The following is a 142,966-nucleotide window of genomic DNA, read 5'->3' as shown; positions in this document are numbered from 1 at the left end:
GAAGAGAAGCCTTAACAGAGGAGAGAAACATCTGAAGTCCTTTGCTTCAGCACAGCTTTTGCTGTCTGAATTCAGCTTACAAGGAAATGTTGCACTGGAGAGTTTTCATTAGTCATTTTCCTGGGTGTGACCTTCTAACGTGGAAGGATAAGCTCTATAGTCTATGGGTGACTTGATCATATTTTTAGCGTGCTCGTAAATGTGAATTACTGGCTTCTCTGACTTCCTGTTTCACTAATTTCCTGATATTATACAAGTTAGCTCTAGAAGTCTGTTGTCTTACTAAGTCTCCCCTATTAGCATTTAAAATCATGAAATGTTAGCATGACATTAAATATTTAATGTGTTTCTTACAGCGCCCCACTGCAAAAGAACTTCTGAAGCACAAATTCATTATGAAAAATGCCAAGAAGACTTCCTATCTGACAGAACTGATTGATAGGTTTAAGAGATGGAAAGCAGAGGGACACAGTAGTGATGAAAGTGATTCAGATGGTTCAGATTCGTAAGTTTAATTTGTAGTCTTTTTTTGGGTGTGGTTTTTTGGTTTCAGTAATGTTCTTAAAGTGGGTTTGCCGCAGCTTTTCTGTGTAATAACACCATTTCTGTACACCTGTCTCTGGTCCTTTTTTTTTATTGTCTTCTTCCAAGAAAACCCCCTGTATGGCCCTAAAGAGTAACACATAAGTCAATCTGTGTGCTTGTTACATCTTTAAATTTTCTTTCTTTAAACTCAATTTCAGTTCTGTTTAAGTGCTATCTATTTCCTAGTCTGAGGCCAGTGGTTGTACCAAAACCACTGAGTCACAGTTAGAGATATTGCAGAGCAAAGCTGAGGTGCATGAAGAAGTTTGCATAGTGCCTGGGGAATAACATGCTTTCTGTAAGTGTCTTGTTTTTCTGGCTATCAGATAGCTCTTAAATGGGATGCCATGGGAGAAGGTAAGCCTTGTAGGCAGATACCATCTTCTGTTTGCTTTTGATCACATTTCAATTTATTCAGCCTCTTTTCAAGTTCAGTTAATGTTTTAATATGTGTTTTCCTTATTATTTCAAGGAATACGGAACTAATCCTGATAGTCTTGTGATGTATTTGGGTTACCTGTGCTTGCTGGGTGTGCTGTTGTGGCTGGTATTATGTACATCATGTCCTTTTTGTTTCAGGGAGTCCAGCAACAAAGAGAATAATTCTCACCCTGAGTGGAGCTTCACTACAGTTCGGAAGAAGCCGGATGCGAAGAAGCTCCAGAACGGGACGGTGCGTACAGACAGAGGAGTTCTTCTTTTAACTGCTGCTTCTGAAGCCACTTTAAGGAAGACAGTGATAAAACTTAGTAACTTCACTTTTCATGAGAACTGACTGGTTTTTTTGCAGTTCAAGAGAATAATGCATGTTAGAGATATTTCCTATGCCCTGTCAGCCTTAAATGCAAAATATACTGCAGATGTACTGTAGTATCCTTTCATAGAGATGGGAGTTTTAAAGTCTCTTACTAGTGAGGGAAAACTGAACTGTTTTTCTGATGCTGAATGACATTGTTTGACATATCTCATCAGGCATCTGTTTCAATATCCCATAACATTTGTTGATGTAGTGTGTCTTTGCGGGTTTTGTAATGTATTTTAAACACTTTGTTAAATTTAATTCAACTCCCAAAATCACATGTGGCAGTGTGTATGTTGTATATATGCTGATGTAAGTTGTAATATGCTGATGTAGTGTATATTTGTTAACTTCTAGGATCAGGATCTTGTTAAAACCCTGAGTTGTTTAACTATGATAATCACCCCTGTGTTTGCTGAGGTAAGTGTTGGCTTAAAAATCTTCTTTGAAAGTGTTAGCCAAGTGTCTAATAACTTTTCTGAGTTTTAAATTCTTTGGTTTGCTCCTCAGCTCAAGCAGCAGGACACAAATAATGCTAACAGAAAGAAAGCAATTGAGGAACTTGAGAAAAGCATCAATGTGGCAGAAGCAACATGTCCAGGGATCACAGATAAGATGGTGAAGAAACTTATGGAGAAATTTCAGAAGTAAGTAGTTCAGTGATAAGAGAGCTATCTGCTATGTCCAGGGCTTTAGCTTTGTAGTTACATGTTGCAGTGTGATTCCAATAGTTACAGGTAACACTTCTGTTTGAGACTAAAACTAATACTAACAATTACTGTGTCTGGTCCTGAAGTGCTACAGCTTTACTGTAGTTGCTCCATCTTGCTTCTTTAGTTTAGCCTGCACGTTTGTCTTAAGCATATTTACAGGCAAGAGGGGAGACAGAGAATCTTTTTCTTACCTCTTTTAGTAATGTTTTCTTAAAAATGTCACTTCTGGTGGGTTTTGTACTATAAACCATTGAGATGAAGGCATGTACTACTTTAGTGATGCAGAAACATTTATGTGCTTTTTGCCTAGCTGAAACAATATAATTAATACATTTTTTAACTTGCATTTTTTATCTGTAGATTTTCTGTTAATGACTCATCCTAAGAAACTTCACACAATTGACTGCTGTTTCGTATGGACCCAGTGAAACCCACCAAAACTACTTCAAGCTTGGCAGTGCTTAGCTCATGAGCTCCTTGTGCCTTTTGGATCTTTGCAACATATTGATGGTGATTGAGGATTTGAAGCACCTACTCAACTATTTTGTGGCAGTGCACATGGTTTTATATTTTCAGGAAATTATTTTGTAAAGAACAACTTTTAATATTGTAGTTTCACCTGTTTAATCTGATAAATGTTGAGGTGCAGTTTTGCTTTTAGAAATAACCATTACTTTAGTTAATAGAATGTGCAAGTACAGTATGTTTTGATGCTATTTTGTTCCTGTACATGGAGTTGTACAGGTCTTTTATATTCATGAGTTAAACTTTTGTAAATCACTAACGAGCTTCAGAGAAAAATAGCTTTTTCACATGTAATGTAGTGGCAAGGGTATTGCTGTAGCACCTGCTTCAACCAGCATATAGTTATCGTGCCCTGAAAAAAAAACCTGCAACAGTATCTATTTTAATTCTAAATTGGTACAGTATTTTAGGCAGCTCTATGATTAAATATATTTGAGAGCAATATGGCAATAGTTTGCAGGTGATATGTAGCAACAGGTCTATCCTGATGTACAGTCTGTGTATTACCTTTTAGAACAGGTTTTGAAGTAGTAACTCAATCTTATATCATCATGGTAGGAAAAATTTAGAGCAATACAGTTGAGGGGGTGGGGCTTTCGGCAATAATGGACAAAACCTGAAGTCCAGTTTAACTTAATTTAATTTTTTTTCCTCTGAGTCTACATGCCTGGGTGGAAGGGAGCCAGAGAAGCCGAGCGTCGCATGTTACATACCTCACCCGCAGGTATCGATGGGTGTAACACCAGCGTTCTGTGTGGTGGTGTTGTTTCTCCTGTAAGATATTTATACACATTTTTGTTCTGAAATACATTAAATACAGTACATCAACATCATTTGTTTATAATTTTCTGAAAGTGTATTTTAAATATGTATTTACCAGTTAATATGCAAATAACTGAGTTATAGATATTCTTTCACAAAAAAGGTAGTACTGTGCAGTACGGAGTGATTTTTTTCATAAAAAGTAGGTAAGACTATAAAGTTGCTTTCAGTTATATATTTATGGTACTGCTAGATGGGTAATCTCTTCTGTTGTTTTGTTTTGATTTGGTTTTTTCCCTTTTTCAACCCAGTATGTATATTATGCTGAAGTTTTGAACTGGGATTGTTTTTCAGTACTTAGCTGTGGAACTGTTGGTGTAAATTTATTTTTGATAAAGGCTGGGTGTGTTTATTTTATGGTTCAGACCTGCACATTTTGTTTTTGCACAAAAGTCATTTTAAAGAATCTGAAATATATCTGCCAAATATTGAAAAAGTAATGGTGTGCAAGTAAATACTGCATTTTTCGTCAAATGTTGCCATTACATCGTTTTTATATAAAGGACACTTGTGAGAGATGGTGGTTAGATATGCCAAGGACAATTATTTTCAATGGTGCCTACACTGTAAAAAAAATTACTTTTAACTCCTTGTTTTAATTTTAAAAAAAATGTTTCTGTTTAAAACTTTCATCTGCTATATAACTGAAATTCAATTAGAATTTATATCTGAGAAAAAAGTCTGGAAATAGTTTTTGAAAACAATAATGTTATGGATTAAATAAATATTTTTATAAATGTAAAAGCAGCAAAAGTTGTAAATACAGTTGATCTGAAGCTTTACAAAATAACTGCATCACAGAAACAAATTGTAGTGCTCCTCTAGCTTCTGTAGTTGTTAGTCTTGTAAATCTGTTTATAGATGAAGCTTATTTCAATGTTTTGGGGGGTTTAAAATGGTTTAAAAATAAATATTTAAGTTCTGTAAACTTTCATGAGCTTGTTCTGTTGTGTATCATTCTGTTCTGGATTTCAGCAGCTGTGCAGAGGTGCGGACACGTCAGGCACAAACTCGTGTTGGGAGAAAGGTGTTCCCTGCCTGGGTGCGTTGCAAAGCTCTGGGTGCCCCACACTGTCCTTGGCCAGGGGACACCTCCCAGCTGCTGTGCCCCAGGAATGGATGGAGCAGTCCCAGGGGTCACTTTGGTTCCTTTCCTAGGGAGGAGACTCTGGGATGTGCGGGACTCTGGGCAGTGCAGCGGTGTCATGGCTCTGTCATGGCTTTGTCACAGCTCTGCCTGCCTTTGGCCTCAGCACAGGGACACAAAGGCCTATGCCACAGCTCCCTCAACTTTCAGCTGCCTCAACACAAATCTCACTTTAAGGAGATCCATTTAATTTTTTTCAGAATTAAAGATGTGTTTTTCCTTCCATGTCACTTCCCTTAAGGTGTTCTTTTCCTGTGGCAGTCTGAGGGAAGCACTGATGGGAATTCCTCCTGAGTTTTGTAACTGATGGCTCTGCCCTGTTGACACAGAATCTTTAATCTGTGCAGCTTCACAGACAGTTCTGGGTAGGTGGGGTTAGCAAATGACATGGGAAATTGGAACCTGACATGTTTGAGATAAAACTGTAATAAGTTGCTGAACTATAGTGCCTCTTCTTTTCCTGTGGAATGGGTGGGATGTATACCTACCTCATGGGACAGCATGGGAAAAACTCCCTCACATGTGTACAAAACAGACATTCTCTTGTATTACAGTTCATTCAATAAGGGTGGTTTTTTTATGCTGCATATGCCTGAAGTCTCTGTGCATAGTAAGACTTTAATTAGCTCCTAAGAAGGGACATCTGTATTGCTGATTCCAGAAATGAGCTGTCTTTTTCCCACATTTTAGTTATTGATGAACTGTGTAACTTAATCAGCAGTATTCTGTTGCTGGCAGGTAACTAATGGAAAGATAGATCCAAATATTCATGCAGGAACCATCTCTTGCTCTTTTGGTGTGCCAGGCTTCCTGCTGTAGGTTGAGAAGAATTGTTGCTGAAGTAATCTTATCAAAGTAATCTGAATTGCAGAGTGGAGAAATGTATTTGTTCTAGATGAGTCCTTTATCAGTGTAACCATTCTTTAAGCCCTTGGTCTCTGACCACTCTGTTAATTTCTGTGCACTGTAGTGTCATCACACCTGCTCTAGCCTTGCAATTTCGACAGCTGAATAGGAGAGTGTGTAGGTTTTAATGTGTTTGCACAAAGTTTAGTGATTGTTAAAAGTCTGATTTTTATTGCACTGTTTTATGACTTAACACTGGACTAAGATTCTTTTCCTCTTGGCAAAGTTTTAGTGGTGTGTATGTCGGCTTATTTCACAGCTTTATCTATTTTGTCTAAACCTTAATCTGTTTTCTATAAACCACTCACTTCTATCTGAATGCACTGAGTAGCTTAATGTTTTCCCACTGTGATGCTGCAGTGCCTCTCCCCCCCTCAATAATCCTTGTGTAAGGACTGTAACAGTTTATATTTTCCAGGTTCTGCTGTTTGTCTTTCACCACCAGCAAACCAAATCCTTCCACGTCCTCTCTCCATCCTTGTTTTCTTTCCTAGGGGAACGAAATCACTTAAATAGTTGTCCTTATCTCCTTATCTCGAGGGTGAATAGCGCTGAGCAGGGAGTGAGGGGAAGGACTTAGGCAAGGGTTGTTTCAATTGTTCCTTGACAAGTCAGCCACTGCTTACTGGGATTGTTCTTTAATTTTAATCAGTCAGTTTAAGCCATGAATTTAGCTCAGAGATGTTGATTTGTGTCACTTGCTGACGAGCTGCTTTGTTCCTCTGCTATTGTTGACCATGTGTAGGATGTGCTGAGGCACAGTGCCCACACTGCCCCAATGCTCCCTAGTCCATGGAAAAATCCAAAAATAGTTCCCAAGCCCTTGTTTCTCCCTCTCAATGCTGTTTTCCCAGCACAGTCTTGAAGACCAGCCCTGGCAGTTCCTGAGGATTTGGGCAGGGTGTTTGTACAATGATCTCTCGTGGTGGGACATGCTCAAGGTGTGTCTCCACGTGCTTTGAGGAGCTAACAGTGATTGTGGAGTATCCCAGGGCTGTGATTGCAGCCTGTGTTTGAAATGCTGCTGCTTTTTTTAACCCTCTACCAAACTGTGCCCACAGACTGCCATTCTTAAATGTTGTACTGAGTGGTGATTCTTGCTCTTTCCAAGGTGCAGAGCTTTGGGAATGGGGTAGAAACAACCCTCTAGGCAGAATTATCCCTTTTTTTCAATAAAACATGTACCAGAGCAGCGTGAGGGATCACTGCAGCTCCCAACTTCAGCACAGGGTAACCAGGAGCAGAAGCAAACCTTAAAATGTACTCAGTTGTTGGGCTAATGCATTTCTTTGGGCAGCCAACCAAGAATGTGGCTGTTTGCAGCAGCCTTCAGGGATCTCCACAAGTGTCCCCAGTTGCTGGGACAGCAAAGGCACAGAGGAGGCCAGGCAGCAGAGCAGGAGAAGGAAACCAGCTCCTGGGAGCACTGAGGGAAGTTCCTGAGGTGGGAGGCACAGGGCAAGGTGTGCTGGGGGGTGCCTGCAGGACTGGGGATGCAGATTTCACAGGGCAGAAAGAGGGACTCAAAACTCCAGTGTGAACAACTCTTTTTTATTGTCCACCTTCTAAAACAAAGGACAGCAACATGCAGAGTGAGCAGGACCCGTAAGCCCAGAGCCCAGTTCTTTCTACATTTTAATCTATCTTTTTTGTCCCAATTCCCATGGTTCTGAAATCCTTCTAGCAGGCTGCAGTGGTTTCTCCACCACGGATTTTCTGGGCTGTCTCCCTGCTTAGAGTCATGTCCTACAAAGACTTACAGGGTTGTTCTTGAAGAAGATTACAAATATCTCCCCCTAAAATCTTATGAAGGTGTCATAATTCTCAAGATTTCCGAGTAGATTTCGTGTAGATTTAGGGTAACAGTAAGTTTTTTAAATAAAAGTACTTCCAAGAAGCTGCTTGTTCCATTCCTACCCGCTCCTGATATCTTTTTTCCCATGCTGCTTAACTGAGGACAGAATTGGGGAAGGAAAGGACCCCAAAGAACCTCCTTACACATCTCTCTCCCTCAGATTTAAGCAGAGCACTGAGGTACTGGGGCTGCCAGGAGGTGATGGCTGATGTGCCTAAGCAAAGCACAGTTACAGAGTGTGAACCCCCTTCCCAGTGCTCACCATGAGGTGCTTCAAAAGCTTGACAAGCACTCCTGAGATATTTCTGGGGAAGGATAATCCTCTAAACTGGCCAGGGAGAAGACAGCCACACACAGAGCCTTGCCTTTGAGTGCCAGGTGCTCCCTGCAGCACTGGAGGGAGGTGAGGCAGGTGGGGGACACAGGCTGTATGCGGGGGTTTTGTCCTGTCCACATGGCATCAGCTCCAGGAGCAGCCCCCCATGAAGATTTTGCTCCTTCCCAAAAGGTCCTGAAACACCCCTCCAGTGTGCCACCCTGCAGCTGGGAAAAGCAGCTGAAGCTATTCTGTGAGAAGTCTCTTTTTCTTTTTGTACCTCCCCTTCAATGAAGACTCCAGCAGCTGAGCTCCAAGCATCAGTTTGGGCAGGACATAGAAGCTTAGCAGGGCTTTAGGAGATCTCTGGCTTCTGGCTGAAACAAGAATCCCCCCTCAAACTGTAGTGGCAGAGGCAAACCAGCTTCCAAGTGTGGTGCAGGGGTTGAATACTTCTGAGCACACCCCTGGTGTCCATTAACACGTCCTCTATAGCTAAGAGCACTCACACAACAATCCCATCAATGTTTCATAAGCTGTAAGCAGACCTGCACACCAGGAGTGTCACCATTCTCTGACCCTGGGTCAGCACCGGCCACCTCCGCTCCCTCTGGCCGGTGTCAGGCACCTAGGTGAAATACTTGGAGGCCCCTCTGGACATCCTCTCCTCAGCAGCACTGGTGGCAAAGGACACCTCCTCATCCTCCTCATCCAGCTGGAGGCTGCCCGAGGAGAGCCGCACGCGGGCCATGGGCGAGCGCAGCACGCGGCCGTAGCGGGAGCCGTGCTCAGCCCCCAGCAGCTCCGGGTCCGAGTCGCTGGACTCGGTGCTGCTGCCCAGGTACCGCTCGGGGCAGCGCCGCAGCCCCGGTGCCAGCCCTTGCTGGGCTGGGACGTGCCAAAAAACCCCCCCTCTGCGACTGCTGAGAGCAGGGCACGGCCCCAGGGGCCTGAACTCCGAGCCGTAGGGGAAGCGGATGGTTTTCATGTCCGACTGGCTCCAGGAGCGCTTGGGAGGCTGCTCCTGCAGGCCGTAAGCGAAGGAGCGAGCCAGGGACCTGCTGTCCCCCGCCATGCTGGTGCCCACGGCCGTGCCTGCTGCCTCACCATGGAGCTGCCCAGCCTGGGCCCCGCTCGGGCTCTGCCGGGGGGGTTTTGTTGCCACAGGGCCGCTTGCCCCAGCCGGTCCTGCTGTGTCCTCACCGGGGGCCGGTGCAGGGCATGGGGGCTGCAGTGCCCTGTCCAGATAGAAGAGCACAGGGGGCGCGGGGGCCACCAGGGGCAGGGGACAGGGCACATCCGTGTACACCAGCTGCCGGGCGCTCACCTCCCGCATGTTGCCCACAGAGGTGCTCTTGCTGTTCCCAGCAAACTGGTGGTGGGGCCGGAAGGATGTCAAGGGATTCCTGGCTCCGAAGAGGTCGATGGGCTCCCACGCCCGCTCCATCTCCAGCTCGGCGTAGAGCAGGGGGAAGGCAGAGGAGCTCTTGGAGTGGGGCAGGAAGGTGGGGGATGCTTCGGGCTTGGAGCGCTCCAGCTCAGCAGCAAAGGTCACCTCCATGGTGGAGCTGCGGCGCCGGCTGTCCAGGGTGGGCTCGGAGCCATGCACGCCGTTGGCGTGGTAGGAGCCCCGGCTGCCGTAGGCCAGGCGCAGCTCCTCCACCTGGGCAGGGCACAGAGAGGGTGGGAGGGAGCACCCAGAGCTGAGGGCCTGACCCCGCAATGCCAAGGCCCTGGCGCAGAGCTGCTGATGCCATGGGGACTCACCTGCTTTGATACATCCGTCAGGAGGTCCGGGGAGGAGCGGCACTGCCTCTCATCGTAGCGGGACGTGTAGTGTTTCCTGCAGGACAAGAACAAGGGTAGGTGTATGGCCAGGAGGGCCCTTCCTCTCTCCCCAGTCCCCTCAGGAACCTCTCCCCCTCCATGCCCCTGGTACCTCTCGAAGGGCAGGCTCTTCATCTTAGCCTTCCTGCCGTGCTCCAGCAGCTGCCGCTGAGTCCTGCCACTGCAGCATGGAGGGAGAAACATGAGCAGCACCATCAGCCCCAGCCCTTGTGCCCCTTGTGAGGGGATGCAGCAGAACTAAGGTAGGGGGGCTCTCCAGGAGAAGTAGCTGCTCTCACCCCCTCAGGTTCAGACAGGGCTGACATAAAAGTGAGGCTCAGAGCCATGCCCAGGCCCTTCCCAGCCCCAGCAGCTTGGGTTTCCCCTGGGAATTTACCTGTAGCGGAAGCTGGAACCTTTGCTGCACAGAAGGGCTTTGGGCTTTGACTTGGGCTCCTCAGAGAGCCTGAAGAAGGCATGGTACTCCACACACGTCTTCCAGAAGGCCTTGCAGGTGTCCCGGCTGGCCATGGTGAACTCCAGTGTGTCCTTGCACAGCGCCTGTGTGCCAGAGATGGGGTCAGGAGCACGGCACAAGCTCTGCCATGTGCCCTCCTGATCCCCCAGGGGCCATATGGGCTGCCAGTGGCTCCAGGCACTGCACTGTCACCTGGCTGGGGACACAGGAGAAGCCCTCAAGAAGGAGCACCATCATGAGCAACAGGAATGGATTTTGCTCAAAACTGGGGACTTTATGTGGCTGACCTCCCATCCACAGCTGTCTGCTCCTGAGCCCAGCAGTGCCTGTGGTACTTACAGAGATGTTTGCATGGAGCTTGATGAGAAAATGCTTCCTCTTGAAACTCAGTTTGCGGATTTTGGACCAGTTGAAGGTGTTGATCTTTGTATTGCCCTGCAAGGACAAACACAGCAATTACAGCTGGATGGGGCAACCTGTCAGTACAGAAATGCAGTGGGCCAAGGCCTGAGCTCACAGGACACTGCATCAAACTCCAATGCAGCTCCTGGAGCTGCTGGGGTTTGGTGTTTGACTCCATCAGCTGGTTCTACAAGTAGAAATTGAGGTTCAGGGCTTAACTCTGTCTGCTGAAGCTCTTTGCAAAATCCAGGACTCCCAGACAAACCTCAGAGAGGTTAAGGCAGGGAGTCCTATCTGTGCCAGCTCAAATATCAGGTGAGTTAAGGCAAAATCAGTGCCCCAAATAAATAATATTCTCCCCTCCTTTGCTGGGAAGTGTAGCAGTGCTCAGCTCACCTCCACACCTTTAGACCTGCTTTAAGCAGGCTGCAAGCACACATTAATTACTCTGTTATCATTTTGCACAAGGTTAGATGCAGCCACATGGCAGAACCAGGAAAAATCACGTTACCCCACTCTATGGCACCAGGACCCTCTCAGCTTTCTGCAAGAGCGCAGACTTTAATGGGCTCACAGATGCTCTAATCATGCGTGAGGGGTGTTTATGGCTCTGAATAAATAACCAGGTCTGGCAGCACTAATTACCAACAGCAGACTAACTACCAATACCAGACCAAAGCTAGGTTTTATGTTTGGGTTTGTTGGTTTGTTTTGTTTTTTTTTTTTTTTTTGCTGTGACAAGATGTTCCCAGCCCAGGTTGAAATCAGCTGCTGTGGGAGCGGAGAGGAAGTCTGTATTTACTGCCCAGCTCTGCCATGATTACAGCCTTATGTAATTGCACAGACGTGGGGGGCTATTTTCACTGGAAGATTACACAGTGAGCACATGTGACAGAGCCGTGGAACCTGTGCTGCTCACACGGCCACCACACTCGTGGGACAAGGGCCAGCAGGGCTGGGGCACCTTCAGTGGCACGCAGGGCTGGTGGGGCTGAGGCCTACAGCATCCCCTTCACCCCCATGGCCTGTGGAAGAGAGAGTTTGAGGTGCTCAAAGGGGAGAAGGGTCACCTGCAGCTGGAGAGGCCACCCCTGAGCCCTGGGCTCACCCTCAGCACCAGCACCCCCATGTGTGTCACAGGTTGATCTGTGTCCCCTCACCCTCAGCACCAGCATCCCCATGTGTGTCACTGCCAGGCTGATCTGTGTCCCCTCAGCACCAGCACCCCCATGTGTGTCACAGGTTGATCTGTGTCCCCTCACCCTCAGCACCAGCACCCCCATGTGTGTCACAGCCAGGTTGATCTGTGTCCCCTCGCCATCGCTGGCGGGGTGGGGGCGGATCCCGTACATCTCCAGCTTCCTGGCCACGTCCAGCAGCTGAGCGTCAGACTCGGCCGGCGTCTTCCCTCTGCAGACACAGCACACAGGAGGGACAGGAGTGAGAAGGGAGATGCTGAAATGGGCTGAAAAAGCTATTTTGTAGGTGCACAGGTTGGCATCACACCCACCCCACTGCCAGCCCTGCCTGGCTGGTGACAGCACTGTGCCAGCAGAGGTCCATAGGGGGTTTGTGGTGTGGAGCAGCCCTTACCTGTGTCTCCGGTGGTAGTGCATGATCTTGTTGTCCAGGTACTCCTGGTTGGGCAGGTACCGGTGCGTGGCCAGGTGCTGCTGGTCTGTCTCCTCGTGGAAGTCGCCCAGCTCAGCTTTGGGGACAGGGAGAGCGTGGATTAGGCTGTGAGGGGTCGGGGCAGAGGGGAGCCCTGGCTGCATGGCCAAAGCCCATCCCCAGGGAAGGGGCCTGGCCCTGCAGTGCTCTCTTGCCCTTACACTGCAGCAGGTGGGAGACGAGCAGCGCCGCGCTCTTGTCGCTGCAGGGCAGCCGCCCCTGGGCCAGGTCCTTCTTGATCTGGAGGGTGAAGAGGTACCTGTGGAGGGGGACAGGAGCATCCCTGGGGGAACTGGGTGCTGGGCTGAGCCACGAGGGCTGTGCCTGTTCCCAAATCTCAGGGGATGCACATCCTCAGGGTCACAGGATGAGCGTGCAGCCCCTGCAGCTGGGCACCAGTAGGACCAGCATGTCCCTGTCAGTGAAATGCACATTAGTAGACTTCAAAATTAACATTCCTTTCCGTTTTGGAGGGCATTTGCCTCTCTTGGGGCTGACGTTCTGCATAAGCACTGTCTTGATTTTATTCTTAGTCCCTGTTTGCAATGCTTTCTCTAAAATTGTAGAAGCTAACAAAGTCATTTTTAAAAATAAAACTAAAGTTGTTCTCTCAGAACACTGCTTGAGGCAGGAGCTAGACTGAGCAGTCAGACTCTGTACCCAACTGTTAAAGTGTTTGGCAGTAAACAAATTGCAGCCTCATAAGACAGTGGATTGTGTTTTAAAACAGAGGATCAAGAAAATATGTTCTCTGATTTTATTCTGTAAAGAGTAATACTTAGGATATTTAGGATAACCACTGCACACAGACAGGCTGGGGTGGATGAAGATAAAGAATTAACACACTGCAAAAACCCAGAACTGTGTGGTAAGAAAGTAATAAAACAAGCACTGTACCTGGTCAGTTCTTCTCTCAGGTGGCCAGGGTCCACTGGGAAAAATTTCACCATAAATTTGAAAAGAACCTCCTTAGGATCTTAAAACACAACATCTTCATAAGTTTTCTTTTACATGTCTATTGAGAACATTTACAACTCTCTTCACACATGCTGCCTCCTTACAGGGTAAATTATGTGGACCCTTACAAATCAAGGACTACAGCCTGCCCCCCCAAAACCAGCCTGCCCAGTATCACCAATGAATACAAACAGAGATTTGGATACCTAAAGAATACTAAAGAGAAAAATGTCCCAGCAATTCTTTAAATTGCAAAAATCCCTGTTGGAGGGGGTTTCCATGAAATGGTGCCAGGGAGCCTGGCCAGAGCCTTGGTGTAATTGCCATCACTGGGGCTGTGTGTTAAACCCAGCCCTCCCAGCACTTGGGATGCAGCAACTCCATAGGGCAAAATGGGGATGAGTGAGAACAAGCAGCCAAGCCCAAGGCAAAATGTGTGAGGGAGGGAGGCAATTATGTAAGCACAGATTGTCACAGAACACCCTGGGATGGCTCAGAGGGACAGGCCAGAAGGTGAAGGAAAGAGGTGCCTGCAACAATTCCATTTGTGCTGCACCCAGAAAGGGAAGGATCCTTATCAGGCTTTCCCCTTTCAGGGAAATTCATGCAAACCCTGCTCTGCAGCCTCCCCTTGGCAAAGCTGGGGTGATGGCCCCAGGCTCTCAGTCACCTCCCAGCCCTCGTGTACTTGGGGAAAACACCATGGGGATGGAGAGAGGCCTGAAAGCAGCACTGAGCTAACCCTGCTCTTGGCTATGGCACCGGAGGCTGGGCCTGAACTCAGGTCAGGCTCTGCAGCATCTCTGGGGCTGGGGAGGAGCTGAGGGTGCAGGGGGACCCTGCCATATGCAGGTGCCTGGGCCACTCTGAGCTGCAGAAGGAAAAGGAGGACAGGCAGGAGCAGAGCCTGTCACGCTGCCAGCACGGCCACACAGGCACTCAGCCACCCTGCTCCTCTGCCAAGCTGTCAGGTTATTAACACTCCAGCCTAAAATGGTGCAGATAGCAGATTGCAAAGGCAGTGGCGTTTCTGTGGGATTTTGTAGGGACTGAGGTGTCCTTATAAACAATGCTGCCCAGCCTCACCCTCTAAAATGAGCCTGGTTAAAAGCTGGAAACCAGAGAGCCTATCCCTCAGAAACAACACTGCATGAATGTGTCTGTGCTAGATTCTCACAGGTAATGATTTATAAGAATTCCATTCTTGAAATACTTACTTTTCACTTGCTTTGTTATGGGTTTTAGTGGTTCCAACCAGACCTGAAATGAGGCAAGTAAGAGCTGGGTAAATAAACAGCACAAGAGATGGGGAATAAAGCAGCAGCAGCAGCATGGTAGAATGCAGCATGAAAATGCTGACCAGCTTGGCTGCTGTGACAAGTGTCCTGCTGGCCATGGACAGACCGTGAGCTGCACATACCACTGGGGCTTGTGGCTCCCCTCCTGACTCCCATTCTCAGGGTTTTCCTGCCATCATGGCAAAACTTTCTATTTAATTTTCCATTTGGAATTCCAGGGAGGTGCTGACAATCCCCAGCCACGCAGGCGCTGGCAGCTGCACTCACCTGGTTCCCAGCCTGGCTGTGAAACTCCAGCCCAAAGTACTCCTTCTCCACGAGGTTCAGGTGGCTGCAGGTGAGGTTGAAGAGCCCTTTCCCACAGGATTTTTGCTAGCAAGCAAACGCAGCACAGAAGCAGCAGGTTAGGCAATGCTGGCAGCAGCAGTGATGGGATTTCAGAGAGCTGGGGAGAAGTTTCAGCTCCCTTCCTGCACCCCTTTCCTGACCATGCAGCAGCAAAATCTCACTCAATAAATGCTCTTGGCTTCAGCACGTACAACAGGACAGCTGCATGCTGTGCTCCCTGCTTTTGGAAATCAAATTCCTTCCCCATCACTTCTCTTCTTTATTAAGGAACTTAAACCAGGAAGGAGAGCAAGAGAAAACAAACCATGTTTTGACTCACTAGTCACAGCTATCGCTGTGTGGGCAGTTCTGTCCCTGGCAAAGCAATGAGTGATCCCAGGACGGGCACCTGCCCGAGCCAGGGCCAGCCATGGCCAACGGGAGCAGCCTCAAACCTGAGCAGGGAGCCTGGGTGTCCCAACAGCTGGGGCTGAGCTGCCATTATGGTTCATGGTAATTAACAGCAACAGGGCCAGAGATCCTGTGCCCAGGGCTCTGAGTCATCCCAGGCTTTGGCAATAGGAATTAAGTGGTGCTGCATGCTGATAAGAGAGGCCAGGCTGTAGTTATTCCCAGTAAACAGAAACACTTGGCGGGTGTTTTCTTGGCTTGTTGCCATGCCTGGATGGAGAACAAACCAGGAGGCCCCCGACTCTGGAAATTGCTCCAGAAAGCACCAAAAATTAAAATGGCAGTGACCCACCCCAACAAAACTCTGAAATGCCTTCATCAGCTTGTGAAAAGCAGAGCAAAAAGAAGTAATGGTTATTGCAAAAGCAGGCTGGAGCAGAGGCCAGGTTAGACAGCTGCTAAATGATCACATGTGGGGTGATGGAGGGGAAGACAGGCTGCAGCTCCCTGTGGCAGTGGCTGTCCCCAGCAGGGATGGGAGGGACCTGGCTGCTGCTGGTGATGCACACTAATAACCACCTTTCAGGGCTTCTCCTGGGATGAAATTGCTGGCTCTGTGCTGAAAGGCTGCAGAAAAGTGATAGCATAATAACAGCATTCACTCTGCAGCGCTCCCAGCTCTCCTCAAAATTACTGGATCACAAGGGTAATTAAAAAAATTATAAATGTTTTTTTTTTCCAAGCTAGAATTTTCTAGCATGAAAGGCCTTGGCCTTTGTCAGGCAGCCAGGAAAGACAAGCATTTCTGACTGGGTTATTACCTACCATATGTCTGCTGGGAGCAACTCACTGTGCTCCAAGGGCAGCAGTGCCCAGGGACAGGAGCAGCCCCAAACCCAGGAAAACCTGCTGGGAGACACAGCCCTGCTGCTGCAGGGGCTCTTTAGGAGCACAGCCTTTCTCTTGCAGGTGTCCTGTCCTGGGTTTGGGGGTGCTGAGGCCAGTGCTTCCTCAGCCCTGGGGTACAGAGGGGCTCAGAGCATCAGCCGTGCCCTGCACCGAGTGAAGGGAGTGGAGTCTGTGCTGGGGGGCACAGTGCAAGGTACAGCCATGGCATGTGGGGCTGTTTGTGCCATGTCCCAGCCCACAGGTGCCTCTGGGAATGAGGCAGGGCCAGGTGAGCACCCACAGGCAGAAACCCCAGAGCAGGAGGTGAAGAGGGAAGGCTGCACTTGCCCCTCACTCCTCAGTGAAAGCATCTGGGACTTGAGCAGAGTCAGAAAGCCAGAGGCACTTCCAGGGACAGACAGCAGCACGTGCAGCACACGGGGGACACACACACCCCCCCATGTCCCCATAGGGACTCTGGCAGCACCTGCAGCCCAAAGGAAGAGCCCATTTCTGCAGCATTCCCACAGCACAGGTGTCCTGCACCTAAAGCCACCAGCCTCCCCGTGCCCTCACTCCTCTGCCACCAGGCCCACACACCTCCTACAAGGAATTCCCATCTTTACAGGGAACACACGAGCACAGGAGACCCTGTCCTTCACCCAACCTCAGCAGAAAGTTTTTCTGGGCTTGTTTGGTTTGCCCACAGCATCCCAGGCCCAGCCATGGGGTGTTCAGCAGGGAGGGCACAGTGGGGACACTTAGAGATGTGCCAAGCCCCTCTCTGCCCTGCCCCGAGGGCTCAGACCTGTTATCCCAGGAACCAGAGCTCAGCTGAAGGAAACCCTGGAACTCAGTGGTCCCAACTGATGCAGATGGAGGCAGAAGCCTTCCTGGGTCAGCATCCAGCACCAGCAGAGGAACTTTTTCTCATGCAAGCAGGAAAGGAGAACCTGCTGCACATGCCAGCAGCTGTGACACCCATGTGAGGCAGGTAGAGATGTTTACACTGAGTGTGAGGTGCAGGGGCACTCAGCCCTCTGTGTTTTGTCTCTTTTGTCCTTTCCCTCCCATTACACTGAAGTACTCCTCATTCAAAAGAGCTTTCCAAAGTCAGGAGGGGTTTAGGAAGAGTTGCTTAAAATATCTGCTCAAACCTTAGCCCAAAGCACTCCTTTTATACTGGAGAAGTCACTAATTCAGCCACTCATTTATTGTACCCACACAGAGCAGCAAATGCATGAAATGCCTAAAAGGGGTTTCCAATACCATTCCATGCTAAAAAAGGAAATGACCAGGAGTTCCTCTAATGGAAGCTATTTGCTGCAATAACATGTCGTGCAGAGCTATACTGCTGCCTTTTGAGCAAATAAGAAAACAGAGATGGAAAAAAATGCAGCAACATTGTAGCAGAAGCATCTTTTGAATTGTGTCTCCCTATGACTTATTTAATCAAAGCGGGGAGGAGGAAAAGGCATTTTAAAATGACCAGTCTCATTTTTAAGCTGACTCCTGGACTAGGATAGATTAATTAAACTAAATCAAACAACTTCTATACTGTCAAGGCATGGAATTGCTTTATAATCCTCTTTTGTGCAAAATGCTGTCACAAAGAAATGGAGCTGGGCATCTGAGAGAGCAGTTCTCTGGCTGTGCTATAAACCACAGAAGAAAAGCAACAGAACTTGAATAAACCCACTTTATATTAAACACTCTGCTCCCACAGTAGATGCAGGTAAGTACCAGAACAAATCCACTTGAATTAGCTAATTCAATTAGCTACTGTGATTATTAAACACTAACCAACAGTAAATGTGCAATCACACTTGTAAAAAGATGCTTCTAACACACAGACAAGACATACCTGCTTTCAATTATGTACACACATATGCATAAACTTAACACCATAGATATTAATACTTAATATTTTAAACCTAGTTCAGAGCTAGCATTTTTTAAAATGTGACTTATTAATCACAATGTGTTGTGGGACACTGCCATGAAGAAAATAAGACAGAGTGAGTTTTTTTCCTCAGCTATTCACAAAAACCACACCGTTTTCTTTTTCAGCTGAATGCCCAGAAGATGTGTGCAGATGTTTCTCAACAGGGATAACTTGGATAAATATGCTATTTTTATTCTGTTCCCAGACTTTTCTTCCTTGCTGAATGTTTACACTGGCAGCAAGACAAATGAGTGAACTCGACACTTGTCAAGACCATCACTTAATATTAACTGATTTACTAAAGATCACATCAGGTAAGGAAAAGCCATTCCTCCTTTTTCATAAATAATGCCAATAACAGGGGAGCACAGGACTATATTGATACCAAAAAAAACCAATTAGTTCTAGAAAGCTTCATTTTGAATTTGAGATTGGTTTTCTTGTTTGCTTGCTGGGTTTTTTTTTAAGCTGAATTCCAGAAGCTATCAGAAACCGTTCAATCCTTAAGAACAGCAATGATTTAATAATTATCACAAAAAAATCAGTAAGAATAGGATACCCACTTACATCAACTACAAAGATCTTCTGGGAATCATCCAGGAACTGGACTTTGAGGTGCAGCATCCTCGGGCAGGCAGCTGGGTGTGCAGCAGGCACGCAGTGCTAGCAGTGTGAGCTGGGAGCTGGGAAGGGAGCCCTGACTCCTCTTGCACACATAATTCCCTCTCAGCTGGATGGAGAAGGCTGCACTCACAGATGTGGAGCAGAGGCTGGAGCAAACGAGCTGACTGACTAAAAACTAATTTAAAAAAACCCCAACAAACCAATACCTCCCCTGGTTCAAATGTCACCTCTGCAATAAAAGATGTTTTCTGCCTGTGAATTATGGGTGTATTAACAGGGGGGAGATTGGCAGTAATGGGGCTGAGATAAATGCTCAGCTCTTGCAGCTGGTGGTGAGCAATGAGAGGGCAAAGCAAGCCCGTGCTGGGTGCCATGGGTCAGGGGAGAAGAGCTGAGCATCCCCCCTGCCAAAGTCACCCAGCAGTGAGTGTCACCCTTGCCTGCTCTGGTCAAGGTGCCCTGGCAGAGCAGCTGGCTGGCAGCTGGGCTGGCTCCATGGGCTGGGCAGATCATGTCCTGTCCACTGGGTGATGTGTGGATGGGCTGAGGTACTTCACCAGAGACTGGAAAATGTTTCCAGCTGGACTCAAAACCAGTTGTGAGTCCTTCCTGGAGAGGCAGAGGAGAACCTGCTCCTAATTCCCAGCTCACACCCTGGCTGAGTAGCTTAGTGAAGTCTCACAAGCCTTTGAGACAGCCTGGTTCCCAGTTCAAACCTGAACAGCCCATGTCCCCAGTTATCAGCTGCTCCTGGGAGTGCCAGAGCCCAGCTCAGCCCAGGCTGCTCCTCTGCCCCAGGTGGGCAGGGCCATGAGGAGCTCTCTGACCCCTCTGGTTCCTCTCACCCATCAGAGACCACCCCACTGAGCCTTTGGGGGAATGCACCTTTGGGCAGGAGCCCTCCCTTTCAGGAATAAATGCACTGAGCAGTGCCAAAGGCAGGCACTGGACTGGCACAGGGGATCATTACTGCTGCTGGAAAAAGTCACAACCACACAAGATCCTGTGGGACCCAGAGTGATAGAAACATGGCTCAGCAAACAAAAAATCATATTTAGTGCTGCAGAGATTTTGCTTGGTGCTCCCTTACTGAAACTCCCACTGTAAGTCACTCCAGACCATTTTCCCTGGCCTCTCTTACACTTCCCAAACATTCCTGAGGATATCAAGTCAGAGGCCATCAGGGCAGCATAATACCTTGTCATCTCTGGTGCAGAGAGAAAGACCATAGAGCTTTTTATCCACAGAAAAATGTGTAAATCTTCTGCTAACCAAGACAAAAAGGAGCCCCAAAATCAAAGCCAACCTGCTTTTCCCCATGAAGCTGCTCCACAGATCAGCTGAGCCCATTGTGCTCCAGGAGGGGATGGCTGTGCCCCTGTGCCAGCCCCACGTGAAGGACAAAGCCAGCTCTGCTCGTGGCCCTGGGCTCTGAGCTCTTTGTGTCACAGGAGAAGGGCAGCAGCACGTACAAACCACCCAGGGGGGCTCAGTGCACCCTCCCTCTGAGGCTTAAAATGTTTGTGCTGCCAAATATTGAGAGCACAAGGAGAGGAGCAGCTCTCCTGTGAGTGGCTCTCATGTCACAGCTCTGCACTGGGAGCACAGTGGGGACTCTGGGCTGGCAGGAGGGATGTATGGGGTGCAACAGAGGAGCCCCAAAGCCCAGAAGAAGCCAAGGCTCTCCTGGCAAGGCAGGGCACTGACCCTGGACTCCACAGATGCTGTTGGAAGCTGGGCACCGGCCAGTCAGGCTGTGGGCACAAGAAAAGGGTTTATTGCACTACCTTGATATAAAGGATAAGGCTGTGTTGGGTCAGACAGGACCTCTGGCCACCCTACAAATCCATCCATGGACACAGCATGGAGCCAGCAGCAGCAAACAGGATCAAACTACATTAACACGAGCTTTTTGGGATAGGACACTAAAGGAGAGCAAGAAGACATGTGGGACAAGCAAGGATTGCTTGGGGCATGGAGATTGTTGCTGTCTGAGCAGATGAGAAACTTTTTTTTACCCCCACCTGTCTCCTTCTTCTGGAGATGACTTGGGGGCCAGCTGGAGCAGCACACAAGGGGAGCACCAGGAGGAATTCTGGCTCTTGGCCTGAGCCAATGCCACAGCCCAGCCTGGTATGTATGTCCTCCTTATCTGCAGGGGCAGGGAAAATGTGAAAATGGTGCAGGAAAGCACAGAACCCGTGAGGGGCAAGCACAGCCACAGTGGCAGGTGGGGAGGGTACCCCAAGCAGCAGCACCAGAGCACTGAGGGGCCTGAGCAGCAGCATGATGGAGTGAGTTCTGCTTCAGGGCTCCTTGCTCAGCCCTTGATTTTAAATACTCTGGACCCTGCTAGCACCATTCTCCATTGCACCACTTCTCCCAGGGAGGATTTTCTTCCACCGAGTGCCTCTGACTTCATATTAGTCTGGATGCATTGGCCAGGGTCTTCCTCAGCCTCTCAAATACCCTGCAGCTCGCTGGGATGGACTGAGCAGAGCAAGAACCAAGAAGTTTCCTTCCTCCCAAACCCTGCTGTCGCTTTTCCCAAGGAGAAATTTTTGGGTGTTTCTCCTTTGTTCCCGGTCAGTGCTGGAGCGAGGGCAGAGCCAGGGCAGAGAGCTGAGCACTGAGCTACACCCTGCAGAGCCTCCTGAAGGGTGAGCATGGTCACTGGGCACCGAGCCAGCCAGGGCAGAGCTGCTGTCCTGGTTTGGGGCTGGGGATGGGCAAGGAAATGCCCCAAACCTCCCCACTGCCTCCTGAGAGAGCAGCAGGCTGTGAGAGAACAAACTGTGGCAGAGAAGGGACATGACATGCTGCCCCTGCATCACCGTGCATTGCTGTCCCTTAGACTTTGTCATGTTTATCTTCAAAGATGGTTTAGAGGCAGGAAATTGAGATGTATAGATAAAGTCATTGAATAGAGACATGCCAGGAGATGTCAAACACCACAGTCCAAGAGGCAAGAGCCCACACCCAGCTCGTTGCTGAGCAGACAGAAATGCACACTTGAAATGCCAGGCAGGACTCACCCAGGTGGACTTTGGTCAGCTGTGACCTTTCATACACTCACATTTCACCTCCCCTTCCTCAGTTGGAGCTGCAAGGAGAACATCCACATTCCCTCCTCACCCAGCCAGGCCTCCCCCAGCTGCAGGGCCAGGGAGCAGCCCAGCCCTTGGCTCTGGCACAGCCAAAATCCCTCTGAACAGCTCCAGGTCCACAACAGGCAATCCCAGCTGGGTAATGAACCCAAGGCATGGCCCCAGCACTGCCAACAGGGACAATTCTATCCAGAATGGGGTACCCACCTCATTCCTGCTGCCCTTCCAGGAGCAATGGCTTCACTCTCAGCTGGGCTCCCAGCATACACACAGTTGCTTTATACTTTTTATAAAATATACCTCCTAAAAAGTATTTTTAAAAAAACCACAAGGCCTGAAAAATTCAGTTTGTTTAGCTTAAAAAGAGAAGAAAGGAACTACAATCACCTGATTGATGCAGATCCCCTCCAGAATGGATCAGCTGTGTTCCCAAGATAAAGAGAAAATGAAGAGTTTGCTAGAAACTGGAGGGAAGATCTGAGTTAGGTCCTAGGAAAGACCCTTAAATTGTGAGGCAGAAAAAACACTGGAGCAGGCTGGAAAAACCAGAGTTGATTTAGACACATCTGTAGGGAACAGCCCAGGTACATGGTCCTTCCTTTAAACCTATAACAGTGATCATTGCTTTACATTTTCTCCACATTGTATCTTAAACATATCTCAGCAATTAAACCTGACTTGCCATGTCCTGCCCTTCTAAAAACTTCTCCCTCAAAACTGTTGTTTATTAAATTCAATAAATATAATGATACATTTACATTTTCATCAAATTTTGCTTACCAACCATCAGCTGGTAATAATCTGACATCAAGTGTGCTAAAACTCATTACTCATGAGTAATCGCTGGGAAAATGGAAATAATTGCTTTTTTTATTTTGTGTTTAGGTGGGGTTCACCCATAACCTCCCAACTGCAGGATGAGACTTCTCTGAGCAGCATTTTGATATCAGAAGGTGACATTATGCAGCAGCATTTTGCCCCAGTCTCACTCAGGGCAAAATTAGTGCATAATCTCATGCTAAAGGAATCATAGAGTTAAAGCAAATCTTATTCTTATGATTATATTCTTATTTCAGCTTCAGCAGCTAAGGTAAGTGGCTCTTTTTACCTACCTGCAATAACAGTGTAGGAAATCCCAAATTATGCAATAAAAACTCCAAGCACAACTGCAACTCCAGACACCTGAGACAAATTAACCCTAGGTGCAAAACATTCTTTGGAGTCCCGAAGCCCTGAAACCTGAATTTATTTCCATTTCTGTTCTGTTTTCAGCCTGTGTTCGGCCGCCAGGGCCGGAGCACCGCCCTGCTCTGAGCGGGACCATCCAGGAGGAGCCACTCGCTGCCTCCACGCTCCCTCTCGTGGTGTTGGTGGTGCCCCACAACAAACACAGAGAGGATTCAGTGTGCAGGGATGAGCAGGTCACTCCTGCAATCACACTTTCCAGCGTGCACCCATGGCCATTGCTGACCTTTCCTCCTTTTTCAGGTTTTATATGTTATGTAAAAACTATGACCAGGACTGCAGAAGGCAGCTTGCTGTAAGCAAATACAAATGACAGCACAAGCTGTGCAAGAAACTAAATACTGCCCTGACTCTGGTGATACCCAGAGCACTTTATCTCATTTCTGATATGCCAGTTGCACTGTGTTGTTGGCACAGCTATATAAAAAGCACTCTGTGATGTTTAATTCAAACAGGTCACTTCAAAGACATGAGAAAGAAATTTATGCAGCAAGAGAAAGCCTCTTAAATGTATTGACTCAAAGGGGCCCTGATGCCTCCAAGGACCTGGGCATTGCACAGCATTCAGTGATTTCCAGCAGGGGAGGGGCACCTCCCCACACCTGTGAGCAGTGCACAGCACTGGGCTGGTACCTTTATTTTTTGCTGTCCTTTATTTTTTCACACGTTGCTGGGCCACTTGCTGAGCATCAGGAAGGATCCTACAGCCAATGGCCTCATGTGAGGAAGCTGCCAAATGGAGTCTGCAGTGCCAGGTGAATCCTAGTGGGAAGGACAGAGTTCTAAGGAACTGTACTGCTTATTTTCATGGCAGATGTGGTTTTCTTCTGGCTCAAGACAAATGGCTCTGGTTGAGTAAGTCTTGATTGCACCTAGACAAAGAAATGCACATGTTCTCCAGGTACCTCCTGGCCAATGGATCAGATCCATTCCACCACATGGATCTTCATCCTGGATTTTATTAACACTTCCTTCCCAGGTAGCCCCTCTACCCCCACTCCTTTTTTTCCTTTGATTCTTTCCCAAAAGACCCTCATCACACTTCAGTCCTACCAGGGCACACCAGTTTCCAGGAATATAGCTCACAGCAGAGGGGAAGGGTGTCAAAGCCACTCTTCACAGCAGGCAGAGGAGGAGAACAGAGCAGCATCCACCTGAAGCTGGGAGCTTGGTACTTTTGTAGTGATCAAAGGTGATCCCCACTCCATGGCTTCTCTTCCAGGGCCTTCTGGCAGGTGGTGGCAGCTACAAGACAGACACATTTCCAAAACCAGGAAACATTCCTACATTGTGACTGTCCCAGGGTCTCAGGGGTACATTCACAAAACCTTTCAGATTATTAAAGTGGGCCCCAAGAGGGAGCCATTTGGATGATCCTGTGCTGACAACTACTTCAGAGACAGCTGAAAGAAAAGGAATGCAGCTGGACACCCAAGCACTTCTAACCACAGCCTGATAATGGGCAGGCCCTGCAGCTAAAATCTTTCTTCTAACCTATTAAAACATCTGCATTACTGAGATTAGACCCAGAGCATTTGGCAAGGCTGTGCTAATTCCTGGAACAACAAATGGAAAATAATGACAAGATCAGTAATGTGACTGTGGTCCCTGCAAGGGACTTCAGAGCCTCCACGTGACAGCCCAACACACAGAGGCAGGAGCTGCACTCACCTCACACACCCCTTCCTCCAGCAGAGAGGATATATATTCCAATATCATCTTAGAAAATCCCTCACCACCCCACAGAGCTGCAACTTACATGGGCTCTGTGAGCAGCTTTCTCTCTTTTCCAACATAGATCAGCTTTCTGAAAATTCAGTTAAATTCTTCTTGTTTTCCTACAGAAGCCAAGCTGTTAAGAGTTTACAAAATCATTATTAATTTGAAGAAAAGGGTTATAAGATCTGTCCCAGCAGTAGGATGAATCCCAAGCTGACAACTGCTCATCTTACCTTGCCAGTTCCCAAAAAGACAAGTAGCCCTTCAGAAACATCACACACAGCAAGTGTATTTTCTCTTTTCTGGGCTGACCAAATAATTTAAACATTATGTCAAGGTAGATTTTCTAAGGACATAAAACTGTATGAACTAGTCAGCCTAGAGACAGGAGAAAAACAATTTCTGGAAAAGCCAGAAATTTCCCAGAAAACTGATTGTTTGATTTACACTTACAAACCAATTAAAGCTTTTAGTAGAAGCATGAGCCTTAAGACAGAACAAGTTACATTGTAGTCTCACAAATGTATGAAATATGAATCCTTTTCATAAGTCTGAGAATTTTTCAACTTTGTTATTTAAGCTGTAGTCCACTTACTTATTTACATGCAAGAAGTCCAATTTCAAAATTATTCGACAATGCTGGTGCATCTGATTCCAAGCAGTCCAAGCACCTCCACATCTCTGACACACCCTTGCCCATATGCTCCAGGAGGGAAGTGCCACAGTTATGATTTTTCTTCCCAGGAAAACAATTGAGGTCACCCCACAACTGGCAGTGTCACTGAGTCTCAAATCCCACACAAGCCTGATCATTGGAAATGTGCTCAGGAGGAAGGCACTGCTAAGAGAGCTCACAGCACACTCAGACTGAACCAGCAGAACACCAAGGAGCACAGAAATGCCTCATACCAAACAAGCACTAAAATCTCCCTGTGAGTGAATATTTCACAGCTTCCTACAACATGAGAGACTCTTTCCCATCAATTATTGCAGTTACTGCTCCAAAGCCTTGGGAGGGACTTGAAGAAAACTCTTTTGAAGGAGAGCACCAGCGGCAAGGAAGCTGATTCCATATTAAATGCATTGTTTGCACAGAGAACAAGTTTCATCCCCCACAATCCTGCCATCAGCAGGGTCACTGCCAGCCCAGCTCAGCGCTGCCCTCAGCAGCACCAGCACCCTGCTGCCAGCAGGACATCACCCCTGCACCAAGCTCAGAGCCCTCCTTCTCTGCCCCTCACAGCTGCATGGAGCAGGCAGAGATAAAAGTGGCTATGTAAAACACCCCAAACCCACATTATTTCACTTCCAGAGAGCAGAACATCGGGCCACGTCATCTCCTGACAGAGCGCCCGCAGCGCCGCTCGCGTTTCCTCAGAGCTGTGAGTCACCAGCCCCAGCACCAGCCTGGGCTGCTGCCTTCCAGCACAGATAACTCACAGGTCACTGTGTACTGCTCTGGAACCCAGATCTCATTTTAATTAAGGCTAGACACTTCCACCTAGTTCCACACTGTAATTACAGCCCAGCCTCCCGGGGCAGATGCCAGCGTGCAGCTCCACACGAGGTGTGGCCAGAGCTCACCCTCTGCCCTGGCAGGGTCTCTGTGCCAGTGTGGGGTTCCTGTGGCTGTGGGGTGCACCCCTGCACACCCAGCCGGGCTGCAGGGCCCAGCTCCGCCCTGGGCAGACACAGTTACGTGTCACACGTGCTGGCTGAGGGAGCAGGGTGGGGACAGGCTGGTGCTGCAGTTGGCTCCTGCTCTCTGATGACATCTCGGTCCTCTGGCTGCACAGGACACTGCAGGCACCTGTAGAGCAAGACCTGGTAGACCAAAGAAAAAGCTGCCATGAAACACTACCTAACAGCCCCAAAACCAGACAGAGCAACATGACATTGCCACACCTTTTTAACAAAGGATGCTACACAAGCCTGTGCAGCAGCAACCAAGTTCATTCTCAGCACCAAAGACTTTTGAAAGATAATAGCTTAAATAACAATCTCATGTCCTTCCTAAAAATCCCCAACCCAGCCTGTATTACACTGTCACCTGGAAACAAACCAGTGGTGCAAATAACAGAGGTTTAACTCACATCACTTCCCAACCTAGAAGTAGAAATAGGAAGCAGCTTCCTTAGTCACACTGAGTGCCATAAGGAATTGGGAGTATTCTTGCTGTATTCTAAATTCTTTTAAACCACATGAGAAGTCAGACTCACACAGCAATGAACCCAAGAGTAACACCTCAAAGCAGACAGATCCTAAAGTGTCAGCTCCCACCCTCAGTGACGCTAATGAGAACAGGGCATGCTTCACTCTCACATCTCAGCTAGCTTAGGGAAGCAGACATCTCACCCAAAATCACTTAGAAGCACACCCTGCTCTTCTTTATCATTTTCCTCTCAAGATGGAAACTACTTCTCTACTGCAGCAGAGGAAGTGTGAGCAGGAAGAACAGCACAGAAACCTACCTACAAGATAAGGCTAATGCTGCTTCAGCTGGAGGAGGGGTGGTGAGCAGGCTGCGTGGTTTTGCCTGCTGACACACTGCTGAGGACTGAAGGTACCAAGGTATCAACTTTTTCTCAACTTGAAATCACATTTTCCATTAATGCACAGCTTTAGTTACAAATGCAGTACCAAAGGTCAGTGCCAAGACTGTATGTCCTGAGGAAGATGCACTTTTTGTTACAGGGCCCAGATGACAATCATTGACTTGGCAAATTCAGGGCTTTTACTGAGCATTTAAGATAATTGTTATCAAATAGCTTTGGGCACTTTGGTTTTCTGGAAAAATCTTGTGCCTGTCCTGTGGCAGAGCTCCAGGAGCACTCACTCTGCCAGGGTGGTGGGAAGATGTCAGCTCTGGCTGGAGGGCAGCTACAGACACTGCAAGGTGATGTCAGGATTTGTGGCCATCTTCACACACATAAGGCCTGCATGGAAACAAGAAGGTTACAGGCTCACACAAGACAAACACAGATTTCTTTTGACCAAAGTTCCACCACACTGGCCTGTGAGGGAGCTGCTCTGAACTGGCCCCCAGCTCAGGGAGTGCCTGCCTTGCACAGGAAGATGATGCACAGCCCTTGCTCCCCTTCTCTCCCCTCTGAGCTTTACACCCAGCTGGGGCACAGCTGTACACCCTGCTCCCCCACACCAGGACTCACTCAAGACAATTCAGATGTGGTTACTGCATTTAGAATAAAACCAGGACCTCAAAAACAACCCACAAAATAAAAAGCAGCAGCAGCTTGTCAGTTCAGCCCACCCCAAAAGAAACTGAACACAGACTACTCACCCCAGTTTGGTAATACAGGTATCTATTTTATTAAAAAAGTTACAAACAGGTGGACTGTAGGGTTGTCTTACAAAATGACAAGAATGAATTCTACTGGAAAAAACTTTTTACAAAGCATTATAGGTAATTGTTCCATTTTTGCACTTGTTATTCCAGATTTCACCTATCACTGATAAAGATACAGTACATTAGATACAAGATGTTAGGTTACATTTTTATTTGTAGAGCCCTACTGCAGTGATTTGAACAACTCCTAAACAGATGCCATAGTAAAGACAATACATATTGCATTTATTATTAGCCTCTTACTCTAATAAGCAACTTCACATGCAAACTATTGAGGAAGCCTAAATAAACTTTTGGTCCCTTTTTCCCCCCAAAGTGTGCTGAAGAAACCATCTCTCATTTTCCCAGTCCTGTCACTCTAAGCTAGTTCAAGTTTAAGGTTTTTTTTCATTTGTTTGTCTTTTTGTGGTTTTTTTTTTTCTTTTTTTCTTTTTTTGCTGAGGTCAATGAAAATGAACACTGCTTTGAAAACTACCCATAGGAATGAACCACTGATCAATATCAACCAACTTTTTCCTTCTTAGACAAAGGAAAACTAGGATCTTTATGAATTACTTCCATATCCTATTACTTCCTTACAACCTACCAAAATGATCAACAACCATCACTTAAAAAAAAGTCTAGCTTGAATACAAGGTTTGGTTTAATTCTGATATTAAAGTGCAAACCTAAGTATTAGCCTCAGCCTGTTTATAAAGTTTGTACAAACAGGAAAAAAAAATTTCAAGTAACCCCACAGAAAAAGACTCAGGTGTTTTAATAACCAGGCAGAAATCCTGTCCTCTTCTTTCCAGGATTCAAATTCAACACTGAATGTAGACACAATCTTTATTTCTGCTAATATTGTCACGTCAGCCTGCATTATTACCAATAAAACACATTAATATTGAGATACTGTACCGGTGATCTTTTATTGTTTTAAATGCCATCATCCACAATACAATTTGTGAGTTTTCAACTGCTTAACCTCATATATCCATCACTGCTTTTACTGGAGCTTTTCTCATAGATATTTAACTATTACAGGGAAAGAATGTACATTTCTAGAAGCATGTTCAAATGACTAAAGCTGGGCTCCTAAAAACCTAGAACTTTGGTGCAGTAGGTGAGCTGCAGTTATTAAATTTCTGCAAAAAAAATTACACATTTTAAACCACTGCTAGAAAAAGCTCTCATGTATGCAACACGTTAATAGAGGTGAACAAAAAGATTTCGTCTGTTCTTTGTACATTTTCATTCTGCTCTTTATACCTGTGTTATTGTTAAAATTTTCAAGTATTCAGAGAAAATGTTGATCAGGTAAACAATAAGGAAGGCAATGGCTGTTTAAAGCACGCTTGCAGTTAGTATCACTGAAACCTGGTGCTTTTCCCCTTGTTACACCAACTTGTCTCTAATATTAAACTTGTTTATTGGGGAAAAAAAAAACCAAACTAAAAAGCAATTTGTGACAGTGCAAGAAAAATTTTAACAAATATTGCTTTAAAATATTATTCAGAAAGACAAATATTAGAAACTATAAAATGTAAAGTGATCTTATTTGCATTAGATTTACATATGCAGAGGTCTACTAGATGTCTCTTACTGTGCCAGGCAAAGCTGAGCTGACAGAGTAGGCAAAGAGCCCATTTTGAAGGATACATTATCCCTTTTCAAAGGCATAGAGAAGCAATTTGTAAACAAACAAGTTTAGAAACTCAGTAGAAGGAAAAGTGTGCTGCTGTTTTTCAATGCTACAATTGTCATTTTCAATTAAGAAACCCGAGATTGCCAGAAACATCAGCTGGAGACTTTCTATGCCATTCCAAGTAATCCCTACTGTCAAACCAGACCAGTTCCAAACACATTGTCACAGCTGCATTTGCCAAGAAAAGGGATACTACATCCATACAGGGTGCCTTCAGTATCTTTCCATGACACTGTCACACGTAAACAAAAAGTTTCAAAGAATGACCAACTACATTGTAGGAGAAAACCTTGCAAATAGAAATAAGCACTGATGCGAGGTAATATACAGAAGTAACCATTTGTTTAAGGCTCAACTTATTCTCCATTAAAACTCTCTTCTTTTAAAAGGCATTGAGTAGGTAATACTGAGTTTAAGTATTTAATAAATACAAATTCAGAATTGATTAAAGAAATCAATTAAAATATTAAAAATGAACTCTTGCATATTAGCCATTATATGAACTTAGAAAGCTATAAAAGGACTGATAGATAAAGAACAGATTTTAAAACTTATGGTAAACATGCTAAGCATTCTGATTAAGGTGTGTGGATCCTGGAGGCCACCAACCTTATGCACTTAGATGTATGGCAATGTGCTGTAATAGAGACAGGTTTACCAAGGCTCAGCTCTGCAACCTGGGCTGAAAGTTCTCCAAAGCAGCATCTGTGCAAGTTTCCTCTGAGTTTTATCTGCAATTTAAACAAACAAACAAAAAAAACCTAATGAAAGCCAGATTCAATACATATCCAAAGTGAACAGGGCTCCTCCCCAGCCTGGAATGGCCAGTTTCCATCCTGAGCTCCAAAGCACTGTTTTCCACAGCAGCATTCCCAAATGCTCCACTAACTCTGGTAATACAAGAGGCAAGCAGGTAACAACCTATTGCTATTCACTCTCTAACAGCTGCTGCTCTGGGATAGGAAATTGCACCTAAAGATCTGAAAAAGCCAGGAAATTTAAGTTCTTGTGTACAGATGCACCAATGCAGGACCCAGTGTATGTGTAATACCCACTAACACACAGCAAGGGCCTTAGCACAAGTTCTGGAACAGGCAGATGAGCCAGCTAAGTCAGTTTTGACACCTGTGTTCTCAGCAATCAGACCCTCTAAATGACTCCAAAAAAAGTCCCTTAGCATTCAGACAGCCTCAGCAGGCACAGAGCTGTACACCACCATCCTCAATCAAGCACACCAACATGTTATCAATGTGATCAAACCATCTTTGCATTTTAGATAACTTGCTTGTAACTCCCAGGATTTATATGCAGAGATATCCTAAAAGTCTCAGGTGAAGCTTAAAGTCTGTAGAAACCTGTCATATGCATGTGCATGTACTTCACTCTAGCTTTGTGATCTATGACTTTTCAGGGATTTTGAAGAGCCTTCTCAATTCTTCAATTTCTCCAAATGAGTCAGGACCTTGTGTTTCCCACTGCACCATTTCTTTCCAGCTGTTGGTTTGCTCTCAGCTAACAGCCTGTCACCTCAGAGTGCTCTGACATGGCCAGGGCTCCCCTATTGCCTAACAACTGGTCAGCACTCAGGAGCAGCACTGCTGCCCTGACAGGAGCCAACAGGCAGGTTTTTCCTGCTGGTTTGTAGCTTTCCAACTAACAGCAATTCTCTCTCAATCTGGGAGATCACTCCCACCCCACACACTGTTGCTGGTGCACAAGTTTCAGACAGAGTCCCTGCAGGGTCAGAAGCAGCAAACCAACCTTTAGTTTCTAATGGGGATGGGTTAAACCTGCCTAATAGAATTTTTTATCTTTGCTTAGAGCACAGAAGAGGCAAATCATTTACAGTGTAGCTCCTCGTCCTATCAGATTTAGATCCACCCCAAAAACTTCATCTAAACCCAGCAAAGAATTGCTGGGTATAGTAAGAACAGAAAAATGAATGAATGGCGTTTTCCTCCACATGCCCTTCAGCACCCCTGCATTTGCAGGTTAGGGACATCCCAGTTCAGATTTGTCACCTTTCCATTTGTGTTTAATTACTAAAATTAACACTACAGGATACCTCATCTGGCTTCATTTGCCTGTGATATTTTATACCACTCTCTATTCTGTGAGCAGGCAGGAGAGAAGGGGAAGTTAGACAATATAGTATCACAAATGAGTCTGTGCACAGCCACACAGACCAGAACAGAGTACAATTTCAGTTTTTATTCCAAGAGTATTCCTCTTCCTTCAGCCTTGCTCATACCAGTTACTCATGAACACAGGGGACAGAAACCAGAATCAGTCTTTCATCCCAACCTTTAAGGTGTTACCAATCTTATTAGTATCAGAAAGACTTCAGTGCACAAGCACTGTACCAGGTACCATACTTCAAAGAAGATTCAAAATACAAAACAGTGTTATACTGAAAACTCAAGGAGCAAGGAACACAAAGCAGGTTCTGGAATTCTCCCATCTCTGAATACAAGAGCAAAACCACAGAAGACCACTGCAGAAACACAAAAGAGGAGGTGGGAAACAGGATGTGAGAACAACACACATTTTTAAAAGGAACTAAGGGTTATCCTGACTAGGCAGTTATGTTCCATCCTCCATCTCAGCCAAGGCAGCTGACTGGAACAACAGTTTAGCAAGTGTTTCTCAAAAGTGTCATGAAAGAACCTACACATCACAGCTGACAGACAGGCAGAAGTATCAGCACCACAAAGGGCTCAGGGTGAGTGGTACCTGAGAGTTAAAACTGACACTGGAACAGCCTCAGGCAAAGCTAGGCTCAGAAAATAAACCCAGCCCCACCCCTCTGGTGCCCTCCTGGCACCAAAACTGCAGGAACACAAACTCTTGTATGTACTGCTCTGTGAGCTGACACACCCAAAACTCCTCCTGGACACAGCCAGGCTGCAGAACTCAGAGATGATGATGATGATCCCAGGACACAGCTGTAGTTGAAACCCACAGATTTTCTTTCAGACAAGTGGTTCTACCTCAGTTGCAATTTACCTAGGAGGGGTCACTCCTAAAGCAGAGGTCTGACAGGCAGCAATTGTTTTCTGGATCACAGATAAGCAGGATTACAAAGCTGATTAGAGCTATCACCAGACACCATCAGCACCTCTCCTACCAGAGCACATCAGACAGAAATTATCAAGCAGCAAAGGCTTATGATAAAGTTAATGACATCCTACATCTACTCAAAGAACAAGGATAGAGTGGGAGCCAGGAAAGGAAAGTACCCCAAAAGTGTTAGCCTGAAATGAAATATACAGAGCATGAAGCCTGTGAAAATCCAGAATGAGTAATAAAAGTTCCAGACGTGGTGAGAACTGGAGTGAAGAGGAAATGGATCAGGAAGGAAAGACTTGTTTGGCACAGGTGATGAGACTACACCAGGCAGAGACAGCACCCCCCAGGAGCAAGGAAGCAGTTGGCTGCTAAAGGCTTGGGGTGATTGTCAAAAGGAAGGAGAGGAAATCTCTATCACAAAAGCTTAGATCCCCTGTCTCAAGACCTCACAAAGACATAAGAATACAGATGTTTCTTCTGAAGGAAGAACATGTTTAGGAAGCCACCAAATCTAGGTAAAAGTTATCAGTCAAAGGAATAACATGTGGCCCTGCCCCTTATTCCATTTCACCTCTAAGATTAAATGTGCTTAGTGATAAATCCAGAAACAGACAAGTTACAAAGCCTTCCTAAGAAGCAATCAATTCCAGAACTCTAAATTTCAAGGATGAAAGGCCTGAATTTGTCAGAGTTTAAGACAGTAACCTGCACAAAAAAACCCATTAGTAACCCAGGGGATTGCCATATCCTTTGGTATGATACTTCTAGTCCACATAATCTTGTTTGTGAAGCTGCCTTAGAAATAGCTGCAACATTGCATTACTATACACAATTCAGGATATTACCCCTGCAGCACTCAATTTAAAAAAAAAGGCAGTAATTTCTTAGATTCATTTCTTCCTAGAACTCCATGGACTCTGCAGGTGTGATTAATGTACAATGAAAGACTTTATTTGTATTTTCCTCTGCTCCAAAACAAGCTCACTCACCTTTCAACAAGCAAATCTCAAACTCACACCTCTTAGACAGTGACAGCAGCCCTTCTTAATTTCACAGAACTGGAGATAAAAACATCATGTATTATCTGTAGCATGACAGTGCTAGGGCCAGGAGCACCTAAAATTTGATATTTACAAAGCACTTGATAACAATCTCAAAGAGAAGCTTTGAGACTTCACTCTGACCTTGCACTCAAGATTAAAGAGGATACATGGTCCAAAGCTTCCAGTAATAACCTATTTTCCCCTCTTGTCACTCAGACACAAAAAGCTCCTTTGAGTTAAGCAAGTTACTACCATGGCAGTGGAGTGTGAGCCTCCAGCAGTGCAGCTGTCAGGAGGGGCAGTTCCTTCCCCTGAGTTTCCACATCCTCCCTCATTCCTGCACTTGCTCTCAGAGATCACGAGTTGTTTGTGAAGGTCCAACAGACAACTGCAGGTCTGAGGGCCCAGCTGGCTGCACCCAGAGCACACCAAGGGTGCTCTGCAGGCACATGGATCTGAGCCAGAGGTGAAACAAGACCTGCAACAGCTACAGGGGAAACAGGAGTGGGGAGGGTTCAGAATCACCCCATGGGAATGCACACTGGGGAGGGACAGACCTGTGCACAGTGAGGAGGGAAAAGGTGATGAAAAACACCAAACATGTGAAAGGCCAAAGGCAGCTGTCCTGGAGGGAAAAAAATGAAAATTTAAACCAATACCTGACACAGGGGAAGCCTTACAGAGAGCCCTCTGAACACTGGACTCTCATCACACCTCTTGTGAGTCACTGGGAAAGGAGTTGTGCATTGGGAAGCCATTTTACAGTGTGTTCTCTGCTCTGGAGATTTGAGATGAAGAGCACTTGGTGCACGCCCTTGACTATTTCATGTGGGCTTTGAGCCACTTCTCACCACTCAGGGTGGTTCTCTTGCAAGAGAAACTTATCCCACTGATAAGGCAGAAGGTACTGTCAGTTTCTGTACTGCAGAACTTTATTTCTTTAAAACAAGCTCAAATCTTCTCAGCAAAACTACTGGGAAACTTGGTCACAATAATCCCATTGAACTCCAAGGTAACTCCCATTACTAGAAAATAATTCAGATACCAGCTACAAGAACAAACCAGCAACATCACAAAGCACTTATGCAGAATAACACAGCATCAAATACAGCACTGACAGTCAAAATAGGTGCAGATGAGATCATTCACTTTGTGTCATTGTAAAATTACTGCAAGCAAATGCAGCATTCCCTGACTAACCCTGCTGAGGTAACACGAGAAGTCCATTTGACTCAACCATGTGCACAAGTTCCCATCTCTTTTGGAGGAAGGCTGCCTCACTTCAGACTCCCTGTCCCTTTATCTCTTACTGAAACACCACGTTTAGGCACCTCAGTTAGTTATGACTATTCCACCAACCTGCTCTGTATGGCCATGGTTGAGGTTTTTCATAATCTCTCTCACTGGACGATGCAAGTTGTACAACATTGATCTTGTTTTTCAGGCAGGGAGGCATAGTTCATTTGCCTGACGATCTCAGCAAACAGTTCATCCACCATCGTTTTGCTCTTGGCTGACGTCTCCATGAAGGGACAGCCCCACTCCTGAGCCAGGGCTCTGCCTTCTGCAGACGGGACTTCCCTCTCCGACTCCAGATCCACTTTATTCCCCACCAGGATCAGAGGAACTTTCTCGTATCTCTTCACCCGGACAATCTGGTCCCTCATGGGCTTGATGTCCTGGTCAGACAATCCAGCTGGTTAGTACATGCAAGGGATACATGGAACTGCTACACAGAACACATTTAATAACCTTCACGGGCAGCTGAACGTTAAAAACACATCAGAAGACTTTTTAAACCCACAGGCACGCAAATCTAGAATTCAGAGAAAATTTACTACCTACCACTAAGTTACTTCTTCTTTTCTATAAAAGCATGCACACTTCAGAGAATTTACATGCCTTAACAAACAGAAAGTGACTGCTGTGCTCTCAGTCTCAGCCAGAGCAGGACACGGCACTGCTGCTCTGCAGGCAGGTTTCAGCTTTCTGAAGAAGTTGTCTCAAGTCTAAGGAGCTGTAACCCTAGCAGGGGCATGCCATTACACAACCATTTAGGAAGTTTGCGCTTAGTTTACAGCTTGAGAAAGCCATCAATTTAAATAAAGCCTTCTCAGTCCTGGAATGCTTAGAATAATTCATTGTGAACACATTTAATCACATGTAAGTAACCAAATTAGATGTTGTAAAGAGATTTTATTACCTAGAGATGCATTTATTCAAGCCTGAGCCGACACGGGGCGTTTACACTTGAAAGTCTGAGTCAGCCTCCTCTGCCCCCTGAGTGTTTTAAGTTGCTATCAGTACTACAAATTCTTGCATAGTTCTGAGACAAAGCAATCCCAGCGTTTGAAGTTACCACTGTGCAAAGAACTGCAGAGAGGTTTACACCTACAGCCTTCAGAGCAAACACTACAGACAGACGGGAATAATTAAATATTAACAAGGTGGATTACTGCACATCCACTCCTCAAATAATGAGGGCTCGCTGGAACCCAAAAATCAGTGAAAATGAGAGCAGAAGCATCCCAATGCCACTGCTGTTGTTTCCCAAAGATAAGCGTGCCTTCAGCTTGCACAGGGTTGTTTCGAGGCCTCTGCTGAGATAAGGTTTAGCCTTCAGCAGAAGCAAACAGTGGGGGTGTGCAAGGTCTTGCCAAGCAGCTGGAACACACCCAGCTCAGCAGCCCAGCCAAGGCAGGAGCTGCAAATCCCCGCGCTGCACGGAGCGCTGCTAAACTCACTTATTGCCCAAAAACAAAGCCCCGCTTCTACAGGCAGCTTAGACCACTACTAGCTGAGACATTGCCTTTTTTTTTTTTTTTTTGGAGAGTTTTAATAGTAGAAATCAAATCCAGCTCCACAAATGATCGTGTATAGCTAGCTCTCCTCTCCAGCACTCCACCTACGCTGGGAGAGCATGGAGCTCGTGCTGGACAGGAATATATTTTGGGGGCAGGGAGCGGAAAATAGCAGCTCACTTAACAAGTCACAACTGCAGAACAATGAGACTCTCTTCAAGAGCAACTGCAGAAACATGCCTTTTAGGAAGGAGAGGGGGTTGGAAGGGGAAGTCTCGGGTTTAATATCGAGTGATTTCTTCACAAAGGGGGATTGCCAAGAGATTTCTGTTGGGGAAGTGGGAGCTAGTCATTGTTCTCCAGCACTGCGTGGGATTTAACAATGGTGGCACCCTGATAAGTACCTGCAAAGCAAGCAGTTTTCCATCAGGAAGCAGGGCTGCTAAACGCGCTTCCAAGCCGGGCATTTACACTTTTGGCCCTGGGCAGATAAAGCGCTTTCCACGCACACGTGGCTACCCCTAAAACTTTCTCCTCGGCCCAGCGCCTTCCCCGGGGCAGGGCCGGCCCCGGCCGAGGACGGGAGCCCGGGCGAGGTTACCTGGAAGGACTGCTGGTTCACCAGGCTGTAGACGAGGATGAATCCCTGCCCGTTCTTGATGTAGAGGTCGCGCATGGAGGCGAACTGCTCGGTGCCCGCCGTGTCCAGGATCTCCAGCACCGAGGGGGACGAGTCCACCTCGATCTCCTTGCGGTAGAAGTCCTCAATGGTGGGGTCGTACTTCTCGATGAAGGTCCCGGTGACGAACTGCACCGTCAGGGCGGACTTCCCCACCCCCCCGCTGCCCAGCACCACCACCTTGTACTCCCGCATCGGGCCCCGCTCGCCGCTCCCCGCCGGGCCCGGGCCTAGGGCAGGCGGCACCGCGGCCCTCGCATAGCCCCGGCCCGCCTCAGGTGAAGGGCGAGGCCCCACTGCTCCCGCGCCGTCCTGGGGGGAGCGAGACCCCCGTCAGCGCCCGGCGCGGCCCCGGCCCCGCTGCGCTCCTTCACCGCCGCGCTCCCGCCATCGCCGCCTCGGCCGCGGGACCCGCCCGCCAGAGCCACCCCCACCCGGAAGGGTTTTGCTGAGGCACCGGAGGCGGCCCCGCCCCGTCGTCACCGCTCACTTCCGGCGTGCTGCGTCACGGCCCGGCCGAGCTGCGCCCGGGGGGGCAGGTTTGAGTGTGGCACCGAGGCACCCGCGCTGTGGTGGGGGACAGGTTTGAGTGTGGCACCGAGGCACCCGCGCTGTGGCGGGGGACGGATTTGGGTGAGGCACCGAGGCACGGTCCCTGCCCGGCCCCTCAACATGGCGGCTCTGTTATGGCGGCCGCAGCCCCTCAGAGGGCGGCTCTATGAGCGCCGCGTTGTCCCTCCACGAGCTCCTGCTCGGCACTCGGTAACTTGAACAAACTTGAACAAACTTGAACAAACTCCTCTCAGCCCCCTGCAGGAAGAGACCCGCGGGGGAGGGGTCCCGGGCTGTGACACCAGCGGGTGTCCGGAGTGGGACACCGGCTTCGCGGTTCTTCATCCCTGGCAGCCCGCTGGGCTGGGGACAAAGAGGGTCACCAAGTTCATCACAGGAACAGGGCACCTCCAATATGAGGAAAGGCTGGGAGAATTTGCATTGTTCAGCCTGGAGATGAGAAAGCTTCGGTGTGACCTAATTGCCCTTTCCAGTGCCTGAAGGGAATTTACAGGATAGACAGAGAGGGGCTGTTCACAAATACATGTAGTGACAGGAAAGGGGGAATGAATGGGCTTAGACTGAGAGTGCAGGTTTAGATTCCATATTAGGAACAAAATCTACTGTCGGGGTGGTGAGGCCCTAGCACAGGCTGTGCAGAGAAGCTGCCCCAATCCCTGGAGCGTCCAAGGCCATCCATGGCAGGGCTGAAACCAGATCGCCTTCAAGGTCCTTCCCAACCCGAACCACTCCGGGATTCTGTGAAAGTTGTTACCTCTATCTGCAAGATTCCTCCTGTGCCTTTACACTCCCACAACTGCCCAAGCCTTCCTGCCCGGCTGCCCCACGCTTTTCCCCGTTCCTTGAAAATCCCCCCAGAAACGGCCGGAGATTCCCGGCTGGGCCGGGCTGGGCCGGGCTGGGCTCGGGGAGCTGGGCTGGGCTGGGCTCGGAGCGCTGGGCTGGGCTCGGAGCGCTGGGCTGGGCTCGGAGTCCCACGGCAGTGCTGACAGCAGGTGTCAGCACGGCACCAGAGCCATCCCCGCTTCCCCGCCAGCGAAACTCCCTGTTGTTAAGAGGAAGCAACTAAAAAGAATCAACGTCTGTTTTCTCTCTAAAATAAAAATCCTCCAGTCGCTTCAGACCCAACTCGATGATTCCCACCCGTAGAGAAGGTCCCCTCCGATATAACCACGTTTGTTTCTGCTGTTGCCTGCGGACTGCAGAATTTCAGCAGGCACGTGTGAGGTGCTGGATTCGTCCCTATGCCCGTTGCATCACCTGTTTGATTGCAAGTCCAGGGCAGACACAGCTGCCGCGGTGTGTCCATCCCGGGCTTCCAGCAGCCATGGAGAGGTGCCTGGTCAAGGCTAAAACCATCCAAAAGGTACTGAGGACATGACTCTGCTTGGGGCTGTTTTCACAAACAGCTTTATTTTTTTCACTTTCTTTCCATAAAGAGAACATGTCCATTATGGGAAAAGGTCAATGAGTATTTTTATCCTCCAGAACAAATCTTACTTAAGTTACACCAAATTTGATTCACTCTTCTTTATTACATGTAAGTAAAAAGCCCTCTCCTTCCTTCACTGTTGCCTCCAGAATTGTGTTGTCAAGTGAATTGCTGGCAGGAGGCAGACGTGCCTGGATGGAAGATTTTCATGTGGCTGGTGAATCAGCTCGAAAATGCAAAAAGGTGAGCATTAAAACAGGCTGCCTCCTACTTTAACCCCATTAGAAATCACGAGTTGTTGCAAAGTACCTTAATGCACTCAGGGTGCTGGGGATAAAGGAAAGCCGCAGTTGCTCCCAGAGGAGCTTCCCATCTAATTTTAACCGTGACACAATCGGCGACAGTGACAAATGGGGGGAGGGAGAGAAGGGGCAAGGGAGGATGAGGGTGACAATAATAAGATTACACGGTCACTTAGGTTCATTATGTGCACGTCTTTGTGGCACTGCTGGTCCATTATGTGTGTGATGGGTGGAGGAATGGCTGCGGGAGAGGAAGGGGCAAAGAGCACAGTGGGAGAAAAGCCAAATATATTTTTGTGCAATTGACTTTAAACCAGCAATGCCTCGCTCGTGGGCTGAGGGGAAGTCCAAGCAGGTGGACACAGGATTGGGAAAATGGATTTTTTCCCTCCTCCAGTATTGATTTGGATTGCCAAGATTTATTTCCCAACTCACATGACTTTATACCTGGGCATAGATGCCTATAGCTGAAAAAAAGGGCCGATCCCAAAGTGCACCAGGTTGTTTGTTATCCTTAAGACAAGTCATTCCCTTCATTAAACAGTTTGCACAGCTCTTTCACCACCTTGTGCCCTACCACATATCCCAAGCCACAAAAATAGCTGGTGATGTAAAAGGTTTTGAAAGTCTGCATGGGAAGAGCTGCTTCTGCCATAAATGGCCAAGGCCTGCGCCAGCCACGCAGGGCACCTCCTGCCAACACCACCTCTGCCACTCCCTCACTATCACCATCCCCTCCCCTGAGGTGTGGCACATCCCGGGTCAAAGGCCTGATTTAATCTCTGCTGCCACTTTCTCCACAGCTCCTGCCAAGGAGAAAGGAGCAGGGCTCAGCCCTCGCTGCTGCCCCAGGAGGGTTTGCCCTTTCTCAGCAGAACAACCTTCCCAAATGAGCATCCGGGCAGGGCTCGATTGCTGCCAGAGCAGCTCTGTGCTGTTGATGGACTCAGCTGCTCTGTGCTGTGCCTGCAGCCAGCAACAATAAAGCAGGCTCTTATTAAATTAACCTGCTAAGACACAGATCCTGCAGGGATGTTCAGGGAACAGACAGATGGCACAAGCAAGGGCCAGGAATAATTGCAATCCCCATCTCACCAATGTGAGAGATGAATCCTGCCCAGTGTTGTGCCCAGCAGGGAAGTGGGACTGGGAGCAAAACCCTGAGAGGTGACAAAGGAGACTCTCCAAGCCATGGATGGAGTGAGGAGTCTGGAACGTGTCCTGTGGATGCCAGGGTGGGACTGCAGCACCCCCCAGCAGCCAAAGCCTCCCCACTGCAGGCACAGCGTGGGTGCTGTGTGCCTGCCACCACCTCTTGTGGGCTGTCCCTGCTGCCATCATGGATCTGCTCTGTCTGCCTGTGTCTGCTCGAGCTGCAAACCAGGCTCTCCTCTGCCAGGAGGGCTGCAGCAGCTGCTGAGCCAGGGCAGCAGGGCTAGCCCAGCTTTCACCTCAGTTACCATCTAGCTGGGGACGTCATTTGCGTAAATACGCAAAACCAGCTTAAGGCCCAGCGTCCTTTCTTCTTTGCCTCTTCCAGAGGTTTTGCTAATCCACTTATTGTGCCTTATGGTGTTCAGCAGGGAAGCTGCAGGGTAGGACCAGCTCCTCAGGGCTCGAATGGCTGCTGGAGCACTGGGGGCTGCTCTCACATGCAGATCATTCAGGGAGGTTGTGTTACACCAGTCACTTAACTGCAATGACAGCTTTTGATCTCAGCCCTGTCAGGTTCCAGTGAAATGTGTCTTAGGGGTTGAATTTGTCCACCTGGCCCAGTCTCCTAATTCTGGGGCTGTTTCAGAACCTGCAGAGATGCTTTTCTTTTTTGCCAGCTTTTCCTGCCAATATAGAGATGACTCAGAGGCAAATCCTGAGGACCTTTCTCAGAAATTTCTGATTTTCTGCCATCCCTCAGCTTTTAGCCATTACTTCAGTTGCAACAAAAGGATGATGGTGCTTCAAAAGAGGTAAAGGACATTTTCAAAGCAATTACTAATTCTGAAGCAGAAGTAGGGCTGCACTGAAATATAATTGATACAACAAGGAAACTATTGGGATTTCTGGGAGAAGCATCTTCTCTGGATCACAGACATGGTACCAGATCAGCAGCCATTTAGAAGAGCTTGGCCAGGAGCTGATCAGCACCACAGGCAGCCACACTCAGTGCCTGCAGCCCCTCAGCTCCCCACCAGCCCTCTCCCCTGGTTGTCCCCTCTGATGCTGCACCTCCTGCCCGCAGGATCAGCGTCTCTGGGTCTCTGGGTGGTGATGAGTCACAGCTCCACGTGAGCAGGCCGTGCTGGTGAAGCCAGCAATGTGCTTTCACGGGTCATTCCTCTTCCTATTTTCTCCAGACAGTCGAGCTGAGCTCTCTCCTCGTTGCCCTTCACAGTCCAAGCTGCTGTAATCCTTTCTGCAGTGCCTGGAAGCGCCTCCAGCTTTTGCTCTCTGGGTCTGTTGGGCTCACACCGAGCTGCACCTCCTGGCTCTCAGAGTGGCCTGTCCTGCACACACCCAACACGATGCCAGCACAGCACCCTCTCCTTGGGTACCACCTTCCCCAAATTTCTGCAAAGCTGAGGGAGCAGGGCTGTCCTCAGATTTGCCTTTGTTAAATCACCAACACATGGGACAGCCTCTTCAGAGAAATACATATACAGACATACATACGTACATATATATATATGTTTTTAAATTTCTAGCCAACAGTAAAGCTGAAAATACAGCTCCTTAAGGCTGAAAAAGGCAACAGTGAATACATAAACTAAACCTGTTGCTTTAAACTCCAAATGAAAATAAAGGAGGGGGAACGTAAATACTCAGACAATATATATTTTTAAGATTTGTAAGTATAAAGCAATTTTAAACTGATGTCTTACAGAAAGGTTTCCATTTGCTTTTAGAATTTCACGTGTTTTCCTTTTTTTGTCATATTCCTGCAGCATTTGAAATTCAAATGCTACAGAAATGTGTAACCTTGCTCATGAAATTTGCTGGCCAAATGAAGCAGACAACAATTAATTAGAGTGAAACCTCCTGCTTTACTCCCATTGGTGAGAACAAGAGGGAGAAAATGTAAAATTCAACCCAAATGGGGTATTGAGAAAATACTTTAATATGATGTTGATTTTAATAAGCAAAACCATTTCTTTCCTCCCTCCTTTTTTAGTAAATTGCTTTTCACTTGACAATTTCCTCCCAGAGAAGTGACAAGTATTATTCTGAGTCATTAATTCCTCCGTGCAGGCTCTGAGCTCATTAAAGCGTGCCGAGTCCCCGGGCGGGCACTGCCAGGTTGTGCGGTGACCTGAGACCAGAGCACCCCTCCTCGTGCTGTCCCCAGCCCTGGACAGGCAGTGTCACTGAGTCACTGAGCACCTCGTCCTCGTGGCTCCTCAGTGCCTTGGGTGGGTGACACGGGGACATTTCTGTAGGAATACTGGTGGCCCTTTCCTTATTGTGCACGGGATGCACAATATCTGAGCTTGGCAGCACTCATGGCGTGTGGGAGATTCTTCCCAGGTGGGCACTGCCACTGTCACCAAATGCTGCAGGGTGGCACATCCCACTTGATTTAGAGTCATGGAATATCAAATCAGAATATCACAGGCCATCTCCCTGGCATGGCCCTGTTCCCCGTGCTGAGGACACTCACTTTCCCATCCAGCTCTTTTCCCCAGCCATACAAACACACCAGCAGAGAGTCCCCGTGCCTGGCACTTGTCCCCAAATGGCCACCCTGCACGTCTTGGATGTGCTGCCTCCAGAGCTCAGCCTGAGGCCACAGGGAAAGGCTTTCCATGGCAGTGCAGTGGCAGAGCCATGGGCAGTGGGAGCCAGGCACAGCTTCCCCCCAGGCTGCCTTTGCCAGCAGCCAACAAAGCATTGCAGAGCAGGAGCACGGCGAGCTCATTATGAGACACTTGATCAGCTTCCCTGTCAAGGGAGGCCGATGGGACAAAGCTGTGTGTCCTCCACACCAGAGCCTGTCAGCTCTCCTGGAGAGAACACCTGGCTGCTTGGAGACAATCCAGACACCAGCAAGAGTCTTCATAACACCCTGGAGAGCTGTAGCCTGGATGACATGTAGCATCCATCATCATCATCATCGTCCAAAGGAGCCAAACCAGCAGACCTCAGAGGCTGACTGCTCCACGAGCCTGGGAACCAAGGGGTTAAAGTGCTTGGCCAAGGAAAGTCCTGGGAGGAGAAAAGCACCGAAATTGCTTAATTAGAGTATTCAAATTAGATGGGGTTACAAAGCAGTTAATTTCTCAACTTGAAAAAAACCAAAATTAATATTTGCCAGCCAGGATCAGAAGCAGTGGGAGCAATCGACAGCTTTGCTGGGGCTCCTCGTGCTGAGAGGACTCCAGAGATCTCTGCCATAATTACCTGCAGTCTTTAGTATTTTGTTCTGCAGTTTATGAACTTGCTTGAGCATTTTGTGGATAAAAGCTGGTGATCCAAACCCCAGCTGTATTTCTGCCTAAAGAAGCAAAGGGCTGCTGCCTGGCATTGCAGTGTGACACTTTGGTGTTTCAAAGAGTTTCCTAATTTGCACAGTCTGGAGAGGATCAAACCAGTGGCTGGTGGAAGCAAACTGTGGCTCTGCCAGGCTGGTGCTCCCTCCCAGCCTCCAGGAGCAGGCAGGCACCTCCCATCCCTGCAGGGATGGACCAACAGACAGCCCTGCATGGGCTGAGCCAGCACTCACACCGAGGGCTCACTGCTCACTGATCCACAGCCACGGGCACCTCCCTGCCAGCAGCCCCTGAGCGAGCCCAGCCCTGCCAGTGCCAGGGAGAGGATTCTCTTCCCTCTGCCTTGTGCCACAGCTCCAGTGTGGGAATGTGGATTTGGGATGCTGTGGGGACAGTGCTAGGACACATCCCTTGGTTAGTCCTTATCCACAGTCCTTGTCCTGTGGGCTGACAGCTTTCCATGCTCTGGTCCATCTGCCTCACCCCTCAGGCTTTTCTCCTCTGTTTTTTGCTGGTCTAATCTTTCCCCTAATATTTAATCCCATGCCAAATTCTTTCCCATCCTCTTAAAATTCTGAAATTCTCTAAAATTTTCTTTCCTTATCTTGTCTGCATAATTGAGAACCATCTTGAATCTGTGTTCAGACTTCATAGCTTGTGCTGCCACTATGTTCCAATCACTTAAACATGAGATCTTTGCATATTATTCCCGTGGAGACAAATTTTTGCATGTTCCCTATAAAGAAAGTCGTCCTCCACTAGCAAGTGGTGAATGAGAGGGGATGTCACAGCAGGAGCAGAGGCAGCAGTGGTGAGTCCCACCCTGCCTCAGAGTGGTACTGATGTCTGAGACAAGCTGGGATTTCTTTCCCAGCAATGTCTTTGCTCTTCAATGGCTGTGAGTGAAAGGCTTTGACACCCTCCATCAGCAGAGCACCAGGTGAGGGCTGGCACACGTTCCCTGCCACCCTCCCTCTGGCAATGCAGCTGCCACTGCCCCTGGTGCCACCCACCAAGCCTCAGCACAATGGGAAGGGAAGGGAAAAAGCCACTTCCCCCTGCACAGACACATTGCACCAAGAGCAGAGAAAATTGATCTCTGGCTGCTGAGCCTCTCTAGCACTTTGTGTTGCTGAAAGGAGTAATCAAGCCTGGCCCTGGAGAAGGCAAAGACAGAAAGGAAATGAAAGCTTTCCCTGCCTGATGAGTTCTCTCTGGGGCTGGGGCCCTCCCTGGGGACCCCAGTGGTGGTTTTGGGAGAGGCTTTTGCTCTGGGGCCTGGTTCAGCAGCAGATCCCACAAAATTTTGCTTTTCCTGCTCACACAGCAGCTCAGAGGGAAAGGGGAAGAGGCTGCCAGGGCTCCCAGCTGAGCCCCCAACAGGGGGCTGCCACATGCACCTACACTGGGCTTGCCAGGCATGTCACCTGAGCCACAGCACAGCTTCTCTGCTGTGCTTCATGAGCAGCCATGGAGCCTGGCTTTCTCCAGGGCCAGGATTGATCCACACTCAGGATCCAAGTGCTGAAGTGACACTCATGAGGCTGAGCAGGGAGAGGAGGCTCCTCACTTGCTCTCAAGCCAAGGGTTGAGCTTTTCCCTCCACAAGAAGTGTGGGCCATTTGCCACAGCCCATCACCAGAGGCTCAAAATCTCTAATACTCTGTTGGCTGAACAATTACCACATTAAAAGAAAAACCCACACTGAAAGGGGAGTCCAGAGGCTCCTCCTGGCTCCCAGCAGCACACCCTGAGCTGGCCCAGCCCCAGCTTCAGCTACTTACAGTCCAGGGGACACACATTTCCTCAGGCAGCCCCTCAGCCCCATCCTTGCCAAGCTGTCCAAGATCCAGGGGTAGAGCTGTGGCAGTGTCAGACCCCTGTGAGCAGGGGACACATCCCCACACTGGTGCAGGGGAGCAGACTGTCACCTCAGCCCCAGGTAAGCACTGCCTGAGGGACACCCCATCATTTGGTGCCCTGTGGAAGATGGAGGCTGGTGAGGCTGCAGGTGGGAGAGGCAGAGGAGGAGGAGGAGGAGGAGGCAGATCTGTCCCAGCTCCTGCTCTGCAGCCCGGTGCCAGGGCTGGCCAGGCTGGCTGGGGTGGGCGTTGGTGACTCATGATCCCTGCTCACCACGATGACACATTTATTGCCAGCAGGAGGGGATGGGCCTCCTGCCAGCACAGCAGCCCTGCAGCCTCAGGGAGAGTGGCTGGGCTTTGCCAGCAGCTGTGCTGGTGCACATGGGTGGGGAGCTCACCAGCTGCAGCCCTGGGATGCACAGCCTGAGGTACCCCCTGGCTGGGTAATGGGGCACACCAGGACCCTCTGTCCCAATGTTCAGTGTGGGAGCACAGGCACAGGGATGGGATCTGGCCAGGGCCAAGCACAGCAGGCCTTGGAGCCAGCCCAGCTCCCTCACCTCCCCCAGCACCCTCCCTGCCTGCCCGGAGAGCTGGCTCCCAGCAGCAGGCACGGTGACAAATGCCTTTAAAACATTCTTTATTAAGTGAGAAATCTCACTGTGCTCCCTATGCCAAGCCCTAATACAGTGCAGACCTAAATACAGCACTAATGCAAAAGCTTAAAGGATTTCCCATAATTGAGCAAAGCTGGCAGAGGGGTGAGAGCCTGGTGGGGGAACTGCAGCCCACCTCCCTCCTCAGCGTGGGCTACCCTCAGTCTATCCCCACTGGTCCAAGTGTGGCCACAGCCCCCACCCTCAGACTGTTCAGTGTAGAAAATTAAAATCTCCCAAGGCCTCATCCTCCCCAGCTCAGAGCCCCAAGTTGCCCTCGTTGCCCTCACCCAAATCCCCTTGATTTATGCAATAGCACAAGTGGCATCGTGCTGTGTGACCTGTGCGTCACCCGTCCTGCTGCTGCCAGCACTGCTGGGGCTCTGCCTGTCCCAAACCTCACTGGGGGTCACAGCAGGGCCAGGCCAGCAGCACTGGGCACATCCAAAGCTTCCAAAGCACAAGGGATGCTCCAGACAGGGGAGCTGCTGAGCCAGCACCCGTTGCTCCTGCACACCCCAGCATCAGGGCTGTGGGTGGCCACCAGCACCTTGCACCCCAGAGAATACAAATCTTACCTTTGTATTTGCTCTGCCTTGGCACAGCCACACATGGCTGTGAGGGCAGTGATGGAATATCCTGTGTCTCCTTAATAGCAGGGTGTGACCCTCGGGCAGGCTCAGCCCACAGGGCAAGTGGCTGATGGCTTTGATTCAGGCTTCTGTAGGGGAAAGCAAAACACAGTTTTCTTCAATAAGAGTTTTCCAGAAGCTTTACAAAGCACAAGCACCTTTGCTTTGGTGCAGCCACATGCAGCCCAAAATACCCCCAGCTCCCCTTGCTGTGATCACCAGGAGCTGTTCACCAGTGGGAGCCCTGGCAGACATTCAGGCGCACTGTGCTGCAGGTGTGGGGGCAAAACTGGGGCTGGCAGGGCTGCGGGGCAGGTGGGGCCACGGGGAGCACAGGACATGCAGAACTGCAGCAGAAGCACTGCCATGGAGATGGGCTGGGGTTGGTGCTGTGAAGCACTAAAGCAGAAGCAGCATCAATTACAGACACAGGCTCAGAGTGGAGGGTGGGAGGCAGCAGCTCCCTTGGGAAGGCTCTGATAACATTTACCAGCAAATCATTTACACCAACCATGGAGCAAAGCAGAAATACCTCTGTGGAGCCCAGCTGTGGCTGTGAAGAGAGAAATGGTGCAGCAGCACCGTGCCAGGGCCTCCTGCCTCAGGGAGAGGTGAGGTGTCACAGTGCCATCCCCTCGGGGCTGGATTTACACTTTTGGTGAGGTGTCACAGTGCCATCCCCTGGGGCTGGATTTACACATCGATCCAGGGGAAGGGCAGTGGGAACAGCAGGGCAGATGCCAGGGCATGTGGTGCTAAAGACTGGTAGCACCACCCTGAAAAGGCAAAAGGAAGAGGGAAGGGCAAAGCAAACATCTTCTGACTGAACCACGCCTTGCTGGGACCCATCAGGGCTGGGTGGCTGCTCCTCCAAGCCTGTCCCCATGGCCTTCAGGGCCTGTCCCCATGGCCTTCACGCTGTGGCTTTTTCTGTCTCCCTGTCCACAGAGAGCTCAGAGGCCTCTCAGCCCACTCACAGGGATCCTTTGCTGCCATCTCAGAGATGTGCTCAAGGCACGTCTCACCTGGGCTGGAGGAGGCACCTGAGTCCATTGTCTGCAGAACAGCTCAGGGCACAGGTGAGAGGGTGCAGGCTGCTCCTCACACTGCCCTGCACTCTGACACAACCCCTGCTAGGGAGAGTTAAGAGCTGCTTGTGTTGGAGAGCATATTTTAGATCAACAACTGATTGGGGATTAGCCAAATTTTTCTCCATTCTCTTATTTCTCATAATAAATAGATCAAATTGTTCTATTTATCCAGCACTAAGACCAGCTGGAATAAAAACTGGCTTTGGACCATCTGAATATGGAGCAAGTATTGAAAAATTGTATTTTTCCCATGTTCCCCACTGACGCTTCAACAGCCAAAGAGCTAAAAGATGTTTTTGTCTGAAACTTGACTTTCCTGCACAAACAAGCCCCAATGAAAAAGTAGATGGGCCAGGTGCTGTAAGACTTCAAAATGACACATGCTGTAAATAGAGCATCATGAATAATTTTGGTCAGATCCTTTCATCCATCTCCACCTATAAAACAGTTTGCAGCAGATCCTTCTGTAACTTCTGCAAGTGGACCCCAGGTAAAATCCCACATCCCTGGCCCAAGGATGCTGTTTGGCCTTGAAACACAATTTAAAGTCTCCTGTTGATTGACTACCCTAAATTTTCAGTGCTAGTGTGGGACTCTGAGCCCTAACCTCCTCCATGGGGAGGCTTCTGAGCAGAGCTGGTGTCTCCAGGCAGCCAAGGCCCAGCCCATCCCACATCTCCATAAAATGCATCACTTGAAAGCCCCTGTCTCCATCCTGCATGGAAAGAAAGACAGACCAAAGCTAGCAATAGAAATTACGAGTAACCATTCAGGAAGGATCCCATGCTTCCACATCAACTGCCTAGAAAAGTTTCAGTTCCACTTTTTTTTGATCTTAGAAACAATTCAGACATTTAACTGTGCCATGAGATGAGGCAGGAGTCATTTATAGAAGAAAGCTCTAAGTGGCCTTGACACACAAATAGAGTCAATTAACCTGCAAAGAGAAGTCAAGGGAACAGGCTGATGAAAAAGCAGCAGTTACATAATTTGTCCTGGGCTCGGTCTGTCTGTTCTCAAAGTCAGCAGCTTGTCCTACTGAGCAGTGTCTGCCCAGCCTCCCCTGGCCACCACTCCTGCCCCGAGCAGCTCGACTGCCCCCACATCCCCTGAAACACACCCTCAAACTCCCAATCCTAATCCCTCCCCCAAGTCAGATTCTTAGACTCCTTTGGGAAAACAGCCAAGGATCCCTCCCCTACTGAGAGGGGATTCCCTCGTGCTGCACCAGACCCCTCTGGCTGCACCATCCAGGCTCACCCGGCACAGCCCTGTCCTGTCACGGCCGCCCGGGTGCCGAGGCTGCACCACCACTGACACCTGCATGTCACAGGGGCAGTTACATCTGGGGGCACTCACATCCTCGGGGCAGTTACTCACATCCTCGGGGCAGTTATGACATCCTCAGGGCAGTTATCACATCCTTGGGGCAGTTACTCCCACCCTCAGGGCAGTTATCACATTCTCGGGGCAGTTACTCCCATCCTCAGGGCAGTTATCACATCCTTGGGGCAGTTACTCACATCCTGGGGGCAGTTACATCACCAGGGCAGTTACTCACATCCTCGGGGCAGTTACTCCCATCCTCAGGGCAGTTATCACATCCTTGGGGCAGTTACTCACATCACCAGGGCAGTTACTCACATCACCAGGGCAGTTATCACATCCTGGGGGCAGTTACTCACATCCTCAGGGAAGTTACATCCTCGGGGCAGTTACATCACCAGGGCAGTTACTCAGATCCTCAGGGCAGTTACTCACATCACCAGGCAGTTACTCCCATCCTCAGGGCAGTTACTCACATCCTCGGGGCTCCGCCGTTGTTCTCTGCCGCCCGTGAGCCGGGTGACGCTGTTGGCTGGCATGCTGTGGCCTGGCACAGCCACGTGTCCTGGCCCAGGTGACGCTGTGGGCTGGCACAGCAATGTGTCCTGGCCCAGGTGATGCTGTGGGCTGGCACAGCCACGTGTCCTGGCCCAGTGCCTCCAGCTTTAAGCCTTGGTGGAGCACGTGGTGACCGTGAGGCAGTTGAGGGGTGAAAGCCCCTCTGAGGCAGCGCTATTGGTAACAAGGTGGTGACCAGGGTGGCCTCACTGCTGAGCAGTTTTCTTACATCTAAATCTACATAATGTTACAAAAAGCACAAACAAGCTAATCAAGAAGCAATTTTCGCTTGCAGCAGCCCAGACCCAGCTCAGCCAGGATGGCTCCAGACCATGGTGAGAGGCAGCCCCAGTTTGTGCTGGCCGGGCAGCCTGGGACGTGCTGGGCACTTGGAAGAGAGCTGGGGAATCCAGGCTGCTGCCAAAGGGGAGCTCACTGCTGTATTATTGCACTGGGACATTCAAAATGGCATCTGACACGAATGCTGAAAGAGAAAAATTAATACACACACCACTGTTCTACAAAAGCTGCAGGCCTTTGAATGAGAGTTGATTCATTCTTCACAGTTATCTTCAAATGCACAGCTCTGATCTCCTCTCTAATCGCATCACAGACAGGGTCAGAAAGGAAGCATGGAAAAACACAAGCCAAGCAGACCACATCACATGTGTCTCCAAAGGTCTAAGGCACGAGAGAAACCAAAAGGCAGCATCTGGAAAGTTTTACTTTTTATTTTTCTAAAATACAAATGTCTGTCTTGTGTTAGTAACTTTAATATGATAGGCCAAATGCATCCAGTAAAAAGGAGGCACTGGCTACAGAATTCAAAATACTGAATGTATTTTCTGGAAAGAAATTTATTCTGTTGATCTACACTTCAGATATAACATTGATTCAAATTCATTAGTTATTATTTTTACATCAGAATCTTTGAAGTTCGGGACTAATAAACTGGAACTTGAAAAGTTTTTAAAGTAAACTCCTATTAATGTGTAGATATGGATCCATAAAAAACATAACCAAGAATTTTATACACTTTATTAAAAGATCAAAAAATAAACAATAACAATATAGAAGTAACATACTAAAATGAGTAGCATTATGCACATTTCTAAAGCACGTACAAGCACTACAGCAATATAATGTGGCAAAAAGAAACATAAATTCAAAGCGTACACCCTGTTGGTAGCAGTTGAGGGAATGAACTATCCTGTTATGGAACTGAAATACTGCATTAACCTACGCCTGTCTGGATCCAATGATATTTTAATTTCTTACAATTCCACAGGGCTAAGTGTAATCATTTGTATATATTTTCTAAACTATTCCATTAAATTGATATCTAATGTTTCCCTTACATTGTTTTACCAGAAATGCCTATGAAAAGAAGAATGTGCTTCAAAGATCTACTTTACACAGTACAGTATAAATGTTTTTATATATTTAAATTAAAAATTGACAATTTAGGAGAACATTCTCTCTTTGATTTTAGTGATTGCCTAAAATACAATTCTCTATTTATAAAAAAAAATAGTGATCTTTTGTCAGGTGATGTAATAAAGGGTGAGGAGTCGGTTCATTTTCATGATCTAAAAAAAAAAAATAAAACAAAGCTAATTGGAAAGAAAAAAAAAATCCCATAATCCAATCTAAGAATGGTCTTATCATCCCCTCATCTGCTAGGATACAAAAGCCATGGCAACAAAATCATTTGGCTTCCACCACTATCAAATAGCATCTGTGTACAGTAATAAAGAACTGGAACCTTGTAATTCGGTGTCAGGTAATTCTCTCTGTTGTGTGTTTGGAAAAATAACTTCATTTTATTTAACAGTTGTGTTATTTTGCATGTTTAAATATCTCCTTTGAGAGGCATATAGAGTTATTTTTGATGATAGAGGATGTCAGTAAAGATCACTAGCAAAGATTTTAGCAGTGTTGTCATGATCATGCTCATACCCCGACAAAGTTTGACCAGCTATGATTCATTTCACATAGTGCAAAATATTTTTTCTCTCATAATCCTAGAAATGAGAAAGAACTTGATTATAGAAACTGATGATGGCAAAGGGAAGCCATAATCGTGTGGTGGCTTGAACTAGCTGATTATTTTGTATTAAAATCTAGGTTATTACATAACACCACGGAGAGAAGAAACATCTGATTTTTCCTCATTTTAAAGACCCTGGGGCTGTTCCAATTCAGCAAACCACCACTTGCACAGCCCTGTGGTGCAGAGTGGGCTGGCTGGGCACACGCTGGCATTGCCAGGGGTTGGGAATGCTGGCCAAGGAACAGCTCTTGTGCTTGGCAGCAGCAGCTCAGCCCCCAGCCCTGGGGCATCCACCAAAGGGTGACAGTCACACTGGATGCCACCTCCCACCATTCTGCTCTGGGGGACTTGCCCCTCACTGCTCGAGTCAGGACCAGACTCATGGCAAAACCAGTTACTTTTCTGAAGCAAAACTGGGGCTTGGGTTTTGCAGAAAAAAAAAAAAAAAAGAACAAAAAAAAAAAAATCCAACAAAAACCGAAGCTTGTTCCAATCAAAAATAAATGGGTCAACACAGGCACTTCAGCTGCTCCAAAATCCCCCAGCACTGCGGAGTCCCAGCAGTACCAACACAAACAGGAGCAAGAGGCTGCTCACTGAGGACCCACAGCTTTGCTCTCCTTTGGTGGCAACTCAAAGGGGCTTGTTAGTCCCAGCCTGGAGCACCCAGCCGGCCACACTGCCACCAGCCTCCACCTCCCTGTCCCAGCAGCACTACCCTGTGCCTCTCAAATCACACCATGGCTGTCACACAGCACAAAGAACTGGTCCCAGACAGTCCCAACCCATCCCTGCCCATCTATGGTTCACCAGCTCCTTCCGTTTTGTTACCTTGCCCCAAAAGGTTAAAAAAAAAATAAAAATCAAGAAGTTGTGACATTTCAAATTCACTCTGGGATTTAAAACACTCACCACAATGACAGTCACCTCCCACATATAAACACTTCAAGACAGAAATAGGATTAGGTGCTAGGAAAAATGTGTGTGTGCTGCCACGGACCTACCAGTCCTAATAGGATTCACCGAGAACACAACCTATCAGAAACATGACCTGGGGTGTGTTTGAAAATGTAGGCTGATTAAAAAAAGTAATTTGAATCTTTGCTAGTGACCTTACTAATTAATTCCACACCGTTTCCCATTCTCTGTGCTGCAGGTTGGAGCTGACCTGTTATCAGTCTGCTGTATAATAAGCTATGGCAAACTACAAAGCTTTTACAACAGCAAAGCAACATCATGCTTTCAGATAAGTTTTATAGCAAAAAACTCCTCCTTTTCAAAGCCTTAGTAATACCTATCTCTTTTACAAACTTTTCCTGTATTATTACAGACTTTTTATATTCAAAATAAGTTCCAAGGATTTCTTTCGTGGACTATGTACATAAGTGCAAAAAAGGTGTGTCTCACACATTCGTACACTAACTGAATCAGTTTAACTGCAGCATATTTGTATCTTCAACACTGTTACGGGGTCATTCCACAATATTTTTTTTCTTATGTACAGTTTTTGCTAATATAAATTAGTATTAAAATAGTTATATGCTTAATTATTTAGCCCTGATCGTAACGTAATCGTGTGAGTGTTCAATTTCTGGAGAAAAGAAAATTGCAGGCAAAGCTACAGTACTGAAACTGATTAATTCTGAATTGCCACCGTGTGAATGGATGTGAAATGAAAGCAAGACCGGTCACTACGCTGTAAATACAGGCTGCTGTGTTCCCCAAGTGAAAATACTGTGGAATAACCCTTGCCACACAACAATTTCTACAAGCTATAAAACCTGACTCTAAATCCATGTGTTGTAAACTTCTTGACTGAAAAAGTGACCTTAAAGACACAAATTCAGCGTTCACATGGGACTTTGGGATTTTAAAAATATTCAATCATATCTTTATCTGACAGTATCGAACTGTACCTTTAACAAGCTCATACTGTTACACATCACTTTTAATTTACATGTGAAAATTTCACAAATAATGTATACAAAGGTAGCCATGTTGTAGTTTTGTTGCCATAGCAACAACAACTTAATATAATTAGTTAACAATGAATCTATCATTGTAGGAGTTACATACAAAGTTAATTTTGTTCTTAAACTGTAAACTATACAAACTAGTTATGGACTGTATTCTATACCTTACCATGCTTCAGTGTTGGTTTAGAATATAACTAAATGGGCTGAATACATGTATTAAAAATTTTAAACTTTCTCTAACTCTCCTTCAAAATTAAATTCATTAGTTACTAAAGATATCAAAAAAAGCAATAATGAAAACCTTAAAAACTAATGGTAGAGAAATGAAAATATATGACATGAATTAATGCGTTGTAGCCTAGTAACAATGAGTTGTAGCTCTATTTACATTTGGATTAGGCTATCAACTATTTTTTTTTTAAAGTTATTACAGTCTTTAACATACAGTATATACTCTAAGGCCTTCAACAGGCACATGGTAAAATCAGGTCAATATCAAACTAAATCCATTCAACAGGAATGGGAAATTAGATTTTCCTCATAAATTTCACCTTTTTCAATTTTCATGTCTGTGAAATGTACAAGGGATAAACAAAACGAGGACTCCAGTTTCTCAATCCTTGTGTACCCGGCGTGTCCTAGAGCTACTCCTACCGCGTGCCAGCGCCAGCCCCGGCCGGGCCAGGGGACGTCACCGTGTCCTGCTCCGGCCGCCTGTGCCACCGAGGTGCCCCCGGCTGCGGTGCCAGCCCCGCGGGGTCCCCGCTGCAGGGGACAGCGGGAGCAGCAGCAGGAGCAGCAGCAGCAGGAGCAGCGGGACCCCAGCCCAGCCCCAGCGCCGCGGGACGAGCGCGTCGGGAAGCGGCGCGGGCTGCCCGGGGAGGTAACGGCTTCTAGAACGTTGCGATGCAAAAATACACAGTCAAAAATCATCAGCTAAAAATTTCCAACTAAAAAACACGGCTGATTGTGAAATCATGTTCCAAATTACTAAAAACACTGTATTTAACAAAAATAATCTTAATAGTTTTACGAATCCATTTTATTTTAAATCCCTCTTTTATTGTCTGCTTATGTTACAGTTTAGTAGTAGTACTTTTTATTGAAACTACTAACAACCTTTTTTCGTGAAAATGATCAATCTCAGCTTTCATTTTCCCTCTGCATGACCCGTTTTATCCAAGTTTCAGCATTTCTTGCATATTGTTTGCATAAGGCTGAGAGAAATGGACAAAGAGAAATAACTTTGGATAAATAAAAAATATAGGTTCATGGAAAGTGGGAAGCTTATAAAAATGTCACTAAAATTATATTGATTTAAACAAACTTACATACATCTCTTGTCAAATAAAGGATGATATTCATGCTTTTATGACATTTGTTTAGAGTCACTAACTAGCTCGGTGACTTTGTAATAGTCTATTTAGGAAATTTATAGTCTGGCGACTGGTTTTTTTTTCTTTTCTTTCTTGAACAAAGAAAATTAGAGCAAGTCATTGCACAACTAGTTTAAATAGTGCTACCTCAAAATGGCATTTTTGCCGAGATTGTTTTGAATTTGGTGAAGTTTAGTGCTTCAAGCTTTTCTTTCCTTAAACTCATTTACAAATTAACTCTAAATTTGCCAGCAATATAAAAACTGTTGTGGCACCTAATATAACTACCCTGAACATCCCTCATTGGACCTCTTTAATAAAAAATAATCCTTAAACGCCTTTTTTTTTCAGTGCTTTAAATGTGACATGAAAACAGCTGTATTCTAGGTTTACATTCTATGCACATCTATGCCAGATGTTTAAGTCGATAAATAAAATAGGAGGTTACATCAAAGTTTCAAGATATACAAAAATCCATTTAGCACTGAAAAAATTTCAACCTCCTTGAACTCATAAAGCCATACAAGCTTGAATGCATCCTTTCTGGCTTAAGAAGATCAGCTCTGTTCTTTGTTGAGGCACTGGCACAGGTTGTGCAAAACCCATTTTTGATACACAAATAATTTCAAACAGGAAGTACTCAAATCCACTTTTTCCACTAACAATGTTATGGTTTTGGGAAACAGAAACACAGTGGTGAAAAGAACAGGTATGTGGTCACCAATACAAATGAGAGTCACTGATTTCACCCCTCTGCTTGTGAGCACAGATGGCTGGGGAACATCCACGGACACAAGCGACCGTCAAAACTCAGGGTCCATAAAAGAGGTCTTGGGGGGATGTTTTTTTCCCCTTTCTATCAGGGTTTGGTTCAAAGTCTGCTGAATTGAACAAAAAGATTCCTCAAAGCCTTAATGAACTGGGCTCCTCAAAGATTCATGCTATGAGTGAGTCTCCATGGGCAGATGGTCAGAGCCTGCCCTGGGCTCACAGGCTGCGCCCTGGGTGTGCCACCATCACTCGTGGCCCATGGAGACACACATCCAGCAAACTGTCTGTGCTCATACTGCAGGAGGGAGAACAAGGAATATCTAACCAAGGCCAAGGAACTGGGAAAAGAGAAGAAAATCTGGTGTCTGAATTTGGCACTCTACAGGACCACTCTGAGCTCAGGGTGGTCACCCCTCCAGACACTGTGAGCTGGCCTCTTGCTTGATTCTCTCTGTATGGAGTTTGTGGATTTACAGCAGCAAATCCACCTCTTCCACAATGCCAATGATACTGTAGAGCTACGATAGGGATGAATTTGGCGGGATCCTCAACCAAAATGCATTTCTGCAGCCAGATTGTTCAGCAACGCAGCATAACGACAGGCGGGGCTGTCCAGGGTGCACGGGCTGAAATGGTTTTATTCGTGCGTATGAAAAGGAGGTATTGAGAACTAGCCCTTGTTGTGCAACAAACATTGCTCTTGATCAAGTAGAAGGTGCCAAAATAAATCCACTGACCGACAGGAACTCCATTAAGACAAATGTTTATCTTCAGCAGAAAGCTTATGCTGAGCTTTTTGCTGCTTTGTTACTGCTGTGGTTGCTTTAAAGGGCCACAGATCACAGGGATGGGGGAAATAATCACCCACTTATGGAAAATTGTGATTAAATAAATGGGGCGTGCTGACAAAATTTCAACAAGAGACACATATAAGATTTCAGGCCAAAATGTTTCAGCATGCTTGGTGGAGACAAGCCCAGGGCTCGGTGCTGCCCAGCCTGGGCTGAGCCACGGCCCCGGGCCCTCCCCAGCCAAGGACTGGCACCTGCTCCTCTCCAATGCAATGAGCTTTTGCCCAACTGAAGCCGTCTCACTCCACCATCATTTTTTTGTTGTTTGCTTCAACTGCACCATGAGAACAGCGAGAGAGATTGTGCGCCGTTTGCAGCTGAGAATGCACTTCAATGGACAACAGAGCTGCAGAAATCCCTTGATGCTTACCCCTGTCTGAGCAAATTGTTCCTGTCCCCTTACTGAGCCTGGGCTTTTGTGTTTGTTTTTTTTCCCCAAAAGTTTCCAGAATCAGCTCATTGTATTGAAAGAAGAATCCTGAACTGGACTAGAATGATAGCTGTCTTTTCACATCACTTGTACTAAAAATTTGGAGACTATCTGAAGGCAAGTTTTAAATGATAAAAGGAGCATTTAACATAAGCAACTTTAGCTGACATTAACAGCAAAATCCAGCAAAGGGCAGAACATTCTGTGTCGTGTTTTTCAAGCACATAATTCCTGTTTCCCACAATAACATTTTTAGTAAAAAACAAACAAAACCCCATAAAACCTACAGTATATGAAAACTTAAGACATAACAATAATGAAAAAATGGTATTGAGTATACTTGATAATGATGTACACTTTAAAACAAATCAATAGACTATGATGTAAACAAAACAGTAAGATAACACTTTAAAAACAAGACAAACATTTATCCATCGATAGTATACAGTAAACCAACAGTCCGCTGTGCAGATGCACTTATCATGATGGTAGTCATAAAATGATTAAGTGTGTTAAAGTAATGTGTTATAAAAGTCTATTATAATTTCCTACTTGTATATCTCATATAACAGAGCGCTGTTTGTTAATTGTTTCTATAGTGCTTTTTTTTTTTCTTTTTTTTTTGACATTCCCATTGATCAGTTTTTGGTTAACATGTAGGCTGCAACAGGCTTACTGTAGAGGTGGTAGAGAATGATAGAGGGAAGAGGGGAATATATACAGAAAGGCCATGCGCAGCTTCCCACCAAGAAGTCCTGGTGCTCCATAATTTTACTGTTCAGAATTTCAACATGGTCTGCTGCAGGGGAAAGAAAAAAACAACGAAGAAATAGTGAGAAGTTAATACATCTATGTTTTAAAAGTCATTCTAATACATTTACATCCTCAATGTGTTGCCCAAGAAGTTGTCATTAGTGTGTTGCAGACAGATATTTTATTCCATTAATTTTCTGATGTAGGGAGAAATTGTCAGTAACATACTTGGCATCCTCTTAATCTGCATTTCTCTCTCTTTCACACAATGACAGGGCAAATAGTGAAAGAGGGAGGTGAACAAATAATAGTCTTGATTTTTGGATGGGATGCCAAGTAGAGGGTGGCTAAGGAGAGGGCCAAAGGAATTTCTGATCCGTGTTAGCTCTTGTTTCCTTTAGACAGTCACATTAAATCTGATCCTAAGGATTTAGGCGACTGAGCCCAGAGATCAAACACTGACACAGAAACCCTGTGCTCAGGGCCCCTCTTCTGGGAGCAAATTGCCTCTTTGTGATGTACTCATGAAAATCCTCCACTGAAGAACCCAACAACTTATCTCCTGCAGAGCTAGACCAATCAGCCTGGCTACCAGGACTACTTCAACCATGGAGGGAAAGAAAAACAACTGTCAGAGCAGCAAGGGCTTCAGTTACCAAAGCCCCACTAAGGGAAAGTCTCCTGAAAAAATGCTGAAAACATTCAAGATGAAACTCTTCCAATCAAATGATCTCCTTATTGGGTGTACAGGCTGTTTTACACATGTTATGGAAATGGGTGAACATGTCATGTCTGTCTGCCATTTGGAACAGCAGTACAGTCTAAGCTGAACATTTTCACTAATGTGGACAAGCTTGGTTTCACCCCTTATGAACAGGGTCCACAGCCACAGTCAGCAGGTCATGGATACACATGGTATTTAATTAAGGTCAGCAGAGATAAGGGCCACCACTGAGAAAGTAGCTTCTGTTGATTGCTAATAGATATCATCACTGAATTGATTGCCAAATTAATTTCCAGTATTTTATTGCCTGTAATATGTGACCTAAGGAAGAAATGGGTTTGCATATCTGCATATACAAAATGGCTGCTTTGAGAAAGACCTCTTGTTAAATTGGCTGAAGTCTCTTGAGGTAAAAAAACACAGCCAAGAACTGAAACTACTCAGAGATTTTAGCTCATGAACATCAGCTAAAATTCACAAAGAAAAGCAATGGAAAAATGACACTGCTGCTATGGCTGTGAAATAGTACTCTGTAACTCCAAGGACAAATTCCTCCATCACTCCCCTCAGAGACAACTATCATCCTAGGGAAGCCCAGGATCTGCAGGTGGGGTGAAGACTATGTTGCTCATGACATTCATTCTGGTCTCCAACCCACCATGAGACAGGCCCTCTCTGCAGCTGACCAGCAGAGTTCTGCCCAGACTGAGCCAGCCTTGCAGATGCACAGCAGCTGCTGCTGACCCAATCCTGCTTACCCCAGGAAAGAAAATATGTCACTAACAGCAAAAGAGAAGTTACACCTTTTCAGCTGACTCATTACCAGAGCAGTCTCTGCCATCAGCACTGCAAATCCCTGAGGTATCTGCAGGCAGCTGGGAGCTGTGCAGAGCCATGTAAACCTGTAAACAGAGCCATGGGGCTGGGGGATGCACAGGGAGGCTGTGACCACCACAACACAAGTACCTGAGACAAAGGAAACTCATTATACACCACAGGGCTGGTCTGTGTCTGTGCTGCAGCAGCTGAATTCCTGTTGAGTCAGCAGAGCATGAAGCCAATGGGGTCCCATGGGCTCAGTCCCTCTGTCTGAGCCAGCCCTGTGCTTAGGGGATGCAGTGCCCATGTACAAATCAATTCACCATAAAGAGAAATACCAAAAAGGAACTTACTGTTCTATCGGGAACTTCTACATCTGTGAAACAAACATGCTGCTACTCAGTTCATCTACTGATAACTGGGATATCTACAGCAAAAAAAACAAAGAACACAACACATTAAAACATTGCCTTGAAACCAGGCTGTTCATTCTGTCTTCATTAGATTAATATGTACATCAGTGTCTTATAAAACAGGATCCACTCCCAAGTCTTTATTTTGCTACACTTAAAGAACAATGTAGCTGCACCACTACTGATGCCTTGTGGAGTACCTGGTGATTGTACTGGGATTTGAACTCCATAGACTACAAGGAAAACAAAAATGCCCTGAAACTATCTGGCTCAAACAGGACTCACACAGCCACAGAGCAACGCTGCACAGCAATTTCTGCTTTCCTCTCATGACCAATACAAGTCTGAGTAAGACCTGCTCTACCTGAAAATAACAACAAAGCACAGAAAAAGACTGGCAATTCCTACTGCGAGCAGTAAAACACTGCCTAGGACTTATGCAGGCAAAACTCCTACTGAAATCCTCATGACCTCACACCAGCAAAAGCCTAGAGGATGCCCCCAGAGATATTACTGGTATTCAGCATGGATAACAGCCTCCTACAGAGCAAAGTGACACCCCAATTCCTTTGCAATAGCTCTAAACCTGAGAGCATGACAAATAAAAATGCTAAAATTAGTCCTGGGGGAAAAATTTTTTGAAAAGTGTTTGAAATGTCTCTGGTCTAACTGGGAGAAGCTGTGTCACACCAAATTATCAGGACGCATCACTAGGACAGGTTGTGCATATACAGTTCAGGACTGGTGCAGAAGCAGCCATCACACTCAGTATCTTAAGAGGAAAGTTTTGGAGAGAATTATGGCTTGGCACACATGCATGGAATCCTGTACACTTATGGCAGTGCTACAATGGCACGTACTGCACATCCAGAGTCCTCTCTGTAGGGATGGGTGACATGCTATTGGCATAAAAAAAACTTTTCACAGTCTCACCCCCGATTTTTGGTTTTTTGGGGATTTTTTGGTAGTTTTTAGAGTCCAATTTTGTGGTGGTGGGGGAAAGCCACTTTATATTTCCACTTCCACTTTCCAGCCCAGAGAGAACAAGCCAAAATACCACAGGGAAGGATGCTCGGGGTGGTATTTCTGCTTGAGACTGAAAGCAGAAGCGCTGCAGGTCTTGCGTGACTCCACACTCGGCAGGCTGTGTTTGGAGGAGCCGGGGGGAGGTGTGGTTTTGGAGGAGAGCCCGCGGCCCTGCCAATCGCCCATCCCTACGCTCCGGCCGGGCAGGCGGAGCGGCCCCTCTCCATCCCCGGCCTCACGCTCGCACACACGCACACGCTGCCTCTGCGGGACGGACCCGCGCGGGATCCAGCCCTCGCCCGGTCCTCAAGATCTGAACACGTGAAAGAAAGCCATTGAAAGGGCCAAACCTGATTGGCGGTAGCTGTTGCAGCGAAGGGGACGCTGGTGGCAGGAGTTGTTGCTGCAGACACAGTGGTGGGCGTAGCACCGTGCATCATGGGCACTTTCGGAAGGGAACCATGGAAGCGACATACAGGAGGGTGGAGCATATATATATTTTGTTTGTTTGGTTGGTTTTATGTAACCATGGCAACATGTGGTGGATTTGGGGGCGTGGCAGGAATCACAGCAACAAGCCATGTGACATCGTCATGAAGGACACATCGGGGCGCAGCATGCAATCACAGTGCAAAGCAAGACAGCGTTGGGAAAAAAAATAAACAAGAGAGAAGGGGAAAAGCCAATTACAATTATAATTAAGGAAAAAACCAAAACATTCTCAACACTTAGTACATTTATAAGCAGAACAATGATGTATTAGACTCCGAGGGCCAAATTTCCAAAGGGGGGAGAGGATGGGTGTGCTAGCAAAAGCCCACGTCAGCTCGCACCCGTGGGGAGTTAGACACAGCCAGTGCACGTTCCTTTGGGTGGGGACATTTTGGCAAGCGCACCCTCCCGCCCACCTGGGAAAGCTTGTCCCCTTCCCTCCCCACCCCGTCCCCGCCAGCAACCAGAGGTACATGATGCACTTTGCAGCGGCTGCCGCAGCCCTTTCACCAGGTTTTCTCGCCTCTCTCTAGCAGGGACAATGTTTTGGCACGGGACAGAGCTGGAGGCACGGCAAACGAGCGGCTGGCAGACTGAGCTCTCTCCGTACAAATTCAGCATGCTCCCTTTCCACCCTAATTCTATAGGATTTGGCAAAACTCCCCTCTTGCAGGGTGGGGGGATGGAGAGGGGAAGGGACAGAGAGGGGGAAAATACACAAATGCATCTGAACAGCTACAATTTGCAGGAAGAGCATCCGAAAGGACAACATGGCAGCAGGGAGCTTGGCAGCCTCCTGAAGCTGCACGTCCCGCAGAGCACAGTGCTGGAAGGGATGCTCTGGTGCACACACGGGCATCCCCCACACCCAAGGGGGATTTGTGGGGTCGAGGAGCCCAGAGGAAGGCCCAGCCATCCCCACAAACATGCGGTGGGGAAGCAGACTTGCCTTCCCCTCCACCCCAGCAGCACGGCCAGCCCCAGCAGGGAAGGAGCGTGTGCCTGTGGCTGGGAACGCTCCGGCCATGAGATGTTGGAACGTGTGGGTTGGGGTTTCCTACAGGCAGAGGTGCATTTGAGGGACTCAGCTCCCCATCATGCAAGCAATGTGTCCTCCCTGTACTACAGGGATAGGCAAGTTCAAGAGCAGAGTGTTTAGCCATTCATGCCAGAGCTTCCAGACCTGCTCTCAGAAAGCCTTGCACCCCCCCAGGGCTCCTGCCTCTCTCCCTCTGGCTAAAGCAGGCACACACCTGGACGCTGGTAGTCTTGCATAACCTTGGCTAGAGGATGAAAGCTCAGCTTTCACCTGCCCTCCTGTGCCCAGCAGCTGTAGACAAGAGGGGAAGGTTCTCAAAGGCCTGCAGAGGTTTCATCAAGACCCAGATGCCGAGCCTGAACAGAGTGGATCCCTGCAGCACTAATGAGCACATCCTGCCTCCCTTTATCCCACATGCACCTGCAGTGGTACCTCCCTATGCTCTCCTGTACCTGCACACCTAACACTGTCCTACAGAGATGACTCTCCAGCCAGTCCATGGTCCAAACCCTGCTTCTCTCACTGTACAAGCAGCACCCTGCTCTGGCAGAGGGGCTGACCCCAGATGTGCTCCTCCTTAGCACCTTGTTAAACCAGTCTCCTAAAATATCCTCAGAAGGACAACTAAAAATCCAAACTTAAGTCCGCCTGTTGCTTGATACAAAATAAAACAAAAATAAGCCAACAGGATCCTCCCACTTCTATTTCCTTGTGTCAGATGACTTAAATGGGTTGTAAAGACATTTAAGTGACAGATTCTTGTCTCTGAAGCGGAACTAAATAGGGGTGGGAGCACATCACCTTGGATTCTCTTATTGTAAGTCACATGAAACACTGCACTGCACAGAAATTAAAAGGGATACAACCATTTAAGCCTTAAAGAAGACAGTGGATAGACAGTCACACCATTCAGCCACCCAGGTTCTCACTGATGCATACTAACTTGCAGTCTCTTTCAGATTAGGAAAAGTTGAGAAGTTTGTGTAGAAAAACCTACCAACGCTTGCAGTGGGTGTCATGCACAGAACTGACCCTGCACACCATGCATTGAAGCGTGGAAAGATGAACAAAAGGGATATTTCATTAGTGAAGCTTCAGTGTTAGATATCACTTTAACTAAAAAGCAGGTATTCTCTTTGCAGCATTCAGTATTTAAGCACATGCAACCAGATTCTGCATATTGGTATATCAATAGTTTAAACTCAGTTTAAAGAGATCATAGCAAACCAAATTAATTCTTTAATTCTTGCGTAGTAGAGAAAAAACTCCTCCCACCTTAGTATTAAATTATATGATTGATCCCAGAAATCAGGGTTGTTTGGGATTTTTTGGGTATTGGGTATGATGATTTCTTTCTGATCGTGTCAACAGAAAACAAATTGCCCTTAGAAGAATGTCACACTCATGTTAAAATTGACTTTCCAAAAGCAATTTACTCCCGCAACCAGGGATCGTGATTCAAAGTCTCTAGTTTAAGCTGAAAGAGGCATTTATTTTTCTGGACTTGAAAAAATTGCAGTGGTGATGCAATTTTCAAGAGACAGCCTGACTCCCCCCTGCCATGGCAACCCATGATGCTGATCTCTCAACAACTGAACAGGAGATACTAAGAAAAGCAACTGCTCCCTTCCCCTCCCCACAGCGAGAGCTGCGACGTGCCACCTCTCTGCTTTGCTCCCTGATCACTGCCAAGGCTGAGCCCAGAGCTGGAGCCTGATGTGTAACATAAATTCATCACAGACCGTTCTCTAACTGGAAATTTGCTGCTCTGCCCAGCATTAATGTCTTCAGACAGAGCAGTTGCCAGTAAGCAGCCCTGTTATGCATCAGCCCTGTGTGTAATTTCATTGCCATGATCTCAGTACCAGCGCAGCGAGGGCTGGTCACAGCTGATTTATGGTGCTCCATCAGAAACTCCTGTCCTAATGTCAACTTTGGCAACTGTGACCTTGAGGAGGAGCAGTGTGTAGCCAGCTGGGGACTTGGCACTCCCCAAGGTGTCCATGTTTCCTGAAGAAGTATTTCACTTGGCACCTGTCAGAGCTGTGCTAAGGTCAGCTCAGCCCAACCTTTCCAAGGTTTTGCAGAGCACAAGGTAAAAGGCTACTGCTCCATCTCTCTGCATGAGATTCTGCTTCCCTGGAAGAACATCTTGGTAGCTGCTGAGTTCTGAGTGTTTCCAAGGGCTCTCATAACAGAAAGGCTACATGAGCACAGGGTTTAGGTCCCTGCCCCCTGGACCCACACTCCACCTTGCTCTCAGGACCAGATTGTCTCTAAAGCTTTTCCCCTGACCCCAAAGAACAACAGTACCAAGGTGCAACTCCACTGTGTGTTCACCTCCAGGGGTCAGCCCAGAGAAACACTCTGTGTATTTTTGTAAGCATCATCTGACAAGTAAATACAGCATTAAACATTAAAAACACAGGGCATTAATTTTCCTATGGTACGCTGAATGATAATAATGATACTAAAATACGAGCTATCTGAAATATTCCTAATTCAGCCACTTATAATACTTTCCACTCCAAGCAGGTTTTGCTTTCCATTTGGCTGCAGTTAATTGGCCAGTCAGAAGACAGTCACATCTGCCACATTAATATTTCCAGTTCTATAAGAATTACTGAATTGCATCTTTCAATTTAACTCTGAGACCTTAAAGGTACAATAAAAGCTGGGAGTTAAATTGCTTTTAAAAAGCTTAGGGTATTGTACTAGTCAAAAGACAAGGAAGAGGGAAATATATGCCTTTAAAGAGGATTATATAATTTGTATTTACTAAAGACTAACCATTCCCTCTATAAACATCACAGCTGCTGCAATATGTAGGTCAGTGAGATACAAGCTCAGGGAGGTGCCTACAGCCTCAAAAGAGCAGCCATAGAGGTCTATAGACATTTTAACATGAGTCCAAAAGAGCACTACACAAGAGTCAAAGAATTAATTTGGGATTAACCAGTTGAACCATAAGGAGGAAAAACAGAAAGTATGAATTCAAGAAACATGCAGACATTTTTCTTAGTTTGACTGCTTAAAAAAAACCCCAAACCACACAAAAAGGGCTAAGAAGGATCTTTACATGTGAAAAGCTCTAAATTGTAGTAGGTGAAGGGAAAAAAGTCAAACAACAGATGTTAATTTTTCATCCATTTTTAACATGAAACTACACACCAATATTCTTTTGCTAAAGACTCTTACAAAACTGCTCATTAGCTGAACACCAAGGTCATAAAATAAACAACCATGATGATGGGAAAGCAAGGAGACACTTACCTGTAGGGATGAATGCAGGCTGTTGCAACTGCATGTTGGCTAGAGCCTGTTGGTAGTGGAAAACGCTTGGGTTAAAGACTGTGGTGGCACCATTGTTTTTTTCAAGTGCTGGCCTCTTTGGTAAAGGTTGAAGTGCACCAGGCGGCAGGGCCTGTGGATAAGGGAGTCATTAAAGACAAGTGGAGTAAATAAAGGGGCCCAGATGTAGGTCAAGCATGCAATAAATAACAGGGGGTCTTGGCTGCAAATCACCTGCAACTCTATCAACTTAGCGAGACAGGAAAGAGAAGAGCAGCTAAGTCACAGTACGAGTAGGAGGTGAAACAACAGCCTCACTAGGTAAGCAGTTAGTGAATGCACCAGGAGGAGGGGCAGAGTCCAGAAAGAGGAGGGATGCTAGGGAGCTTTTCAGCAGGACTGACTTGGGTACAGAGGGAGAAAAAAGCACTGGGAAAAGGAAGGGGAGAGGTGGTCACCTGGACAGGATGCTACAAAGAGCAGTTGCAGGCAACAAGCATTAAAAACCCCAAAAGAAACAGGAAAAATATAGTAGATGACTATTGAAAACCCAAGAAGATTAGCATAAGCAACAAATACCATGGAAAAAAAATGGATGCTTGCCTCTGGTTCAACACCTGCCTACATGTATGTGTGCATGTGTGGAAGCGTGCACACTGTGCAGTCAACCCATGTGTCCAGATGGTAAAGCTGTAGCTGTTGCCAATTACACACATAACTTTACATTCACAGTAAAATGCATTTCCACTTGTTAGTAGAGAGGCTGAGCAACATGGTCAAGACCAGGCCTGATTCTCCACCGCTCACACCAGAGGCACAGCCCTCCACCAGCAGATTTGGACCAGATCCCACTTTATAGAAGGTGGCCTCCATCAGTCAAATACTGCTCACTCATTATTAACAGTGGAAAAAGCCATTGACAAATCCTTTCTTTTCATTCTATCACACCACCGGGCTTCTTCCAGCCCGTCAAACCTGTTTCATGATCAGACTTGGTAAAAAGCATTAACCCAACTCAGGAACTTTTCTCAGTGAGTTACTCATCATTCATCCAAGCATGTCTCAACAGCAAAGTAGTATGTCAGGTTCTTAAGAGACAGGAATGTTTCTAATGATTTACAGCTTTTCATTGTACCCAAGTAAGAAACCACACTTTTTTCTCCACATTGTGATAGAAAAGGGTCCTTTTTAATTATGCCCCGCAGTCCTTTAGCACGTAACACTCCCATTGACGTCAATGAGATTTACGCACGTGGAAGTCATGCAGAATCAGGTCATTTCTGACTAGTTGTTAGTCTGTATCATGTAGCAAAGCAATGGCTGAAAAACAGGGTTATCACTCCTACTTTTATTTTAATAGGTCACAAATGAATGGTAGGTAATGGAGAAGGTTTGGCTAATGAAGGGTTAAAGCTACAAACACACAATACTCGGAAGGAAGGACACAAGTAAAGAGATTTTAAAGCATTATGAAGTTCAACACACAACAGAATGTAAGTGAAAGCTTGCAACAGTTTGTCGCCATCTAGAAACAGGTTTCACTTTAATTTGCTATAGGAGACTGCTCATCTGAGAAATGTTAAGCAACATACTTCCAGGCAAAACATTACTCCATCCTATCTCTACTCACATGGTTGCTTTTGGGTGGTTTTAATATTAAAAAAGAAAATGAGAAGAAATTGCATTTGCAAAACTGCCCTCAGACATGCACACATCCTTTGCCTATGCTAGTGGGCATCCACTCTCAGCACCAGGATTTAATTTTCCCAGATTTCTTCTGGCTGCTACCAAAAGACAGAAGTCAAAGATGGGACAATATTCTCAGAAACAGACACCAAAATCTTCCACTTAAGATCCTTATTTTAGGATGATGTATGAGTTTTCATTTCTAGGTAAGCTTTCATTGGTATCTGTGTTAAATCTGCCTGTTATCTACAACTTGTCTATTTAATGATGGCTACATGAACGTTCCTCCAGGCACAGGACAGAGCTGCAGCTTACACAGTCTGGAGTAGTTTCATGTACATCACAGAGGTTTTACAGCTTTAGAACAACTCAAGAACTTGCTACTTAAATTCATGCTCCTTATGGTACCCAATTGCTAAATAACCCTTTTCAGACACTTCCAAAATCTGCCTCAGAAGAAGAATGTACTAATTATAGCAAAGCAACTGCACCAGGCACATAATGGACTTTTGACTCCCTGCTTCTTGGCCAAAGGCTGTCACCAGCCCAAACCCCACAATGGCAGTGCCAAGAGCAGAACAGCTGAAGGCTTTGAGACCTTGCTGTCTTGTCCTGGCATATCACAGGACAATTCCAAAGCACAGCACTGCAGTCAGAGGAGATAACAGCAGGCCCCAGGGATGTCAAGACACACCAGACAACCCTATCACCCTCCCTCCTAACCTGCTACAGCCCCTTGGGAGCAAGGGAAAGAAAGGAACTATGGCAGCCTCACTGTTGCTCCCTCAACAGCAGCCAGGTGGAGAAACACAAATAAATGCAATATTTCCAGAGTGTTCTAAAGAAACAAGCACTCTGCAGCAGCTCCTGTGCCATGGGATGTCCAGCTCTCATGTGGGCTCTGTGGGCAGGGGAGTGAGGAACCCATCTTGATCTGCTGCTGGTTTGAAGCAGATCCCTTCCACCCCAGCAGCTGCAGGAGTGTTCCCACAGGATACAGGAAGATGTATGGGCTCCTCCTGTTGCCAGCCAATCTTATTTTAGATACCAAGGTGTAGGAAGGCCCAAGGACACAGAACAATCTGGCTTCAGCCCTTTACCAGCCTGTGTGCTGAGGTACGAGCCTCAGGAACATGCTCACTGAAAGATTCATCTATAATGCCTTGAAGAGGCATCTAAAACTGCACATGATGAAGCTGGGCCCATACAGCTCCTGCATGGGAAGTTGGCAGGACACAGCCCAAAACAAACGTGTCTCATTTGACACATGCTACAATTTTTGTATCACCCAGGACCTGCAGGAATTGTAGCAGCTTCAGGCGATACAACATTTCTTTCTTGCACCATGTCCTAGTTCTGAAGGAATCCTACAAGCAGGATATACAAAAGGCAACAGACACTCCTCATCACCAAATTCTGTAGCCAGTGTCACAATCCAAAAGAGGAATTAGACTAAACCCTCCTAGTAAAGAACTTGATGAGTTTACCTCATCCAGCTGCTTGTGCTTTCCCTCTGGACAAGCTCTGACCACCACAGCTACAGCAGCAGCTCCTGGACAGTAACTTTTCCCGACTTTATTAATTTTCCCTGTGTGTTTGTGTGCACACAATCTTTGCAGCAGGATCTGGCCATCTGCACCAGTGAAAGGGTTAATTCAGTTCAGAATCCATGTGATAGTCCTGCACCGATCCAAACTAACAATTTCCACTAATTAAATGCCAGGCAGCCTCCCATTTTTAGGCTGGGAAAGCCACATTCCTGCTCAAATGAGAATCTGAACAAAGAGACTTGTGCCACTGCTCTGCATGGCATGGAAAGCAATTCTTCAGCAAGACTGACAGATAAAAACACACTTCATGCTAAAGTCAGAATTTCCCACGTGCTGGTTAACAAACCTCTCGTTATTTTTTACAAGACGAGAACTGGATTAAATCTTTGCAACAAACAATTTAATTGCACCTCAAAGTTCCCCTCAGATCTCTATCTCCTGGGACCAGATCACACTTCCACCTTTCTGCACTCAGCAAGGAGGGGCTGGGTCTGCTGCCAGGCATGACAAACAGAATTATCTGAGAGGGGGCAGAAGCAGCACCCGTTCCCTGGCAAGCAGCAGAAGCCAAGTGAGCAGTTTCCTCTGAAGACCAAACATGCTCTTATCACCCATGAAGGGTTCAGAGGAGGTGACATATCCTAACAAGTGGCTGCCAACCTTGGATGGGTCAGAGCAGGAAGGCTCATACAAAGCAGCTTCTCTCAGAGGGTTTGTTCAGTGGGAGAGCAGTTATGGGCTCTCCCACTCTCTGCCAGACTGTGTCTCCTCAGAGTGGTGGCCCTTGGAGAGGGCAGCTGTGCAGGTCCTGTGTCAGCTGCGAGCAGAGCGAGTGAGAGGCTGTGATGCCATTCACAGCATCATTCCACCACTGCTGCCAGAATCTGGGCCCTAGCAGGGCTTCCTACTGCTGCTGCCTAAAACTCTGATAAGGAAGCCTCTTGACTACTTTAACCCAAAAATAAGTCTTTGGAGAGGAAGGGGCGAAGATCAGCTTCTCCTCCTTAGCTCTGGGAATGAGAAGCAACATCAGCTTGATGGTTTCACAGCTCCTATGTGTCCACTCTTCCCTCTCCCTGCTATAGCTGGGCAACAGGAGCTCTTTCTTTTAAAATGTATTGTGTCCCTTATTCTTTGGGAAAACAGGAAGGTGTTGTCTTCTATGGAGCCAGAACTGACAGCACTGTGAGGAGGATAGCTTTTGCCTCACTATGAGCATCATAAAGCCAAGTAAAACATATTATTTGAGTCATAAAACAACCAAGGCCAGCATATATGAGGACAGCTTGTGGGCAGAAGCTCAGGGAGCAGATTCCATGCTTGAGACTGAAGCAAAAGGCATCCAGAGCAAGGTGCCTTTGGTGACACTATCCCAGTGGGGAATGGGGGATGAACCACAGACAGAGCCAGCTGAAGGGACAGCCAAGTCCCACACTGCACCTGCTTCAGTTCCCAGCACAGATCCTCAAGGATGCTGCTTAGCCCTCTTCCCCCTAAATCTCAGTAGTGCTCATTACACAGAATGCTCTTATGCAGGGCAGTAACCAGCACAGCACTGCCAGGCAAGGCTGTGATGTTTGGGAATACAAAGAAAAGTTACTGGATCTGTCCTGTAACCACCCAGTCCTCTGGCATTCAGAGCACACTGCAGACCTTATGAGCTAAATGCTTAAATTCTCCCTCAAACATTGCATCTTGTGACTTCCAAAGCTGCCAGCGTTTGGAAAAACACTTCAAAAGCCAGAGCTGCCTCCCCCCGAGATTATTCACTGTCTCCAAAATACATCTAGGCTTCGGGAGGCAAAGCTCAGACGTTAATGGATGGTATGTGGGGCACAGGATTGGCATGTCTGAACGCACACTGAACATTTCTGGCTGGGATGGGCAGTCTCCCCAGGCACTAACACCACAGACAAGAGCAGAAGGCTTTCATGCAGATTAAGATGGTTACGTGCAAAGCGAGAAGGTGAAAGGTCCAAGTACCAGGTCAAAGGTTGCCTCGAGCGGTCGCTTCAGTGATCTGACAGCTGGCTGAGTCTTAATTAGCAGGCAGCGAGCACATGATGGACATGGGCCGGGGAGGGGGATCAAGCACAGTAACAAAAACAGCAAGCAGAGGTGTGTCAAGAGAGAGCAACAATTTGGGAAGGCGAAGAGAAAAAAAAAATTAAAAAGTGAATGCGTTATACAATCTATTAAAAAGACGAGGCATGCACAACATGGGGTGGCTGGGTAATTACCTGGCCTAGTGGCAAGTCAGTTATTTTGCCTCGGTAAGGTTTAAAAGTAAAGAAATGTCATCACAGGACACGTGCTTTGGAGCTTTGTCACATCAGCTGGCACGGCAGGGACGGAGCGCTCAGGGATCAGCACCTGCACAGGGACTGGGCTCCAGCCCTCATGCTGCAGCTACACACCATGCAGAGGCCAGCAGAGCACTCGTGGAGGGGGAAGGACCACTGGAAAAGGAGGCAGCTTCAAGCACATGCTTAAGTGCTGTTCTGAACTGGGGACAGAGCCTTACCCAGTTCATCCAGTGCTGCACTGACTTCAGCCAAGCAGGAGTGAGTAAAGCTGCTACTTGTGCACATCAAGTAACTGCAGGACTGGGTCCCTCAGAAATGCTGAATTTAGATTTGAAGTCATTCTAAATCTGTTTTACAACACAGACCCATAGTCTGGCATCTGTTTTTCCCTCCAAGAAAATGGAGCACCTTTCTTCCCTTTTATAAAGTCTTACACCTCAACAGGTACAGTAAATGCATCAAACCTTGAAGAGTCAATGAATAATGTAGGCTGTTTTGGTAGCAGGGGTGATGCAACAAGCCATCAATAAATATTTTAAAGGTTCTTGTTAACAGCATACAAATAGGGTTAATTACATTTTTAAGAGAAGCCAGCTGGATGAATAAAACATGCATTGGCTTTGGTTAAGTAGCAGTGTCCTAGATAATTAGTGAAAAAGTAAAGATTCAATTGTGAAGAACACCAGAGTTTCATTTCAGAAGGTTATTTTTCAACAGAGCTGGACTCTTATTTCAACAACAATAAAAACAGTAAGGAAACTAATAAATAAGCTCTGCAGGACAAATAAATACTGCAGTATAAATTAATTGCTCAAATTACATTCCAGGTAATATTGATGCTACAAGGAGGGCACTTGTTTCATTTCTAGAACTGCCCTGGCTCTGCATTAAATTTCATTATGAATTAAAAGCAACATCCTTTACTATTTTTAAGAAAGAAAACGGTATTTAGAAAAATTTTAGTGGCCTTAATTCTAAATCAAAGAGGAAACGAGAGCCTTTTTAATATTAATTAGAAAAATTTTAAGAAATCATAGAAGAGATGGAAGGGACCTCTAGAGATGAGCTAGACCAACACCCTGCTCAAAGCAGGGTCAACTACAGCAGCTTGATTGAGACTCCATTCAGGTTCAGATACAGGTTCTCAGTATCTACTAGGATGGAGAATCCTGTCATAGTGCTAGATCTTTCTTTGGTAAATAAGTTTTTCCTTACGTTTAAATGGAATATCCTGAATTTCAATTTGTACCCATTGCTTCTTATCTTTTCATTGGGCACCACAGGGAAGAGCTTCCCTTCACCTTCTTTACCTCCCACATCAGGAATTAATGCATATGGATAAGGTAAGGGCCTCTTCTTCCCTCCCCAGCTCTCTTATCTCTGGAATTAACAGGTCCCATTAAACCCAACTCAACAGAATGGCAAACATTTATATGAGCTAGGAGCCACCTGGTGAGACTTCCTTGACTCATGTTCAGAAATGTAGATATGAGTAGCCACAATTCAACTTAAAATGCAAGTTGGACCATCTCTACAAGGTCCAAAGCATTAAACAGGTCAGGAAGTCACTCTTGTTTTGTGTCTTGTAATTTCACTAAGTCTTGGCAAAGGTACTGGACACAAGTTTGCTAATCTCAGACAATTGATACCATCTGCTTTTTGCAGAGAACAGGCCAGGTTCTCCCTGAAAAGGATATATTGTGTATTGAGGAAGCTGAACTGACCCCTATGACTCAGCCAGGGAAGGTGTTGGGTGCTGCTGCACTTGCATTCATGTCACATCACAATGTCATGTCAGCAGATCACAGGGCTGGGCACCACGTCCCTACCTGCTGAGATGTACTGTGCCACTGAGGGCTTCATGCTGTGGTGAGCACAGAGACAGGATGAAGAGATGGAATGCATTTTGCACATGCTCTCAGCTCTCTAGTCAGCCATTTACAAAGCTCTCTACTTTTCCACAAATGACACATATGACACGTGGAATCCCTTAGCAATGGAAATGCAGCTTGAGAGGAGCTCTACTTACCATTGCAGCTGCAGCTGTCTGGTTCACCTGGTGTTGAGCTGCCTTGATTTTGGCTTGCAGGTGTGCAGGGGGATGAAAGTACTTGCATTTCTCCCTAGAGCATCGACCTTTGATGTAATCCATGCAAACTGTAACAGTATTTTCATTTGTGTCTATCATTGCAATATCTATAGGGTGAGCATAGCGGCAATCATTCTCACCACGTGTGCAATTTCCACGCTGAAACTCTCGACAAACCTTAAAAGAAAGTCACATTGTTGAGCAGAACATGAAGTTACTTTTCATTCAGTATTTTCAACACAGAATATCAGTTCAGTTGGCCACATTAAGCCATGTGTATATTCTAAATCCGTGCTCATCTGGGGTAGCACATATATCAACACACACAGGGGCAAGTGGTTCTACTCACAACTGCTTCAGGAGGTGAAAAGAACCACAACATTAATAAGGCCAATTACCAAATGCAAGTGAAGTACAGAATTTGTGAAGAATGGAAAGTGACCCCAGAAAATCAATGCCATTTGGACAAAACTTTTGCAGCTCAGGATTCCTCCCCTGCCTCTAAAGCTTAAATGTTAATAACTCTGCCATTTGTGTCTCACCTGGATTATGTATTTGTTATGGAGCATACTCTTAGGCAAGACATTTAATTTTAAATGTTACATGCTACTGCTATTTGCAACAAGTACTTTTTCTTAGTGCCTCTTTCACATAAATAGCCTCCCTGCCCTTCACAATAAATCCCCGACCCTGGCATTACGTGACAGCACATTTGGTTACACAGCAATGTGTTTGAAGGTGCTGCCAAAATTACTAGTTGTACTAGGACCTCACAGATCCTCCTAAGTTATGACCACTGAAGCATCACAGACAGACAAAAATGTTTCACAAAAAATCTGCAAGGTTTCTTGTCTGAGAGAAGTTGTTGAATAATACAGCAAGGGGCATAGCTCACGTACCAATGTGCAATCAGACTGAGTGTGGGGAAAGGTGAGACATCAGCAGGGCAAGATAAAGTACATAACACAAAACAATGTGTTTTGAAATTACACCCTTCTCTGCTATCTTCCTGTGTTATAATTTACACCTGCAGGGGCCTCTGAATTCAGGTCCTCAGCCCTTATCTCCTGCAGAGTCTCTGCTTAGGCTTTGAAAGACATTTACAACTCCTCCACTGTTAAGTCCCAGCATGTCCAGCCAACTGGGGAGGGAGAGATGTCTTCCCAACACCACACACTCTCCACTCCCACCAGTGTAATGCTTAAAGTTTTCTGTAAAAGCTCAATAAGCCCATCTATTATCTCCAAAACATCTTCCACCCAACAGAATTTAAGAGCAGACCATCTACTTGGCTTTTTGGGGTTTTTTTAAGCATGGCAGATCACATACGAAAAACAATCCTAACCCTGCTCTAAAACCCACTGATACCAGAGGAGTGAGTTTTCCCAGATTTCCATTTGGGATGGATTTAGGAAAAGGCCCTGCAAAAGCGTCTGCTCTGGCAGAGAGCAGCAGCCCTGTGCTAGCAAAGCTGCAAGTTCAACTCTGTACTGTGCTGCATCAGGTCATTTTAGCAGAGAGCAACAGCTGGGAGCACATGTCCTGTTCATGCCTGTCAGCAGTATTGTATCAGATGTCCAAATACCTCCAGTTTATCCGTACGCATCAGTTTCTGCCCAGCAGAGCCTCCCGGTACTGTAACAGTAGGATTTCCAGAAACCAGGACAGGAGTATTTGGTAAAAGCTCTGCAGGAACTAAGCCCATCCCAGGAGAAACATGACTCAGGTAGGGACTAAAAGCCATTGTGGGGCTTGTTGCAAGCGATGGAGTCACAGGAAACGTTGTCTGTGTACAGAAAGAAGAAAAACAAAGTATTAGTTAAAAAGCTCTGTCTTGGATTTCCCATCAAAGCCTTGCATCACACTTCAATCCTTTTAGACAATTTGATTAGTCACATCAAAATGCTGTGCTCTCCAATCTATTCATTTATTGCCATTTATTTGCCATCCATTCGCTTCTCCTGACTCACAGATTTGTGACTCATCCTGAATACAAGGCATCTTTATTTGTCAGATCAAAGCATATTGATGATCTTTATAGTTTAATGACACAATTAAGGATTTCATGCCAGCAATTAGGGCAGGCCCAAATTAAACAGACTTCTCATTCCCAAATACACATCTCAGTTTCCTTATGCCTACATCGCAATGCTGTAGAGAGAGACTCCAAGGTACACTGCAGCTTCAGGACCTGGAAGCAGGTAACCCCATTAGCTGCACTGCTATAGTAACCCCATTAGCAGGTAACCCCATTAGCTGCACTGCTGCACCACCATCAGCCTGCCCTGAGCTCCATGTTGGCATGGCCAGTGGGCCTCAGTGGGCACCATTCAGTCAGGTGAGGTAGCTCTGCTGCAGTACACTCAGTTGATCTGCCATGCTGCACATCTGGGGTTGGTTTCAGAGTGCCAACAGAGTCCAGGCAAAAGCCATTTTGGAGAAGCCTGTGCTCCATGTGAACAGCACCAAGAGGACACCAAACTCATTAATACCACAACATGATTATGTCACAACAGATGAGATGGCTCAGGTGGACTAGTGTGAGGTCCAAAACCCTACCTGTGCTACAAGGAGCCATGTTCTCTTTGGGACAGAACAACAGGCCATGAAGATCTCAACCACTTCAGTATCCTCCATTCTGTTAGGCAGGTCCTCTGAGTGCAGCAGAGCTTCAGTGCTGAGGGCCAGAAGCTCTGCCCTGACCTGAGCTGATCCAGCAGTGCTCATGTGGAAAAGGAGCTGCTGTGCTGGCAGGCAGGTGAGCACAAAGCTCCTAAGCAGATGCTCAATTTAAAGTCTGGGACTAGCCCCTGTAGCCAGGGAGGTTTTAAAGCACCACATCCAAAGTATTCTTGGGAATGAAACCAATTCCAGCTTGATGAAAATCTCCACTTGACCTCACTGAAAATGGCAGCATGCATAGCAGCACTCCTGCTCCTGTAGCAGGGGCTTGATAACCCCCCAGGGAATGCAGCCTGAAAACTGGACCATTTTTATTTTCCCTCCTGTTACCTGCTCCACTGTGAACTCTGAGTTCCAGTTAAAGCTGCTCATATTGGCAGGTGTCTATGACACCATCCTCTATTTGGCAATAAATACAAGTGTGCTTACACAATTGCCTGGGGCAGTTTTATGGCCACACACATAATTCCCTCCTTTCTTTTATTTTGGTACTTTTAGTCCTGTGAACTTCTAAAAGAAACCACATATGGACAGTGTGTTCCTCAACAGCACCTTCACCTTGGTACTTCCATACTTTGCTTGTTGCAATGTGGAAGAAGTTTACCCACAGTAACACCACAGTAACTCCCTAAGGTCAGTGACAGCCAGCAGCTCCCCAGCCCATGGGAAAGGGAATCATTGACAGAATATATCCCATTTTCTCCTGCTCACTGAGGAGACACAGCTTCCTCATCAATGGTGCTGGATACTTTAGGTGTAGCAGAACCAAATAATTCTTTTTCTGGAAGGGAATTCCAATTTTCCTTCTTGTGAGCCTTAGTCAAGCACTGCTTCAGCTGTTGGGAGACTTCAACCACTAAAGCCAGAGATCCTCCAATCCACAGCCTTTTATTAAATAATTTTCTTGTCTCTTTCAATTCTCTGGTGGCTCCCAGATATTTTGCATCTTTTGCTGCTAAAAAGGCTCTTTAGGATTTTCAAATCTGTGACTCCCTGAACACTTTAGTGAGGAAGCAGCATCCATTAAGCTGTTTTCTTTTATGCAAGTACCAGAAATTACAGTGGTATCTACTGAACTTCCATCACCATTTGCACCATAAATTCTGTTTTAAGGAGCTTCTCCTGCCTGGCCAGTCTGCACAGGTTATAGTGGGGCCTGACATATTGTCAGCATTTGTTTTATGTACCCATAGTAACCCAAACCTTGCAGTACATGTGGCTTGCACAAATGTGTGGGCAAACCTACCCTATGTTTTTCAGCACCTAATACAGCAGAAGTATCCTGACTGAGCAGGTGTGGCACAAACACTGCTCCAAAATGCCAGGACATCCTTTAAAGCAAGCTTCTCCTGCTTGGCTGGGTTCAAACACAGCTAAGTGTGGAACTTGCTGGTTTCTGAGACAAAGGGAAGATGTTCCTCCCATCGCTGAAGGAAGGATTTGTGCAGACTGGGAATGCTGGGGGCTTGCAACACCTCACACTGAGTGAATTCACCTGAAACATTCCCTAAGAGATAGTATACCAGCCTCTTCACCAAAGCTGCTACAAAGGTGGAAGCAGGACCTGCTCACCAAAACACAATCCCCAACTCCCTCAAAAGCAGTCCCTCTTCTCACTGGGAGCAATCAGCAAGGGCTAATGGATCCAAACCCAAGCTGAAGTGAGTGGAGGAAAGATGTGCACAAGGAACAACTGATTTGCAGGGATAACATCAGTGATCTCTTGATCACTGAGTAGCACGATCCACTTGTGGTCCTGGAGACCCACAGAGGGGATGCTCGTAGGAGCAGGAGGAGTTTTTATTGCTGCTGCTGTTTGTTCACCCCTTTCTGTGCCCTGACATCTGCTGCTGCCTCCCCAAGGCTTCCCAAGGCTCCTTCTGCCTGCCTGCACTGAGTGCCTGCTCCCCTGATGGGAAGTGCCAGTTGTGCTCCACACCCTGCCCGCAGGCTGGGGCTGCACTCGCAGCCAAGCGGGTGCACAGCCAGGGAACAAGCAGACCTCACTCAACAGATTCAACCTACAAGAGCTGGGGTTTTAAGTCTGGAGTGTGTGAAGCACTCTGAGAACTGTGCCTTTGTGAGCTGGCACCAGGGAGCTCTGTATTTATTGTGGCTGATGAGGGGAAAAGATGGGCTGTGCTCACTGCCAGACCCGGCTGCCTGTCTTGGATTGGGAAATCCAGTCTGGCTCATGCATCAGCACCAGTAATAGGGATGCTGCCAGCCAATGCTTCCCTCTACGTCTGTGCAGGTCCCCCATGTCCTCAGGGAATGTGAGCAAATTTCCTCCTTGCAGCCAGAACCCAAATGTAATTTTCACTCCAAACAGCACTGCCCTCCTCAACGTGCCTCCTGTCCACCTCCTGTGACAGCTTTTGGCTGGGATACAGTTAATTTTCTCCACAGTAGCTGGTATAGGGCTGTGCTTTGGATTTGTACTGGAAACAGTGTAGATAATTCAGGGATGCTTTTGCTGTTTCTGAGCAATGCTTACACAGGGCCAAAGGTTTTTCTGCCTCTCATCCCACCCAACCAGTGAGGCAACCATGGGGGGCAGCACAAGGAGTCAGGAGGGGACAGAGGACAGCTGACCCCAACTGACCCAAGGGATATCCCAGATCAAATGGCATCATGGTCCTGATATAAAACTGGGAGGAAGAGGAAGGGAGGGACAGGGGACCTGACAGAGCAATGTTATGGCTGTACACTAAAAAAATCATACTGTCAATTTAATTGCTGATATGCTCTAGGGCAAAACAGAGGGATAGAAAGTATCAGAACTTACTCCTGCTGCCCTCCTTCAAGCTCTTGCTAATTCAGGAAATACAGAGACAGGTTTGCTAATTCCTTGCAAATTAGCTTTTACAAATCATAGCACAGAGACACTACCAGTAACTCCTGTGCAGAGGGAAACAGGTTACAGCACAGCAGCAAAGGGTTCAGGCTGGTAGCAGCTCACAAGACTGGTTTACTGAGTATTAAAATGCTTGTAAGAATAGTAATAATTTTAAAAAGCTGAAATGGCTGTTGTGAGAACACATCTCAGGGTGAGGGTTGCCAAGGACTTGGACAGCTCTGAGCTTCTCACAGACCTCAAGCATGGAAGCTGTTGGGTTGAAGGTGTGAGCAGAGAGAAGGAACCGTCCCAGGGAGGGGCATTTGTCACCACTGGTGACAGCAGAACCTGGACCAGCTGATTTTGTTAACAATCTAGGAGTTGCATTCGATTTGGCTAGCAGAAATTGTGCTAAAGCTAGAGAAAAAACACAGAGTGGGTGTGAAGAGGAAGGCAGAAGAGCGGTTGGTGTTTTGTCAAACACAAGCACTGTCTCAGCCAGGAAGTGTTGATTCTGAGTTACCTCAGACCCTAAAAAAGGGAAAGCCTGAAAATGAAAGGCCCACTGTAAATACAGAGGTGTTGATAGCCTGAAGGAGGGGAGACAGGTCACTGCTAAGCAGCTATATATGGAAAGCACACAAAAAACAATGGTAGCTTACGGTCTGGTGTTAGAAACTGAAGATAAAGATCTCGTACTGACATGACTGAAAACCTTGATATTAAAAACATACTTGATGCTGTCAGAAAACCCAAAAATCTGCCTTCCCCCCAGTGTAACTTCATGGGGCTGGCTGGCTGCAAAACCACCCTCCAACATGAAGGCTGAGCATGCTGGAGTGAATCCAATGGGCCAAAGCATCCAGCTATCTACCACCACAGATGCTCACTTCCCCAACCAGACTGCAAAGACACACTTCTAGCTCAAAGAATATCTCATTTGTGGGCTGTTGTAGTGTAAAAGACAGGTGTTAACACCCCACAGCACTGTCTCTTGGCAGATACCAGCTCCTGGGTGGGCCAGGATACCTGCATTTATTCATTCCTAGCCTATCTTTGACTAGAGTTGAGATACAAATCAGGTTTTTGCTGCATGGAAAAAATGCCTGTGCAAAGCACCTATTGAAATCAGCTCCAGCACTTGCTCCAAGCATCACTGGCCAAGCAAGTTGCTCACCCTCTGCTTTAACCACTCCAACAGCACCAAGGAGTGGCAGCACGATCCTGCTGCCCCAGGAGGGGACCAAGGGCTGGGTTAAAGTCTGGGCTGTCTTCAGGGGCATGGGTGACTCAGAACTATCAAGATAGTCCTGTCTACAAAGGCCTTGGCATGAAGAAAAGACAAAGAGCCAGAAAACAAAGAGAGGAAACAGCTTCCCTAGGCAGCAGCAGAGGCAGCTGCAGGGCAGGAGTGGTGGCAGGTGTGTCACCACTGCCATGCTCCATCAACAGCTTGTTCAGGCAAACCAGTGCCCTGCTCCACCATGTCACCAGGACCCTGGGCTGAAGCACCTCCATGGTCAGCTCCAAAGTCTGCCCCACACAGCTGCAAAGGGATAAAGCAGGATGGAGAGGGTGGGCACTAGGCAGAAGGTGCAGCACTGGCACACACAGGACACAAAGTGACCATATCTGAGAAACCAGACATAAACAACATTGACCAAAGCAGCTCTTCCTATCAATGCCAGAGCCCAGCTCACAGACAGACACCATTTCAGGAAGCCTGGTGAAAAACTGCTCTCTCAAGTGCTGGTTTGGTTTAGATTTGGTGGGGGTTTTTTGGTGGTGTTTTCTTTTTTTTAACTCAGTAGCTTTTCTGGTGAAACTGCACTTTAAAATGTCTAAGCATTCAGCTGCTGTTTGGAGCTATTAAGTGTGCTGTTTCAAATCTCATCTCTGGCAAGCATCCCAATTAAGCAGGCATCCTGTTGATCAGCTTTCTGATCACATGGGATTTCTGCTGCTGCATCACATACAATACCTTCTGCTTCGGCGAATTTCATGTGTACCCAGAAGGAGGCCCCACCCTTCTCATTTAGAGAGAAAAAAATTCTCAAAGCCAGTTCCCACTGACAGCATCTTCGGGAAATCAAAGGCAGTTGAAAGAGCAATGTCTTGTCTGTCCTGAAATTGGTGTGGAGCAAGTTGGGCAGCAGGAATCAGACCAAGAGCTTGTTTAGTCTGAGTAAAGTGTGGGAAAGCATGAAGGCAGCAGTCACTGCAGAACAAATTTTTATTTTTCTTCTTTGCCCATGTCTCCCTCATGGCACAATTTAGAAACCAGGGGCCTTTCTCATCAGATAAGGTTACTTCTGAAATGAGAGCACCAACTAGACAAACCAACATATTCAGTCTCAGAGGCAATTTAAAAGGCAGGCGTAAAATTCAGGAGCATACTGGACCTGCAAGATTGCAAAGTGGGAAGATGGGAACTTTCCAAAAAGGAAATCCCAAAGATGCTTTGAATAGCCAGCCAGAGAACATCCACTGTGAATTCCTCACAGAAGAGGAAGGGTTTGCTTTTGGTACAGGGTTTGGAAACCAATGTCACTATTTTGAGGGAATTCAGGATTCCTTCTGATTTGGACACACTTTCAAAGCTCCACAAAAAAGAAGTGCAAGACTGCAGCAGATAAGAGTCTAAGGTACAGCACAAGTAAAGACCCTCTCCGTGGCCACTTTCCATCTTCAAAATGGGAAGAATAAACAGCATTTTATTAGCTTATAGGGCAGGATAAAGCTACTAGCAGACACACAAGATGATCAGAGCAATGGTAAGCATGGAAAACCCCCCCAAAACACAGGAGGAATATGCCAGACTGAGGAAATAGCCCAGCTGGGTGGCAGACCACCATCATGAAGGGACACTGACCAGCTTTCCCTGCTGAACCAGGGAAACCTCCATCACAAGTTCTTACATCAAACATCACAACAGCCTCTAATGAGGAGGAATCCTTCACTGTTCTCTGGTGACAATAAACCAGAAACACCTGAGCTTTTCAGCTGGGGTGACAGATGCTGTGTCCCACGTGGGCAGAGAGGCCAGGCACTGTAGGTGGGACACCAGGAGGCCAAGTTCAGGCTGGTTCACAGACTTGACCCCTTCAGGCTAGAAGAGCTTGCCCAAAGGATCTGGCCAGTCCTTCCATGTGGCAGAGCACAGGGAGCCTCACCCAGCTACAGCAGTGTACACTGCCCCAGGAAAGACACTCAGTCCCAGCTTCAAACTGAGAACTCCTAATTAACTCTCAGTGCAGCTTATTCACATCAGCCTTGAAGAGCTACTTCAAGACCTCTGACAGCTCTGAAAATAGACATTGTGACAGACTAAAACTCAGCTGACAAGTGTCATCCCCTCCCAGATACACCAACCAGCAGACACAAGCCATTCTCTCCCTGGCGTAACAGGGCTCTCCAGCCTGAAACCTGTTTTAACTGACAGGCAAAAGCAGGGACAGGCAGTGAAGGCTTCTCTGAACTACCTGCTCTGCAAACATCCATCTCCCACAGGCTCCCCTTCCTACCTGAAAAGAAGCAAATCCTTCCTGCTCTAACTCTAAATCAGCATTACTGTGAGAAACGAGTGACAGGGCTGTGACATTAGTACAACTCTCTGCTGGGACAACTGCAGTGAAATGGTCCCACTCCCAGACATTAAAAAGGATTAAAGGCTAGGTAGGATTCCTCTTCCCTAGTTTTAGTCCAACAGTGCCACACAGCTAGTCCAAGGGAGTCAGCATCGTCCAAAACAACAATCCAAAACAGGATCCACTGGAATTGAGCCACTCAGAACTCCTGGGATGTACATCAATCAGCTGGTCAAAGAAGCACCTGTGGCAAGACCCTTCCACCTGAAGCCCTGAATCTCACAACTCCTCAGTTATCAGAGGAAAAGAGAGACACAGCTTTCAAGGAGATGCAAAAGTAGCATCAGACACCCCTCTGGAAGATCCTGCCCAGTTCTGTGCAGCACAGACAATGGCCTGAGCTCAGGCACAGGGCTGGGACCTCTGTGAACAAACAGGGAGGGACAGGGAGCAGTATGAGCCTGATGGTCCAGGGCTGTAACTCCCAATTGGCTGTAGGGACAGGGAGCAGTGTAAGCCCAATGTCCCAGGGCTGTAACTCACAACTGGCTGCAGGGACAGGGAGCAGGGCTGTGACTCCCAAATGCTGTAGGGACAGGGAGCAGGGCTGTGACTCCCAATTGGCTGCAGGGACAGGGAGCAGTGTAAGCCAAATGTCCCAAGTCTGTAACTCCCAATTGGCTGTAGGGCCAGGGAGCAGGGCTGTGACTCCCAATTGGCTGTAGGGCCAGGGAGCAGGGCTGTGACTCCCAATTGCTGCAGGGACAGGGAGCAGGGCTGTGACTCACAATTGGCTGTAGCTGTGCGCCCGGGAGCATGAACTGCATCTGCTGAGCAAACATGGCTGCGGCCGTCTTCTGCTGGATCAGGTTGTTGCGTCCATTTATTTCAAGTTGTGTTTTTAAATGTGGGGGAGGGTGGAGATATTTGCAGTTCTCTCGGGTACACCGGCCCTAAAAAACATAATGGAACAGCATTTCAGTGAATGTAACACCCAGGGCAGCCAGAGAAATTTAATTAAGGATTGTTTGGGTTACTGGAACAACACAATCATCGAGGCGGAGGCGGCTTGGTAGCTACTGTGCCTCTTTTGTGATTTTTCTATAGTAGGTGAAGAGAAGAGCAACATGACTTCTCCTGCAGTAACACTAACTGAGTACTATCAAGCTAAACCAAAAAGTCAGGCTTCCTGATGTTAAAATGATTGTTGTAAGAAAAAATCCCAAACAATCTAACACAAACACCAAGACTTTCAGAAACTAGTGGCAACAGTTCCAGAAACAACAACAAAAATTCCCTGTTTCCTTGCGTGGGTTGCTTTTCCTCTCCTTCCCAACACCAGACCACTTAATTGGCCCTGACAACCACACAGAAGAAACAAAACTGTCTCTACCACTTCCCCAGCTGCACTGGATAAAACTTTAAGAGGACAGCTCTGTAAGGCACCTCTGATCCACAACAGGCAGGTACCCCAAAATGCTGAATGATTTTCCCCCTTCACACTTTCATTTGTCAAAAGTGAAGTGTGTTGCATCACTGACTCATTCCCTCCTGCAATAAACATGTGGCTCCTAAAAGTCAAGAGATCACTGATGTTATCCCTGCAAATCAACTGACATCATCACTTCAAAAACATGTATAAACTCTTAATTTAATAGTGTTTGCAAGTAGACATAAGAAGACAAATATCACTAAATAAGAAAGTTAGTAACAAATGTTGTCATTAAGACAAACAGTTCTTGAAAAATAAGGTTTTCTCTCTCCTCTCCTTTCTTTTTGAATTTCTTCCTCGAGAAACAAGAGGCATACAGAAAACATGAAATACTTAATCTAACTTTATGCAAAAATTGTGACTTTTTTGAGGAACAAATTCCTTTGAGCTATTCAAAGCTTATTATAATAAGGCCAGACCTGGAGGCCACAGAGCTGTTCCATGACAGATAATTAATAACAGCTCCTATAGCCAGCAAAGGCACAGGACCATCCATTACCCAGCCTATCCCAGGCACAGTCATCAAGGGCTGGACACAGAGTTCTCAGTCTCAGTGTAATTAAATTTGCTTCCCAAAAGGGGCACATCAGATGACCCCATGTACCTGCCCCTGTCAGCAGAGCTGTAACCCCATAACCAGGTCCACAAGGACACAGCTGTTACACACCACTCACCCAAGGCTCAGGTGGAAACTCCTGGGATCAGCCCCTGATGCATCCAGGATTCTCCCCTGGGGATTCTTTAAGGCTTTTGCAAACATTCAGGTGAAATCACCGGACAATCCAAGTACCACTGCAAAAAGCCAACACCATAAGCCACTGAGGGGCTGGGTTTGAATCCCCAGCCAGGCTCCCCAGCATGCCAGGCTGCTGTAGAGCAGCCTGACACTTCCAAGCTTTACTCCACCTCCCTTCCTGGTGGGGTAACAGCTTCACTGGAGAGAGGGCTGCAGAGCTTGACTGCAGCTTAAAAGGGGCTGTTTGACATGTGCCATGGGAACAGGCTCCTCTCTTATCTGCTCCAGGGAAATCAGAGTTAAACAAAGGGCAAATAATTAAATGCAAGAAGTGATGGGCTAAAGCCAGAGGGACAGGAAAAAGAACTACTTCCAAACTTTAGCAGCCTGGCTTGCTGGAATGAAACTCTGCCCTGCTCCTAAAAGAGCCCAGTGGCTCCCACAACCCAACTCAAAAGGAAAGAGGCTTTTTAATGCTATTGTTTTGGCTTCTCAGCAATCCAACAGCCCCAGATCCCCAGCAGTGAGTTAATTGCTCACAGGCCCTGAGGACACGAATCTTCATCACCAGACACTTTCTCACATCTGTGAGAAGCAGGGTAAAATGGCTCCACTGCAGCTGGCTGGTGCTCAGACACCCAGTTCCACTACAAAGGAAATAACTCCACTAACCTGCAAGGAGAACACCGGGCAGGTTTGGGTCATCCTTCTCATGCTGCACTGGACCAGGCCTCTCTACAGCCTTTGCCATCACCTGGGACCCAGCAGGAGCCCAGGGTTCAGTCCCAGAGCATTTCTGAGTGTCCCACCTGCACAGCTCCTGCAGGGCTGCTGCTGACCAGGAGCAGACCCCACGGAACCACAGGCTGCCCATGGCCAGGAGCAGCTCCAGCCTCAGAAACTCCTCCTGACTGTAACTTGGCACAAGTGCTTTGGGTTGGGGAAACACTTATTGCTACCAAATTTGGAATAAATCTGTGTAGATGTTTCTACACTGCAGGAATGGAGAAGATGAAAAAAAGAACTACTATTTTGTGTAAACAATACCTACACAGTTGACTTCAACTTGAGAATGACTCTGCTATTTCAACTGAAATTATGAATATCATTGATACCAGCAACCCCAGCTTGGTGTGAAGCTTTGTTCTATTTTTTTTCCCTCAAAGCAGTTTGCTTAATTCCAACAGGGGGTTCTACAAACAGAGTATTTTTACTACCAATAAAAAACCACCATACAGCACGAGGCGTTGGTCTTGCAGACAGAGCCTGTAAGCTGAAACCAGTGCCCACACAGTGCTACTGGTTTCAAGGACAGGCATTTGTAAGAAACAGAGCTGTGCAGGTGCTGCTGCAGAGCAAAGGCTGTGAAATGCTGTCAGGCAGGCCTTTGAGGGCTCAGACTAAATAAATCACTGCTACACTCAGAGTCAAACCCATGCCTTTGGTCTAACTCCTCCTCACCAACATTTTGATCCTGGGCACCACCAACCACTGTGTTTCACTGGGCCATACTGGAAGCCACACTGAGTTGAGCTCCCCTCTACAGCACCACAGTAAGTTCTTCATCTCTCAGACAATGAATTTTAGGAAGTGGTGGTGTGACAGTGACACAAAATGTTCCCAGTTTAGACATCTTGCTCTGTAAGAACTTTCAAGATGCTTGCTCAGTAGTGATGGGCACCACCAGTACCCCCTGAACTCCAACACTGGTAGGGGTGAGCCCTTCTTCTACCCTTCCATCACAACACCCAGTCCTTGGTACTTCCCAGAAACACACACAGTCTTCAAGACCAATTTCAGCTCTACAAAAGCTGCCAGAAGAACAGAGGAGATGCCATTTTTAACTCCTCAGTACCAGCTGCAACACAGCAGGGAAAGCAACAGGGAACTGGTAGCAAATCTGCTGTGTGGATACTGGGCTGGGGATAAATAAGGACAACTCCATTTTATACCTGAGTGGCCTAGGAATACAACATGAGAAAATACAACAAGGAGTTAGGCCTCCAATTTTAGAGCATATTTATGCTACAAGGCACAGCTTTCCTGCAGGGATTAGCTGTGGCTCCAGCAGATCAAAAGCTCAGCACAGGGTACAGGACAGTTCCAGAGCTGTGCACAGAAGACCAACTGAGGCATTCTCCAAGCTGAGTGTTGCACCAAAAAGCACCATTACAGCACCTGGAGTGGCCACTGCACATGTTGGCAGGGGGCTGGTGCTCAAAAACTGATCTGTGCTGGCAAGCAGCACACAGAGCCTGCTGGCACCAGTGCACCATCCTCCTGTAACTGGAAATTTGAAATTTGCTGCTGTCAATTTAGGCTCAGTATTGAGTCCAGGACAGGCACATTCCCACCCTGTCCTGGCACCCAGGGCTGCAGCCAGGGAATCACCACCCAGTAACAGACTGCTGCTGGCCTTGGCAACACGCTAAATATAGCTCTGTCTTCTGGCTCCTCACAAAATGGAAGGAGTCTGAAGGACCACGTTCATCTGCTTCTTTGCCAACTACAACCAGGAGGGAAAAGCATATGGACTGCACTTTTCCAAGGCTTGAAAAATGGATATTAAAAATAAATCATTAAAGGATTTTATAAGAGTATCTTCTCCCCATTTCTTCCCACACACTCCCCCACCCTTACAGTAGGCTGCTGGCATGTGATTGACTCTGTGTTGCCAACTTAAGTCATGCTGTGATGGCGTATACTGTAAATGGCTGGCATCTGACACCAGCTAACGTGACAGCAGCTTGCACTGCAACAAAGCCAGCTGTTTGGAGTGCAGCACTGAAGGCAGCACACTGAAACCCAGTAAAAAACCTCCATTATACCTGGTTGTGTGGAGTTTGCCCCTTGTCATCTGCATCCTAGCTCAGCGGGATGCAAGTAAGAGCATTCTGGGTACTGCACCAGGATGGATGAACCTTCCCTAAGCATGTTGCACAAATTCTCTCCTCCCTGGCTGCTGAAGTGAGTGGAACTGTGCTGCAGAAACAAGGCTCCCAGCACAAGCCCCAAGGCTTGCTCACATGTGCACCAGTAATGCAGTTTGTTACGGTCTCTTTAATCCCGGACACCAGTGAGGGGTTCCAGACACACATTTCTGGTTTTAATGACTGCACACTACATCCCATCAATCACGAGCAGTTCTCATGTGAAAATCTTCAAGCTAATGCGGCTTTTCACACACTGGAGGCTGCAGTAGGTTGGTGCCCTGACTGTGCAGTCTTTTCCACAGATACTGATGACATGTGCAATGACTGACAGCAAAAAGAATGAAAAGAGACCAGGCAGGAAAGGATTTCCATGTTTTGCACAAAACCAGGCACCAAAACACAGCTTGTCTACATAACTTCTCTCCGCATGAAGCAGCAGATTTCCACCTCCCCAAGAGGAACTCAGTGGGGAGGCACATTCAGAGATGTGCTGGCCCTGCTTACTCAGTGCCTGTCGCTCCAGTGCTGAGGCATGAAACGCTCCCTGCTTTCCATCCCACTCACCACATGCACACAGAGGCTCTCCTGGCCATGCATGGATCCTTGCCCCTGCCACAGCCTTGCATGGCTTTCTCACACACAATACAACCCCAACCACCAGGGTGTCTGCTCCACATTTGCAGGGCAGGCTGCAAATTCATGCCATAGAGCATGAATTGTCCTGTAACAGTGAGGCAAAAAGTGGGGAGCTCAGGGTTGCATCCCCATGTCCATGCAGCACAACTAAGAACATCTACTGAGCAGCACGTGCTGCTTTAGGTCTACCCCTACTGCCCCCTGCTCTGTAAGAAAAGAGAGATCCTGGAAGGCAGAGTTGGTACCTGGTGCCCAAGCTCTAAGTCCTCCACCCATCCTATAAGGACTTGCAGTTTTGAAGTTACCCTTCCAGGACAGCAAACCACCAGTGCACCACCTCTACTCAACTGCTCACTGCAGTTTGTCCCTAAGCAATCTGCTCCAGGGCTGAGCAAGTGGAATGCTGGCTGCATTGAGTGGCTCATCCTGCCACCTCCAATGCTGTACCACGCTCCTCTTTCCACAGCTGTCCATCTCACTGCTGGATCAAACACCTTCCACTGGCAAACATCAAATAGCATGGAAATAACATGTTTTCAACTGGAAAACAAAGGAGGCTGGAGCTGACAAGTCAGTCTGATCATTAGTGAGTGTTATGTCTCAGATGGGTGTTCATGCAGCCCAGCTGTCACTCACTGCAGTTCAAAGTCAGCCCTGAACACACCTTTATCTGCAAGTCCTTTCTACAGGCTAATGGAATTTCAGAAATTATGCTGCCAACTGAGTCAGTGAGAACTGCAACCTCCCAACCTCCCTTGAACACTGACCCTGGCCCAATACAGCAGGTAACTTCTGCTGAAGAGCAATGCTTTCCTCCTAGCAGTACTGGAGCAGCTCACTTTCACAGAGCAGTTTAAAAGTGAAATTATGTAGAAAGCACTCCTTGAATATGTTCTCATGGAAGGCTGTCAGACCCCCCTACAAACATCCTAAAATCCAGGTCTCAAAGGATATAGTGAAGTGATACATCTCCCAATTGCCCACACAGAACACCTATTTGCTTTGTTCCCATTACCTGTGAATTTCCCAGACACAGGACTCCAACACATCAGTCTCCTCACAGCTGATTTCCACCTGCAGTTTTGCTCCACTTGCAACAGAAACTTAAAACTTCTGGTTTAGGCCAGAATAGGAATTATTCCTTTCCTCCTTGAGGAAGGGCCCATACTTAAAGGCTGCTGTCACATCTACCCCCCCTTCCTTACTCTCAGCTCCAGACTATGCAAACCATCCTCTTCCAACTCTCCCTGCACAGTCTCCAAGCTTTTCCTGAGGCTACTCCCCCAGTCCCTGCTGCTGTGGGCACCTGCACTGTGCTCCACCTAACCCCTGACCAGTGCTATGCAGGTACACAGATTTTTTCACAAGTCCTGCAGGTGACACTGCTGCTTTTACATCCCTGCATGGCATTTTCTTTCCTACTAACAATGTAACACTCTTTGATTCACTCTCAACAAGCCTTTCCCAGAACTACTCCAGACCCAGCTATGCTGCTCCCTGTATGAGGCAGCTGATTCACACCAACTCTGTATTTCATACTGCTTTTATTGAACTCACCTTTTTATGGATTACTTTTCCAACCTGTCAAGACTATCTGCAACTCCACACCTGGTTCTCTAAAGAGTGTCTGTAGTTCCTCCCAGCTCAAAGCACTCTACCAATTTAACAAGCATACTCTCTCTAGTCCATCATTCAAGCCATCAGAACAAAACAAAACTGAACAGTCCTGCCAAGCACATCCTTCCAGACTACCACTGAACTCAGTTTTCCAAGCTGTTGTGGACAGTCACATAAAAATTCATCCTGTCTTTGTTCCCTGTCTTGTTTGGAAGTGGATTTGTGCTGCATCAAAGACTCCTAAACCTAACACCAGCACTTCATTCTCCCTCTCTGAAATAACCCATCACAAAGGCTTTCCAGTTCTACTGCTTTTTCTGCTCCTTTTGGGACAGATGTTGGGATTCTGGATAGTCTGTGCTCTGCATCCCTCCTACACCAGCAGCCCTGCTTAGACAGTACTGGGTACAAAGGAGCTGGTGGTCCAAAGTTACTTGTAACAGCAATAAAAAATACAGCACAGCTGGCTGCTGACATTTTTCAAATGCAGGTGTAACACCCATTTACAGAGAGCCCAGAGACTGCTGTTATGGTGAGGATCCTGCTGTGAACAGATCATAGCTGGAAAGAAAAAGCAGAATGTGTCTTCTAGTTAGCATTACCAGATGACAATCAGCCTCCAAGGCAAGGGAAGCAACAAAGACTTCCTACCATACAGAAGTTTCAATTTCAATGTGTGTGAATAAAAATGCTAGAGTTAAGGTTAATCTGGTGGTTTCCAGCTATGGATGATACAGACCCTGTGAAATTCATGTTCTAGCCAAGAAAGAGTACAGTTCATGAATACAGAATTTGCTGGAAATAGAATTCAACAGCCCATAAAAAGCACAAACCACAGTTTTACAGTATCTCTAGGGTGAGTTTTGCCTAACTTTGAAATTCCCACCTCTGAGTATAAAGAGCCACGTCTCCAAGCCTGCACAGGGAAAAAAGAAAAATAGAAGAAAAATGCTAAAAACTGCCCAGGTGTTATTTTGGCCCAGCTCAGCTCCCCTGCAGCCACTGGAGAATGGTTTGCAGATTTTGTGCTGTTCTGAACGATGCTCTGAGCTGCAGCAGCAGCATGTCAGCTCTGACCCAGGGCTGCTGAGGTGAACAGGGACATGTCTTTTGTCAGGGTACAGAGGACAAGAGTCAGACCTGCCTTTCCACACAGCTTCAGTGGAAAAACCAGAATAGTTATCACAAGCTCCCAGGGCTACCAATGTTCCCAGCACTCTCAAGGCAGCCCCAGAGCTTGTCACTAAAACAGCAACTGAATTTTGTGGCTTCAATGGATGTTAGGTCAAGCCCTTTCTGAGCAAGCCTAGACTTGATCTTGACTGAAATGAATGAACCTTGATGTTTTGCATGATTCCAAATGAAAGCAGGTGACATTTGGCAGCTACAACAAGAGGTTTGGGTCCTTCTGAACTGAGAGCTCAAAGCAAAGCTCAGTGGCACATGCAAGTGCAAGGCAGCTTGAAAACCCTCAGAGCACACCAAGCAGGCATTCTGTGTTCACCCCACTGAAGGGAGGCTGGTGCACTTTGCACAGTCCCAGTCTACCCAGTTTTCCTCTCCCTACAGCCATGGGGCAGAGCCTTGGGAAGCCAATCAATGCTTGAGCTTAAAAAACCTAAAACATTATATCCCTCTGCAACTTTAAAAGAACAGTTCAGTGAAACACAATCACTTCACAGTCTAGGTAGGCTCTAGCTCTGTGTCCAGGGAGTTAGAAAAATGCACAAGGAATGAAAAGCAAACACAACAATCCCTGGCTCTAAGACACTGATGCTGCTCTTCAGCCTCCCCCTGTGACTGTTCTGCTGGGATATTTTTGCTTTGCAGGGAAGATGGAAAGAAGGACACACAAGGTAAAAAAATCCAGCATCATTTCTACAAAAGGTATTCAAGTCCAGAAATAAAGCTGCCAACAGGCAGCTGAGGAGACTGCTGAACAGACACTGCTAAAGACCTGTAACACTTCCATCTCTTTGTCAATCCAGCCTTTGTCTGTGACAGCCAACCTCTACCACAGACACAAACCAAGCTGTAGGAGCTGTGTTGTGGCTCCCCCACTGGCTCAGGGGGATGTGTTGTGCTTGAAGGCTCTCTCCCATCACAGGACTGGAAAGCTGCCCCTTGCCACCAACACACGATGATCAACCCTGTGGCACGTGGCCAAGCTGACAGGGCTGCAGTCATCTACTTACTGCAGAGTTGGACAGGTCACCACCTGAAGGCACATAAGGGACAGCAGCACTTTGCCCAAGCAGGGGACACACTTCCCATCAATGGCACAAACTGTTCAGGAGCTGAACAATTTCACCAGGATATTAAAAATGTACCCTGAGCACATCACAGTGGTCCCTCACACCAGGGTAAGAGAGTGATCAGGTGCAAATGCTGGGAACAAACAGATGCACAGCGTGGCCAAGCCCTACTGCACATGCCAGTCCTTTCAAACAGTCTGTATAAAAGTGCAAAGCACTTGGGCAGGGGGGTCTGCAAGATCAGATGTGCTCTGCAGGAACTCAAACACGCTTATCTGGGACTTGCTTTAAAATCTGCAGCCTCAAAATGCTTGTCAAGCTTGTTTTTGTTACACAGCTCAAACCAGAGCAGGAGACAAAAACAAAGCAGAAAGCAGCATTTCTATGTCCTCATCTCCCTTTCTGGTAGCACCTTAACTGGTGACAGCCACTCACAGCCATTGCCAATCACTTCAAACCACTGACCTCGGCAAGCAAACCCAGCTCCAGAAAGAAACGATGCCTTGTTACCACAGAGCTCAGTACTATCACCCTGACATTTAAAAATATATTTTAATTAGGAACAGGGGGGACATGCAACTACTGCATTCCAGTAGATTCTAAGCAGCCACAGGCACTAGCCTAAATTCCCAAATCCTTATTCACCTGGCAATTAGGGAAGCTGAGAGCTGCTGTGAGTGAAGTTTTGCACATTGCTGAATACAGCAATGTTCCACTGAGTTTCCCCAGGACAGCACAAAGAGGTCATGGCTGTCCTCCTGCTCTCACGCAGGATTTTCATTCCAAGCTGTTTGTTATACTTGAAGGTTCTTAAAAACTCAGAGCAGTTATTTTGTTGGGGAAAAGCCCTGTAGCTCCTTCATTATATTTTTACATCTTGACAACTCTTTCCAGCTCTGTTCCCCTGCCAAGCTCTCTTCTTTGAGGCCAATGGCACACTCTGTTATGCTCAATGAAAAAAGTGTATTGATTTTAATGTTTTTGGTTTGTGGAACATTTAGCTTGCTCCAAGCAATGGACAGTGTTTACCAAGCCCAAGAAATATATATTAAAATAGTATGGCACTGTCAAAGTATGTTTTTTGAGCTGTAGAGCCACAGAGCAGAAAAAAAATGTTTATCTGAGAGATTATAACAGCAATCTCACAAAAGACAGGAATAAAGACTTGATCAAGCTCTTTTCTTTTGTATCCACCAATATATTTTGTTTATGCTACATTTGTGAAACATATCAGTCTGTTACCACCACATATTTGAAATTAGGTTTAAACAGAGTAGAATTATCATCATTTAGAGTTCTGAACGGAGCATTTTTAATGTCTTCCAAGTATTATTCCACTACTCTCCCATGTTCAGGAATGTTAAAAGCACAATAAAATAGGCTTTTTAAATACAGTATCAAGAACAGGCTCTCTCCAAGACAAGTAAGACTTTACAGACCTGCCTGGTCACAGACCTGCTGAAGGAAATGAGAGATAACAATTACAAAAGAAGGCATTTAGTGTCCAGTAAAGAGAGCATGCTTAGGAGCATGTTTAGCCCTGGGATCACTGCAGGTACAGAGCAGGATGTGGAGGAGGTGACATCCACCAAAGTTAATATTCCTGTGGGTTTCAATGTGGGACTATTTCTAAGTAAAAATAAAAAAAAAATCAATTCTACCTGGAAGATAGAAACACTGGCAAGTCATTGATTTTTCTTCTATAATAAATTACAAAAAAAAGCCCACGCCAGCTCTCTGGAACAATACTGCACAAGTACTGTATTAAAAAAAAACACCACAAAACCCCAAAGAAAAACAAACTAAATTAAACTTCACATATGTCTTCTACCTTCCATCCCCAGGTGTGTCCCTACTGATTGCTATTACACCAGGCCAGCATTTGAAAACAGCAAGTGCAGTTTCTCTTGTCCCTTAAACCATCTTTTCATTGTAAATCCCATAATCCAATTCTGTAACTTTCACCAGCTGAATCTGTCAAGGTCATATGGAAAGTTGATGCTTCTGACCTTCCTCTACCTACAGTGTCTGTTGAATATTACAGTTGCAGCAGGCAAACCACACGTAGACAGAACCAGGCAAAGTACATCAAAGCCCAGGAGAATAAATGTTAAAGTAGTGTGTTCATGAATACAAATATTGGACATGTGACCACCTCTGGCAGCCTCATGGCTCAAGTTTACACAAGGGAAAAGGCAAATAGGGAAGAGCAGAGATTGATAACTAAATGTCTGACCCAAACCCTCCCTCCTGTCCTGCAGAGGGCAAAGTCATGCTCAGAAAACCTCATTCTCACTGTTTCAGAAAGCAAAATGAAATTGCAAATAAAAAGATATGGAGGTGGCCAGGTTTGGTTGGGTTTTTCTAAGAATTTGGCAGAATACATCCATTCCCCGAGCAGGAAAGGATGTGGCTGGGCTCTGCCACTCTGGCTTCCCACACTTCAGGTGGAAAAACCAAGATATGTCAGAACATGACATGAGAGTCCCTCTGTGCAACAGCTTAAGCCAACAAAGGAGGTGACTGCAGGGCAAGAGCAGATGCAGCAGCACAGGAGGGTGATGGCCTCAGCTGCCACCACAGGATTTGCTCTGATACCTGCCAGAGCCAGGGGTCTGATGTTCCAAGGCACAGGACACCTTTCTGCTCTTGGCTAGCATTTGCCCCATGGCACAGAGCAAAGCCAGCTTGCCCTGCTCCTCACCCTGATGTCACCAGCTGCTTTCTCAGGCTATGGTTCAGTTCACCAATAACCAAGCTTTGTCCTCATGCTCCTGTTTCAGCTACATGTGCCAGGCATATTTGTGCCCAGCAGCACCTTTCCCCTCTGCTCTGGCTTTGCAGAGAAGCTACCAAGCCACAGAAAGGGCTGACTGTGTGCCACCAACTCCACACTGCTCCAAGCAAGGACCCCAAAGCTTTCTGATCCATGCCAGGCCTCAGATTTCATGCCCACAGTATAATGAACTTGCTGTTGGTCAAAGGATTAAAGGTGCAGATACAAAAAGTACCTTTAAGAGAGGTCCTGCAGCCTGCTAGGCACAGCAGGCAAGGACCACACATCTCACTCACATGGACCTTGGCTTCCAAAGAGGACATTCAGGCCAAGTGACATTGAATCACAACCCTCCATCCAGGAGGCAGCAAGGCTTCAGGAGAAAGGAAGAAAGAGAAAAAAGAAAAAAAACAAGCAAAAATAAAAAGAAAGCCTGCCTTGCCCTAGGCAAGTATTTCACCTCAGGCAGCTTTTGCAGACTGATCTATTTAGTGAGTTGTTTATTACAGCCAGTAACATATGCACATTTAAGTCACAGAGGGGATTTTTCTCTTAAAAAACACCTTCAGAAGTGCTCTTTAAAAAGCACCTGGCACTAGAAAGCAGATATGTGACCAGTATTTGCTATCATCTCTAGTGAAAGGGAGGTTAAGGCATTGTAAATGTTCGCTAGGAGCTGAGCCCATGGAGAAGCATAGCAAGCTGTGGTGGCAACAGGACAGACCTTTTTCCACAGAGGCAAACATGATGGGCTCACAATGCCAAAGATAATACATTGACATCTCTGTGGGCAAAAGGAGAGTTTGGCAATGACAATTCTGGGATAAAACTGCAATTAGTGAGACATATTTAGGTGCAGTTCCCATGCACCAGTCACAAGTGCCACACCAGCAGCCAGCTTTAATGAGGATGATGCCCAGTTCTGTGCCAACATCTGAAAACCTGCTAATATACAATGCATTTATTACAACAACCTTGGCCAGAGCAAAACTTCTACCTGTTCTAATTACAACACTGCTCTCAGATCCTGGCTCCCCCAGTCTGTTCTGCAGTCTCGTGAGGTCTGTGCAGATTCACACTCCCAACCTCAGTCAGCCAAAGCAGATCCATGTTACAAACAAAGCCCTCCCAGGAACAGTAAGCCAACACAGATGCTGCAAACCACACTGCTCAAGGGGGCTTTCTGCTCACTCTGCATTCCATGCTGACCTAGATAGCCAAAATTTGGGGTCTGTAGGTCTCTACACTGACATACAGTGCAAAGACCCCAAAATCCAGCAAGAGTGGTCTGCTTTCTCCATACGATGCCAGAAATGGGTGTTAACTGATAATGCATTTTGCAGAAACCATGATTTCAGCTGCTGAGAGGTTAATTCCATGTAGCCACTGGGATCTGTTCCCTTCTGTGTAACAAGAGCTGCAGGACAGGACACTGAAAAGGTTGTATGCCTAGTTAGGTGGATGTATCCATTTACTCCTGTGGGATGCAACTTTTGGTCTGACCTAAATTCTCCTCTGCAGCACTGGGGTAAGAGCCAGAACAGCTAAGAAAGGAATGTGTCCTGCGTGGGCATACATGTGTGTCTGTCCATCCATCTGTCCCAGCTGACCAACAAGAATGGAACTGATCAGGGCTTTCCTTACATTTGCCTGGTGCTTTGGAGTTCATGTTTTTAATAACCACCAGATTCACTCACTTAGGTTTGAGAGCACAAGAGAAAAGCTGGGGGAGGCAGAAGCAACTAAAGCATATCCACGTGGATGTGCTTGCTTATTCAGACTTGAGGCACAAAAGCAAACTGATCAAATTACCATGGGGTTTTTCTGTCCTTCCTGTACTGCTGCTCTGCTTTCCAAACTCCTGCCCTGAGCTGCTTATCCTTGTCCTGCTCACCAAGTGCAGTACAGACTGCCTGAGATGCTCAACCTTCCATAGATGAGGAGGTGTGCAAGGCTTACCTTTTGAAGGCTGTTTTCTATTAGAAACCAATCTTAAACAACACAATTTCCTTAGGCAGCAGACACCTGATCTCATGTATTTTGCTTTTGCTACTGACAAGAGATAACTTCAGATGCAGCACAATCCCTTCCTAAAAGGGCAGCAAGAAAAAGACCTTTCACTGCCCTCACCGGGCACAGTCAGGATGAGTCAGCTGCAATGCAAATGTTCATTTGTTTTTAGGTGGGATGGGCCCATATAGATGGGGCTGGGAGGGATTGGAGGGATTTTTTCTGCAAGGAAGAGTGACCTTTCTTGAGGACATCTGCAGTCTCCCCGCCACGTGAGAGGAGTAGCTGCAAAGAAGCTCCAGGGTCATTAGCAAGTCTGGAATGCAGCAGGACCAGTGCCTACGTAAGGGAACACTCCAACACTGCTGAAAAAATGCTCAAACTGCTTTAAACAATGATAGATGGACTTCTGATAGGGCCCCGGCAGAAATCCCTGAACAAACTTCTCTTCAAGTGCCTCTGATACAGGCCACAAAGTAAGAAAAGTGCTAACACTTCTCCCCTGATTGGGCTAAGGACTGAAAGGATGCTTAAAATCATTCTCCAAGAATTAGCATAATCAAAACAGGGTTAAAAAAACAGTTTTGAGTAGTGTTTTTGGCCTACCTAATGTGAGCTCTATTCCAACTAAAGACTTCTAAAGATTTTATATTACTGTGGACTCTTCAAAAACCCATGCAGAGAAACACAAAACAACAATGAAAATCCTCTTAATTCAATCTATGCTTTATCACACAAGGCCGCAGCAGGGGATTTCTGGCTGTGGGAATACAAATACTCATCAATGCTACAGCTCAGGGTCCTGCTCCAATTACTACCCAAACACAAAATGAGACAGTCCCAGCCTGAAGAGTTTTCAGTCTAAATACACCAGACTTGGTGGAAAAACCCCAGGCAGCCAGGGGAAGCCTCAGCAACACCCAGACTGCATTCCAGCTGCTCTGTCCTGGGCTGCTGCAGCCGTGATGCCTTTGATGCCTCCCAAGCTCCTTCCTCCCAGCAGCCTGCTTTATCCCACCTCTGCACTACCAGCTAAAAGTGACCTGTCCATTTGTCTCCCAGCCCCCAAGGGATTTCCCCTGCTCCTCTCCCAGCTCTCCCGAGGATGGTGCAGAGCAGTTTGAGTGGGCTCTGGTGACAGGAGTGACGTGGGCTGTGCGGGGAAACGCACGCCCTGCCGTGACATGCCAGCCAGGAGATGCTGACAGAGCTGGCAGTGATGGGTGGCCAGGTCCCTGCCACATCCCCAAGCTCCCCAGTCCTATGGGAAAGTGGCTTGGGAGCTGCACTGCTCCTCCCCAGAGTCACCCCCACCTCCTTCCCTTGAAGTCGTCCCTCGCAGCTCAGAGGTTTCACACATCCCTGCCTTGCTTTTATCAGCCCTGATGGCTTTCCAGCTTCCAGCACCAGAGTCACTCAGCCTGCCTGCCTTGCTCCAGCTCCCACCCTGCAGCACATCGCTGAGGTTTTACAGGCAACAGGATTGACACAGCAGGGAGTCAAAGTCTGCAGGGAGGAAACCATGATTACATCTTCATCTGCAAGGGCACCAGATGCACTGAGAAATAAAAATGACTGCTGAAGCAACAGGAGAGGAGAGCAAGAGACTTCTCAGGCTGCCTTGTACAATCCCTGCAGACACTACAACAGGGACAAAGAGGACAGGGGAGCTGCATAGGGCGTCGGGACAAATAGACTCAGAGGGGAGGAGGAAACAGAGCAGAAAGAAGAAGCAGGGCATTAGAAAAAGGCTGCAAGTCTTGGACCATCGGAGCAAGATTTGGGAAGGTTTCTGCATAAGCAGGAGCATCTCTACAATGTTTGGGAAGGAGCAACATTCCCTCCAAAAACAACTGTCTTGAAAGTCCACTGGTTTATGAAACAAAATTCCCTCACAGGGAGGAAAGAGCTTTCCTTTATACAGCTGACCTAAAACACCGTTATCTCTGCCATGCCCGGATGATCTTCCAAGCCCTCCTTAAAGGCTCATTTCTAAGTCTGGCTTTCAACCCCCCAACCCTGAGCACTAAAGTGCTACAGCATGGGCTGAAATGTCCAACCCCATGAGGCTCTAGCTTTCTCCTGGCAACTCATCCTGGGTTTGCTATCTGCAGCATCACGTGGAAGGGACTCTGGGAGCAGAGCCCAAGCACTGCACACAGCACAACACTGCACAAACCAACCATTTGGGATCAAGAGCACATAATGGCTGCAAGCCTTACCCATGCTCTGATCCTTTAGGAATGGACGGCAAGAGGAAGAAACACAGACCAGTGGGATCAGCCAATACCATTGGGATTACACACTGAGGTTTTGTATTCAAACCGTGCTCAGCTGAAGCAGGGCTCTTTAAGGACCTAATCTCCGTGTGACTGTTCCCAGCACCAGCCCTGCCCCTGTGGATAACAGGGACTTAGGGAAGCAGCATCATGACAGCCACGCTCTCAGGCACACGGGCTGCAGTTCCACTGTGTTGGTGCTGCCCTGGCCACCTCTGAACCCCCAGATACTCCAGACTTTCCCAAATACCCCTCTGTTTGAGAGGGGTCTCCTCTCACTATGCACCCAGAGTTCCTAAGGCAAAGAAGAAATGATGAGACAGAGTTAAAGCACCACCATGTTTCAGGCTATTGGAATAAATCCCCATCAGAACCTGGTGTGGGTAGTGCTGGGCAGAGATGTGGACATCATGCATGCAACTCAACTGGATTCCAACACACTTATCTATAGTGGTTGTTTTGGGTCTCTTTCTGACACCAGTGTAGGAGAATAGCTGAAAGTTAGTGCTGTGTTAATGCAGAGTCAGAGGCAAGATAAAACACACAGACCACTCAGCAGTCACCTGGGCATGCATTGTGGTACCACACCCATTCTGGAGCACTAGCTAAACTGCTCCTGGTTCCCATTCCCAGAATTCAGCAGAATTTGCCTCACTTTTTAATGGTGCTCTGTGCACCTACCTCAGAAGGGGTGGGGGCCAGCAGCACCCCTGCAGCAGTTATGCTGGACTGGGTGGTGGGTCTCTCTCTCTCTCTCTCTCTCTCTCCACTGCACAGCCATACTAATAAACAAAGTAGCTTGTTTTAAACATTCACATTCCACTGCTGCAAGAGGAAAACTTCCCAGAGCACAGGCTGCCACCTTCCAAACAAGGTCAGACACTGACCTCCTCCCCCACCGCCAATGACCTTATTAGCACTGATCATGGTTCTAATAATATCCCGCATTGTAAGCAGGCCATCTGCCGTAACATTTCACTACAAACTTGGGGAATTGCTTGATTTGAGTATGCTCATGTCCCAGCAAGCCAATTGTGCTCTCTCAGGAATATGTTTCTTCCTCACAGCTTTAAGGTAAACGTTGCAGAAAGGCACCTCCAGGTCTCAGCTTTGCAGCTTGGAGCTGAAGCAGGCAGAGAACAGCCCCGAGCCATTCCCACGAGCTGGCTTCAGACAGAGGAGGTAAAAACACAGAGTTAGTGCTTAATAATCCCTGACTCCAGCATCCAGCTCCTCTGACAGTGGAGATATCAAGTAACCATGTCACTACAATCCTAAACCCAGGCCAAACACTAACCAGACGTTCAGAGAGCCAGATGCAAAAGCCAGGGCTCCCAAGAGATCAGCATTACTTTTGTGCCATGTACTTTCTGCTGTGTGGACAGCAGAAAGATTTTACTATCCTAACACATTAGCTATGGTTAAGCTGAATATTTTCACTGCCATTACAGAACAGAGGGCTTTCCTAACAGGCAGGCAAGATTACAGAACTAAGCATGTTTGATAGCCATTCCTTTGGAAGGAGCCAGGGTTTGAAATGCTTACTCAGTTAGGACACCTGTCTAAAACACCCAGAGTCTTGCTATTACAGCAGCTCAGCTACATTCAGCCTTCAAAGACATTTTTTGTACTGCTCCTGTGAGGTCAAAAAGTGCAATTAGGCACAGAGACCGGCATTACAACACTTTGAAGCAGTTTGCATCATCACAAGGCTCTGAAAGGTGGTTTTCCAAATCCTTGGTCCTTCCTCTAATCAAAAGACTGTCATCAGACATGGCACGAGGACTGGAAGGGGTGAGGAAGGGGGTCAGTGCCTGGGTCCCTGCTGTTTTATGAACAGCAATAAAACAGTATTAATAAGCCAAAAGTAAAACTGTGCCTGTATGGGGCAACAATCACCCAAGGTCTTCAAAGCATTTATTTTAATACCAGCAAAACAGTATTTGTAGGGGCAGAATTTCAAAGAGCTCAGCTCCTCACTTGGAAATCTAACCACTTATTGAAATGCTCTGTGGGAGATGTCAGGCGATGGGCTCTCCAAAAAGCCTGGCACATCTTGTTTATATTTGTTTTAAAGCTTCTAAACAGCTCAATTACATAAAAGCATGTTACTGCACCCTCCTTCAGAAGGGTGAACCAAGTGGCAGAAAGCTATTGTCAGCTAAGGGATTACATCAAACTGATGCTATGCCACCAAGGAAATCTGCCAACTCCAATGCTCCTTCAGTCACTCCCCTTGAAGGCATCTTTCACCACCTTCCCCCAGCTCACTTTGCTGGCCTAATGCAATCAGGAGCAGGAGAAGTCCCTAGGTGGTTTCACAGCCAAGCATCCTCTTTGCCCCAGACTGTCCAGGCACAGAGACCTGTAGGTTTGGTGCTCCTATTTCAATCCCAGTGTTAGCTACTGCTACACATCAGGGCTGGAAGACGTAATGTTTGAACTTCTTCCCTAGAAGAATTTGGCAGTGCCACATTTTGCAACATGGCACCATTTGAGGTGCCACAGCTCACTGTACACACACACACACCCTTTTTGTGCTCCCTTGGCCAACTTCTGACTCACAGCAGGCAGAGCCAGCCATTTGCTATCTAGGCCCAGCACCTCATCTCCCTCCTCCCTGAGCAGAGGAAGCCCCTGGGGCTCACAGAGCATCCCCCTGCAGTTGTGCTGGGTCACAGAAATGGAGCTTGTGCTTGCAGATCCCAGCAGGCTTGCCAAGACTGCAAACTCAAGGTGTGCATGCAGAGAAACTCCCAAAAGTCAAAGGTGGCAGAGCAAACAGCTCTCCCCCTTTATGGACTGGCTGAGGTGACCACTTCCCACGCTCAAAACTTGATGCCACAGCTCACTCCAGCACAAGGAGCTCTTTGCTGCCCACAGGAACTCTACAGCACTTAAAATCAGGCTTAAGTACTTTGCAGAACCAGAATCTTGGTCTGGAGGGCTTTGCCCTTCAAACAGGAAAGCAAGCTCAGGAGCAGGAGGTGGCATGCCAGGGCCAGTGGAACACTGCAATATGCCCATAAAAGGTTTCAAAATGTATCTGCTTAAGCACACACAGAAGCTCAGAATGGTTTAGAGTCAACATCCCAAAAGAATTCCTCTCCTGCTTTTTTAGGCAAGTGTGAGCAGCAGTCAGCACTTTACCATCATCTTCCCAACCAGAAAGCCAAGGTTACTCTTGGCTAATATTAATAATGTAAATGCTGCTGGCTTTACCCTTTGAGGATGGTGGTTTGCTCACACCACAGGGAGAAGAGCAAGGCAACATGAGCTGCAGGCAGGAGCAGGGGCCCTGCACTGCCAGGGCTGGCTGGTGAGGAGAGGAGAGGCGAGGCTGGCAGCAAAACCCCACTGCTGAATTTGCTTGGCCCATATCCCTCAAGAGGCTGGCCTCCAAATTGTGGTCTGAGGACCAGTTTGTGGGCACAGCTCTGCTTTCCAACACGTACAAGGGGAAAAGCACATCAGTCTGAGGCACAAGGAAAAGCTGTAATCAATTAATCAGCTGCAAGAAGATGGACAAGGATGGTGTTCCTGTCCTTGCCTCTTGCACTGGGAGAGCTTCCCAACTTACCAGCCTGTGCCTACACCTCTGCCAGCCTCTTGAACTTGTCCCAGAAACACCACACGAGACTGGCACTCACACACAGCCAACAGCAAAGGCATCTGCTCCTGTGTGGGCAAGCCCTCAGGAGAAATGTGGGGTCAGGAGGTCTGGGGCACAGATGGTGCTGTCCACCTACTGCACAGCAAATATACAATCACCAAATATCCACCCTCTGCAGGAATATGAGCAATGAGCTGAAAGAGAGCATCCCCCCAGGGTAGCACCAGAACTAGACTGTGCACCAGGAAACCTACAGGTATCTCACCTTTCTTGCCAGGTTACCATAGATAACACCAAGTTTCACAAAGCACATGTCCTTGTAAATGTAAAGGCCAAGGTAGTGTTCCCTGCTGAGGCTGCTCAGACACAGAAAGACCTGGCAGGCACAAGGACATGGCCAACACCTTCACTCTCCTTAACACACCTCAAAGATCACCTCCTTGCTTTAGAGCACAGACAAGAATTCCTGTCAAGGACTCTGCCTTACACCTTTGCAAATGGCTGGCAATGAATAAGACCTCCCTGTCTATTGCTGTCCTTGCAGCACAGTCACAGGTAACACCAGCCTGCTCCAGTTACAGGAGTTCATCACCCAGCAGCTCTGCAGAGAGCAGGACCATGGGAATTCCAGCTGCTGGATTCTGTATTCAGTGCCCAAGGCTCTCTGTCCTCCTCCTAACCCTGCCACAGTGGCAGCAACCACTGCTGCAACAGAGAAGCAAGGGGACAGCTCAGAGCAGCAACCTTCTAAACCATGACTGCAAAACCCACCAGAGGAGGCAATGGATAACACTAAACAAATCATACATGCTGTGCACAGACATCTGTCCCACAGGAAGATCAGCTAGGCAGATGAAAGGAAGAAGGTGTATCCTTTCCCTGGAAAGCTGAACACACCTAGGGAGGTCACACATCATCTTCAGGCAACCAGCCTTAACCCCACAGAGAGAATCTGCAGGGCAGACAGTGGGGCAGGCCTGGGAGATGCTCAGCACAGGTAGAGCCAGGTGAGCTTCTCCATCAGTCCTCTCCATGCCAGAGATGTGCCAAAAACCTCTGAAGACACTGGAGAGAGTACAGACAGCAAGTGTGCCAGTTAAATTCAACTGTGAAAACGTGGAGCTTGTTGTAACCTATAAATGAGAAGGGATCAGGCCTAAATTATTTTCTCCCACAAGCTCTCCTATTTTCCTTGAAATACCAATTTACTTCAGAGAGAAATACAAAGAAAAATATAGAAATTAACAGAAAAATACAGAGAAATACAGTGTTAACAGTTTTTATACATAAAATTGAATCTAAATACATTTTCCCCCAATTTAAGTTGTTTGATTTAAACAGTAGTTTTAAAAACTACTGATGGCATGCCATAAGACACATCAGCATCCAGACTGCTGCTGCAAATCTGCTGTTGTCACACAGGTAAGTGGCTTAATGACCAAGGAAAAGTGGATGTTTGTCACACAGGTGACTTGGCTCAACACTGTTCTTGTGGAATATTTACATCTCCATTACACTGAGCTGAGACATGGAGTCGGAATGTCTCCAAAATTATCACTATGGCTTTGTTTGCTTTCTTCTTCCTCTCTAGAAGTGTAACCATATGCTAAGTTTAGTGGGTGTTTTTAGTTGTTTCTTAATTTGGAGTTTATTTAAATTAAAAAAAAATAGATTTGATTGCCAACCAGTAAGTCAGAAATAATTCTAGTCAAGTCAGCAAAAACCAGGTACAAATTAGCATGAAAACTGTGAGGAACAGCCTCAGGTACATCAGTTTCAAGATCATGTAGTACATCCATTGCCCAAGCAGTGTGAACTTTTCAGATTGCCTTGGGATTTTGAATACTATTATGAGAGAATAACACTTCTTTTAGAAAATAGACAATTTAGACAAAATTACTTTTAACTTCTTTTTGTGCCTGTTCAGAGAAAACTTTTCACTTTTTTTTATAGAGTACTGCTTTGAAACATGCAATAGTTTAACAGTGTTTTTCACATTACACCTCCCAAAATTCATATTACTCAAATTTTTCACCCCACTATTTTCCATCTCAAAATGTTCCCTGAAGCTTCAATTCACATTAACATTCAAAAAGAAAATTCAAAAACCCCTAAACAGCAAAAAGCGCGAGCCCACACCTCACAAAGCTGCATTTGTAAATTTTTTTAAACCTCAAGTCCTCAGTGCAATACCCAAACTGTGAGCAGTATAAATCAAAGCCTCTGTGAACACCTGATGTGCATTACCTACACATTTTTATATAACATGTCACCATCTCCTAATGCCCCATCTCTCAGCTCTCTGCTCCATTAGTGACCAAAGATGATGCTTTTTTTTCCTTCCTGATAACACCAGAAACTGAAAACACAACCAATGACTTGCTGGCCAGGAACTAAGAGTCAGACAAGCTTATATCCAGCCCTCCTGATCCAGCCTGAATAGCAAAGTTAATGACTTGATGAGCAGCCCACCAAAGTGCCAAAACAAACCTTTGTAGGAATTGCCATGAGCCAGCAAAGCAGGTCCCAGTCCTCACAAAAAGCACTGCCTCTGCATGGCCAGTGCACACTGAGCCTGGAGAGAGGCAATGAAGGAACCCAGAGGCCACCCCAGTTCACAGGGATGACATGACATTCCTCTCCTTTGCTCACAACATCTCTGAGGTGCCACAGGACCTGCCTAGGAGGTACCAGAGAGCACTGGGCACTGACCAGCACCCTTCTGGAAGCAGGGTGGCCCAGCAGAGCCAGCTCTTGGGCCTCTGGATTGCCCTGCAATCAAGCAGTGCAGACTCTCCTGCCATTCACACAAATTAATTCAGAGAACACTGCTTCCAGAATAACAAGGAGGGGTGCATGAGTAGAGTGAGAGCTCTCTTGGCATCTGATTCAAATAGCAGCTTCTTGCAAGGAACTATTTTTAAGTTTTGTATCAATCTGCTTGAGAAAGGTTCCTTCTGCTGCCTACAAATGTGCAAACTCCCCCTTCGAAGAAACACAGCTCAGGACAGCAAGATCCAGCCTAGCACTCTCAACCTAATCAAGACCAGGTATTTCACAACCAAAGCATTGCACAACACACAATGTTCCTGCAGAGCATGTTCTGGTGACCCCCACCTGAGCATCAGTGAGGGCCCCCATTCATTCAATGAGTCCTGTGTGTTCTTCACAAGATTACAGGTAGCACACAGTTAGTTACCCGTGAAACAACCCGCACTGAGGCACTCTGACTGCTTCTGGAAGCATCACTGCCTTTTCCACTGCATCAGGCATGGAACTGCTATAGGAGATTAAGAAAAAAGAGGGAAAAGGGCAATTCAGTAAGCTCTGGATGCTGCACATGACCTGACCAGTGAGGTGAAACCATTGTTTGCTGGGTTATCAGAAGTTCCTGTATGAAGGCATTGTTCAAGCTTAAGAGGTCTGTGAGAGAAAAAAAACAAGCAACAGCAGCACACAATGGATGCAGATAAGCAACGTCTGAACAAAGCCCTGGGCGGCTGCAAGACAACGGGAAAACTTATTAGCCACAAGCATCCTATATCCTGCCTGCCATAAAGCAACGCAGATGTTCTGCTAATGCAGGGTGTGAAAAGACAAGAGAGCACTAAGCAGCCATTGAGCCCTCCACGGGAGAGAGGGTCGGTGTTCCACAGCTGTTGGGCACAAAAACATCCTCAGGATGGGCACAAAAGGCCTTTTACAGGGTCTGAGAATGTATCACCTCTCTGGAGACCTGTAAGGGCGGCCACACTCATAGCCATGAGCTCCTCAAGACCACTGCAAACAGTGCTTTGCAAGCCCAGCTCTGGCCCAGGAACAGAATGACCATTGTTCGAGGGGGTGGTCCCCAGGGGGGTTATTTCCACTGGGAATGCATGGCCTTAGACATGCCCACACTCAGGCTGCAGCATGGGGACCACAGCCCTCCGTGGCACAGGGAAACTCTGATCACAGCCCTCCATGGCACAGGGAAACTCTGACCACAGCCCTCCATGGCACAGGGAAACTCTGACCACAGCCCTCCGTGGCACAGGGAAACGCTGACCACAGCCCTCCATGGCACAGGGAAACGCTGACCACAGCCCTCCATGGCACAGGGAAATGCTGACCACAGCCCTCCGTGGCACAGGGAAACTCTGACCACAGCCCTCCATGGCACAGGGAAACTCTGACCACAGCCCTCCATGGCACAGGGAAACTCTGACCACAGCCCTCCGTGGCACAGGGAAACAGGGCTCTGTCCTGGGAGCTGCTGGGTCCATGGGGCTGAAGGAAGTGCTCCAAGACCCACTGTATTGCCTGCCCCATCACCTCTGGCCAAAGTGCTCTGCACAGTCAGACCTCTCCTCAAGTGCTTCCCAAAGACAGAGCTGTCAGCCCTCCACGAGGCTTTCCTAAGTCCAAAAAACCTGTTCTCTGGAAAATTCAGGCCACTTAACTAGCACATATTGGGCATTGCTACTGTGTCATGAGGAAACAGCAACCAGAACGTCATTTACCAGCCAGTTACACAGGAAACACTCTGAGCTGTAGGAGATCACACCCTACTCCTTCCCCTGGGTTTTTTGTCGTTGTTGTTTTCTCAACATGGGGTTCCCCATCCCATCCCCACTGCTGCAGTGGGAGAAGTGTTTGCTCATTCCAGTGGGTGGGATTTGAACCCAGCTGCCCATGGGCTCGGTCCTGCTGTGCAGAGAGGAGCGGGCACAGCCAACAGCACCCATGGGGACGTGTCACACATGTCAACATGGGGTGACAGCACAGCTCAGACCCCAGCCAAGCTGAGTGGCTGCACAGGGACACCTCCCCAGGATGCTGCAAACACCAGCAAGGGGCACAAAACTACCCTCCACAGCCCTCCTTTCCATTCACAAATATACACTATAAAATATGAACATATTAATCTCTTCATTAAAAGTATCTGCACTGCCACTGGCTACAATTCAAAAGTTTCAATGGCATAAAGAACAAGATTTGTTCCCCCTTTCAATAAAAAAATATTTGTCTCTCACTGTCAGCAAACCAGCAATGTAAATGAACATTTGAAAGTCACTGTATAAGTAAAGAGTCATTTCACATAATCAGATTAAAAAGAGAAAACTGAATGCAAACAGAAAACTTGAGCTTCTTGGAAAAAGAGAACAGAAATGAAAACATGAAGAAGCCACTAACAGGAACAAAATGGGTAAACCAGGGTTAGTCCAGATCCAGTCCTGGTCTGAACCTCTGCATATATAACTCTACCAGTTCTGTTACTCATTATGCTCATAAAAATAAACACAAATCTTTTCAAGCAATAGCTGAAGTTCAAGAGAAAACTTATAAGATTATAAAATTTTCCAGACTCTTTCTAGAAATTTTAACAGGTTGATTACTTTGGTCAAAACATTAAACACAATGTCAAGAATTCTCATCTGCTATCAGTTATCCATATGGTCTCAGAGTAAAAAATACTTTTGAGGAGTCATACATTTGGAAAAAAGAAAAAAAGTAGATCTTCCCTTCCCAAGAACCACGGTGAAGTGAGGCCAGAAAGAGATGCCCACGTCCCCTTCCTGTGAGCTCCTCCACTCCTCCCTGATCACAGTCCAGCTCTTTGGTATTTCTGAAAGTCATCCCTGGAACTCCAGCAGGGACAAGCCACCAAGAGCTATTTACTGCCTCCAAATTTGACTCTGCAAGGATTAAGCACCAACCTCAAGGCTCAGCCATAGCTCCAACAGGCCTGGCAGAGCCACTGAGTTCGTGTGTCCAAAGCAGAAAGCACTTCCCCAATGACCATTTCTGGAAATGTTGTTGTCCAAATATTTTGGCTGGTCCTCATCTACAGGATAACCTTAAAGTGCATTTGCAACTCTGTCTCCAGGAAATACATGTAAAGCTGATTCATTATCTTAAAATGCTGCTTTCATTTTTGCTCATTAAAACCACATTTCAGATCCCTGCACAAAATGCACAGCTGACGTGATCCGGACATTTAAAACTGGATTTCAGTTCTCTCTACTCGTCTTATTTCATTTGCTGCCCACAACCTGTGTTCTGTTTCAGGGACAGCTATATCAGACCTGAGCTATCACTCAAAAAGACCTGGATAAAATCCTCTCTCCCTGCAATGCCTGGCACTCCAGGCAATGGCACCCCGAGTCAGACTCAGCCTAGATTTCAGGAGCAGCATCCTCCCTGCAGACACAGAGCAGCAAACAGCTCTTCTGCACATCCCACACCCCTGCCTGAGCCGCTGGGAAGGGAAAGAAAAACAAGGCAGCTTAGGCAATGCACGCGTTCCAGTCCTCACCTTTAGGGAGTCAAAGCAGGCAATAACTCGACCATTTTCCACATGGCAACTCCGTGACGGATGGGCGAACTTGCACTCTGCATCAGACCGAGAACAAGTCCCTCTCTGAAACTCTCGACACACTTCTAACGTCAGCCATTTTGTATCACGAACCAGGGACACGTTTACAGCCATATTAAAAAACAAAAATTAAAATGCAAGCAATCGCACCCTTCCTCAGGGTAAATGTTTACTGCTGATCTTCTTTTTTCTTCTTTTTTTTTTTTAAAAAAAGGGTAAAAAAGTGAATTCAAGTTAAACGTGAAGAAATAACTAACTTGTTGCTTTGGTAAAACTCCTATTCATCAGCACTTAGGTTTTCATTTAAGTCAAATCGTGTTTCTTTAAACAAGAATTAAACATAAAGCCAATCATAAAATAGAAATCTTATCAGAACAACTGAAAATCAAATTAGAGGCCAGCTCCTAAAAGTGCAATTGTAGAAGTTAAAATACAAGTGTTATATTTTGTGCCACTGCCAAAGTTACTTGCAAATAACTGGCAGACTTTCAAAAGAATTCTGTGCTCTCCAGTTAATGGTTTCAATTATTCTTGCAAAAAGCATATGCTGCTGGCAGCACTTCAGTTTGTGGAATGGTCTCGGTCCTTGGGGAGAAAACTTCGAGTTTGTATTTTTTTTTTCCTTCTATTTCTTGCTTCTAAAAATTATGGTTCACGAGCATCAAAACAGGCAAAAGGATGTCTGATTTTTTTTTCCTCTTTCTTTTCTTTTAAATATTTGCTACATAGTCGGGGGAAGGAAAAAAAATAAAATGGCTGAGCAAACTGCGTGTAAATGGGGAGCAAAAAAAAAAAAAAAAAAAAAAAAGGGCAAGGCTGGAGGAGCCGCCGTCAGGGCACGGACTGCAAGCAACGCCGAATTAAACAGAGAGGGGGGCGAGGGGCAGAGAGAGGCAGCCCTAGACAGAAATCCAAGCAGCGGTGGCTTCAGGAAAGGCACTTTTCAGCAACCTGCAGGAAAAAGAGAAATAGAATCAGCCAGGAGCCTGCGGCCCCGCTCGGGCGGGCGGGCGCGGGGCGGCGCCGGCGGCCATTGCGGGCACGGGGGCACTGCCCGCGCCGCGCGGCGCATGGGAGGCGGCGCCGGCCAATGGCGCTCGCCGTTACAGCAGCACTCGCGGGCAGCCGACCAATAGCAGAGCCCGTTTCATAGCGCCACGGTGAGCGCCGCAGCCTCGGGACCCTCAGGGCCAGCCCCGACTCCACAGCGGCGGGGGCTGCGCCCCACGAGCCCTCCCGGAATACCGGGGAATACTCTGCTCTACAATATTATTTTTAAATTAACATTAACTAGCCCACCCCTTTTTTGTAGGAAACGTTGAGGCAGGAAGAGCAGCCGGTGGCTGTGTTACATGCCGGGCTCCTGCTCAGCCCTTCCAAGGTGTTCCATCAAGCCATGCCCAGCGCGGGGCTGCTCCTGCGATGGCTCTGGAGACAAACGGCTGGCTCGCAGCCGCTCCTCCATGGATTCAGAGCTACAAAACTAAGAGCAAACCCGACGGGGAAACCTAAGCCACACACACACACACACGGAAAAAATTAACTCATTGCTCACAGCTGTAGTTTTCCACCAGACCAAAGGCAACTCGGAATTACTCTGACTCCAGCAACTCGTGTTATACAACAAACAACTTTCAATGCATTCCAGTTGAAGGCTTCCTTGGCATCCACCAAAATGTTAAGCTGTCTCTAGAGTCTCCCATTCTAATATTAGCTGTACCATTGCCGCCTGATAGGATTGGGCTGTTTCCAAGTTCCCAAAATCCAGCCCTTTATCTTCCTAAAGTACGAGCGTCCACTTTTGCAACATTTGACAGGCGCGGGATGTTGCCTGTGTGACTGCTATTAAGATTTCGAGCTTTCGTAGGAGAAGAGCCTTCAAGTACAAAAAAAGGAAACTTAAATTCCTCTTTCATTATTGGTGTGTTATTGCAATTACACTGATCAGTAACTGAAACCTACTGGAGCTGGAAACAATGGAAACAATGCTACCAAGGAAGAAGTGTGGGAAGAGGCTGTCATCGGCAGCAGGGGGTGGGGCACAGAGGCTGTTTGATTCACAGATCGAATAATTTCAATTTAGAAAAAACAACACTCGTTAAACCTACACTGCAAGTACTTTCTAGGCTTAATTAGACTCAAGTTGATAACAAAACCTGCCCAGATCCCTGCAATCCAGCTTGAGGCATCATCACAAAGCTTGGTCTGACCCATGCTTCTGGAGGGACCTTTGCATTTTTGCACATCAGGCGGGGAACAAATACTGCAAACATCATATTTGTTAAGCGTGTTTTAAACTTCAAAGAGAAGGAAAAAAGGCACACCTAACCATGCTCGTGTCTTTTGGGTTTTGTAAAGAAGAGCTGCTCTAAATCAATTCCAATTTTGCAAACAGGGCAAATTTACACAGGAATCCCATTCACTGATATGTGGGCTCCCTGTTCATAGGAGCTCAGAAAGCAAAAGAGAGGAAAAGATGGGCAGAAACCTTCTGCAGGGAGCTAAGGACTAGCTGGGTGCAGCTCTTAAGAACGAGCTAGAACAGGTCAGATATGGGTGGGGATTAGAAAGAATGCGCTCTCAGAAGTTGTTCTGAGAAGACTGAAATACAACCATCTTGTGGATTGAGTGCCTATTCCACAGCTTCATACTCCCAATTGAAGTGAGGGTCTCTTAATGCTGGGGATAGAATATAATGGGTCTGACTTAACACACAGTTACACCGAACACCAAGATGTCCAAACAGTTTAGTAACATTTCAGTGTAGTAACATTTGCCCTTCCCAGCCCCTGAACCTCAGGAAATCCCAGTGTAACAAACCAAATGTTGATCTTGCTCTCAAGCCATGCAGCTCAGGATCACACACTGCCCACAGGTACATGGCTGCACTAAACTGCTCAGTCCTCAAAATGAAGGGCATCACGTTAATGAAAGCTAAATCAAATGAATTCTACAAAACATTAAACTACAAATATCAAAACATTCAGACACATGTAACATGGCGGATATTTTTCCTTACAACTCCTGGAGGAAGAAACGAACCAACTGATGGAAATTGCCCCTGCACCACACCCTGCAGAAGGGCACACTCATCTGTGCAACATTCAAGAGACAAGAAATTTTCTGTGCCGTGGAAACAACCCCACCTCCCTGCAGAAGGATTGACTCATCTCAGGCCCTGGCACTAGAGCTCCTGTACTGGAAGGATCCAAATTAATGAATATATTTTTCATACCGCAATTCTGCAGCCTGCAAAGCACCTGGCAGAGCGCTGCAGCAGCACACACACTGCCCCATCACTTGTTTGCTGGGCACTCAGGAGAGCAGTTAAGCACATGCTTAACTCTAAGCATGCCAACAGTCTTTCTGGAAAGAAAATCTGAAGCGTGTACTTAAGTGCTTTGCTGAATCAAGGCCTAAACAAATGAATCTGCTTCACAGGTTTGTCAGGACTGGGAGGGCAGCAAGCACAGGCAGCAGCCATCGTGCTTCGGCTTACATGACCACAGCCCAGAGGAGCACGAGTTAGGCTTTTCTGCAAGTCAACAAATACAGTTCTGTCAGTGTTTGGATTGCTGCAAATCCCTCTCCGTGTGGTCACGGGGAAGGCTGGAAACGCGTGCATGCAGGGCTGACATCACAGCGAGCGCTGCACTCTGCTGCAGCGAGGCTCCCACGCACAGCCCAAGGACAGCACACCTCACCAGGAACTGCCACACACAGCACACAGCTCCAGCTCTCCAGGTTCCAACTCCTGGCAGCAAACAACTGTTCTCACCAGAATGCACCCTAACAATTCCCTTGTATTACACTTTTTTGGGGATGGAGGGTGTGGGGTGGCTGGCATTTTATTCCCTTTGTTCTCCTGTACATTTCAAATAAAAGGAATTTTAAAAAAAGCATGCATGCCAAAACCAACATACAACCTACAAGGATTAAAAAGTAGCTCCAGAAATCAGGGGCTTCGTTAGTGTGCAGGAAATACAACAAAGGGTAGGTGCTGCCTTTTGAACCCTTCCCAGCAAGCCAGATCTGTCTGGCAGGGCTCAGCTCCTCCACTACCAGATGAGCCAATCTCATTTCAACGGCATCCGCATCAAAGCTGGAGAAAGCAGCAGAGCTGAGAGGAAAAAGCCTGTGGCCTTTATCCCTGTAAAGAAACTACAATATCCCTGAAGTCTCTGCTCCAGGGCCACTTGCTGGGCCAGGCTCTAATTGCCTGAGCTGTAGGAGGATGGGGCTTGCTCCAGATGTCAGCCCCAGCCTTACACACACCAAAGTGCAGGGAACAAGGGCAGTCTGAGGAGCAAAGGTCACAGCAGGGCTCGCCTCTGGCAGGACTAGGATGCCCTGACTGCTCGAGGTAACACGAGGACGAGCGTATTGCACTTGACGCTTGAATTCCTCCTGCTTGCCACGAAACTGATCCCCTTCCACTGACAGCCCCCATGGATGTCAACTTGTGAGGACACTTCCTGACAGCCGAGTTCAGAAATGGTAATTTATGTGACAGGATGGATTCAAGCAGCTCCCAAGTGTAAATGATGCTATTTAAAAGAGATTTTTTTATTCTTTTTTCTCCTTTTTTTTTTTAAGAAAAAATGACTCAGTAGAAGTGCCAAGGTGGGTTCCTCATTTACTGTTTTTCAAGGATTTCTGGGTCACAACTGCTCAGTTGGGAAACAGAAATGCTGTTGCCTTAATTCGTAGTCCAGTAAGAACAGCAGCTATTCCCTCAGCCTGAAGAGGAACAGGGATACTGCAGACACACTGGAGTTTTTCCAAGGTAAGTTCCAGCCGTGCCCATTTTTTGTCATATGCAATGCTGTCCATGCTCCTCTTCCACTCAAACCACAGCAGGTGACCATGGAACTGAGGACGGGCTCTCCTGAGTCCAAGCTCAGCCCTACACTGCCAGGCTGCAGTGTGCTTTACCTGGTTTTGCAAGTTATGGTAAATGAAAATTCAGACCCATCATGGATGGATGGATGGATGGATGCCCTCGGGGCATAGCAATAGAGAAACTGTGCTGGCAAAATCAAGATGTCCAATTTTATGCCAATTCCACTAAAACTAAATATTACTATTGATGTTCACTGAGTGTCTAGATACTGTCAGAGCCCAAAAAATACTTCAGTCTATGGGTTTTCCTCAAAGCACTAAATTCAGCTGGCAGTACAAATGCCACACTCACTCATCAGTCCTTGCACCTTTGAGATGATTCTGTAACTTGGTGTGCCTACCACCACATCCTTGATAAGCCAGAACAGGGAACTCCTCACCCAAACAGCAGTGAGACGTTTCCATTATCAAACAATCCTCCAAATAAACACAGCGTTCTTGGAAACACTGCAAGGCAAAGAGAAATGGGAGCAATGAAAATAGCACACTGAACTGTTTTGTTCTGAAAGAGAAAGAAAACTCTGTGGAGAATACCACCACCCATCCAAACAGCCTTGCTTTCTCTTCCACTTTCACAGCAAGTAGTAAAAAACACATGAAACTATATCCTTGCTTATCAAAGGAACCAAAAAGTTATAGTCAAAGGCAAGGTTTTACTGAAAACTGTTCTAGTGTTACGTTTATTGGCAGTGATGCATGACTTAAGATAGTGCACATTTCCAAGTTAGTGAGGAGGTGAAAAAAAAAAGTTTAAAAATCTTCATCTAGGGTCTACCAAGCCAGGAACACAGTGACATTAGCTGAGTTGGCTGACATCAGAGAGGTTCATTTTGGGCCTCAGAAAAGCCCATGACAAGGTAGGTGCTATCACCATTGGATCACAAGGCTTTACTTGGGACTGATGCAGAAGTGCAGCTTCATGACAGCCAAAGAAACCACAAAAATAACCCCCATAAAGTCCAGGCATGGATCCTCCTTTGCAGAAGCACCAATGGCAGTGCTCTTTGCCTACCTCACATAAAGCACAGCAGTGCTCAGATTCCCACAGACACGACTCCTCTGCAGGTGGAACAGTGACAGTTTGCACACAGCGGGGCTGAGCGCTGGCACCGGAGCCATCCCAGCAATGGCAGCTTCTCAGGGCTCCTCAGCGCTTGTGCCCTTAACAGGCTGCAGTGTCAGGACCAAAAGAAGGTCAATTTATTTTCTGTCACCTGCAAGAGGTATTTTTGCTTTCAAATTAGAAAATAATCTTCTATTTTTTGCTCTGGCCCGCATACTTTAAAACAAACACTTCGGGGACACAGCAGACACTTTGAATATTTCCTTTGTGAACATTCTGTACCTGGACACTTTCTCCCTCAGGGAGCAGTTTACTTAATTTAAGGTAGACCTTTACAGCTAAAAGAAAATAAACTTCCTTTTGTTCTTCTACCAGTTACTCAGAAAAAGAGCAAGTTTCCTCTACCATGGGCATGCATGAAAAGTTTCTGTTCAAGGTCTAATCACAGATGTTGGGGGCCGTGAATCACCAGGGGTCACAACGCGTGCCAAAAAGTCAACTCAGCTCCAAGCGCCGTCTGTTCAGAACAGGATGGCAGAACCCAGACAGAAATAATAAACCCACACAAGCAAAACAACCCCCAATGCTGCTGTAATGGAAAAGCCTCATTTTCAGGATATAAACTCACTACAGAAGTGACAGGGTGGATGTTTGGGCATGCAGGTACCACACAAACCTGTGCTGAAGGAACCACTAACACTTGTCCTTCTTCCCTCACACTCATTCTGCTGGCTTAGGGCAGCAGTGGCTTTGGGAAAATGGATCATGCATCACTGGCCTCTGGGTGCTTCCCACTGCTCTGAGCTGTCCTGACACAACCTCAGCATTCTCTTACATGCTGAGGTGGGCAACTGAAAAAAACAATGAGGGGAGGAAAGGAAAATATGCAAAATAAAGTGGCATGAGGGAAGGAAGCCCTTCATTGCAGAGAAAAAGAATGTACAAATGCAGGGAACTTTATCCTCCCTTGTGTACATGCAATTCTCCACACTTACACCCTGAAGCAAACAATCACAGGAAAAATTAATGCTGAGTTTAAGGAAGTATGGAAAAATTTCCTTTGTTTTTGAAATCTACCATTCTTCAATGTGCGCTATGGTGCTCCTATTCCCTCAGCCACCTGAAATCTTTGGTCTGTTTTCCTTCTTCCTGAACCCTCAACTGTTCTTGTCCACCAAAGTTCAGGGAACTCCTCTCCCCTTCACTCCTACAGGATTAGTTCCAAAATGCTTCCACAGGCAAATGGCTGGGAGTTATTTCTCACTATCTGCTGGGGATTTCTAAGCCAAAAACACACTACAAAAACATTGTAGTTTAAGGAGCTTTTTTGTTTATTTGTTTGTCTTTGAACAAAGTCACAGAAGCTGCTGTGCTGGACCCACACACGTGCCTTGGCAGAACAAATACCTTTCCATAGGGTGTTCCAGGGCAGCATGCACTGCGGTGCTTCAAAGGGAACTTCCCCCTCTTTCACTAAACAGATTTGTTGTTAGAATAACCACACGTGCACAATTCTGTTCTTTTGGGTTTTTGATTTTCTGCCATCAGCTTATTTGGAGCCAGTGAGAGGTCAAGACCCCTTTCATACTCCAGCTCTCTACTAGCATTGATAGTGATCCACTGACATCCCACCCTGTGGGATCTGGGGGATGCTCTGCTGATCACAGGCAGCCTAGTGGGAGTTTTGCTTGACTAAAGCCATCACCAGTAAGAGACATATGGAGAAGGATGCTCCCTTTTATTAGGACCTGCCTGGCAAATCCCTTCTGGCCTCCTACATGAGGGAAGTTCCCAGTGCAGAGGGCCAGGGACCCGCCCTACAGCGGGTGGCTGACCCGAAAGGAGCATTTCCTCTGCAGTGCAGAAGCAGCTACTGCACTTGCTGTGAGACAGTGCTAAAATCCTCTCCAGTGCCAGCACCGCTTGGGAGGGGTTAGGACCACAATTACACCAGCTGCAAACACAAAAGAAAAAGGAAAAAAAAATTGTTGGCAGGGATCTCTGGAGGTCAGCTAATCCAAACCCTGTCTCAAAGCACAGCCAGCTTCAGAGGTGGATGCTTCCATATCCAAGCACAAAGAGAGCTGTCTCACACAAAGAGAGCTCAATTGAGTCAAACAAATTTGCAGAGGAGACAGGAAAGGCCAAGGCTCATTAAGGCTTGTTCCCCACCACGTAATCGTAAGAAATAGGATCAAGCAGATGTATCCCACAATCTATCTGATTATCCTACTCAGTGTTCAAGAAACCCCCAAGGTCCTTGCCAATCAGGTGAGTGTCTGCGTGTGTTTGGGACAGCTGAGGGGAGGGAATGCTTTTACCCAACTGCCCTTCCCAGGATTCTGCTGACAGGAACGACCTACAGGTATCTCCTAAGCTCCAAGCATGATCCTAGCCCTCAAGACAGGCAATACACTCTGTCAAGCAGGAGAAAAATAGAAACAGGACCCCAGCTCAGCCATTTACTGTGCTGCAGAGGCAGCCTGGGACTGCCAGGAGATGTGTTCTATACACAGAGGAGACCAACCCAGGTCTGGTGCTTCATAGGTACCTCTGCCCATGCCCACATACTTGTGCTTGGAAAATTCCCACTCCAGACTTCTCAATCACAGAGCCTTCTGCTCAAAGAGACAGTTTTTCTCCAAGAAAAAGGCACATTCCCTGCAGGTTCCATATTATATCTTCTATAAGTACATATATGCTCCTACAAACACTACAGCTGAAGGCACTTCAGTGTTAACTGCCCTACCTGGTCACCACAGGCCTGCAGAAAGAGGAGACAGCATTTGGACTGTGGTTTGAATTCTTTCTCAGCTGGAAGAATTCAGAGAAAACAAAAAAAGTTTTTCTTTTAACATTCTTTGTACTGAGCACTTGGATAAGCCATAAGTAAGTTGGCAGTGAACCAGTTTGGTACAAACACAGCACACCAGAACACAATGCAGTCATCACAAAGCCACTGCTCTGGGCCAGACAGTAATTTTCCCCTTCGCACAGGGCAGGGCTCCAAAGTCTTTGTGCTCCTACATTCGAGTCCATCTGAGTTACATGATGTGTTAAAAATGAGACTCATGCACAACAGGGAAAACACCTATCATTTATGGGCTACATGGAAAGGAATACATGAGCACAAAGGTACTCAAAACATTTCTCAAACAATTCAGGACTTGAGAAAGTAAAGCCTTGACTTATTTCTCAACTCAGAACTCTAACAGCATCCTCAGGCTGCAAATCAAATATGCAATGACAGAAGGAGACTGAAAGGCTGGTAACAAAAGCATCCAATGTATTTACAATATTTTCTTTCAGAATTAAAATAAAGAAGTTAGAACATGTAGGAAAGCAGGAAAACCAAACATAGTGGCAACTGAGAGCATATTTTCCACTTCCATATACCAGTAAAAATCCAGACCAGCCTAGTCCTGAACCCCAAAGGCATTATCATTGCACAGGTAGTCATCATTTGGACAGGAAAGATGCTCTACTGGGACCCTGGAAACAGGGGCTCACACACTGCTGCAGCCACAGGTGCCACAAGTGACAAGTCACTTAATCCCTCTGCAAAGGGGGGTTGTTACTTCCTCATCTCTCAGTGATGTCTGGCAGATAAAACACAGGAACTGCAATCAGGCATTAAGAAACTGCTGCGGTAAAGGCTGCACAAGCAGCAGATGAACAGATCTGTTTCAGACCCCACAGCCATTACAGAACGAAGCAGGATAGAGGAGAGAGAGCAGAAAGCATGCACATGCACAGAGATCTGCCCCATTAATCCAGCAGGCTGCAACAGGATGAAAGGCACGTCCAACAATTCCAATCCTGCTTGCGCAGCAGCAAACACCCTCCCAGCGTGCAAGGGAGGCACTGCTGTCATACTTACAGGGCAGCAGCCAAACCAAAAGGCACCTCAAGGTCTAAGGGCTAGTTCTGGCACCATACTTTGGCACCAAGCACCACTCACTCTACTCTCTGTCCAGTGCCCCAGTGGGAAACAGGGCTTAGGGGTGCATGCAGAGAGAAGCCAGCACAGCTAAGCCCTAAAAAAGGCAAGAGGAAGTCAAAATCACCCTTGAGGCACTTCCCAAGCCATTCAGAGTTAGTGTGTTGGCCTCTCCTCCTTCCATGCACCCCAAAATCTGTTATTCATTACTCTTCATCTCACTGCCAGGTGGATGAATCAACTTTTCAGGGACTGAATATCCTCTGTTTTCCCTTACATGCCTGAGTCACTGACACCAACTGAAATCCTCAGATCTTCAATTATCTCATTACCCTCTTGCATCTGTAACACCACAACCTGTAACTCCTCTCCCCCTGGAAGTCTTAGTGACCTGAATTATTTTCAATTTCCCCCTTAATGCCTGTGGGCATGCTTTTCTTTAGAAAGCATCTGAATCAGCATGAAACCACTGAATCAAAACCAGGAGCCCAAGAAGGTGGGCAGATGTAGAGATGAACAGTGTCTTCCATGTGCCCCACTCTTCCTGCCAGGAGTCTGCAGCTCCCAGCCACATGCAAACACACAAGAACCCACCCCTGCCTGGATGGGTGCCTGTCCAAGCTGAATTTTAAAGTTGGCAAAAAAATCCCAAGTAGGGTTATATTCCATTAAACCTCGAGCACACACACTGAACCACTATCCATTAATGTACTTCTGTCCCCTCACCCAAGAGAAGGAGCTTGGGTGATGGCAGAGGGAAGATGGGATAGATGGCAAGTGAAGTCTTTGCTTTAATTGGCTGCTGTTAAGAACATTAGAAGGATGTTTGAAGGAGAATGATTATGGGCAGAGTGCAGAGGAGGTAATCAGAGATGTCCAACAAACTGAATTTATGATGTGGCTTAGCAATCCATCACCTGGCTATCATTCCCATGTCCACGCACATACATAAGCCTCAAAATACATTTAGCTCAGAGGGTCTGGAAAAAAGAGGCTTTTCTTGTAACCCCAGCTAACAGTACTTTGCTCCTTATAATATTACAGAAGCAATCTTCTTCCAACAAGGTGAGGAAAATCAGATATAAAGGATAAATTGTTTTAAATTCTTCTTAGTGCAAAGACAACTTTGTTTACTAAACGCATACGAGGGAACATATGTGTACAGCACAAACTCAGCAGTGGAAATTTGGCTCCCTGCAAGTCCCTGTTATATAGATGCATTTTTTCCAGAGGAAGTCCAATGGTCTTGTTTGTTTTCACCACTAATAGAGGAGTTCAATGAAATTTTCTATTGGGAAAGTCTAATGAGGTCAGAATAAGAGAACAGAGTAACTAGGAAGGAATGTCATTGCGTTTTATTTTTAGAAGAAGGATAAAGGTGGGGCCTCACAAGAGGCAGGGGATGGGCCTGTTTTGGCACAGAGGGCCAGGCTGGAACGCTTGGTCCTGTGAGCCTGAGGGGGTTTAGAGCTTTTTTTTTTTTTTTTTTTTTTTTCAACAACAAATCCCTTGCCAAAATCAGTGACTGAGTGGAGGGGTCCAGCTGGGAGAAGAGCAGAGTGGTGCCCTGGGGGTGCACAGACAGAGGGGTGGCAGCAGCCCTGGGAAATGACTGAGGGGCAGTTCTCAGCCACACTCCCCTCCCCAACCTGATTCCCTGGGAAAATGAGCCCCTTCAGCAGCCCCACTGAGCTGTGGATCTCTCTACTGCAATTTAAAGGAAATCCAAGGAAATCCAAGCAACAACAGGGTAAACACAGAGGGAATCAAGTGCAAGAAAAGCTCAATGCAGAAGAGCAGGGGGGCACAAGGCTCTGCAAAGAGAGCAGTCATGACTATGACAGGAAACAGGACTGACTGTTGTTAAGGCTGGATGTCAAAACCCAGAGAGGCAGCCTCAGAGAGACAAGATGGGCCAGAGTAAGGCTGTGAAAATGAAAAGGAAGGAACAAAGCTAAATTAAAGAACCGAGGCAGAGCGGAAAGGGGCTTGACTGGGATAAACAGGTAAGGAGGAAAAAGGGTGCATTCAAGAGCAAGCAGGCTGTGGTCTGTTTCCTGGCATCAGCTAATCTGATTGGCACAGAGATACAAGAAACAGAGGCTTAAATAGCTCATGGGAGCAGACCTTCAGCTGGAGAGAGCCATCATCACTCAGCAATTAACTCCCTCGCAGGCTCTGCCCTCAAACCCGAAGTGCAGAGCTGACTCTGCTGAGCACTGCCAATGCAGAAGGAAGGAGCACAAGAGGAAGTGTCTTTGCAAGGGTTAACAGACAGCAGAGAACAAGCTGTTCCATGCATTCAGGTCACAAAAAACAGAACTGGGACTCGCCACACGCACCATGCAGACGCTGCTCTGCCAGGATCACCAGAGCTCAAGTGCAGGAGCAGCCAACTCTGCCTGCTGGAAATGAGACTGCGAGGAGCCTCACCTTAAAAACGTGCAAGGACAGCATTTACCCAGGGGAGTATTATTTAGGGAACAGTGAGGCATCTGAGAAGACCAGAGACTAGAATCTCTGTTCTGCCTCCTGATATTCTGTCTAGGAAAGGAGTAAGGGAAAACTCTTTAGGGGGAATGTGGACCAGGATCAGGCATAAAGCACTCTTTCACCTTTCCTGTGCTGTCAGGTGCTGCAGGCTTCCTACTTGTGCATGTGCTGAATACATAGGTGGAAACAATCCAGAAGACTGGAATCAGAAGCCCAGGAATGGTTCAGGAAGGACAAGAAAATGTTCCTTGACAGGGAGTCATGAGAAGCTGGACTTCCCTCCAGCATGCAAGCCCTCAAACATCATGTTTCAGAGTGGTGTGCTGTCTATGGGTCCTTCCTCTGCTCCTGTCCACAGGCAGGCGTGGGCAAAGAAGGCAGGAGCAGCAGGAGTGTGGAGGAATGATTCCCTTCCAGCTGGGCTACAGCTGGGGAAAACCATCCAGCAGCCCCCACAGATGCCCAGGAGTAACAGCACAGCAGCCATGCACAATCTCCACCCTGGTGCTCCCACTCCTTCTGAGGACTCCTCAAGCATGCCACTGGTTCCCTTTTGGCAAGGACCTCCAGAGCTCCACCATGACTCATGTGAAGGGAAAGACCTCCTGTAAGTCCCGAGCCACAGGGATGCCCTTGTGATGTCCCTGCCCTTCCCCTGGCTGGCTTTATGATATTTTATGATATGCCAGAGACTGAGCATCAGGCTCTTCCCAGAGACACATGCTTGTTGGGGCTTCTAGTATCAGCAATGAACTTAAAATCTATGTACAGAGCTTTATTTTCCTGTTAGATAAAGGGAAGGGGCAGAGTGAAACACAGTAATTGCAGGATGAAATGCCACAATTTCCAACCCTTTCTGGGAGCTTGACACAGCAAGTCTCATTTCCAACCCCAGACTTGGGAGAAAGCTTGCAATTAAAAAAATTAACAATGACCTTGAATACAATGGCTACAGTTTAACTAACCCGCATTCAGTCTTTGTGAATCAAGAAGCCCTTCTGTAATCTACAGCACAAAGGCACTTCTCCAAAGATCAGGTTACCTCAGCCCAGCCTCACCACGGTGGAAATTTTAGAGACCTTTATTTAAAAGCTCAAAAGAGTTCTCCACTGCTGAAACCACCCTATTTGCTCTTCAGCCTCTGCTCTGCAAGGAGCAAGGTGAGCAGGAGCCTGGCTCAACCCATGGCTAAGGCAGGGCTTGCAGTTAAGCAATAACAACCACAAAGCATTTCCAAGGCACTGATGACCAGCTGGGTGGGGTTACATCACATCCATGCCCAGCATCTCAACCTCTGGAACTGCACAGCAGAGGCTGCACCAGGATTATAAAACAAAATGAGAAGATACTCTTAAAACATGCTCTGGAGAGCCTTACAGCTACAGCTTCACAAACAATCACATCACAGGTAGAGGATAAGGTTAGCAAGGAAGTGCCCAGAGCTAATGAGCCAGTTTATCCATTTTATCTAGCAGAGAAGTGGTTTTTACCCTCCATTCCATAGTAATGTTACCTTGACAGGTGCAGTGCCCACAGTACATACTATGTCTGTCCCATATTCTGAATTATCCCTTTAGGGAGGAAAGCAAAGATACATATTCAGGGAATGGATGTTTCCTGCACAGCTCCTGCACAGCTTGCAGCATCAGGAAATTAAGATGACTGGAAGAGCAAAGCCTGATGCTGCTGCTAAAGCAGAACTTATTTGGTATCATTACTCATAGGCCAGTTAAACTAGAGAGTTGGTTACTCTGGACTCTTTTCTGCTTTCTTTTTTGTGGATTGTAGAGCAAAATAAAAATTTCAAAGAAATGTCCTGGAAATGCCATGTGCCCTAGGACACTAAGCCTAAATTTGCTCCTCTCCTTAAGTTGTTACCCTTAACACAATATCAACGGCATGCCTTTGCTCTTATTGACCAGCTGGAATACCACTGAAATGTGGTGGCAGTTGGTAATTAGTATTTTTAACTCTTGGGAAGTGTTTTTTATGGCAGTACTTCCTGCTGGGGTTGGTTTTAACATGCTGTCCTCACTCCTCTGGAAGGCTCACCAAGACCACATCAGATGTCAACATCTGTGCATGTGGATGGACCAAGGTCTTAGAAATGTTATCAGACTACAAGAGAACTATGAGGTCCAAATGGTCTTGTTTCCATCCAGGCACACGCTCAGCATTCTAGATTTGTGCAGTTTTCCCATCATTCTCCTCTCTTGGCAGTTTTAATTGCTAGATCAGCACATCCCCCAAGCTCCACACTATTTCTGCCCAGCCTGAGCTCTGCCTGCAGACAGGAGGGCTCTTTTTGTCTGGATCTTTGTTCTTTCAACATAATCTAAATATCACTCCCTTAACACCTGATTTAGTATTTCAACCCCTCTAATTACACACAGCGAGATTTTATCGGAAATCTGATTATTGTTTGAAAGTCTGAGCATTTCATCCCAGCCTCAGAATTGATCTATTGACTGCCTTTAAATCTCACATTTTAATTTAACATTTAACACTTTATACCTGCATTAATTACATTTCCCATGATCGATATCAACAAACACCATCCCTGACCCTCTCCTGATAGAGAGACCTTGGAGACCCTGCTCTGCCAAACACTCAAGACAGCTTTGCTCTTAAACATGGACATTTACAGGGCTGATCCATCCAGTGGAAGAGGAAGAAAAAGGGAAAAGTCATGAGAAACAGCAGTAATGAGTAAGTAGCAAGTTTAATAAGCAACACCACTGGAGATGTGCAGGTACAGACTTGGCCATGGTGGTGGCACAAGGACTGGATGTAGGGATGCAGAGATTCCAGCCAGCTCCAACATCCACCTGTCCCACTCCCACCTTGGCTGGAGGGCTCTGAAGCAGGGACCCACCAAGTACAGGCTCCACTGTAATTCCTGCTCACTCCAAACAGTGGGTGAGCCAGGCTTGGCCTGTCCAAGAGCTGCCTGTGAGCCCTGGGCCACAGGAAATGCCTGCCTGGCTCAGGATCTCCTGGCATTTAACCAGCCTGCAGGTCTAGCCCCCCTGTTTGCCTCCACACAGCACAACAGCAAGAGCAAAGTGCCCCTCTGATCTCCAAATCCAGCAGATCTCTTATTAGCAGACACAAACTGCACAGACTAATTAAGGAGACACCCATCATGCTGCCTTTCTGTCCAGCCACTGCCAGTCTCAGAGGTGGCTGCTCTAAGGCACTGGATCCAGCTTTGCCAGGAGGACAGCACCAAATATCTTTCTCTAGGCCATGAGAAGCAGAACTGGCTGTGCCTGAGGAGGGCCAGGTCCTCCTTGTACCCCATCTGCAATGTATTTGTGTTTGTGCTGCGACTGGAGATGGAAGATGACATTGTCCCCAGTGCTGCAGAAAACAGGAATATTTGTCCCTGAATAATTTCTCTAGCATATTAAGCACAAGTCATTCTTATGCAAAGACTGCCCTGTACAGCTGCCAAGGTCAGTGAGACCTTGCTTTATTTGCTGCATAAGGGCTGCCTGCGCAACTTTTACCTTGTACATATTTTTCCATGCGTTGTCTTAGATTTCCCTGCTGCTAGTGTCTGTGCATCTTGCTGTCTGTTCAGTAGGTCATGCTACCTTCCCTGGCTGTTAATAATAACTACCCAATACCCAGTGCTCCAGAACAGTCAAAATTCCAGCAAACCAACTCTTACAGTATGTTTAATTCAAAAGACAGCAAGAACAACATTGAATAACAATTTTCAAGGAAAACATGCTCCACAGCTTTTGCTTACAACATCAATATGTTTCTATTTTCAGGGGGTCGTGACCTGCTATCCACTCACACAGACACCACTGTTCACATTCTAGTATCTACATACAGATGATTTTTTGTGCAAGGATTGCATTCAACCACATGGCACTGCCTGCACACACAGGCTCTGGATTACAGTATCAGTGAGTGCAGTCCTCAGGAAGCAGCCAAATACTGAAGAGCCTGCATTTAAATAGATTACAGGATCTGAAAATAATTCCCTATGTTTTTTAAATTGCAGACACATTTTTACAGACTACAGCCAATAGTTACACCTAAACTAAGGATTGTCCCTCTCCCCAGTTTACTAAATTTTGTAACACTGCAGGTACAACAGTCAAATTTAGATATTCACACAAGGAAGAAAAATAGTATTTTGAAACTATCTGTACAATATCATGATACTGAAAACTCAAAGTTCTTAACATTTAGCCCAAGCAACTCCTTTGCAGAAGAACAGAATTAAGTGATCTTCCTTCAGGTCAGTGGCCATTTAAGAAAACTTGGCAACAACCTGCAGTGCTCAGGAAGCACCCTGCCTCACCCCAGCCTCTGAACCCAAATCAGTGGGGAGATGACAAACAGAAATTTCTAACACATCTCCTGATTGCCAGAAGCAGTGCAGCAGAGTCCCCCAGCAACCTTGCTGGTTTATTTCCCCACACCTGATCCATCACAGCAGCATTTGGTGCTGAGCTCCAGCTTATCAGTGTGAGGAGATCTGCCCTGGTGAGAACAGCCAGCCAGGACCCCAGACAATGGATCATACATCCTTCTTCCAACTCAGAAACCAAGCTGGTTTAACTGTCTCACTTTGCCCCCCAATTCTGTTTGAACCCCATTCCCAATTTACAGCTAATAACACTAATGTCACATCACCCTGAGGGCTACAAGCTCCTTGGGGTAGAAACCCTCTTCCCCTTTACCCTGCAGCAGTCTCTGACCTTGATAAAGCTCCACAGCCCTACCAGTAACACAAACCATCCTTCAAACTTCAACACATCCTGGTGCCAGCAGGCTCTCAACTGGAGACAGGCAGCACTACAATGGGGCTGCACAGAGGGGTTAAGAAGCACTGCTGAAAAGGGATGCAAACAAGGACTCCAGGCTCTGAGCAAGCACACTCTGCCACACAAAAGGTGAGCATCACTTGTGAGCAAGAGCTGTCTGGCTGAGTGTACTGCCTTTGTTAACTGAGAAGGCTGCATGATGGAGTGGGCTAATTAACTGCATTTTACTTGGGGAAACCCACGCTTAAATCCTGGCTCTTGTCACAGTTGAAAATGAATTTAGGGACCAGAATAAAGGCCAAGATAATTTATTTTCTACAAAATTATCAAATAGGTGCCTGTATCCCGACAGAGAGGCCCAGAATTCTATGTGAGGCCACTACTGCTTATGCAGTTATTTCTCCAAATATAAAAGTTACTAACTGACTGATGTGAGTGGTGATCATGCTATCCATGCTGCTTAGCTGGACTGAGCACCCCAACATGATGAATCTCACCATCCAACATGGCCTGTGCTTCATGGTGCAGTGCCACATGGGTTGCAGGTCCTACAGGGAGGGGATATCATGCCTGACAGGATTTAAAATTCAGTTTTCATTTTCAAGGGAGTCATTTATCCCTTAACTTTGAAGAACAAAAGCACAGCTCTGGTGTAACTCTAGTTACTTCACTGGAAAACCACTAGGACTGGTTGTGGTCCAAGGGAGCTGAGGGTAATTTCCCCACTTCCTCCCAGCTGAAAGCTGCCCAGCAGAGCCAGGAGGGAAGCAAGTACTTTCCCCATAAAGTAATTCTCTATTTTTACCATGCTAAGAAAGTTTTTTCATTTGGAAACTAAAACTCCTGCTACAGAAAGAAGCTAAGCACCCTCTTCCTTTCTGATTTATACCACAGAAGTGTTCATCTAATCAAATCAGCCATTTTTTCTGAAAGGAATCATTGTGGAAAAAAATGAGAACAGCAGACCAGCTCCTGAAGGTCTCTGGGCAAGAAGTAGAGATAAATCACATTCCTGACCCTGAAGGTGGCATGTTCCTCCATACTACTTTTGCTGTGTCACCTCACCCATCCCAAAGGACAGAGATCCCTGGTGTCAGAGCACTTGTGAGAGCAACATCCTTAATGTGCAAGCAGCAGCTAATGATCATGAAGCAGAATTTTGGGCACAATATATGCAATATGCAATATTGTACAAAATATGCAATATGTTCTACCAAAGTATGGGGTTAGTGCTTCTGAAGTGCCATCACCCTCCTCTTTCCTCCTCTCTCAAAAAAGAGACAGCCTCCAACATCCTCAGCTACCTGCACAACTGAATTTGGGCAAGACACAATGGAGGTCAAAAGGAGCACAGAAACATTTTCTGAAGCAGCTTCCAGCACATAATGCTCCAGCATACAGCACAGCTCAGCAACAGAGCACCTTTCATCTGCACCAAGCAGGAGACCCAGACACTTAACCCTCCAACACAACAAAGTGAGGGCTGGGTGTTGTCATCACAGCAGGGTTTTACACCAAGCCAAAGGTTTGTGTGGGAGGCTTCCCTTGAACAGCAGAAGAGGAAAGCTTAAGTCAAACTTGTATCCAAAAAGTCAGACTCAGTCAGAAGACTCCCATGAACTGGAGCAGCAGCCACAGAGAACACAGGGACCAGGAGGTCCCTGCTCCCAGGCACAGCCAGATTCCCACGGCCAACCCAAATTCTGCAAAGAAGGGCCACACATCTCCCTCCACTGTTATCTTTAAATCCTCTTTACTCTGCAGAGCTATTCTCCACCCTCCTTCCCTTTTAATCAGCCCTGACCTACAGATGTCAGCCTCATTTCGGCTAAGTCAACACAACTGCCACATCTAGGATGCTGTTACAGGGAAAAAACCTTACACTCCTGGCTGGGCTCCAGAGTCTACTTCTTGGTCTAGACCTGACCTCGTTCCTTTTCTGCAAACTTAATCCTACACCTTAAGGGCACAGGGAACACACAGTGACTCCAACGTGGGCCTGTCTGTGCTCTCTCCCCTTCAGCCTGCAGAGACTCTTTTGATCACCCTACACAAATACCAACCATTATTGACAGGAGGCTCCCTCAGAACTGATTGTTCTTAAAACCACACATGTTCAAAAGCCAAAAAGCAACACAGTACTTTCTGTGTTGTTTTTGTTTCTTACAAAAACAAAACACACAGTACTTTCTGAAAGCTGAATCCTTACCCTAGAGGTCACCCAATGGGACATGAACCTTAAATCAATGGTCCCCAAAGTTTCCTCAGAAGCAGCTCTGGCCTCACACTGAAACCATTGCCAAGTTTGGTATATCCAGCTCCATCTAAAGGTTAGAATGAAAAAAAAATCATTTATTCCCAATGCCTCTGTCATGGGCAGGAATACCTTCCAATAAAACAGGTTGCTCAAAGCCCTGTCCAACCTGGCCTTGAGCACTTGTTCATCTTTTGTCAGAAACAGAACTCAGGACACCAGCTGAACACAAAGGACTTCAGCCAGGTACCACAGCTCAGTGACCTGCTGCAGTGCTATAGTCCAAGAGCAGGTGGGGACACCTGGTCCCTGCTGTCCCCACCCCATGTGGCCAACATGCAGGAGGCACAGGCTAGAGATGGATGGACAACAGCTCGTCCTGTCTTGCCCAAACACACCACACAAACAGGGTATCAGCACTGAGTGGGATCCAGCTCCTGCACTCCACCTGGCGACCCAAAACCCTCACATAATATCAGTAGCAGCAGTGGGAATATCAAACCACAAATAAGGTATTAGTAGCTAATTTGTTATCTGCTTATTCCAAGAAGGCAGCTAGCTGTGGATTCCACCTTCAGGCAACAAGGCAGGTTTTTTAGGTCTCAAAAACATCTGCACAGTGCTTTGTTAAGTGTTTGTGGGCGATGCTCGAAACCCCAATTATCTGTAGCTGACACGATGCTGAACCAATACTCTCCTAATTCACAGGAGCTGTAAAAGCAAAACTCCATCAAGGCTAGGAAGAGCCTTTGGATCAAATTGTCTGAACTCTGAAACAGTCCTTGACTATGTGCTGCAAGAAATCCTCCATACAAACACACCTTTCATATTGTGGGAGGAGGAGGGGAGGGAGAGAAGAAGAGATTAAAACCAAAAGCCAGATCCTCAGGTAACAGAAAAATCAGAGTTCTCCCTCAGTTTACAGTACCACAGATTTGAGCCAAAGGTGCTTTTCAAGTCCTTTCATGAGATATTTTAATTTTTCTACCTGCTATGTGTGCAAGCTAGGCAGTGCTTTTCAGACAAATTATTTATTCAGCTTTACAGTGACTAACCTGAATTTCCAGACTGCTTCAAAAGAAAAAACTGAAGCATTTCTTTACAAAAGGCAAAGAGCATTAGATTTCCTCCTTGTTTTTCCTTTTCTTTTTTCCTCCATCCCTCAGCTGAAACATCTCTACCTCTCATCGAATAAATAAACAAATCTTTCCATAAAAATATGATCTTCTCTTCACCTCTATGCCAAAAATGTGCTGACAATTCTTTTTTCTTTTATTTTTCTTTGCTGATGCTGCTTAAAATGGAAGAAATTCCTTTCCTATATTTTTAAATTGATTTTTCAGTTTAGCTACATACATGAAAAAAAACCCCAGCAAGTCTTACATCACTGGCTGCAGTGTTACAACATGGAATAAACTGAACACCATGGGATTACCATGGGCTTGGCATTAGTGGGATACCCTAGGAGAAAAAGCCACAGCCAAAAGGAAATTACAGGGTCAGTGAAAGTGGCCACCCTGTTGCATGAACTGCCTCAATGGCACTCCCCAGTAAGTAGCATCACAACATTTATCTACAATTAAGGCTTTAATCCAGGCCATGAACTGAAGGACCAGTTGCAAAGGCATGGACTCACCAGGATCCATTTCCTGGCACCCAGGGTAGGTGTCCTGAGGACAGGGAGCTCAGGTAGCACACACCTCTCTTCACCATGCCCTCACTATGTGCCTGCCACAGGGGAGGCAATGTCACAGGTCTGGTTTAAGGCAAGGTTTAAGGTTCTTTAACTGCTTTGCATCAGGAGTAAGCTCCAATTCTGTGATGTAGAGAGTGGATGTACATTTCCTTGGGTGGAGATGCCCTCTACTCAACCCAGCCTAAGACCTTCACTTACATGGGGCTGTGATTAGGGGATTCAGGTCATAAGCAAGCAGATCTCACGTTTTAATTCTCTCTCTCCCTGGTTTTGGTTGCCTGGATCTCCAGGATGAGCAACATCACATTCCTACAGAGAGCTGAGCTCGCGTGCAGCAGCTCTCTCCCTCAGAGGAGGGGAATGCACGAGGCTGATCATGATAACCTCCCACCCAAAGATGTCTGATGTGCCACAGCACTCCTTCCCCACACTGAAAGCTCCAAACAACAATCCTAAAGCCAGTCTTGCCTCCTCACCTCCACAATCCAGCTAACAATACTGCATCCAATTCATCAATACCATTGCATTTGCACCCCCTCTCTTGTAACCATCCAGAAAGTTGTGTATTCAAAACTACAGCAGCCTGCACCCTCTCATTCTTTCAGTTCCCTCCTGAGAACCTCTTTGGCAACACACAGGTTCAAGACCATCCTAAAACCACCCACAAAAGGACACCAGATTGCAGCCCTTGTTTCACTCTCCTGTAAGCATCTTGCAGGATTAACCCCTTGCTAAATGATCTGGGATGATGGTAACACAATCTCAGATTTGCTGTTTATTTGTGGCAGCTTTCACTACCTGCAGATGCTGTCCAAAAATACAGGAGAAAAATGTGTGCCCTTGGGAGCTCAAAGTATAAAGGCAGAGGTCAGGAGAAACACTCTGTTCTTATTAATGCAGTTCTACAGAGAGCTGGGGAAAAAAAAGAAGCCATGTCTGTATGCTTCTCAGAAGCAGATTATGGTTAATAATACAAAGATTACTGACATTAAATGAATTTAAATTCATTCTTCTATCATTCAGAATATTAAGGTTTTTTACCTTTCTCCCAGAATCACTCCCATTTGTAGTCAGACTCACTTTCTGCCTATCACAAAGTTATTATATTTGGACAATAATCACCACAGTGGACTTCTCCCCCTTGACAGTTTTGTTCTATTAGGAGTTTTATAAAAAGCAGTATTTGTAGCATTACTTCAACCTAAAAAAAAATAGGATAGGATGCTTACAATTGCTGCATAAATCTCTGAAGATGTTTCTGCAATCCTAATGGGTTCTTTGCCTATTAACAGGCAAGGGGAAAGTCTCACTTGTGCTGTAGCAGTGTCACTCCTGCAGACAGAACAAGTGGTGCTCAGCCCTGGGCTGTGCCAGGGAGAGGGAGCTGGCACTCACCAGTGTGGAACATGCCCCAACACCAGCACGTGTCACAGGCACATGGGACCAACAAAAAAGTGTCTGTTGCTGGTCACCAAAACTTGATTTTAAATTCCAGTTGCTCCTCACTAATGTTCAGATTCAAACTGAAGACACTGCTCTGCACCACCCCACTAAGAATTTAATGGTTTTACAGCCAGCACCAGCAAACTGAAGATGAAGCACAATAAGAGCAGCAAAGCCAAACAGATTTATTTTCATGAGAAAAAACTCCTTTTGAAATTTAAGTTCCAGTTCAACTCTAAAATCCCTCTCTCCCCAGTCATCATGACATTGACAGAAGTATCTGAGGATGCTCAAGAGAAAGCCATCAGACAAGCCAGCCACCAGTCACGTGTTTGCTGCTGAACACCACGAATGACTGCGCTAAAAACGCGTCTCACAAGTGTTTGAATTTTCCTGAGAGAAAGGAAACCTCATGTAAAAACCTGCAAATCACTGCCAGTCAGTCCCAAATCTGGCATGTTTGGCTGGATTGTGGCATTCTCCACTTGCTCTCCTGGTCCCTACATTGGGAAATCAAGCCAACACAAACCAGAATCAGTGGGCAGTTGTGTGAAATGTTCTGTATGGTGAACTGCCACTGCATGGGATCAGTCCAACTCTACTGTCCAGTTCTTTTGTTTCAAAAAGGGAATTACTGCTGCTAAAAGGCACCTGCCTTAGCTCATGGCCTTATGCAATGGATGCTCTAAGCATTTTTTAATTAAATCAGTACATAATTATTAGAGTGTTTTACTGAACCAAAAAACCCAGCACCTTGCAAAAGGCTGCTAGAGACTGACTCACCTCACCCATGCAGATGCTGTCCTGCAGCACTGGGCATCCTCCAGCTCTGCTTTCACCACCTTTTCCAGCTCACCCAAGCACAGGCTGCATTGGCCAGGTATCATTCCTGCCCTCTCCCTCAGCCATGACAAGCATTCATGGCAAAGCAGAGGAAAGAGGAGAGCAGCAGTGAGGAAAGAACACACCTTTCAGTGCCAAAAAGCATCTGAAGTGTGTGAAGGAGCAGGCTTAGCTCCTCGTGGCACACATGAAGCCAAGAGCACTGGGCACAGCCTGGGAGCTCAAGCCTTGGCCATGTCCCATTGTCAAGAGGTTTCCCCCTCTGGTCCCAAATCCACACATTCCCCACAAGACGTTCCAAGACCTAGGGGAAAGCTTTATCATGTAAGCTGGCATGCAAAATGGTGTCACCACCCAGCCAGGGGCACCTACAACAGTCTCTGCACCTGGGCTGAATTTAGAAATCCAGTATCTTCAGAAAAACAAGTGGGTGGCACTGCACAGAAAATAAATAAATCTGTTATTAAACACATGAGAAGCTTCCCTGTACCTTATTAATAGATCTCAAGGTCTTGTCAGAAGGACAACCTTCCATCTAACACAGGGCACAGAATGAATTTGGCATTTGGCAACAGCACCCTCATTCCAACCTTGGTACCTGAGCATCAGCTACTGAATGAGTCATATTACAACACAGTCACCAGAGCTGGAAAGTCCCCAACCCAGCAGGTCTTCCCCTTCAGCAAGGTTCATAAAACCTCATGCAGAATCCGCCCTACATGCCATATTCATCTCCACAGTCTCAGAATAAATGTGGATCACAGCTACTCAACCCACTGCTCTGCCTGAATGTCCCTGAGAATCATTATGAAGGTGCTCAATCCCATGAGGGAGCCACCCAAGAGAGGTGCCCTGGGCAGACAGTCCAAGGGAACATGCAGGGCAGGCATGGGGAGGAGTGGGGATAACCGGCCTGCACTCGTGAGCAGGGGGGAGAGGCTGGTTGCACCCAGAGGCAGCAGGGGAGGTGTCACCTCACTGAGGAGATGCAGGAGGGAAGGGGCTCCCTGATCATCCTGCAGGAGAGCAGCCCACTCTGGTTTCCTTATTTACATGACCTGAAGTGCAGCTTCCTCAGGCACCTTGTGAAAGGTGCTGCTTCATTAGCCAGACCACGCCTGGGCACTTGGGACAGTGCCAGCCTGAGCTCGTTACCGAGGCTCTGCTTAACGAAGGGCACTGGGGCTGTCACACCAAGTGCTTCACTGAGTAATTAGTCAAGGCAAATTCATCAGTGATGGACTTGGAACAAGCAGAGTACACGGAATGGAGGTGTATGTTTGAGGATCCAGGATTCAAGTGCAAACACGTGGTGGAGATGGCAGTGCCAAAACCTGGGCAGTCTGAGGGCATGGAGGTTTCACAAAACACCTCTGCACTCTGACTTCCTCAGTCGGACACAACTCCAGCATCTGGAGGCTTAAGAGAAAGGAGGATAAACCACTGTAACCCTGCTACTGTTTCATTTCTGTGCTGCTGTTTCTTTTTTGTATTTCAAAAATAACTTCACTGAAAAGTATCTGAATGCAATACAAGCCCCCCTGGGCCAGCACTGCTTATTACTATTTATATAAAAATGTTCAGACTATAAAGGAGCCCACTGACACCTCGTATGGCCATAAAAAGATTTATCCATCCTGACTTGCTGCTCCAGAGTAGGAGATCCTACAACTGAGCAACTTAGGAAGAGTGACCAGCATTGATTAAGAGTTTTAACCAGATTTTGGTGAGAGAAACCCAAACAACTCTGCTGCCCAACCAGGGAAGAGCCTAAAGAGCCTGATTCTTTCCTCTCCATCATGTGGAAATGGCCTGTAGCAGCATTTTGCATGCTGTGGACTAACCTGGTGCTCTGAAGAACAGCTCCCAGCAGTCAGCCATGGCTCAGAGCTTGTCCTTTACCAGGCAGGATTTCCCATCAGTGACACGGGGATGTTTTACAGCTCACCATTCCAGCCTTTAGGACCACTTTAACAACTGGTCCATCAACCCACACAGGCTCCTCCCAGCATCACAGACCTGCATTGCACAACCACACCTCACCACCACACAGCCCCAGAACCTTCCACCAAAACATTACCAAACGCTTCAGGAGCACTAATGAATTAAATCCAAGCACATCCCAATTAACTCCAGGAGAGAAGAGAAGCAGGCTGAGGTGCACCCACCTCCCTGCAAGCCTGCTGAGGAACCAGGCATGGCAGACAGACCTGCCCAGCTCCCTCCCTCTGCTCAGCTACAGACCTGTGAGATATTTCAAAGGCTCTTTCCAAAACAGAGGGAAAGGAGACAAAAGAAAAAGCTTTCTGTTTTCCTTGAAAAGCAGGTCGTGCAACAAAGAAAGCGCTAATAAAGGTTCCACCATCCAAATTAAAAGTCAAAGGCAGCAATGAAGTGCCTCTGAAATATAAGAAACACGTTGTGCACGGTGTAAAATTTATTGCTGCCTAGCAGAACGAAGCCAAACATCTTAATATGGAAAAACACCGCTTCTTTTGACCCAAACAGATTGGGAACAGGAAGTAAAAACAAATCACCCAGCTGTGGCCTCCCCACACTGAGAGGAGCAGCAGCCAGTGCTTCCTGCCCACCCTCGCCCTGCCCATGGCTGCCAAGAGCTGCACACTGTTTGCTCAGGGGCCAATCCCACCTCAAACAGTTTGTTACTAAAGCTGTTGTAGGCAAGATCAGGCCATTACTGAAGGGGATTCAGCTGGGAAGAGCCAGGAAAATGGAACTGCAGGAATCACCCCAAATGCTGCATCCATTTGCAAGCTGCACAGGAACAGGCTCCCCTGCAAGGAGATTCCTCTTCTTTCAGTGGCTCTACATTTTCCTGACAAATTCCTGACTCAGGACAGGCATATTTCAAGAGTTAATTTTGGTTTTAGTACATCATCACCAACAAACCCTGAGAAATTAAGTCAAGCCTCAATTGGCTCAAAACATAATTGCATTTCTCTTAAATAATAGCTTTGCATTATTTCTTTTTTTTTTTTTTTTTTGAGCTCGTGCATATTACATTCTAATTATATTTTAAAGCTTTCATTTGCAGCTACAGGAATAACCCAGAAAGACATACAGATGAGCTAATTTTCAAATCATCACTTGACAAAGGACATGAAGCTTTAAAAAAAGTGACACATAGACCAAAGGACTTGGAAAAAAAATAGAAACATGCAAAACTGAAAGTCCATTATCTCTTTGGTTAAAGCCAGTAACTCAGTGCTAAAGAGAATGGCTTTAAGACCTCAGCAGAGCAAACACTTAATATCACATACGTAATGCAGCAGAAAATGCCATTTACACAAATGCTACACACTGAACAGCAGCTCAGAACCTGGTATTCTGACTAACATTCTGCTTTCAGCAAATCTCATAAGTATAATTTTTATCAGCTCAAGAAGATTTTTTCTACAAGATTTTAAAAGATTACATGCCAGGTGTAGAATACTTCATAAAGCAGAATTAGATTTTTGCCCTGCGTGATTTTTAAAAAATATATATATATTTAATAGCAACCAGCAAATTACAGCCATTAGTACAACACTGCCTTCACAGCAGATTTATGACAGCATTACCAAAAGCAGAATTTTATCCAACAACATTTCTGCATAACACAGACATCTGCAGAACCAAGGGGGGAAAACACACATAAGCATGCACAACCACACATTTTGTGCATTACCATCCAAGACTTTTACAAGGATGGGTGCTTTGTGCCACTGTTCTGCAAGACAGTACCCTGAGCACGCACAAGGGTATGGCACACTCTCCTGCACACAGTGACCTCCAGTCCTGCCTCATATTCTTTTAAATCCCTCACCTTCGTGCTCATAAATACAGCTTTGGCAGAGGAGCTGCACTGCAAGGAAGGAAACTCACCCCACACTCCTGTTACAGTGCTACATGAAATCCTCCTCCCTCTGCCCCAGCAAAAATATCCAAGTTTATCATGCCGAGGAAAGAACAATAAGTGGGAGTCCGAAAAGGCAGTCAGAAGTACCGCCAAAAAATCAGAGCTCTTTCTCAAAAAAAGGCCCTCCCTTAGGAAGCCTGCCAATCAAACCTGATCACGAGGCTGTTTTCCGAGGATGAATAGAGTTCTTATTGACACAGCTTATGTCTGCAGCATGCAGCCCTCCACAAGGCTTTCAAGAGCAGATCGGATTACACAGACACATTCTCTCTGATTTTATGCATTCAGAAGCCCTCAGACATAAAATACCCGGCTCAGAAGGCCACTGCTTTTTCAGCTCGCTATCGGCCTACGTGCTTTTACAAAAAAAAAAAACCCTAAGCAAACAGATCCTGGCACCTCTACTTGGGCTCCCAAAGCCCTCACCCTCACTCAGCAGGGCCTTATAATTTGCAGGCCAAGCCACAGATTTGCTCCATGTGAATAATACAAGACGACTCATTCCCATGGTGAGTACTTAGCATCAAAATGAGAGAAGGGAAAAAACAAATATCTGCTGACACCATTTAAAATGGGAGACGATAACATCGCTCTGGGTAGACAATCCTTCCTGGAAGATGGCATGGAAAAAGGGGAGGATGCACACCTTTTAAAAGAACAACATGCACTGCACAGCTTAGCAGGGAAGAGGTGAAGAACTGCAAAAGCATCACAAGCACAAATTCAGGTAAATCATCTATCCAGGGGCAGCACTTTGCACACATGGAAATCTGGAGAAAACAAACTAAAAGGATCCATTTATACAATTTCTATACTTAGGGGGCACAATAAGGAATTCCATTTCAGCAGCAGACACAGATGGAAAGCCTGGGAAACCCGTGGTGTTGTATTAGAGGTCAACAGAGAATTACAAAATGTTTTATTATAAATGCTCCAGCTTAAAGACTGAATTTCGAGACCAGTTTGCCTAAATCATATGACAAATTAGAACCTGAGCACTGCCCTAGAGATGGATGCATGCACTGCCCAGAGGTCTGGAACTAAAAAGAAGCTCACAGTCCCCCCGCCTCCAAAAACCAGTCTAAAAAGCAAACCAGTACATTACACATGGGTAAGTGGATCCCTACCACCTAAAAAGGAACTCCTGCATCAACTCAGCCACGCTGAATTGAAACTTCTCACTGAAATATTACATATGGCAAACACAGCAAATCAAGCAAGCTTGAGCTTCAGAGCTTTTAAGGGATTTTAAGAGCAAACACACACACTGTTCAATAAAGACATCCTCTCTTCCCTGCTTCCAGGCTGCAGTCGCTCCCCAACCAAGATTTTCTAGCATTTTGCAGAAGATTTTTCTCACATTTTCCTGATGGCTGCTAGGAGGCTGGAGCTGGGCAATGGAAATGCAAGATGCCATGTCTGTCTGACGTGGCAGTTCTTTGGTTGGATGTCTGCACTGTTCTCAAAGCCCACCAAGAGAGCCACCACTCCTATGACTACCTTTGAATATTGAGATCTAACCAAACTGTGCTTTGCAGTGCTCAGCCTCCCTCTCAGTGAGCAGCCTCATGTTTTTATACTCAGTCTCCACATGTGACTTCTAGTATGTTCATGGTCCAAAAAGCTTGCTCCTATGAATGCTCCATACTCTTTCCCAACACATCTGAGTCAGGCAATGGTTCACTCCACCAACAAAGCCAAGTTGTAACCACCAGCACAGGAGGGGTGTCCTGCTGTGGGCATCAGTCACCAAATCCCAGCTGTAGATTCATCATCTTCACGTGTGCCTGCATTAGCCACAAAGAGAATTTTTATTTGCTTTCAGGCTGCTGACTGAGCTGCAGGCACTGGTGACCAGGCCAGCCGTGGTTTCACTTGTGCCTTTAGGAAAATCCAGACATTAGCAATGCAGTTCTGCCATGGCCCGGCCTCCTCCTGTCCTGCCTGGGTCCCCCAAGTCCTTGTGCCAACACAACCATTTCTGTGGCCACATGGAGAAGCTGAGTGATGGCTAAAATGAGCATCCTTTTTTCCTTGCTATTCTGCAAGATTATTCTTAAATTACACGGACAAAAGAGGCTGGAGGAAAAGGCCAGAAGCAGGACCACTTGTAGAACAGCACCAGCTTCAAAATTGATTTGCAAGCTATGCTGCAAAAAGCAAGAAAGCCATCCTCTCTCTCTGCAGTCACAAGTTTTTGAGTTGCACTTTGAGATTCCCTTAAACAGAACAACCCCTCAAAACTTCACATGTGATAGCATCATAAGTGCAAAATTCTAAGCTCCACATATTCCTCTTGCCAAGATGGGACAAGCCCAGGAGAAAATTTCTAGGTCTGTAAAATTCTAAGAATAACGTCTAAGGCTTATGCCAGTCATTCCCTAACACAGAATAAGAGGGCAGAGAAGACCCCCATTGATGTGGAACTGGGCACAAAAACCACTATAAAATCCTCTGTGTGGATTCAACATCTCAGAGGGACAACTGCCCAGCACCCCTACTGTGAGTAACCTTCCTGCAGCACATGGTCCAGCACTGGAGGGAGGAATGGCAGATTCAGATGCACTCCCTCTTCCCCCATGTGGGTCCCTCACAGCAGTGGAAAGGATGTGGCACCCTGAGTTCTGCTGACCTGGCCACATGCTGCAGGAGGCTGAGCAGGACAATTTACAGCACTGTGGAGCTAATTTCCTTGCTGACCACCAGGTCTGCTTTGGGCCCCTGCCAACACTTCCCAAAAGGCCCATAAGGCAGCACCAGATCTGCAGCAGCCACACAGCTGTAAACAAGCTGAACCAGGTGCACACATAAAATTCAGCTGCTCTTAGGAAGGCCAAGTGAGCCCAAAGTAGACTGCTCCTCCTGCTGTCACCACATCCCACATTACCTGAAGCTTCAGCACAGTCCATTGTCTTTGAAAAAGAAATACTCAAAACACTGAAATAGTTCTCAAAACTTTTCTGGGCCATCTCTACTTTAAAATGACTTCGTTTAAATATGTGCCATGTCTATATATACACACACACACCAGGGGAAATCAGCACCCGTGAGCAGAGCTGGTGCCCACACACTGTACCCTGCACAGCCCCCAGGTCTGCCTGTGCAGCTCCACACCAGAACAACCCCACAGCAAACCAGAGCAGCCTGAAACCACCCCAGGAAGATCCTGCCCCACTGGCAGGAGCACTGAAAACACCACAGTCTGCAGGCTCTCCACCAGACTTGCTACCACTCATCTTTCTTGGGGTATGGAGAGTAATGGGGGCAGGGAAGTTTTAAGACCAAATTACAGTCCTTTAAGTCCTTCACTTCTGCACAAAGCTGAACCCCCAAGTCCCCCATTCAGGATTTTCCTCCCTCCCAAGACCGAGATACATGATTTGGATGTTCCTTAGTAAATTAAGCTCCAAGGAGCAGGACTGTGCCATGTAAGGCCTTTCTCCAACCTAGAAAGCAGCACCATTGCAGCCTCCACAATTACCTTAACAGCAAAACGCCCACAAGGAGGACCCATAGGGGGAAAACATCTCTGCAACCCCATGGAAGCTGCTCTGTGGAAACTTTAACTGCATTACTTCTGCTTCTGTATAATCCCAGAATAACTAGCTTAATTCAGACTGATCTAGCGCAGACACCCGAGTTTCAACATGGTATAGACTATAACCTCACTCTAATTACAGGATCATGTTACATGTCCAACAACTGCTGCAATTTAGTCTTGCCTGATACACCCCAGCTGAAAATTGCTCATCCCACCTCTTACTCTCTTACTTTTTGGCAACCTTTGAATGGAGGCAGGGATATCTCGCAACACCTCAGCATCTAACACACTCGCACCCCAAGCCCCATAAAGATTAAGTCATTATTTCCTTGCAGTAACAAAGGCAATGACTTCCATCAGTGCAGAATAAACTAGTTTTAGGCAAATAGCACAGACACGACACTACTGTTCATACACTTCTCTATGCAAACGCAATACGGGATTACAGCTACGAGCCACAACACCACGAATTCGCACATCACTCCCCGAGCCCGCTGCAGATCGCACACGGAGCCTATCTGAGCAAGAGGGGAGTTTCTCAGAGGCAAAAGCTGCAGGACCAGGCAGCCGGACTTTCACTACCTCAAAAGGCAGTGGGCATTCCTTACAGCAGCGCACGTCTTGCCTTTGAGCTCAAAGCTGCATCCGCGGCTCCCGCTGCCATGAAACAGGAAGGTTTGTGCCTCGCTCGCCCGCGCCTGAGCCGAATGTTAACAGGTCTGCGCCTCGCGTCAGCTCCGCCAGCGCCTCATGCTCGGCCGGGGAACGCTCCGCTGCCCGGGCGGACGAGCTGTCCGGCCATGGCTGGGCGATGATTCAGCAAGGGGGTGGCTCCCGGTGAGAAGGCACACCTCCTGCGAGCTGTCACACCGCGGGGCCGGGGCAAAATGGGAGAGAGAACTTGCTCTGTCTATCATGGCTGCACTTTTCAAAATGCGTAACCTGGCCTGCTAGGGGCGAGGGGGGCCAAGGGGAGAGGCGGGGAGGGTGTGCGTTTCCATCAGCAGGCACATGGGAATAATTGAAGGAAACATCTCGGGGCTTTTACCGATGGCACAAGTAAATGAAGGAAAAGAAAAAGAAAGGGGAAAAAAAAAAAAAGCCAGACACTTCGGGAGCCAGCATTAACTTCGCCAGGCTGTGTTCTTTGTTTCTAGGCAGATTCCAGTGCGGTGGCAAGAATGAACAAATGCGCATGTCTTCATAAGAGTCAAAAAAAAAAAAAAAAAAAAAAAAAAAAAAAAAGGAAAGAAAAAATCCCCCCTCCCCTCCGGCCCCTCTCTCGCCGCTGCGGCGGCCGGAGCCCTCCGGAGAGTTTGGGCTGCTTTTCCAGAACTAAAACTCCGCTTCCCGCTACTCCGAGCAGGGCTTTGCCACGCTGCCAGGAGTCCGGGGGTACGGCAGCGCCTGCAACACTTTCGGCTGCAAAAATTAGTTCTGGTGTGGGCTTTGTGATTTTTTTTTTTCCTATTAAAGAACAGAACGCCGCCCCCGCCACGCTCCTACCGCGCCAGCCGCCCTCCGCAGCCGCCCGCCGGAGCGGAGCGGAGCCCGGGCCCGCCGCCGCCAGACAAAGGAGCGATGCGGAGCCGCGCCAGCACCCGCGGCCAGCCCGCCTGCGCTGCTCCCGGGACAGCCGCCCGCGGGACCGGGACCGGGACCAGAACCAGCCGCCGCCGCCGCGCCCCCTCCCCGGAGCGCGCCCCCCGTCCCCGGGCACCCACGGCTCGGGGGGGCACCGAGCGCCCCGCGGCCGCCCTGGCCTTACCTCGCAGCGGCGGCGGCGCTCGCAGGCAGCGGCGGCCGCTCCGTGCCACGCGCGGCGGCGCGGGGCGAGCCACGGGGGCCGGTTTAGCGCGGGGGCCGCCTGCGCGCCGCCATTTTAACGCCTCCCGCCCGCCCTCCGCCCCCCTCACCCCCCTCTCCCCCCGGCCACGCGCGGCGTGGAAATGCCACCCAGCGTCCCCCCTCGTCCTCCCCGTCCCCTCCGCCCCCCGTCCCCGCCGTTACATTGACGCAGCGGCTCCTGGTCGCCGGGCCCGCCGCGGCGGAGCTATAGCAGCAGGGCAGCAGCAGCAGCCGCCGCCGTCGTGGCCCCTCCGCCGCCGCCTCCCGCCGCCGGGCGCACATGGTACGCTCCGGGGCCGCGCCGCGCCGCGCCCCGCCGGCCGCGCGCGCCGCCCGGCTGCTGCCATGGCAACCGCCCCGCGACCCCCGCCCCGCCGGGACCCGCGGGACGCGCCCGGGGCCGCCGCTCCCGCCGCGGTGTCCGCGCATCTGCCCCGGCACCCCCCGGCACCCGCACCTCTGCCCGGCCCTGTGCACGGAGCCACCGCGCTCCCGCACCGAGCCCACCTGTCCCCAAAGCCGCCGCCACCTGCTGAGCGGCTGCACCGCCACTGTCCCCAAGGCACCGCCATACCTCCCGGCCGTGTCTCCTCCACCCCCAGCTGTCATCACAGCTCCCTGGCGCGTCCACGCCGTCCCCAAGGCCA

General features: G+C 47.0%; 5 protein-coding genes across 9 annotated transcripts in view; 1 reads left to right on the top strand and 4 right to left on the bottom strand.

The window, feature by feature from the left end:
* STK26 (serine/threonine kinase 26) overlaps nt 1–4,376 on the top strand; it is a 29,720-nt gene extending 25,344 nt beyond the window's left edge. The window contains exons 8-12 of the mRNA XM_058032935.1: nt 357–505; nt 1,165–1,258; nt 1,742–1,804; nt 1,895–2,031; nt 2,458–4,376. Coding sequence (XP_057888918.1) covers nt 357–505; nt 1,165–1,258; nt 1,742–1,804; nt 1,895–2,031; nt 2,458–2,482 — 468 coding nt within the window. The 3' untranslated portion in view covers nt 2,483–4,376. The remainder of the gene's footprint in view (nt 1–356; nt 506–1,164; nt 1,259–1,741; nt 1,805–1,894; nt 2,032–2,457) is intronic.
* Nucleotides 4,377–7,958: 3,582 nt separating this feature from the next.
* Nucleotides 7,959–18,496, bottom strand: FRMD7 (FERM domain containing 7). The gene is made up of 12 exons (XM_058032811.1): nt 18,440–18,496; nt 14,569–14,673; nt 14,221–14,263; nt 12,944–13,022; nt 12,208–12,305; nt 11,969–12,083; nt 11,638–11,785; nt 10,313–10,408; nt 9,893–10,056; nt 9,608–9,676; nt 9,436–9,511; nt 7,959–9,331 (listed from the first exon to the last, which is right to left on the bottom strand). Exons 1-12 carry the CDS (start codon nt 18,494–18,496, stop codon nt 8,297–8,299), a joined length of 2,085 nt encoding a protein of 694 aa, XP_057888794.1. The 3' UTR covers nt 7,959–8,296.
* Nucleotides 18,497–27,873: 9,377 nt separating this feature from the next.
* RAP2C (RAP2C, member of RAS oncogene family) lies at nt 27,874–37,583 on the bottom strand. The gene is made up of 3 exons (XM_058032646.1): nt 37,136–37,583; nt 35,093–35,412; nt 27,874–30,352 (listed from the first exon to the last, which is right to left on the bottom strand). Exons 1-2 carry the CDS (start codon nt 37,406–37,408, stop codon nt 35,134–35,136), a joined length of 552 nt encoding a protein of 183 aa, XP_057888629.1. The 5' UTR covers nt 37,409–37,583; the 3' UTR covers nt 27,874–30,352; nt 35,093–35,133.
* Nucleotides 37,584–50,847: 13,264 nt separating this feature from the next.
* MBNL3 (muscleblind like splicing regulator 3) lies at nt 50,848–142,565 on the bottom strand. 5 transcript variants are annotated; one of them, XM_058032980.1, is made up of 10 exons: nt 142,482–142,565; nt 109,531–110,541; nt 83,674–83,838; nt 75,363–75,563; nt 73,718–73,954; nt 66,129–66,279; nt 63,853–63,888; nt 61,675–61,769; nt 60,239–60,312; nt 50,848–58,388 (listed from the first exon to the last, which is right to left on the bottom strand). In XM_058032980.1, exons 2-9 carry the CDS (start codon nt 109,702–109,704, stop codon nt 60,256–60,258), a joined length of 1,116 nt encoding a protein of 371 aa, XP_057888963.1. In that variant the 5' UTR covers nt 109,705–110,541; nt 142,482–142,565; the 3' UTR covers nt 50,848–58,388; nt 60,239–60,255. The 5 variants fall into 5 exon arrangements, 4 of the variants coding, with proteins under 4 accessions (XP_057888963.1, XP_057888965.1, XP_057888964.1 ...); XM_058032982.1 differs by lacking the exon at nt 142,482–142,565 and adding an exon at nt 142,240–142,294; XM_058032981.1 differs by lacking the exon at nt 142,482–142,565 and adding an exon at nt 141,054–141,254.
* Nucleotides 141,974–142,601, bottom strand: LOC131088687 (alanine and glycine-rich protein-like). The gene is made up of 2 exons (XM_058032934.1): nt 142,388–142,601; nt 141,974–142,338 (listed from the first exon to the last, which is right to left on the bottom strand). The coding sequence occupies exons 1-2, from the start codon at nt 142,599–142,601 to the stop codon at nt 141,974–141,976; spliced, it is 579 nt and encodes a 192-aa protein (XP_057888917.1).
* Between the last annotated feature and the right edge of the window lie 365 nt (nt 142,602–142,966).

The sequence above is a fragment of the Melospiza georgiana genome, chromosome 12 (assembly GCF_028018845.1).
Source record: "Melospiza georgiana isolate bMelGeo1 chromosome 12, bMelGeo1.pri, whole genome shotgun sequence".
NCBI classification, from domain to species: Eukaryota; Metazoa; Chordata; class Aves; order Passeriformes; family Passerellidae; genus Melospiza; species Melospiza georgiana.
The sequence above is the reverse complement of the archived record's forward strand: the minus strand, read 5'-3'. Positions and strand labels throughout refer to the sequence as shown.

What these genes read in the sequence shown, in the direction of transcription:
- FRMD7 (XM_058032811.1), bottom strand. Translation starts at nt 18,496, where the DNA reads ATGCTGCACCTCAAAGTCCAGTTCCTGGATGATTCCCAGAAGATCTTT. An exon ending in AGAAGATCTTTGTAGTTGAT is followed by an intron (nt 14,674 to 18,439) that starts GTAAGTGGGTAT and finishes TTTGCTTGCTAG; the next exon opens with CAAAAATCCTGTGGGAAAGG. An exon ending in TGACGGATGTATCAAAGCAG is followed by an intron (nt 9,332 to 9,435) that starts GTGAGTCCCCAT and finishes TGCCCTGCCCAG; the next exon opens with GTGGAGGAGCTGCGCCTGGC.
- RAP2C (XM_058032646.1), bottom strand. Translation starts at nt 37,408, where the DNA reads ATGCGGGAGTACAAGGTGGTGGTGCTGGGCAGCGGGGGGGTGGGGAAG. An exon ending in TGAACCAGCAGTCCTTCCAG is followed by an intron (nt 35,413 to 37,135) that starts GTAACCTCGCCC and finishes TTGTCTGACCAG; the next exon opens with GACATCAAGCCCATGAGGGA.
- MBNL3 (XM_058032980.1), bottom strand. Translation starts at nt 109,704, where the DNA reads ATGGCTGTAAACGTGTCCCTGGTTCGTGATACAAAATGGCTGACGTTA. An exon ending in TGCGTACGGATAAACTGGAG is followed by an intron (nt 73,955 to 75,362) that starts GTATTTGGACAT and finishes CTTTCTTTTAAG; the next exon opens with GTTTGTCGAGAGTTTCAGCG. An exon ending in CAACAGCTACCGCCAATCAG is followed by an intron (nt 60,313 to 61,674) that starts GTTTGGCCCTTT and finishes TTTTTGCTGTAG; the next exon opens with ATATCCCAGTTATCAGTAGA.
- LOC131088687 (XM_058032934.1), bottom strand. Translation starts at nt 142,601, where the DNA reads ATGTGCGCCCGGCGGCGGGAGGCGGCGGCGGAGGGGCCACGACGGCGG. An exon ending in GTGGCCGGGGGGAGAGGGGG is followed by an intron (nt 142,339 to 142,387) that starts GTGAGGGGGGCG and finishes GGCGGCGCGCAG; the next exon opens with GCGGCCCCCGCGCTAAACCG.